Below are 134013 nucleotides of genomic sequence, written 5' to 3'. Positions count from 1 at the left end.
CTCTTCTGTGGGATTGCTGCTGTAGGCTCCTGTGTGAGAGAGCTGGCAGGCAGTGACCTGTCCCATTCTGGATTTATCCCAGTCACCCTGAGTGTGGACATGCTCTTGCTTTCAACACCATCCTGGTCGGATTCCTCTGAACAAAACCTCACTTCTGTGCCAAGCTGTGCTTTGGGACTTGGTGCTTTTGAGGCAGGTTGGAGTCTGACTGCTGTGCACTCATGATCCACGCAAAACCACTGCCCCACAGATGGCTGCCCTGCTCTCAGTCACCCCTGGGAACAGAATTACAGTTCCAGCTGGAAAAATGTGAGATACACAAACACAAGCAAGAGTGGAAGCAAAAGGACAAGGTAACACAGGGATGTCAAAAGTTAAATCACTAATATTTGATTGTCTGAGTTTAACTGTAAGCTTCAGCATGGAATTATTTTGGACTTGCTTTCACTTAAGGTGAGAGGTACATACTGCATTCCTTCCCTTCATCTTACAAAGGGGAAGAAAGTACAGCAGTGATCCACATTTCTTACTTTTCCTGCTTGCTTTATTTTGTATAAACCTTTTGTCTCAGTAGGTACCTTGGAAGAAGGAGCTATAAAAGTACAATATTCACACAAAAGGCAGAACAAAGGTGTGTCAAGTGATCTGTCATAAGCAAGGTAAGTAGCTGTTCAGGAATGGCAATTCTGGTAGACCTTATTTTTCCACCACCAAAGTCCATGTTAGGTAAGCATTCCCTAAAATTAGTGTTCTGCTGTGTGTAACTACAGACTTCATGTTCCTTTGAATTAACTGCAGGGACACAACTGTTCTTTCACTTGACCCCAACCAACAGCTTTTTAATGTTACGGTAAAGTGGGAACAGATATCATAAGACAAATTACTGGTGCCTCTGTATGTTAATTAAACTTATTGCTTTACAGTTGTGTTGGAATTTTAGTTGGTGCCCTTTCGGTGATGATTTCTCTAAACCAAACATTCTTATTTTATCTTCCAAATATTTTTTCTAACATTTAGTGTCTTCCAAGGCATTCTAATTCTACAGGAATGATTACTTTATTAATTTTGTCACTTAATTACATGTTGTGATTCTGTGGATGGTAGATGCACTCCTTCATATGGCATTAGGGCCATGTTTTTTGGGGATCAAAGTCTGTTTGATGCATTTTTCTTGGTCTGCAGAAGCCTTGTAATGAGACTGCAGCATGGAAAATATTAATGATACGTCAGGGTTCTTCCTAAGCATCTCTGTGCAAGTGCATTCTCTTGCAGGAGAGTTTATAGGAAGCATGGAGTACATGGTAAGGATGAATCAGGCATTGAGGCGAAACACGTGGTCAGAAAATCTCCTCACAGAGTACCAGGAAGAGTACTCTCTGCAGGTGAGCTCCAGCCTGGGTGCTGGGTCCCTCACTTTGATTCTCCAGGCTCCCTTTACTGGAGTGCAGATGTTGTTCACTGTCTGCTTCAGGAGGGAATTGAACAATGATTTATAAAGTAGCCATGCACTGGCTTTTGCCCAAATCAGGGGTCAAACACTAAGTTGTTACATTCCTTCAACCAAATCAGTTGAAACTTCTCAGAACCTCTATCCTGACCACCTAAATGCAGGAAGATCCCTACCCAAAGGTCCCCTCTGGGCAATATCTGACAGTGAGGGTGATCACTTACTACAAGGCTGGATTGCTCTGAGATTTGGAGTGAGATTTTCCTTGCCTTCATATTTTCAATTTCCAGCCACTTCTGCCTTTCATCACATGAAAAAACAGACAATCCATGTGATGAGTTTCAACTTTCACTGTGTCCCTCTGCCTGAGCAAAAGGAGTGCAGTTTCTCTAGACATGGTGTGGAACTGAATTTCAGAATCACAGAATATTCTGTGTTGGAAGGACCCACAAGGATCATTGAGTCTGACTCTCAAGGGGATGGCCCATGAGGGGATCAAACCCACAGTCTTTTATACCCTGCTCTGACCAGCTGGGCTAATCTCACACCCAGTGTTCCCATGGCTGGTAAACTGAGGGGAGCAGAAGCTCTGTAATGCAAAACACAGCAGTTTATTGGTGGTATTTGAAGGAAAAGGGTACGTGCTTGGGAGCTGCAACCAAATTGCAACCTCTGTGATGGGTGCAAAAGGAAATACTTTACCTGCTCTGCATTTGGTTCTCTAATGTGGCCCCTTCCTAGGAATTGCTGATGGTTCAGAATCCCTTCTATTGTAACTGTGGTTAAGATTTGTAGGAGCATGTATCATAGCTTCTCTTCTTTGCTTTCTCCCTGTTGCCATTCTTCAGCCTTCCACAACTCATGTGAGGCTGGGGAATTGATTGATCCCCTGGAGGTGCTGCTCTGGTGATCACGATTCACAGAAGCTATAACCTGAATGACACACTCAGCTTTTACACTGACTGAAACTGTAATTTTGTAACATCTACACTTGGAGACAAATTTGAGAAGCTGCTGTGCTTTGATCTAGCAGCTGTCACACTGTCCTGCTACTGTGCTCACAGAGTCTGTTCTACAAAGGCTTTATTTCTGCCTCACATTGAACCACTGGGGATGTGTTGAAATCCCTGCATTCTCATCCAGAGACAGTGTAGTACAATCTGTAGGGAAATCATGAAGATTTATTTTAGGCTTTATATGTAGTGTTTCTGGTTTCCATGTTTTTATATCAACAGGTAAACTCTTGCTCAGGTAGGACCTAACTTAGGAGCACTTTCTCAGTGTTCACTTGAAGTCGGGAAAAGCTGTTACAGAGCAGACATGTACAGATCATTTAAGTGTTTTTGATAGTTATAAAAGAGCAGCAAGCCAGAAATGCTATAAAGTTTCCTTCTCATCTCCATTACAGTTGGTATTGTTAAACTATAACCACATGTTCTCCTGTCAGTGGGGCTCAGCACAGCGAGCTCTGTATCAGCTCCAGCAGAGCTCATTCAGGTGCAATTCCCACTGACATCAGCGGGAGATCTGCCTGAGTCAGCACTGCTGCCCTTGGTTCCCATGTAAAGATCCCCAAACATTTCCAACACATTGTATTGAGCCATACTTTATTATATGTAAGCAATGTCAAGCAGATGGTTTCTGCAGCAGTTTCTCTAATTTGGCAAAACATGCTGGCAAGTGTAGTTAGGTGAATGCTGTGAGAAAGTTGAATGAAAAAATGTGTCTCCTTGAGGCTGAGAGCAGCATTCAAAGGGAAGCCAGACTTCTTGGTTCCTTGGTGATGGTTTTCCATTTATAAACCTTTAGAATCTCAGTGGGTTTTATTCTCTATGCTTAAAGGCATGTAGGATTTTTATCCACTCCTATTTATCTCAAAAGAATGTTTGGTGATCATAGAGTAGGAATCCCTTTGTTTGCTCGATTCAGAAAGACACCAAAAAACCTCCTTCCTCCTTGGGTAATGTTCTCTGTAGACAAAGAGCCATGGGAAATACACAACACACACCAGCCTGGATGCCCCACCAGGTCCTGTTTTTTTCTTTTTCTTGAGGTAGCAGCTGTTAGTTCAGAGAAGACCTCAGTGTGTTCTGAAGGCATTGTCTAAAATAGAAGCATTTGGAAACATCTGCAGCAAAGCTGAACCCTGCTGAAGGTATGTTAAAGCAAATTTAGGTGTACTGTGGCAGGGGCAGAGAACAAAGGATCAGAGCTTAGCAGAATAGTTTCTGACTTACTTTCTTTTTTTAGCCCCACTGTAGAGTACAAGTAAATTCAGAGGGGAAAGGAATAAAGAAAAGTTGTTTATGCTTCCATCACCATCAACTGTTTAGTGTTGATGTTTAAAGCTTAAGCATCTTCCCCACGAAACCTTTGTTGCACAGCCTTAACATCCCAAGGCTCTAGCACTGATTGCTTCAGAAGCCTCTGAATGTCTCTGGGCTCTGCAGTTGTGTGTAATAGCACCCAATTCCACAACTTGTCCTGTTACTCCTTAATTCATGAACTTCTGTGCAAAAAGCACAGCTGCTCCCTCATCATTGGCACTGCTGCAGGAACATGTGGGGGTACCCAAACCAGCTCCCTGGCTGGGCAGAGAGAGCCCAGCCCTTGGCAGAGCCCAGTGTGGGGCAGTTCCTGTGCCAGGCAGCAGGGGCACATCTGCAGCAGTGATGGATGGCTGAGCTCACATGGATCTGCATTTCAGTTGGGAGGCAGCTCTGCAAAGCCTGTTTAAAACAGCTGTCAGGATCAGGTACTTGCAGTTTCATTTGTGTAGCTGTGACAATTTGTAAGTGTGTATAGGCTCTGATCTCTGTAGGTGACAGTAGCTGTAAAAGCAGAGCTCATGTTTTTAGTAACTTGAACATATTAGGGGTGCTTACAGTGGAGACAAGCATGTTGGATTTTCATGTACCGTTTCTCTGCCTTTTGAAAGTTACACCACAAAAGGCAGATGTCTTCAGACTTCTAAGAAAAAGCAAACAAAACACATAAATGAGGTGATATTTTATTTCTGCCAGTCCTCATGTATGAAAAATGCTGCTGCCAGTTTCAAATCCCAGTCACAGGCCAGCATCACAGAGGCACTTTGCTGAGATCAGGATCTTCTTGGTGGTGCCTGTGTCAGTTTCCTCCACACTTACCTATTTTTTAAAGAAGAAAAAGATATTTTACAAAGTTAGTCAAATTACAAGCTTAACTTGAAAATGCAGTATTCTAATGAATAAAATCTTAAGACTTTATTAGCAGAGACACAAGAAACTGCTGCACACGTACCTGGGAAACTAGTGAATATTTTTAATGGGAAAATGGTTCAGCCTTTTCTCATTTTACTGAGAAAATCAGTTTGGCAACTGCAGTGCTTCTTATGTAGCAAAATGTGAACAGCTGTAAGGCATGGGGCCAGAATTTCAGTGTATGCATTTGGAAGGGACTTCTCAAGCATAGTAAAGGTACCTGTGACATTTTTTGGGAGACTGAAGTTTTACTTCATTTGGAGATAACTTTTAACTGTTGGGAATTAATAAGATTTTGATCCTTCTAAGCTATTCTATCAGGGCTTGTCTAGAGATGAACCAAACCAAAACCAAACTTCCCCCCAGTAAATTAAGCTGCTGGATAAATTTGGCCTGGCATCAAGTGCTGCTGGTATTAAAATGTTTCCCAAGTCCTGCCATCTAATTGCATAAATAAACCCCCATTTTAAAAAGGCATCTGGAAAAGGAAAGGATGTTTTGAGTACTAAATTGGCCTCCAGAAGTTCTGAGACTAATTCCAAGTTGTGCCAGAGACCCTCCACCCCTGTCTCTACCATTTCCTGTGTACATCAAAGACAGCAGTTTTTCCAATTTTTCCAATTTTTCATTGACCCTAAATTTTCATTATACAAATAAAACCACCCAGTTCATTTATTCATAATTTCTAATCTTGCTGCATATTTTACTTCACTTGTATTTGAGACTTAGGCTGTGTTTCCCAAGCTGAGCTTGATGAAAATCCACCTTGTAATATCATTCTCCTCACCATCCACTTTGGGGAAAGCAATCATAAGGTGAAGTATCTTCTCTGTTCATGACTCTAAGAGCCCACTCCAAGAATGTTGGGACATGTCACATTGGTGGCTTGCTGTTGAACTGGCCAAATTAGTTTTTAATTTAGTAACTGTCAAGTTACTAAGGTCAGTGCCCCCAGATGGCCTCATTCTGTACATATGCACAAAGACACAAGTGACCATTTCTGATTTGCAGCTAATACACATTTTGTCTTGTGTCTTTGTCTTTTATATGCAATTTCTCTTGACTCTTCTACTGGGGCCTCACTCTGGGAAACAGTGCTTCAGCCTTCTGTGAGGCCATTTTAATCTGCCTTCTCAGAAGGATCAGCAGTATTTAAAGTAAGAATTTGTTTTAGATCAAAGTTCTTTGAGCTGTCACGAGCATTGCACAAGATTGGAATAAATATGAATTTTAATACTAGAGCTGCTTAATGTTGAGGTTTAAAACTCCATGCTTCAGTTGCTCTCACATCATTAACCCTCACCCACTAAGGAATATGATATACAACTTTACTATCGGTGATTACTCTCATATAAAAATAAGAGAAATAAATCTGTAGTTGTCGTACAGAAACTTCCTTCTCTCTGAGATCTGTGACTTCCAGTTTCCTGCTGAATCTGAGCTGAAAAAAAAAATTGGAGAGGCTGGTTCCTTGCATTGTTTGATGTTCCCATCCCCAACAGAAGTGGGAACAAATATTTTTGATTGTAAAATAACCAATGATAAATGGACAGCTGGGACAGGAATCCATCCCATCTCGGGATGTTGTATCTTGAGCACTAAAAGGGGAAATAAATGTTTTGGGGTTTTTTTTTCCGCCCCAGAACTTTATATCTCTAGAAAGATCTCCTAAACATTTATCTTCTGAACATGTTCATCCCATTGGACATGGGGAAATGCTTCTAATCCTTTTGAAATACCAGCCTTCTGGATCAGGCAACTTTGTGACTTTGGAAAAGGAAGGACACTTTATATCATGCCCTCTTTTTATTTATATTATCTTTAGTTAAGGCTTTAAAGTTTTGTTTTATTTATGGTTTTGGAATTTATTTATAGAAATATAAAAAATATTCTTTTTTTCTTTTGTGAGTTTCCTTACTGAATCAAAAAGTTTTTATGGTCTTGCTATAATTACAGAAATTGGAGGGTCAAATGATGTCTTTTATGAGACCAGCTGAATGAAACTGAAGAAAAACTTTCAGACACAGAAGTGTTTTACTGAAATACAAACACCAATTTTCAAAGTTGAATTCAGATAAAGAACTGTTTAAACTTTAACAGTTCTTAAGCTGCTCAGAAATTTGAGAGTTGATAAATATATTGGTTCTGTGCCCTGTTATAATTTTCCCATTCCTGAGCCAGCAGCAGCTCCTGTGTGTTCTGCTGAGCCCACCTTTCCTCTCTCTAATGACTTACTGAATCTTCCCTCTCTGTGCTGCAGGTACAAAGATCTTTGATGGTATAATTGATTAACTTGTGCAAGTCAAACTTGTATCACAAGTTTGAAGCTGTATTTTGCCTTAAGGATCAAAGCTTCAGCCTGCACATCCTGAAAGCTGGTCTGCCTTTTAGAGTGCAGCATTAGTCACATTAAAGATATTATCTTTGTAAATTCAATCCTGTATCTATCCTGCAGTAATGGTGTTTATGTTCACACCATCCCTCCTTACAGAGAAGCTAACTAAAAAGAGCAGATGTCATGTATTTAATCAAGACCTTTCCCTTTTGGGGTTTTCCTGTTCAAAGAAAACAAAGAGAATGACTTCTGAGAATTTAAGTCCTCTGCTGTTTGCACAGAGCTCCTTTTTGAATGGCTTTGTAGGTGTACACCTACTCTGCTGTCATGCAGAAACATGCCAGGAGCTCACTGTGAATTTCTGTCATGGAGTGAAGGAGTTCAGGCACAGGGCGAGGCTTCCCCTGGCCAGTGGAGATTTCCTGGGGTTTGCTGTGTGTTCTTGTGTGGTGAGTAATGGGAACAGGTTGAGGCAGGGCATTAAAAATCCTGGTGATGCTGACTGACAGGTGAGGCTGGGGAGGCATTAGCCAAGCCTGGGAATGCTGCTGAGCCTCTGCCTGCCCTTTCCAGGTACGTGCTGCTGATGGTGCCACTGCCCTGCACCTCACAGATTACTGTGAAAGGGGGGAGCTCTCTGCCAGGCAGATGCACCTGCCAGGCTCCTGGAGATGCTGCTGCACCTGGCGGATGAGACAAGCATCGAATGGGCTTTATTGCCAAAATAAGACTCATCAGTTTTCCTATAAATCCCAGCAATTTGGTCCCCAGGGCTTTGTCATTCAGTCTCTTCTTACATTGGTTTGGAAGGGCTTGATCCCAAGAAGTGGGAGGAGTGCACCTGTGTCCTTTTTTCCCACTTTTCTGTTTCAGTTGTGGGAAATAACTGGATTGTTTTCTGTTGCAGTTCACTGCAGATTCCAAAAAAAACCCATCAGAGGAAGGACCATAGCTCATCCTTCCACCACCAGGTGAGAATAGAGGTGGTCATATTTCAGGAGCCTAGTTTTGGAATATTTTATGGAATTGGCCAAGTAGCTTTTACTTCTGGGGTTTCCACAGTCTCTCCATGGCAGATCCAGCCTGTACTTCAATTTAGTGCCACTCTGAGCTCTTAACCTGCAGGGAAATTACTGTTTTGGGTAGTTCTTACAGCTCTACTTAATGGTTTGTGGATTATGATTATTTTCTGGAAGTAGGCTATCCATCCTGATCTGTTTTCTTCCCACTCCCTGTCAGACTGTACCTGCAGGAAGGCTGAAGTGAGACCAGTATCTGTAAAATCTGTTGACTCTCCCTGTCTCCCTGAGGGTGAAGCTGGCAAAGAGGGAGATGTAAAAGGCTGAAATCTTTTTTTTTATCCCCTGAATCCCAAGACTCTGTATCTGTAAGACACTCCTTTCTTTGTGGCACCTTGGGGATACTTCCCAGTGCATTGGGCAGAGGAACCTGTTGTGTGTCAGCATGGGAGCTGTCAGGACATACCAAGACCAGCCAGAGATGTTGGTTAAGAGATCCCCCTCTGGGTGGGAGTCAGATATTGGGTCAGTGTGGTTCCTTGGAACATTTCCAGAGGACCATACTCTTCCTGTTCTCTGGAATCCCGCCATGGATGTGGTGCACTAAAATGTTTTTATTTAAAAAAGCCAGTCCAGAATTGGAAATGCCACTCCAGGACTGGAAATTAACTATTCCATGGATTTATTTTTCACAATGTGTTTTCAATTTGACACAGAAGCCCTCTCCTTCCCTCAGACCCCATATCCTTTAGCTTTGGGTTTTCTCAAAAACAATTCCCTGCCTACACCTATGAAAAATATTCCAAATTAGGGTACTCTGTGACCTGGGCTCAGTTGGTCACTTGGAAGCCTTGGGAAGGGAAGGAATTTGGTGACAATGGAAACTTGACTCTTGATGAAGCTTAACATAAACATAATTGAAGAAATAAAAAATAGAAACCGACGCACCGTGCGCGGAGCATGGGCAGGGCCTGGCACAGGAACACGCACCGGGAGCTGCCGTGCCCAGCAGGGGCTGGGACACCCACGGCTGTTCTGTGCCCAGGATCCCAGGAGCAGGGCAAACTCCCACTGTCCAGCCCCTGGATTTGCCTCCTGCTGGCACCTGGCACCCTGGGCGTGCTTGGGTGCAAGTGCTCCAGTGCTGCTGCCTGGAGAGATTGGGAAAATGGGCATTAACCACTCCTGAGCTCTGGCTGGGGAAAGCATTTGGCACCTCTGGCATTTCAATAAAAACAGTTTCCATCATTTTGAAAATATGTTGGACCAACCCACAGGAGACAAATGAACCTTTCTCCATACGTACAGGCCTAGGGATTACACAATTATTCCTATGCTTGGTTAAACAAACCAGCAGACAGTTTTTGGGGAGAGATTCCAGGCTCTTGTCTCCTTCCTGGCTGTACAACACTTGCAGAGCACCAGGATTTGGATACTCGGGCCTTAATTTAAATCCCATAGATACTAAGGAACAGGAAGTATCCTACAGGCACCTCCATTCATACTTCAAATTTTTATGTTTTAATTTTAAGTCTTTTGTCACTAATGAATTTTGCTCTTCTTTTGTTAAGAATACTTCACCCCCTTCTTCTTTAGGCATCCCCATCCAGGAGATAAAATAAATCTGGAAAGAAGTTTGGAATGCTGCTTCCAAGTCAAGTTACCTGGTAGGAAATTACTCCAGCTCTTTTGTACCTCACTGTGTTTTAAACCCAGCTTGGCCCTTCATGGCTGCAGACTCTGCTACTTCCAGGGAAGTAACATCAGCTGTGGTCTCATCCCAGCTGTGCACAAAAACATTGATTTGGGGTTGAATTTGGATGCAGGCAGGTACGGGCCAATTTCAGAAAGCTTCAATCCCTGTTTGTCAGTGATTCAGTCAGTGACTGGGTGGTGGGACCTTCAGGATGGTCACCCCTCTCCTGGGCACCATCCCTGCTCTGTGCTCAGTTCCCATTCCTGGCTTGGCCTCTTCTTTTAGTGGGAGGTTAAACCACAAATGTTTGCCTTTGGGACATCAGTGACTTCCCCAAGACAGCTGGCACAGCTCCTGTTTCTACACCCTCTGCCTCCTAAAGCCATGCTGGAGCCAAACAGGGCAAAGGAGATATCTTAGTTCCATGCTGGAAATGTCCACTTGTGCCCAGAAACCCAGAGAAATATTGTCTTCCTCACCCTTGAAAGTGTCCAAGGCTGCACAGGGCTTGGAGCAACCTCAACTAATGGATGGAATGGCAGGGGATGGAATAAGGGGATTCTTAAAGTCCCTTCACACCCAAACCCTTCTGGGATTCCATTATGTCTTCTGCATATATTTTGCATCATTTCCTCTCAAATTTAATTTCTCAAATTTACATACCTGTTAAGGGAATCATTTTTAAATTATTCCAGTGATAAAAAGGGGAGCAGAGCACCAAACACAAAAAAATCATTCCTACATCCATCAAATCAATATTAATTGTAAGCCTATTCCCTCATCTCTGTCCTTGTTTTGTTTTCTTGGAAAACCTTTTGATCCTGCAGTTTATCAGAGACATCTGATGAGATTACAGAAAGATTTGCCCTGTCAGAGAGCCCGGGGGGGTTTAGAACACTTGTTCCTCTCCATCTTTAACCAGGTTTCCCCTAGAAAGGTGTTGTGGAGGAAATTCAGAATTACTAGAAATGGATGAGGTTCGCATTTTGCTCCACTGTTTTTTACCTATATTCTAACTATTGGAATTACCCTCAAATGAGCCCTAGGAAACTACTGTGAAAAAGATCACTCAGAGGAACATCTTATAAGAGAAAATCATATTGAGCAGCAGCAAGAACAATCCCATTGCTATTTTCACCTGGTCTCTAGGTGCTCTGCCAGAGCTCCCTACAGCCACTCCCATTCACAAACAAGCACTATGGAAGACACTCGCTTTGTCCATGAGGGTGAGGAGGCAGTTTTGGACACGTTCTTTGCCATGGAATGGGACAACTAAGTCCAGATGGTCTTTGTGGTCCCTTCCAAGCTAAACCACCATGACAGGATCAGCACCTATCCCAATTCCATTCCAGAAACCTCCTCCCATCAACTCAGAACTTCCCCCATCCTCTCTTTGCACCACATCAGGGATGTGCTGCCAAGTGCCACCGGCATGGGATGCCTCAGCATTCCCTGGGGATGCTGTTCAAAGATAAACCCGTGGCCGCAGTGCTCCAAAATACTCAGTCAGCCCCAGTTCCAGTTTGGATTATGTCAAATAGCAGTGTGGGGTGTTCCCTCTCACATCCCACCACTGGGACAGCTCACATGAAATGTGAATGACTTACTGCATTTGAAATTCCTGGCTTAAAAAGATGTTGTAATATCCTCTCCTAGGAATATCCAGAACACCAGGAGGGTCCCTGGAAGCCATGGGTAGGGACAGGCAAACAATCATAGACTGGCTTTCAGGAGATGCATCCACAGCCTGTGGTTCAACAACTTCAAAGCTGTTCCTTCCCCTTGGGACAGCCAGGCAAAAGATCTGGATGGATTTCTGACAGAAGAAACCTCCAAGCTACTTGGCTCTTGCCAAGTCAAGACCAGAATTCCCAACAGGCTGTAAGTAATAAACAACAGCAAAGATCATCTCACAGTGCATACCACAAACTGGGCACCACATTCCTCACTGGAACTGGACTGTTCCCACATGTCTGTGAACAGCTGGGAGCATCCCCACTCCCTGACTTGTCCATTCAGGAGAAAAAGACAACATAGCCCTTAGACACTCAGTGTGTAATCCCAATAATCAAGGGAAAACTACCTTGCTCTGGGAAGAAATGTAATGGCCAAGACCAAAAAAACCAAAATAGCAGTGCTGGCAACACTTCGAGCCATGGAGCCTCCCAGCTCCAAAAAATGAAAATGTACTGCTAGGGTTCTTCCCTGGTGCTGTTCTGTTTGGATGCTGACTGTGAGACTGAAGGCTTAGGATGGTGCTCAGTGCTGAGGAGCACAGTGCCAATAGCAGGGCGTGTGCTGGTCGCTCGATGGGTGCGGGGGAAGTTGCTGGCAGCTAGAGCTTTCTCAGCTGGCACTTTTCTGAGCTCTGTTTTTGCCAGATGTTTTCAGGTTTGTGGCCGGACTCTGCAAGAGTGAAAAGCTTTGTTAGGGCAAAGGAGTTCATGCTGCTGTTTGAGTGTGGTGCAAAGAAGGGTTTCCTCTTGGAAGAAGAAGATCGGCAAAATCTTCTTGTCCTGACGCTGTTGGTTTGAGAGCAGGGATGTTTCCAACCTGGCTCTGGGATTGGGGTGGTTTTGAGCTGGGCTTGCTGCGTGTCCTTCTGCGAGTCAACACCACCATCGTGTGGTTGTGTTCATGAATGCTGACAGTGCCTAGGAAAACAACAAGCTCTTTTCTGGCCCAGCCCCATCCGTGTGAGAGCAGTTCATGGAAGAGCTCTGCTGTGCATCCTGGCTCTTGGAGACTGACAGAATGTGATCCTGCATGTAGCAGAGAAGGAAGAATCATTTCATTGTTGGCTGTGCAATTACTAGGCTGCAAAAGAAAAGGCAATTGCAGAACAGCCCCTTTCTTTTAGAAGCTTTTCTGTGCCATCATCTGCTCAACATGTAACTTGTACCCACTGAACTGCATCCAGCTCCCTGTGCATTTGCATCTTCCTTCAAGCTCTACGTACCATCTTACCCTCTCTTGCAGATCCCAAAGCTCTTCAAAACATCCAGCAGCTGCTTCCAAAGATAAATTCTGAGAATAAAAAGCCAGCACTGGCCTTTATAGTCCCTTTGCATTCTGTACACTAGACAAAATACACTAGTGGCACGCACTTCCTTCTCAACTGTACATATAGCATTCATCACATTCTCTCAAGGTGGCAGTCCGTGGCTAAAGTGAAGTATTTCCAGCTGTAGTTCAGACTGAGATATGACCCAGGGCAAAAAGCATTTGTTGAACTTTCCTCTTCCTCTTTCCTGAGACCAAGGGTACTCCATGCCAGCCCAGTGCCAGACAGTTTGCCCTTCATATTTCTGTCTAGAACTGACCCAGAAGTGTCCAATTTCTGGGTGCCCCTTTGATACAGTCACTGCCATACCACAAACAGATCTGGAACGGGAGAGGAGGGAGGAAGGTGGATTGGAGCAATCTCTGCAGCAAACCCCTGCCACCCAAGAGAAGTCAGAATTTGAAAGTCACTCCTCAGGAAGTCACTCCTCCATCTTCACTCTTGCACTACTTAAAAGTCCAAAGGTGCAGTTAATCCCAGCTGGGAACTTGAGCCCCTCCAAACTCTTGCCAGAAAGCCAGGCCCCATTCAATCACCTGATGGTAACCCTCATGCTGCCCTCATGCCCTGCCAGACCCCTTTGTGCAATGCCTACCCCAACTGTCCCGAACACGCCACCGGTGCTGTGCCCACATGTGCCCCAAAAGCACTGCAATACCCTTGCTGAGTGGTGCAAGAAGGCCACTTGTGTCAGCAGTTGACAGGGACATTTCATGGCTGCCATCCTTTTGGTCCCCTGACCACTGCCCCAAGCCAATCCCACCCTGCTCCATGCCCGTGGCACCAACCCCGAGAGCCCCTCTTGCCCCTGAAACTACAAATACCCCACTGGGCTGCCAGCACTGGCATTCTCTTCACTACACAACCCCAGCCCTGCTGACCTGAGAGTCAGAAAGGCATTGTTGTAAATTGGGAAAGAGAAGATTTGGTGTGATTTCAAGGGTGGCACTTGTAAGAGAGGCCATGGCTGGCTTGCAGGAGGAGCTGTGCTGGTGGCCTGAAGGATGGTGAGATGGGGGAGTGGCTTGAGGGCCTGCAGGAAGGCAGCACTGGATGTGAGATGTGCAAGGCTGTGGAGAGCCAGGCAGGCTGAGCTGGGGCCATAAGGCTGACAGAGGCTGAGCACAGGGGCCCCAGGTAACCTGAGCAGGAGGTCCTATGGTGTAATGGTGAGCACTCTGGACTCTGAATCCAGTGATCTGAGTTCAAATCTCAGTGGGACCTGAGCCTTTTGGTGCCCTCAGCATGCTTACACTCTCACACCTCTCCTCTCATGCAGCTGCTGCTTCACTTCTGCACTCTTCTCCCATCAATCACACAGCACCTCAGGTGCAGACCACCGACTCAAAACGGGCCAGGCACAGGACTCTGCTCTGGCACCAATGGCTCCTGTGTTGGATGAATCCAAAACCTGAGACTGGGCTACACAGCTCTGGGCAGCTCTTTCCAGGTCGGACCATTCCCACAGGAACAGCAGGTTACTCTGTATGCCCACCCCTGTCCACTGCTCCTTTCTTGCTCATTTCCTCTGTGGCTTCTTTTCCTCTTTTCCCTGCCACTTCCTTTCTATTGCCAGGCAATCCATTCAAGGAGCTCTACCAGCATTGGGCAGTGCCCCATCTTTGGGCTTCCATTTGTTGCCATGGAACAGAGAGGGATCTTCCTTGCAGAGCAGGTGGTAGGTGAGGGAGGAGGAGAACAAACGACAATGGCTCTCCAGCAGTGCTGCACAAAGGCTTTAATGAGAAGGAGCAAAAGTGGCGGCAGAGAACAGAGACCAAGGAGCGCGTGTGGGGGGCCAGGGAGGGCAAGAGATGGGCCCATTTGCCAAGGACAAGGGGGATGATGCGCCGGCCTCAGCAGATCTGACCGCAGCGGGAGAGAGGCAGACACAGGCCTGAGCCCCCCAGGCCAAGGGAGCCCCCAGAAGAGATGGGAACCCCCGCGGTGCTGAGGGAGCTGCCCACAGCAGCTGACAGAGAGGATCCCACGGCGGTGCTCTGAGGGAAGGAGGTGAGGATGGGGCCCGGCATGGTCACCACCACCGGCGAAGCCTCGATGTACACCGTGGAGTCAGCGCAGCGGGCGAGGCAGGGCTCACTGCAGCTGCTGGCAAGGGGGGTTGGGCCACAGGGGCCGCAGGGCCGTGGGGGACAGGGTCTGCAGCAAGACATCTCTCGGTGCGGGAGGCAAAGCTGCAACACAGAGCAGGGAGCGCCGACCAGCCTCAGGATCAGTCTGTCTCTCTGTCCCTCAGCTCTCCCCAGGGACACGCTTGGTCTTCAAAACACACTCTGTGCCTACAGCTCCCACCACCCTCCTCGAGCCCTCCGAGTGGCACGGCACGGCAAGGCCGCCCCACTTCAGCAATAGGACCCAGCGGCTTTAAGGCCCTGTGGAAAGACTGCTCACAGCCCATCTCCAGAGCAGACATGGCTGTGTTAGACAATGTCCCGGCACGCAAGGGCACATTTTGTTACACCACGGCAGGTGCAAGTTCTGCTGGGCACATCCCCCTGAGGCTGAGCCCCACTGATCCCCCTGTGCTGGAACAAAGCCCCCTCTTCCCAGCTGTCCCCAGCCCCCAGCATGGAAAGGCTGACCGCCCTCCAACAGTTCTGTGTCAGGCCCAAGCTGAGGCGGCCCAAGGATCGAGCCGGGCAGCCTCCATGACAGCAGTGCAGCCCACAGGGAGGGATGGAGCGGGCTCAGGCTTACCTCGTTCCTTGAGGAAAGGGAGGCCAGAGACCAGGATGCAGAGCCTGCAGCAGAGCAGCCTTTTATGCTGGGTCCCAGAGCCCTGTGGGGCCACAAACATTCCTTGTTTGTGAAACATCCAAGCTCCTGGGAGTGGCCACTTGCCAGGCCTCGCTGCTGATGAGGTCCCTGCCTCTTTCATCTCAAATGTTGTTCTCCCACTTAATGCATTTGACAACCAGAGCTCTGGCCTCAGCTTGGGAAGTTGGGATCCTCTAGAAAACATGGACTTCAACACGTAGGATGGTGATCAAAGGCATGCCCACATCTCTCCCTGAAAGACAAATTGACCCATTTTCTCAAACACAAATTGACCCACTTTGCTCAGTGTGTCCAGCCCTAAGGTTGGGATCCACATTGCAGCTTTGGGGCAGAGGCTGAGGGCAGGGAGCCCAAAGCTCATGGCTCCTTTCCCTGGGGCAGGCATCATTTGCCCATTCATCTAATATCACAGTTCAATGGGATACTGGATCAGTCTCCCAGAGCTTGTGGGAATCATTGGGATGTGGAAGAGTTGGGAAAATCCATGAGCTTCAGGCAACCCTGAATCATGCTGATGTGGAAATGAGTGCACACGGTGCCCTGGACTCAGGCGTTCCAGGGATACCACAGCACATGGCCTCTTTCCTAGGAAATATTTTGCCTTTGTCAGGGGCAAAATATTTAGGAATGGTTCCAGACCTTTTAGGAATGGTTCCAGACCACCTTGTACATCCATGTAATTCTGTGCTGCTGCTGCTGCTGCAGTTTTCCAAAAGGCATTGCCATTTGGTGGCTGCTCAAGGGCCCAGGAGAGGCATGGCAAGCCAGGATAATGGAGGTTGGGAGAGACCTCTGGAAGTTCTTTGCTCCCTCTCAAAGAAGAACAAACTTCCCAGCTGCCTCCAGAAGCTGGTGGCCTTGTCCCATTGTCCTCTGAACACTGCCACTGTCAGACAGTCCCTGTCTCCTGAGCAGCACTTCCAGGGATGACCTGCACCCCGAGGAGGCCACCAGGAGATGGAAAGGGCTCCTACAGATGAGCCTTCCATGTCCTCACTGGGGAGGACCAGCAGGAGATGACACTGAGGCTGCCTGCATGGGTGAGCGCATGCCATGGCAGCCTGGAGAGCACAGGGCTGGGTGTGTGCAGAGAATGCCACCTGCTCTGCATTGCACTCTCAGGCCTGTGACAAGACCCCTTTGGGGCAGTAGGGCTGGAAAGCAGAAAGAAAACCTGTTCCATCAGAGATTTCACTCTGAGTCTTCTGGGGAGCTTTCATCCCTAATCGTGAGAGTTCCTCAATGTCCATGCCCAGATCTCACCCCATAAGCTGGGCATCTGATCACGCCATCACTGGTGCCCTTTCCTTGGCACTGCAGAGGCCACATCTGGGTTGCTGTCCCCATTTGGTGTCCCCAGGGACACAGGAGTTGGTGGTGGTGATCTCTTACAGAGAGAGGCACTGCCAGAGGAGCAGGCAGAACATAAGGTCTGCAGCACCTGACATGGGAGAGGCCGAGGGCACTGCACTTGTGCAACCTGCTGGAGATGGACAAGGCATGGAGCGGGGCATGGAGCTGTTGCCTCCACCACCTCCTGGTGGTTCTGGAGAGAATAAAACCAAACTCTCCTGAGAGCTGCACTGTCACAGGGCAAGAGGCAGCAATCACAAGTTGCAAGAAAGGAAATCCAAGAGTTCCCTGGGGGAGGACAAGGGGCAGCCCTGGGAAAGCTGTACAAGGGATAGTGATCTCTTTTGTAAGCTGTGTCTGTGCTTAGAAGTCAGCAGGACAAGGCCCAGAGCCTGCTGAGCATCTGGGGCAGTTTGATCTGCCCAGAGCAGTTTCTAGGAGCACAAGACCTCCAGAGCTCCACACAGACCTTCTGGGGTTGATGTGGGGTACTCTGAGTCACTACAGCCCTTGAGCTGCCTCCAAAAGACCCTGCCTTGGGAGACAGCAGATGCAGGAGATTGCAGACAAGCAGCAGGTGATCCACAACTGGGAATACGAGGTGGGGAAATATCCTTCATGGCAGCAGAACATTGAGGGTATGAGCTCTGTTATCCCTGGAGCGCCTGAGTCTGCGGCACCCAGTCCACTGAAGTCCACACTGGGTGACTCAGGTTTGCCTGGAGCTCAGGGATTTTCCCAGCTCTTCCACATCGTGATGACACCCACTCTGCTGCTCTGGGAGACTGATCCAGTGTCCCTTTGAAATGTAAAATGCATGGAATGGGAAACCCCATCCCAGACCCAGAAAAAAACAGCCATGGGCTCCCTGCCCTCAGCCTGTTCCCCAAAGCCTCCAGCCAGGTCTCTGCCTCTGGGATGAGCATGCTGAGTAAAGCAGGTCAGTGTGGCTGTGGGTCTGTTTCAGGGAAGGACACAGCATCTCTTTGATCACAAAACCAGGCCGTGGCACAGCCTGTGACTGTAAGTAAGTTCTGCATGGCTGTCACTCAGGCCTGCAGGGGACATGCTTTTAGCTGCACATGGACTTCCCTTGCCACTGAGCTTTGCCACCTCCCTGCAGAGTTGGGTCTCTTCCCCACTATGGGGTTGTGCAGTGTTGACTGTGTGCCTCAACTGACCCACAGTCTTCTGTATATCTGTGATGACCCATGACAGAAATTACTCTCAGGATGAGCCTGAGTGCCTGCATTGAAATCTCCTGGGTATGACCTGAGGAGTCACTTACTGGTTGAACTTAACTGTAACTGGAGCCAAATAAACAATCAAGAAGAACATGTGTTGGAATATTATAGAAATTATATAAATATATTTAAACTCTCCTTACCCAATGACTAGAGACCCCCAAGTCAAGTGGCCTCAGGAAGATGGGACACATTAATCATTTCCACATTGTGTGGTGTGAAACTGGTGAAAAATGCCTGAGATGAAAGAGGCAGGGACCACATCAGCAGCGAGGCCTCGCAAGTGGCCACTCCCAGGAGCTTGGATGTTTCACAAACAAGGAATGTTTGTGGCCCCACAGGGCTCTGGGACCCAGCATAAAAGGCTGCTCTGCTGCAGGCTCTGCATCCTGGTCTCTGGCCTCCCTTTCCTCAAGGAACGAGGTAAGCCTGAGCCCGCTCCATCCCTCCCTGTGGGCTGCACTGCTGTCATGGAGGCTGCCCGGCTCAATCCTTGGGCCGCCTCAGCTTGGGCCTGACACAGAACTGTTGGAGGGCGGTCAGCCTTTCCATGCTGGGGGCTGGGGACAGCTGGGAAGAGGGGGCTTTGTTCCAGCACAGGGGGATCAGTGGGGCTCAGCCCCAGGGGGATGTGCCCAGCAGAACTTGCACCTGCCGTGGTGTAACAAAATGTGCCCTTGCGTGCCGGGACATTGTCTAACACAGCCATGTCTGCTCTGGAGATGTGCTGTGAGCAGTCTTTCCACAGGGCCTTAAAGCCGCTGGGTCCTATTGCTGAAGTGGGGCGGCCTTGCCGTGCCGTGCCACTCGGAGGGCTCGAGGAGGGTGGTGGGAGCTGTAGGCACAGAGTGTGTTTTGAAGACCAAGCGTGTCCCTGGGGAGAGCTGAGGGACAGAGAGACAGACTGATCCTGAGGCTGGTTGGCGCTCCCTGCTCTGTGTTGCAGCTTTGCCTCCCGCACCGAGAGATGTCTTGCTGCAGACCCTGTCCCCCACGGCCCTGCGGCCCCTGTGGCCCAACCCCCCTTGCCAGCAGCTGCAGTGAGCCCTGCTTCGCCCGCTGCGCTGACTCCACGGTGTACATCGAGGCTTCACCAGTGGTGGTGACCATGCCGGGCCCCATCCTCACCTCCTTCCCTCAGAGCACCGCCGTGGGATCCTCTCTGTCCGCTGCTGTGGGCAGCTCCCTCAGCACCGCGGGGGTTCCCATCTCTTCTGGGGGCTCCCTTGGCCTGGGGGGCTCAGGCCTGTGTCTGCCTCTCTCCCGCTGCGGTCAGATCTGCTGAGGCCGGCGCATCATCCCCCTTGTCCTTGGCAAATGGGCCCATCTCTTGCCCTCCCTGGCCCCCCACACGCGCTCCTTGGTCTCTGTTCTCTGCCGCCACTTTTGCTCCTTCTCATTAAAGCCTTTGTGCAGCACTGCTGGAGAGCCATTGTCATTTGTTCTCCTCCTCCCTCACCTACCACCTGCTCTGCAAGGAAGATCCCTCTCTGTTCCATGGCAACAAATGGAAGCCCAAAGATGGGGCACTGCCCAATGCTGGTAGATCTCCTTGAATGGATTGCCTGGCAATAGAAAGGAAGTGGCAGGGAAAAGAGGAAAAGAAGCCACAGAGGAAATGAGCAAGAAAGGAGCAGTGGACAGGGGTGGGCATACAGAGTAACCTGCTGTTCCTGTGGGAATGGTCCGACCTGGAAAGAGCTGCCCAGAGCTGTGTAGCCCAGTCTCAGGTTTTGGATTCATCCAACACAGGAGCCATTGGTGCCAGAGCAGAGTCCTGTGCCTGGCCCGTTTTGAGTCGGTGGTCTGCACCTGAGGTGCTGTGTGATTGATGGGAGAAGAGTGCAGAAGTGAAGCAGCAGCTGCATGAGAGGAGAGGTGTGAGTGTAAGCATGCTGAGGGCACCAAAAGGCTCAGGTCCCACTGAGATTTGAACTCAGATCACTGGATTCAGAGTCCAGAGTGCTCACCATTACACCATAGGACCTCCTGCCCAGGTCACCTGGAGCCCCTATGCTCAGCCTCCATCAGCCTTATGGCCCCAGCTCAGCTTGCCTGGCTCTCCACAGCCTTGCACATCTCACATCCAGTGCTGCCTTCCTGCAGGCCCTCCAGCCACTCCCCCATCTCACCATCCTTCAGGCCACCAGCACAGCTCCTCCTGCAAGCCAGCCATGGCCTCTCTTACAAGTGCCGCCCTTGAAATCACACCAAATCTTCTCTTTCCCAATTTACAACAAGCCCTCTCTCACTCAGGGAAATTTACCTTGGCACCTTACCTTCACAAGCACAAGCACAAGCCACCTTGCCTTCTTTTCTCCAAGCCCTTCCAGCTCTTTAAGGACTATTGAGAGGGAAACATTGCCCCATCTCTACAAAAGCTGAACAAAGACCCCTCTGCTGAACCCAGGAAACAGGCTGGAGCAGCAAGGAGAAAGGACAGCTGACACACCAATGGCGGAGCAATGACTGACCTCCAGTTCCTCTGACGTAGAAGTTCACTCACGGCCTATGGTGCACAGCAAGGAGGCCGGAACCCTCTCTGGAAACTCTTCCTTTCCTGCAGGGAACTTGACTACAAGGCATCCCAGGAGGACACAAGCCCAAATGTCTGCTCAAAGCATGGCTGGAAACAAAGCAATGGGAAGGCAACTCAGTGCCAGAGCCCCATTGCAAACCCAGCCTGATGCCCAGGTATGGAGAAGCACAAAGTTCTCTGCCCACCTGGCAGGAAGTGCAGGATCCAGAGCAGCTCCTGCAGTTGGCTTTTGTCAAGGCTGACCTGGCTCAAAGCCGGTGTGTGCCTGCTGGCCTGGGAGGTGCCCGGAGTCCTGGGCAGGATCCCAGCTGAGGGGAGCAGGAGCAGTGGCTCAACTGCTCTGGGGGAGAACAACAGCAGAGGAAAGAATCTGTGCCCTACAATACCAGTAGAGACCACGTGCTCTTATACTAGTTTTATCATTGCTTTTAAAAGGAGGAAGCTGGTGTAGAGGGAAGAGGAAAGCTTCAGCAAGCGTGGCGCAAAAAGTTGGGGCCAAGCAGGCTAAAGTTCTTGGCTGAGGCAGCCTTGGAGAAAAAATACACCTTAGCAGAGGATGGTTTCGATCCATCGACCTCTGGGTTATGGGCCCAGCACGCTCCCGCTGCGCCACTCTGCTCCTCCTCACACCTCCCTGCCATTGCCCTCTCCGCAGACTCCTGCTGCCCGCCACTGCTGCCCTTCCCTCCATCCCTTCCTCTCTGCTCTGCCCACCACACCCCACAAAACAGACACCCTCACAATTCACCTCCCTTCTGACTGCCCTCCACACCTCCATGCCCTGCCCTTGCCCTTCTCACACACCTCCCTAACACAGCCTGCGCCCTCCGGCCTTCACACACAGCAGCCCACCGGAATTACAGAAACATCCTCACGCCTGCACCCCTCACCACAAATACACCTCTGCTCCCAGCACGCTGCACCACGCCTCCTGACCGACACTTCACACCTTTGCTGGCCAAGGACGGATTGCGCTTGCCAGCAGAAACAATTCTCCTCTTTCCCCTCTGCACATCCTGCTCCTCGTGCTGCTCATGGTTACTCTGAAGTAAAAGCTATGACCTCTGGCCACGCCGTGTCAAGCAGGTTGTCATGTCAAAGCTGAGGGTCCTTGCATTCAACACTTGCTGCTCCTGCAAGGGCAGGAAATGCTCACAGCTCCACGTGCTGTCTGCGTTTCCCCTATCCTTCTTCATTGCTGGGGCTGCAGGTGCAGGAGGAGCTCGGGGGCAGCTCCAGCTCCTGGCCATGGCACCCACCGTGTGGCCCCTCCCTGTGCCCGTGCTCAGCTGCCCGCAGCCCAAAAGGGGCCTGTGCCCGTAGTTGGCAGGATTCGAACCTGCGTGGGGAAACCCCAATGGATTTCTAGTCCATCGCCTTCACCACTCGGCCACAACTACCTGCTCCAGCCTGACCAGCCCAGCTCACCACCTACCCTGCCCCGCCACACCCACACCCACGCGCTTCTGCCCAAGCCTCCTCTTCACAAACACTGCTTCACCTGCCGCAAATATCTCTCCCAAGGGCAACAGCAAAACACGCCTTTCACGTTTCACTGAAACACAACAAACTTCCTTCCAAACACTCACTCTCCTACCTACACCACACTTGAGGCACAGCAACATCAAACAACCAACAACAACACCTAACTGAAGACAAGCTATCTCAACAGAAATTAACCAACAACTACCTAGGGGTGCGGCTCTGTGTCTCTCTCTGCCTTTGCATCTCCAGGGCTGGGGGTGTGTGTGTGTGTGTGTGTGTCTGTGTGCACGCAACAAAAGACACGGACGGCAAGCACGCATAGGAACACGGCCTAAAAGACTACAAGCTTCACTGCACTCCAACTTAACCTTTATTTTAACTAATACCTAAAACCTACATAATATCTTACCCTCAAAATTTCACCGAGGAAAAACACTTCATGGCATTTAACCTAACTTACAACTTCAAAGTTACACTTAGCAACTTAGCTAAAGAACACCACTAAGCAGCATTTAGCCAAGTCTATATCTGTAACTTCACCTTACTGACAGGCCATACTTACTTAGATCTCCAAGGTACTTAAACAGCTAAGGAAGCAGTATTTCTCCCAGATGTGCTAGAGCAAATATATGCACTTATGCATGCCCACAGATATGAAGGGTCGGTACAAGCAAGGTACCTGTGAAAAATTCCCCTCAGTGGTCAGTGAAACACTCACTTTGGATGCCTTTGCATCTCCCAAAGGGGGAAGGGCCAGGCCTCAAGGAGCGAGGGCATCAGCCCAGGACTCGTCCTTGTTGGGCAATCCTCCAAGTATAGCAACCCTGACAGTTCCCTGGCTGGGAGAGCCGTCCCACTCAGGGCCATTGCTGGTCACAGCCTGCTGCTGTCCAGGACAGCTCAAATGGTCCCATTTTGGAGCACTCTTTGTAGGGTTGTAAGAGAGTGGGCTTTAGTCGTAACAAGGTTTCACCCTGGACAGAGTTTGTGCTGGCCCTTTCTTTGAAATTGTGACAACGGGAGAGTTGTGGCATTCAGGAAAAAAAAATATTTTCCAAGACTCATCATGAGGAAAACATGAGCTTTTCAGGCAGCAGTTCTTGGGAAGAAAGAATGTTTCTGATAACCTGAGTAAGAGCTGAGACCAGGTGCTGTTTCCAAGGCTGAGGCCTAATGAACATTTTTCAGATCTCAGTGCGGCCTGAAAAAGGAGAGCGGAGGAATGCACCAGCACAGCTCCCCTTCACATTTGCAGCTGGGACCCTGGCAGAGCCAGCCGGGCCCTGGGGCCACGCAGCAAAGGCTTGAGAGGCACAGCCTGAGGGGCTCCGGCTACAGCTCTGTGAGCCTTGGCCTCAGCCAGGCATCTGGGATCCCCTGCTTGTGGCTGTGCTCATTCACCTGTGCTCAATCTCTCAATATGGAGATTGTTTAACCGAAAGTAAAGGCAATGTCATGAGATTCTGTGCAGTTCAGTGCAGAGTTGAGCACAAGGCAGATTCAGCTTAGATGTAATGTAACATTGTGTAATATAATATAGAATATTATAGTAAAATAAAAAAAATTAATCAGCCTTCTGCTATCAATGGAGTCCTTCTCATCATTCTTTCCCCTCGTCGGGGTTGCCTGCAATACTATATATTTTGCTATGCTGTTGTGAAGAAACATTGACAGGAATGAAATGTTACTCAACATATATTAAATACCGTACAAGGAACAAATTGCCACCGGGCCCTGCATGGATGTGATCTCCGGTTTACAGAAGCAAGCTCAGTGACTGAAGTTTTGGTGCTCTGGAGTAATTTCTGGGAGTTCTTAGTGCAGCAGCTGGTAAGCTCAGGACAGCAGCCAGTGCTCACCCTGGCAGAGCAAGGTGTAGGTGAGGGAGGAGGAGAACAAACCACAATGACTCTCCAGCAGTGCTGCACAAAGGCTTTAATGAGAAGGAGCAAAAGTGACGGCAGAGAACAGAGACCAAGGAGCGCGTGTGGGGGGCCAGGGAGGGCAAGAGATGGGCCCATTTGCCAAGGACAAGGGGGATGATGCGCCGGCCTCAGCAGATCTGACCGCAGCGGGAGAGAGGCAGACACAGGCCTGAGCCCCCCAGGCCAAGGGAGCCCCCAGAAGAGATGGGAACCCCCGCGGTGCTGAGGGAGCTGCCCACAGCAGCGGACAGAGAGGATCCCACGGCGGTGCTCTGAGGGAAGGAGGTGAGGATGGGGCCCGGCATGGTCACCACCACTGGCGAAGGCTCGATGTACACCGTGGAGTCAGCGCAGCGGGCGATGCAGGGCTCACTGCAGCTGCTGGCAAGGGGGGTTGGGCCACAGGGGCCGCAGGGCCGTGGGGGACAGGGTCTGCAGCAAGACATCTCTCGGTGCGGGGGGCAAAGCTGCAACACAGAGCAGGGAGCGCCAACCAGCCTCAGGATCAGTCTGTCTCTCTGTCCCTCAGCTCTCCCCAGGGACACGCTTGGTCTTCAAAACACACTCTGTGCCTACAGCTCCCACCACCCTCCTCGAGCCCTCCGAGTGGCACGGCACGGCAAGGCCGCCCCACTTCAGCAATAGGACCCAGCGGCTTTAAGGCCCTGTGGAAAGACTGCTCACAGCCCATCTCCAGAGCAGACATGGCTGTGTTAGACAATGTCCCGGCACGCAAGGGCACATTTTGTTACACCACGGCAGGTGCAAGTTCTGCTGGGCACATCCCCCTGGGGCTGAGCCCCACTGATCCCCCTGTGCTGGAACAAAGCCCCCTCTTCCCAGCTGTCCCCAGCCCCCAGCATGGAAAGGCTGACCGCCCTCCAACAGTTCTGTGTCAGGCCCAAGCTGAGGCGGCCCAAGGATCGAGCCGGGCAGCCTCCATGACAGCAGTGCAGCCCACAGGGAGGGATGGAGCGGGCTCAGGCTTACCTCGTTCCTTGAGGAAAGGGAGGCCAGAGACCAGGATGCAGAGCCTGCAGCAGAGCAGCCTTTTATGCTGGGTCCCAGAGCCCTGTGGGGCCACAAACATTCCTTGTTTGTGAAACATCCAACTCCTGGGAGTGGCCACTTGCCAGGCCTCGCTGCTGATGAGGTCCCTGCCTCTTTCATCTCAAATGTTGTTCTCCCTCTTTGTACAACCCAAAATCCTGCAATGACTCCTAAAATCACTTTGGGAATGAACCTTAAAATCATCAACCTTAAGCTCCCTGAAATGGCTTTTACAGCTTCTCTGGACAACCAATTCCAGTGTATCGCCCCTGTCTAATGAAAAGATTCATTCCCAATATCCATTCTAAATACACCTGTTTTCACTTTTGAACTGGTTGTCCTTGACCCATCCCTACACCTCCCAACCAGGCCTCCTTCCCTTTCTTGATTGAATGTCTCCTGGAAGCCCGCTCCTCTCTTTGCTATGCAGCCCCAACCCTCTCAGCTTGTCCTCACAGGCTGATGGCTCCAGCTGCCTGCTGCTCTTTGTGGCTCCTCTGGACCCACTGCGGCAGGTCCGTGTGTTTCTTAGGCTGTGGGTCCTAGGGCTGCAGGCCGTACCCCAGGTACGGTGTCATAAGAGCTGAGTAGAGCAGGACAATCCCCTCCCTTGACCTGCTGCCCACACGGCTCTGGAAGCAGCCCAGAATAAGACTGGATTTTTGCACTGGGCTGCTAGCTGGCAGTGCAGCTTCATGTTCAGTATTTCAAACACCAGAATCTGCAGGTCCCCCTCCACAGGGCTGCTCTCTATCTACTCAAGGCCTAGCCTGTGTCCAGGTTTGGGATTGCCCTGACCTTGGCAATTGACAACCAGAGCTCTGGCCTCAGCTTGGGAAGTTGGGATCCTCTAGAAAACATGGCCTTCAACACGTAGGATGGTGATCAAAGGCATGCCCACATCTCTCCCTGAAAGACAAATTGACCCATTTTCTCAAACACAAATTGACCCACTTTGCTCAGTGTGTCCAGCCCTGAGGTTGGGATCCGCATGGCGGCTTTGGGGCAGAGGCTGAGGGCAGGGAGCCCAAAGCTCATGGCTCCTTTCCCTGGGGCAGGCATCATTTGCCCATTCATCTAATATCACAGTTCAAAGGGATACTTGATCAGTCTCCCAGAGCTTGTGGGAATCACTGGGATGTGGAAGAGTTGGGAAAATCCATGAGCTTCAGGCAACCCTGAATCATGCTGATGTGGAAATGAGTGCACACGGTGCCCTGGACTCTGGCGTTCCAGGGATACCACAGCACATGGCCTCTTTCCTAGGAAATATTTTGCCTTTATCAGGGGCATTTCTGGACCTTTTAGGAATGGTTCCAGACCACCTTGTACATCCATGTAATTCTGTGCTGCTGCTGCTGCAGCTTTCAAAAAGGCATTGCCTGCCTTTTGTGGCTGCTCAAGGGCCCAGGAGAGGCATGGCAAGCCAGGATAATGGAGGTTGGGAGAGACCTCTGGAAGTTCTTTGTTCCCTCTCAAAGAAGAACAAACTTCCCAGCTGCCTCCAGAAGCTGGTGGCCTTGTCCCATTGTCCTCTGAACACTGCCACTGTCAGACAGTCCCTGCCTCCTGAGCAGCACTTCCAGGGATGCCCTGCATCACCCAGGAGGGCACCAGGAGATGGAAAGGGCTCCTACAGACGAGCCTTCCATGTCCTCGCTGGGGAGGACCAGCAGGAGATGACACTGAGGCTGCCTGCACTGATGAGCAAGGTGTAGAGGGCGTCATGGAGTTGCTGCTCTCATGACCTCCTGGTGGTTCTGGAGAGAATGAAACCAAACTCTCCTGAGAGCTGCACTGTCACAGGGCAAGAGGCAGCAATCACAAGTTGCAAGAAAGGAAATCCGAGAGTTCCCTGGGGGAGGACAAGGGGCAGCCCTGGGAAAGCTGTATAAGGGATAGTAATCTCTTTTGTAAGCTGTGTCTGTGCTTAGAAGTCAGCAGGACAAGGCCCAGAGCCTGCTGAGCATCTGGGGCAGTTTGATCTGCTCAGAGCAGTTTCTAGGAGCACAAGACCTCCAGAGCTCCACACAGACCTTCTGGGGTTGATGTGGGGTACTCTGAGTCACTACAGCCCTTGAGCTGCCTCCAAAAGACCCTGCCTTGGGAGACAGCAGATGCAGGAGATTGCAGACAAGCAGCAGGTGATCCACGACTGGGAATACGAGGTGGGGAAATATCCTTCATGGCAGCAGAACATTGAGGGTATGAGCTCTGTTATCCCTGGAGCGCCTGAGTCTGCGGCACCCAGTCCACTGAAGTCCACACTGGGTGACTCAGGTTTGCCTGGAGCTCAGGGATTTTCCCAGCTCTTCCACATCGTGATGACACCCACTCTGCTGCTCTGGGAGACTGATCCAGTGTCCCTTTGAAATGTAAAATGCATGGAGTGGGAAACCCCATCCCAGACCCAGAAAAAAACAGCCATGGGCTCCCTGCCCTCAGCCTGTTCCCCAAAGCCACCAGCCAGGTCTCTGCCTCTGGGATGAGCACGCTGAGTAAAGCAGGTCAGTGTGGCTGTGGGTCTGTTTCAGAGAAGGACACAGCATCTCTTTGATCACAAAACCAGGCCTTGGCACAGCCTGTGACTGTAAGTAAGTTCTGCATGGCTGTCACTCAGGCCTGCAGGGGACATGCTTTTAGCTGCACATGGACTTCCCTTGCCACTGAGCTTTGCCACCTCCCTGCAGAGTTGGGTCTCTTCCCCACTATGGGGTTGTGCAGTGTTGACTGTGTGCCTCAACTGACCCACAGTCTTCTGTATATCTGTGATGACCCATGACAGAAATGACTCTCAGGATGAGCCTGAGTGCCTGCATTGAAATCTCCTGGGTATTACCTGAGGAGTCACTTAATGGCTGAACTTAACTGTAACTGGAGCCAAATTAACCATCAAGAAGAAGTAGTGAAAGAAACTCACAGAGAATAAAAAAATACACTTCAATTCTCCTTATACACTGGCTTGGGATATCCAAACAAAATTTCCTTTGGTAGGTGGGACGCACATTAATCATTTCCACATTGGGTGGTGTGAAACTGGTGAAAAATGCCTGAGATGAAAGAGGCAGGGACCTCATCAGCAGCGAGGCCTGGCAAGTGGCCACTCCCAGGAGTTGGATGTTTCACAAACAAGGAATGTTTGTGGCCCCACAGGGCTCTGGGACCCAGCATAAAAGGCTGCTCTGCTGCAGGCTCTGCATCCTGGTCTCTGGCCTCCCTTTCCTCAAGGAACGAGGTAAGCCTGAGCCCGCTCCATCCCTCCCTGTGGGCTGCACTGCTGTCATGGAGGCTGCCCGGCTTGATCCCTGGGCCGCCTCAGCTTGGGCCTGACACAGAACTGTTGGAGGGCGGTCAGCCTTTCCATGCTGGGGGCTGGGGACAGCTGGGAAGAGGGGGCTTTGTTCCAGCACAGGGGGATCAGTGGGGCTCAGCCTCAGGGGGATGTGCCCAGCAGAACTTGCACCTGCCGTGGTGTAACAAAATGTGCCCTTGCGTGCCGGGACATTGTCTAACACAGCCATGTCTGCTCTGGAGATGGGCTGTGAGCAGTCTTTCCACAGGGCCTTAAAGCCGCTGGGTCCTATTGCTGAAGTGGGGCGGCCTTGCCGTGCCGTGCCACTCGGAGGGCTCGAGGAGGGTGGTGGGAGGTGTAGGCACAGAGTGTGTTTTGAAGACCAAGCGTGTCCCTGGGGAGAGCTGAGGGACAGATAGACAGACTGATCCTGAGGCTGGTCGGCGCTCCCTGCTCTGTGTTGCAGCTTTGCCTCCCGCACCGAGAGATGTCTTGCTGCAGACCCTGTCCCCCACGGCCCTGCGGCCCCTGTGGCCCAACCCCCCTTGCCAGCAGCTGCAGTGAGCCCTGCCTCGCCCGCTGCGCTGACTCCACGGTGTACATCGAGCCTTCGCCGGTGGTGGTGACCATGCCGGGCCCCATCCTCACCTCCTTCCCTCAGAGCACCGCCGTGGGATCCTCTCTGTCCGCTGCTGTGGGCAGCTCCCTCAGCACCGCGGGGGTTCCCATCTCTTCTGGGGGCTCCCTTGGCCTGGGGGGCTCAGGCCTGTGTCTGCCTCTCTCCCGCTGCGGTCAGATCTGCTGAGGCCGGCGCATCATCCCCCTTGTCCTTGGCAAATGGGCCCATCTCTTGCCCTCCCTGGCCCCCGACTCGCGCTCCTTGGTCTCTGTTCTCTGCCGCCGCTTTTGCTCCTTCTCATTAAAGCCTTTGTGCAGCACTGCTGGAGAGTTGTGCTTGTTTGTTCTCCTTCCTGCCACCTGAACTGCAAGCAATATCTGGAAATCTTCTTTCCCTTGATTGAAGACTATCAGGCCCTTACAGGGAAACCCAAACCATGGGTACACAGAACCTTTTGAAGGAAAGCTTTGTTTTTCTTAGCTTTTCTTAGGTTTTCTTAGGTTTTCTTTCTGGGTAAAGACTTCATTTTTCTTCCCTCTGGAAAAACTCCTAACTAAATCCAGGTATAAAATGCTTACAAGTTGTATCATTTCTACCAAAAGCTAGAAGCAGGTGTAGAGGGAACGGGAAGCCTACAGCAAGCGCAGCCCAAAAAGTTGGGGCCAAGCAGGTCAAAAGTTCTTGGCTGCGGCAGCCTTGGAGAGAAAAATACACCTTAGCAGAGGATGGTTTCGATCCATCGACCTCTGGGTTATGGGCCCAGCATGCTCCCGCTGCGCCACTCTGCTCCTCCTCACACCTCCCTGCCATTGCCCTCTCTGCAGACTCCTGCTGCCCGCCACTGCTGCCCTTCCCTCCATCCCTTCCTCTCTGCTCTGCCCACCACACCCCACAAAACAGACACCCTCACAATTCACCTCCCTTCTGACTGCCCTCCACACCTCCATGCCCTGCCCTTGCCCTTCTCACACACCTCCCTAACACAGCCTGCGCCCTCCGGCCTTCACACACAGCAGCCCACCGGAATTACAGAAACATCCTCACGCCTGCACCCCTCACCACAAATACACCTCTGCTCCCAGCACGCTGCACCACGCCTCCTGCCTGACACTTCACACCTTTGCTGGCCAAGGACGGACACACGTTGCCTTTGCTTGCACTTGCCAGCAGAAACAATTCTCCTCTTTCCCCTCTGCACATCCTGCTCCTCGTGCTGCTCATGGTTACTCTGAAGTAAAAGCTATGACCTCTGGCCACGCCGTGTCAAGCAGGTTGTCATGTCAAAGCTGAGGGTCCTTGCATTCAACACTTGCTGCTCCTGCAAGGGCAGGAAATGCTCACAGCTCCACGTGCTGTCTGCGTTTCCCCTATCCTTCTTCATTGCTGGGGCTGCAGGTGCAGGAGGAGCTCGGGGGCAGCTCCAGCTCCTGGCCATGGCACCCACCGTGTGGCCCCTCCCTGTGCCCGTGCTCAGCTGCCCGCAGCCCAAAAGGGGCCTGTGCCCGTAGTTGGCAGGATTCGAACCTGCGTGGGGAAACCCCAATGGATTTCTAGTCCATCGCCTTCACCACTCGGCCACAACTACCTGCTCCAGCCTGACCAGCCCAGCTCACCACCTACCCTGCCCCGCCACACCCACACCCACGCGCTTCTGCCCAAGCCTCCTCTTCACAAACACTGCTTCACCTGCCGCAAATATCTCTCCCAAGGGCAACAGCAAAACACGCCTTTCACGTTTCACTGAAACACAACAAACTTCCTTCCAAACACTCACTCTCCTACCTACACCACACTTGAGGCACAGCAACATCAAACAACCAACAACAACACCTAACTGAAGACAAGCTATCTCAACAGAAATTAACCAACAACTACCTAGGGGTGCGGCTTTGTGTCTCTCTCTGCCTTTGTATGTCCAGGGGTATGTGTGTGTGTGCGTGTCTGTGTGTGTGTGTGTGTGTGTGTGTGTGTATGTGTGTGTTTGTGCACGCGACAAAAGACACGGACGGCAAGCACGCATAGGAACACGGCCTAAAAGACTACAAGCTTCACTGCACTCCAACTTAACCTTTATTTTAACTAATACCTAAAACCTACATAATATCTTACCCTCAAAATTTCACCGAGGAAAAACACTTCATGGCATTTAACCTAACTTACAACTTCAAAGTTACACTTAGCAACTTAGCTAAAGAACACCACTAAGCAGCATTTAGCCAAGTCTATATCTGTAACTTCACCGTACTGACAGGCCATACTTACTTAGATCTCCAAGGTACTTAAACAGCTACGGAAGCAGTATTTCTCCCAGATGTGCTAGAGCAAATATATGCACACGTGCATGCACACAGACATGAAGAGTCGGTACAAGCAAGGTACCTGTGAAAAATTCCCCTCAGTGGTCAGTGAAACACTCACTTTGGATGCCTTTGCATCTCCCAAAGGGGGAAGGGCCAGGCCTCAAGGAGCGAGGGCATCAGCCCAGGACTCGTCCTTGTTGGGCAATCCTTCAAGTATAGCAACCCTGAGAGTTCCCTGGCTGGGAGAACAGTCCCACTCAGGGCCATTGCTGGTCACAGCCTGCTGCTGTCCAGGACAGCTCAAATGGTCCCATTTTGGAGCACTCTTTGTAGGGTTGTAAGAGAGTGGGCTTTAGTCGTAACAAGGTTTCACCCTGGACAGAGTTTGTGCTGGCCCTTTCTTTGAAAGTGTGACAACGGGAGAGTTGTGGCATTCAGGAAAAAAAAATATTTTCCATGACCGGTCATTTTCTGGGGGCATTTTCGAGAGGTATATTTGTACACCTAAATACCGAGTGTCTCTGTCTGTGTGTATGTGACAGCGAGATCTGATAATGGTATGAATGTTGTCACTGTGAATTTGTAATTAGGTCCTTGCTGTGACTGTGGAATCGAGTGCTGTCAAACCCTTTTGCACCCTTTCAATTTTGTATCCATATCCTTTGCATACCGTACACTTCTGAATGCATGGTCTCCCTATAAGGTATAAAACATTTCAAATCAATAGTCTATTCATGCTTCATCCATTTAGTCAGTAACAGAGTGAACTTTGCTGTCAAACTCTGTTAAAGAAACACTGCTATGTCCAGACATGAAAAGAAGTGCTTTTCTCCTTTCCAGCCCACAATCCTGTACTCACACCACTGCCACATCCCAACATCACCAATACAAAAGAGAAGACTGTTTTTACAATGCTTTTGTGAAAGGGCCTTGACAGGAATGAACTGTTACTCAAAATATCTGAAATAACTCTCAGAAGAAGCAATTCGGCACCAGGCCCTGCAGGACTGTGTTCTACAGGTTACAGAAGCAAGCTCAGTGACTGAGGCTTTGGTGCTCTGGTGTAAATTCTGGGAGTTCTTAGTGCAGCAGCTGGTAAGCTCAGGACAGCAGCCAGTGCACATCCTGGCAGAGCAAGGTGTAGGTGAGGGAGGAGGAGAACAAACGACAATGGCTCTCCAGCAGTGCTGCACAAAGGCTTTAATGAGAAGGAGCAAAAGCGGCGGCAGAGAACAGAGACCAAGGAGCGCGTGTGGGGGGCCAGGGAGGGCAAGAGATGGGCCCATTTGCCAAGGACAAGGGGGATGATGCGCCGGCCTCAGCAGATCTGACCGCAGCGGGAGAGAGGCAGACACAGGCCTGAGCCCCCCAGGCCAAGGGAGCCCCCAGAAGAGATGGGAACCCCCGCGGTGCTGAGGGAGCTGCCCACAGCAGCTGACAGAGAGGATCCCACGGCGGTGCTCTGAGGGAAGGAGGTGAGGATGGGGCCCGGCATGGTCACCACCACTGGTGAAGCCTCGATGTACACCGTGGAGTCAGCGCAGCGGGCGATGCAGGGCTCACTGCAGCTGCTGGCAAGGGGGGTTGGGCCACAGGGGCCGCAGGGCCGTGGGGGACAGGGTCTGCAGCAAGACATCTCTCGGTGCGGGAGGCAAAGCTGCAACACAGAGCAGGGAGCGCCGACCAGCCTCAGATCAGTCTGTCTCTCTGTCCCTCAGCTCTCCCCAGGGACACGCTTGGTCTTCAAAACACACTCTGTGCCTACACCTCCCACCACCCTCCTTGAGCCCTCCGAGTGGCACGGCACGGCAAGGCCGCCCCACTTCAGCAATAGGACCCAGCGGCTTTAAGGCCCTGTGGAAAGACTGCTCACAGCCCATCTCCAGAGCAGACATGGCTGTGTTAGACAATGTCCCGGCACGCAAGGGCACATTTTGTTACACCACGGCAGGTGCAAGTTCTGCTGGGCACATCCCCCTGAGGCTGAGCCCCACTGATCCCCCTGTGCTGGAACAAAGCCCCCTCTTCCCAGCTGTCCCCAGCCCCCAGCATGGAAAGGCTGACCGCCCTCCAACAGTTCTGTGTCAGGCCCAAGCTGAGGCGGCCCAAGGATCGAGCCGGGCAGCCTCCATGACAGCAGTGCAGCCCACAGGGAGGGATGGAGCGGGCTCAGGCTTACCTCGTTCCTTGAGGAAAGGGAGGCCAGAGACCAGGATGCAGAGCCTGCAGCAGAGCAGCCTTTTATGCTGGGTCCCAGAGCCCTGTGGGGCCACAAACATTCCTTGTTTGTGAAACATCCAAGCTCCTGGGAGTGGCCACTTGCCAGGCCTCGCTGCTGATGAGGTCCCTGCCTCTTTCCTTCCTGAGGCCACTTGACTTGGGGGTCCCTAGTCATTGGGTAAGGTGAGTTTAAATATATTTATATAATTTCTACAATATTCCAACACTTGTTCTTCTTGATGGTTAATTTGGCTCCAGTTACAGTTAAGTTCAGCCATTAAGTGACTCCTCAGGTCATCTCTCAGGAGCTTTCAGTGCAGATACTCAGGCTCATCCTGAGAGTCATTTCTATCATGGGCCATCACAGATATACAGAAGACTGTGGGTCAGTTGAGGCACACAGTCAACACTGCACAACCCCATAGTGGGGAAGAGACCCAACTCTGCAGGGAGGTGGCAAAGCTCAGTGGCAAGGGAAGTCCATGTGCAGCTGAAAGCATGTCCCCTGCAGGCCTGAGTGACAGCCATGCAGAACTTGCTTACAGTCACAGGCTGTGCCAAGGCCTGGTTTTGTGATCAAAGAGATGCTGTGTCCTTCCCTGAAACAGACCCACAGCCACACTGACCTGCTTTACTCAGCGTGCTCATCCCAGAAGCAGAGACCTGGCTGGTGGCTTTGGGGAACAGGCTGAGGGCAGGGAGCCCATGGCTGTTTTTTTCTGGGTCTGGGATGGGGTTTCCCATTCCATGCATTTTACATTTCAAAGGGACACTGGATCAGTCTCCCAGAGCAGCAGAGTGGGTGTCATCACGATGTGGAAGAGCTGGGAAAATCCCTGAGCTCCAGGCAAACCTGAGTCACCCAGTGTGGACTTCAGTGGACTGGGTGCCGCAGACTCAGGCGCTCCAGGGATAACAGAGCTCATACCCTCAATGTTCTGCTGCCATGAAGGATATTTCCCCACCTCGTATTCCCAGTTGTGGATCACCTGCTGCTTGTCTGCAATCTCCTGCATCTGCTGTCTCCCAAGGCAGGGTCTTTTGGAGGCAGCTCAAGGGCTGTAGTGACTCAGAGTACCCCACATCAACCCCAGAAGGTCTGTGTGGAGCTCTGGAGGTCTTGTGCTCCTAGAAACTGCTCTGGGCAGATCAAACTGCCCCAGATGCTCAGCAGGCTCTGGGCCTTGTCCTGCTGACTTCTAAGCACAGACACAGCTTACAAAAGAGATTACTATCCCTTATACAGCTTTCCCAGGGCTGCCCCTTGTCCTCCCCCAGGGAACTCTCGGATTTCCTTTCTTGCAACTTGTGATTGCTGCCTCTTGCCCTGTGACAGTGCAGCTCTCAGGAGAGTTTGGTTTCATTCTCTCCAGAACCACCAGGAGGTCATGAGAGCAGCAGCTCCATGACGCCCTCTACACCTTGCTCATCAGTGCAGGCAGCCTCAGTGTCATCTCCTGCTGGTCCTCCCCAGCGAGGACATGGAAGGCTCGTCTGTAGGAGCCCTTTCCATCTCCTGGTGCCCTCCTGGGTGATGCAGGGCATCCCTGGAAGTGCTGCTCAGGAGACAGGGACTGTCTGACAGTGGCAGTGTTCAGAGGACAATGGGACAAGGCCACCAGCTTCTGGAGGCAGCTGGGAAGTTTGTTCTTCTTTGAGAGGGAACAAAGAACTTCCAGAGGTCTCTCCCAACCTCCATTATCCTGGCTTGCCATGCCTCTCCTGGGCCCTTGAGCAGCCACAAAAGGCAGGCAATGCCTTTTTGAAAGCTGCAGCAGCAGCAGCACAGAATTACATGGATGTACAAGGTGGTCTGGAACCATTCCTAAAAGGTCCAGAAATGCCCCTGATAAAGGCAAAATATTTCCTAGGAAAGAGGCCATGTGCTGTGGTATCCCTGGAACGCCAGAGTCCAGGGCACCGTGTGCACTCATTTCCACATCAGCATGATTCAGGGTTGCCTGAAGCTCATGGATTTTCCCAACTCTTCCACATCCCAGTGATTCCCACAAGCTCTGGGAGACTGATCAAGTATCCCTTTGAACTGTGATATTAGATGAATGGGCAAATGATGCCTGCCCCAGGGAAAGGAGCCATGAGCTTTAGGCTCCCTGCCCTCAGCCTCTGCCCCAAAGCCGCCATGCGGATCCCAACCTCAGGGCTGGACACACTGAGCAAAGTGGGTCAATTTGTGTTTGAGAAAATGGGTCAATTTGTCTTTCAGGGAGAGATGTGGGCATGCCTTTGATCACCATCCTACGTGTTGAAGGCCATGTTTTCTAGAGGATCCCAACTGAGGCCAGAGCTCTGGTTGTCAATTGCAAAGGTCAGGGCAACCTGGACAAAGGCTAGGCCTTGAGTGGATGGAGAGCAGCCCTGTGGAGGGGGACCTGCAGATTCTGGTGTTTGAAATACTGAACATGAAGCTGCACTGCCAGCTAGCAGCCCAGTGCAAAAATCCAGTCTTATTCTGGGCTGCTTCCAGAGCCGTGTGGGCAGCAGGTCAAGGGAGGGGATTGTCCTGCTCTACTCAACTCTTATGACACCGTACCTGGGGTACAGCCTGCAGCCCTAGGACCCACAGCCTAAGAAACACACGGACCTGCCGCAGTGGGTCCAGAGGAGCCACAAAGAGCAGCAGGCAGCTGGAGCCATCAGCCTGTGAGGACAAGCTGAGAGGGTTGGGGCTGCATAGCAAAGAGAGGAGAGGGCTTCCATGAGACATTCAATCAAGAAAGGGAAGGAGGCCTTGTGTGCAGGTGTAGGGATGGGTCAAGGGCTACCATTTCTAAAGTGAAAGAAGGTGTATTTAGTAAATAGTGTAAATATTTGGGAGGAAACTTTTAATCTGAGAAAGGAAATACACTGGAACTGGTTCTCCAGAAAAGCTGTAAAAGCCATTTCAGGGGGCTTAAGGTTGGTGATTTTAAGGTCCATTCCATCCCAAAGTGATTTTAGGAGACATCACAGGATTTTGGGTTGTACAAAGAGCGAGAAAGACATTTGAGATGAAAGAGGCAGAGACCTCATCAGCAGCGAGGCCTGGCAAGTGGCCACTCCCAGGAGCTTGGATGTTTCACAAACAAGGAATGTTTGTGGCCCCACAGGGCTCTGGGACCCAGCATAAAAGGCTGCTCTGCTGCAGGCTCTGCATCCTGGTCTCTGGCCTCCCTTTCCTCAAGGAACGAGGTAAGCCTGAGCCCGCTCCATCCCTCCCTGTGGGCTGCACTGCTGTCATGGAGGCTGCCCGGCTTGATCCTTGGGCCGCCTCAGCTTGGGCCTGACACAGAACTGTTGGAGGGCGGTCAGCCTTTCCATGCTGGGGGCTGGGGACAGCTGGGAAGAGGGGGCTTTGTTCCAGCACAGGGGGATCAGTGGGGCTCAGCCCCAGGGGGATGTGCCCAGCAGAACTTGCACCTGCCGTGGTGTAACAAAATGTGCCCTTGCGTGCCGGGACATTGTCTAACACAGCCATGTCTGCTCTGGAGATGGGCTGTGAGCAGTCTTTCCACAGGGCCTTAAAGCCGCTGGGTCCTATTGCTGAAGTGGGGCGGCCTTGCCGTGCCGTGCCACTCGGAGGGCTCGAGGAGGGTGGTGGGAGCTGTAGGCACAGAGTGTGTTTTGAAGACCAAGCGTGTCCCTGGGGAGAGCTGAGGGACAGAGAGACAGACTGATCCTGAGGCTGGTTGGCGCTCCCTGCTCTGTGTTGCAGCTTTGCCTCCCGCACCGAGAGATGTCTTGCTGCAGACCCTGTCCCCCACGGCCCTGCGGCCCCTGTGGCCCAACCCCCCTTGCCAGCAGCTGCAGTGAGCCCTGCTTCGCCCGCTGCGCTGACTCCACGGTGTACATCGAGCCTTCGCCGGTGGTGGTGACCATGCCGGGCCCCATCCTCACCTCCTTCCCTCAGAGCACTGCCGTGGGATCCTCTCTGTCAGCTGCTGTGGGCAGCTCCCTCAGCACCGCGGGGGTTCCCATCTCTTCTGGGGGCTCCCTTGGCCTGGGGGGCTCAGGCCTGTGTCTGCCTCTCTCCCGCTGCGGTCAGATCTGCTGAGGCCGGCGCATCATCCCCCTTGTCCTTGGCAAATGGGCCCATCTCTTGCCCTCCCTGGCCCCCCACACGCGCTCCTTGGTCTCTGTTCTCTGCCCCCGCTTTTGCTCCTTCTCATTAAAGCCTTTGTGCAGCACTGCTGGAGAGCCATTGTCGTTTGTTCTCCTCCTCCCTCACCTACACCTTGCTCTGCCAGGATGTGCACTGGTTGTTGTCCTGAGCTTACCAGCTGCTGCATTAAGAATTCCCAGAAATTACACCAGAGCACCAAAACTTCAGTCACTGAGCTTCCTTCTGTAAACCGGAGATCACCTCCATGCAGGGCCCGGTGGCAATTTGTTCCTTGTCAGGTATTTAATATATGTTGAGTAACATTTCATTCCTGTCAATGTTTCTTCACAACAGCATAGCAAAATATATAGTATTGCAGGCAACCCCAACGAGGGGAAAGAATGATGTGAAGGACTCCGTTGATAGCAGAAGGCTGATTAATTTTATTTATTTTACTATAATATTCTATATTATATTACACAATGTTACATTACATCTAAGCTGAATCTGCCTTGTGCTCAACTCTGCACTGAACTGCACAGAATCTCATGACATTGCCTTTACTTTCGGTTAAACAATCTCCATATTGAGAGATTGAGCACAGGTGAATGAGCACAGCCACAAGCAGGGGATCCCAGATGCCTGGCTGAGGCCAAGGCTCACAGAGCTGTAGCCGGAGCCCCTCAGGCTGTGCCTCTCAAGCCTTTGCTGCGTGGCCCCAGGGCCCGGCTGGCTCTGCCAGGGTCCCAGCTGCAAATGTGAAGGGGAGCTGTGCTGGTGCATTCCTCCGCTCTCCTTTTTCAGGCCGCACTGAGATCTGAAAAATGTTCATTAGGCCTCAGCCTTGGAAACAGCACCTGGTCTCAGCTCTTACTCAGGTTATCAGAAACATACTTTCTTCCCAAGAATTGCTGCCTGAAAAGCTCATGTTTTCCTCATGATGAGTCTTGGAAAATATTTTTTTTTCCTGAATGCCACAACTCTCCCGTTGTCACACTTTCAAAGAAAGGGCCAGCACAAACTCTGTCCAGGGTGAAACCTTGTTACGACTAAAGCCCACTCTCTTACAACCCTACAAAGAGTGCTCCAAAATGGGACCATTTGAGCTGTCCTGGACAGCAGCAGGCTGTGACCAGCAATGGCCCTGAGTGGGACGGTTCTCCCAGCCAGGGAACTGTCAGGGTTGCTATACTTGGAGGATTGCCCAACAAGGACGAGTCCTGGGCTGATGCCCTCGCTCCTTGAGGCCTGGCCCTTCCCCCTTTGGGAGATGCAAAGGCATCCAAAGTGAGTGTTTCACTGACCACTGAGGGGAATTTTTCACAGGTACCTTGCTTGTACCGACTCTTCATGTCTGTGTGCATGCACGTGTGCATATATTTGCTCTAGCACATCTGGGAGAAATACTGCTTCCGTAGCTGTTTAAGTACCTTGGAGATCTAAGTAAGTATGGCCTGTCAGTAAGGTGAAGTTACAGATATAGACTTGGCTAAATGCTGCTTAGTGGTGTTCTTTAGCTAAGTTGCTAAGTGTAACTTTGAAGTTGTAAGTTAGGTTAAATGCCATGAAGTGTTTTTCCTCGGTGAAATTTTGAGGGTAAGATATTATGTAGGTTTTAGGTATTAGTTAAAATAAAGGTTAAGTTGGAGTGCAGTGAAGCTTGTAGTCTTTTAGGCCGTGTTCCTATGCGTGCTTGCCGTCCGTGTCTTTTGTCGCGTGCACAAACACACACATACACACACACACACACACACACACACACAGACACGCACACACACACATACCCCTGGACATACAAAGGCAGAGAGAGACACAAAGCCGCACCCCTAGGTAGTTGTTGGTTAATTTCTGTTGAGATAGCTTGTCTTCAGTTAGGTGTTGTTGTTGGTTGTTTGATGTTGCTGTGCCTCAAGTGTGGTGTAGGTAGGAGAGTGAGTGTTTGGAAGGAAGTTTGTTGTGTTTCAGTGAAACGTGAAAGGCGTGTTTTGCTGTTGCCCTTGGGAGAGATATTTGCGGCAGGTGAAGCAGTGTTTGTGAAGAGGAGGCTTGGGCAGAAGCGCGTGGGTGTGGGTGTGGCGGGGCAGGGTAGGTGGTGAGCTGGGCTGGTCAGGCTGGAGCAGGTAGTTGTGGCCGAGTGGTGAAGGCGATGGACTAGAAATCCATTGGGGTTTCCCCACGCAGGTTCGAATCCTGCCAACTACGGGCACAGGCCCCTTTTGGGCTGCGGGCAGCTGAGCACGGGCACAGGGAGGGGCCACACGGTGGGTGCCATGGCCAGGAGCTGGAGCTGCCCCCGAGCTCCTCCTGCACCTGCAGCCCCAGCAATGAAGAAGGATAGGGGAAACGCAGACAGCACGTGGAGCTGTGAGCATTTCCTGCCCTTGCAGGAGCAGCAAGTGTTGAATGCAAGGACCCTCAGCTTTGACATGACAACCTGCTTGACACGGCGTGGCCAGAGGTCATAGCTTTTACTTCAGAGTAACCATGAGCAGCACGAGGAGCAGGATGTGCAGAGGGGAAAGAGGAGAATTGTTTCTGCTGGCAAGTGCAAGCAAAGGCAACGTGTGTCCGTCCTTGGCCAGCAAAGGTGTGAAGTGTCAGGCAGGAGGCGTGGTGCAGCGTGCTGGGAGCAGAGGTGTATTTGTGGTGAGGGGTGCAGGCGTGAGGATGTTTCTGTAATTCCGGTGGGCTGCTGTGTGTGAAGGCCGGAGGGCGCAGGCTGTGTTAGGGAGGTGTGTGAGAAGGGCAAGGGCAGGGCATGGAGGTGTGGAGGGCAGTCAGAAGGGAGGTGAATTGTGAGGGTGTCTGTTTTGTGGGGTGTGGTGGGCAGAGCAGAGAGGAAGGGATGGAGGGAAGGGCAGCAGTGGCGGGCAGCAGGAGTCTGCGGAGAGGGCAATGGCAGGGAGGTGTGAGGAGGAGCAGAGTGGCGCAGCGGGAGCGTGCTGGGCCCATAACCCAGAGGTCGATGGATCGAAACCATCCTCTGCTAAGGTGTATTTTTCTCTCCAAGGCTGCCGCAGCCAAGAACTTTTGACCTGCTTGGCCCCAACTTTTTGGGCTGCGCTTGCTGTAGGCTTCCCGTTCCCTCTACACCTGCTTCTAGCTTTTGGTAGAAATGATACAACTTGTAAGCATTTTATACCTGGATTTAGTTAGGAGTTTTTCCAGAGGGAAGAAAAATGAAGTCTTTACCCAGAAAGAAAACCTAAGAAAACCTAAGAAAAGCTAAGAAAAACAAAGCTTTCCTTCAAAAGGTTCTGTGTACCCATGGTTTGGGTTTCCCTGTAAGGGCCTGATAGTCTTCAATCAAGGGAAAGAAGATTTCCAGATATTGCTTGCAGTTCAGGTGGCAGGAAGGAGAACAAACAAGCACAACTCTCCAGCAGTGCTGCACAAAGGCTTTAATGAGAAGGAGCAAAAGCGGCGGCAGAGAACAGAGACCAAGGAGCGCGAGTCGGGGGCCAGGGAGGGCAAGAGATGGGCCCATTTGCCAAGGACAAGGGGGATGATGCGCCGGCCTCAGCAGATCTGACCGCAGCGGGAGAGAGGCAGACACAGGCCTGAGCCCCCCAGGCCAAGGGAGCCCCCAGAAGAGATGGGAACCCCCGCGGTGCTGAGGGAGCTGCCCACAGCAGCGGACAGAGAGGATCCCACGGCGGTGCTCTGAGGGAAGGAGGTGAGGATGGGGCCCGGCATGGTCACCACCACCGGCGAAGGCTCGATGTACACCGTGGAGTCAGCGCAGCGGGCGAGGCAGGGCTCACTGCAGCTGCTGGCAAGGGGGGTTGGGCCACAGGGGCCGCAGGGCCGTGGGGGACAGGGTCTGCAGCAAGACATCTCTCGGTGCGGGAGGCAAAGCTGCAACACAGAGCAGGGAGCGCCGACCAGCCTCAGGATCAGTCTGTCTCTCTGTCCCTCAGCTCTCCCCAGGGACACGCTTGGTCTTCAAAACACACTCTGTGCCTACACCTCCCACCACCCTCCTCGAGCCCTCCGAGTGGCATGGCACGGCAAGGCCGCCCCACTTCAGCAATAGGACCCAGCGGCTTTAAGGCCCTGTGGAAAGACTGCTCACAGCGCATCTCCAGAGCAGACATGGCTGTGTTAGACAATGTCCCGGCACGCAAGGGCACATTTTGTTACACCACGGCAGGTGCAAGTTCTGCTGGGCACATCCCCCTGAGGCTGAGCCCCACTGATCCCCCTGTGCTGGAACAAAGCCCCCTCTTCCCAGCTGTCCCCAGCCCCCAGCATGGAAAGGCTGACCGCCCTCCAACAGTTCTGTGTCAGGCCCAAGCTGAGGCGGCCCAGGGATCAAGCCGGGCAGCCTCCATGACAGCAGTGCAGCCCACAGGGAGGGATGGAGCGGGCTCAGGCTTACCTCGTTCCTTGAGGAAAGGGAGGCCAGAGACCAGGATGCAGAGCCTGCAGCAGAGCAGCCTTTTATGCTGGGTCCCAGAGCCCTGTGGGGCCACAAACATTCCTTGTTTGTGAAACATCCAAGCTCCTGGGAGTGGCCACTTGCCAGGCCTCGCTGCTGATGGGGTCCCTGCCTCTTTCATCTCAGGCATTTTTCACCAGTTTCACACCACCCAATGTGGAAATGATTAATGTGTGTCCCACCTTCCTGAGGCCACTTGACTTGGGGGTCTCTAGTCATTGGGTAAGGTGAGTTTAAATATATTTATATAATTTCTACAATATTACAACACATGTTCTTCTTGATGGTTAATTTGGCTCAAGTTACAGTTAAGTTCAGCCATTAAGTGACTCCTCAGGTCATACCCAGGAGATTTCAATGCAGGCACTCAGGCTCATCCTGAGAGTCATTTCTATCATGGGCCATCACAGATATACAGAAGACTGTGGGTCAGTTGAGGCACACAGTCAACACTGCACAACCCCATAGTGGGGAAGAGACCCAACTCTGCAGGGAGGTGGCAAAGCTCAGTGGCAAGGGAAGTCCATGTGCAGCTGAAAGCATGTCCCCTGCAGGCCTGAGTGACAGCCATGCAGAACTTGCTTACAGTCACAGGCTGTGCCACGGCCTGGTTTTGTGATCAAAGAGATGCTGTGTCCTTCCCTGAAACAGACCCACAGCCACACTGACCTGCTTTACTCAGCATGCTCATCCCAGAGGCAGAGACCTGGCTGGAGGCTTTGGGGAACAGGCTGAGGGCAGGGAGCCCATGGCTGTTTTTTTCTGGGTCTGGGATGGGGTTTCCCACTCCATGCATTTTACATTTCAAAGGGACACTGGATCAGTCTCCCAGAGCAGCAGAGTGGGTGTCATCACGATGTGGAAGAGCTGGGAAAATCCCTGAGCTCCAGGCAAACCTGAGTCACCCAGTGTGGACTTCAGTGGACTGGGTGCCGCAGACTCAGGCGCTCCAGGGATAACAGAGCTCATACCCTCAATGTTCTGCTGCCATGAAGGATATTTCCCCACCTCGTATTCCCAGTCGTGGATCACCTGCTGCTTGTCTGCAATCTCCTGCATCTGCTGTATCCCAAGGCAGGGTCTTTTGGAGGCAGCTCAAGGGCTGTAGTGACTCAGAGTACCCCACATCAACCCCAGAAGGTCTGTGTGGAGCTCTGGAGGTCTTGTGCTCCTAGAAACTGCTCTGAGCAGATCAAACTGCCCCAGATGCTCAGCAGGCTCTGGGCCTTGTCCTGCTGACTTCTAAGCACAGACACAGCTTACAAAAGAGATCACTATCCCTTGTACAGCTTTCCCAGGGCTGCCCCTTGTCCTCCCCCAGGGAACTCTGGGATTTCCTTTCTTGCAGCCTGTGATTGCTGCCTCTTGCCCTGTGACAGTGCAGCTCTCAGGAGAGTTTGGCTTCATTCTCTCCAGAACCACCAGGAGGTCATGAGAGCAGCAGCTCCATGACGCCCTCTACACCTTGCTCGTCAGTGCAGGCAGCCTCAGTGTCATCTCCTGCTGGTCCTCCCCAGCGAGGACATGGAAGGCTCGTCTGTAGGAGACCTTTCCATCTCCTGGTGCCCTCCTGGGTGATGCAGGGCATCCCTGGAAGTGCTGCTCAGGAGGCAGGGACCTGTCTGACAGTGGAAGCGTTCAGAGGACAATGGGACAAGGCCACCAGCTTCTGGAGGCAGCTGGGAAGTTTGTTCTTCTTTGAGAGGGAACAAAGAACTTCCAGAGGTCTCTCCCAACCTCCATTATCCTGGCTTGCCATGCCTCTCCTGGGCCCTTGAGCAGCCACAAAAGGCAGGCAATGCCTTTTGGAAAGCTGCAGCAGCAGCAGCACAGAATTACATGGATGCACAAGGTGGTCTGGAACCATTCCTAAAAGGTCCAGAAATGCCCCTGACAAAGGCAAAATATTTCCTAGGAAAGAGGCCATGTGCTGTGGTATCCCTGGAATGCCTGAGTCCAGGGCACCGTGTGCACTCATTTCCACATCAGCATGATTCAGGGTTGCCTGAAGCTCATGGATTTTCCCAACTCTTCCACATCCCAATGATTCCCACAAGCTCTGGGAGACTGATCAAGTATCCCTTTGAACTGTGATATTAGATGAATGGGCAAATGATGCCTGCCCCAGGGAAAGGAGCCATGAGCTTTGGGCTCCCTGCCCTCAGCCTCTGCCCCAAAGCCGCCATGCGGATCCCAACCTCAGGGCTGGACACACTGAGCAAAGTGGGTCAATTTGTGTTTGAGAAAATGGGTCAATTTGTCTTTCAGGGAGAGATGTGGGCATGCCTTTGATCACCATCCTACGTGTTGAAGGCCATGTTTTCTAGAGGATCCCAACTTCCCAAGCTAAGGCCAGAGCTCTGGTTGTCAATTGCCAAGGTCAGGGCAATCCCAAACCTGGACACAGGCTAGGCCTTGAGTGGATGGAGAGCAGCCCTGTGGAGGGGGACCTGCAGATTCTGGTGTTTGAAATACTGAACATGAAGCTGCACTGCCAGCTAGCAGCCCAGTGCAAAAATCCAGTCTTATTCTGGGCTGCTTCCAGAGCCGTGTGGGCAGCAGGTCAAGGGAGGGGATTGTCCTGCTCTACTCAGCTCTTATGACACCGTACCTGGGGTACGGCCTGCAGCCCTAGGACCCACAGCCTAAGAAACACACGGACCTGCCGCAGTGGGTCCAGAGGAGCCACAAAGAGCAGCAGGCAGCTGGAGCCATCAGCCTGTGAGGACAGGCTGAGAGGGTTGGGGCTGCATAGCAAAGAGAGGAGCGGGCTTCCAGGAGACATTCAATCAAGAAAGGGAAGGAGGCCTGGTTGGGAGGTGTAGGGATGGGTCAAGGACAACCAGTTCAAAAGTGAAAACAGGTGTATTTAGAATGGATATTGGGAATGAATCTTTTCATTAGACAGGGGCGATACACAGGAATATGTTTCAAGAGAAGCTGTAAAAGCCATTTCAGAAGGCTCGAGCCAGATGATTTTAAGGTTCATTCCATCCTAAACTGATTCTTAGGGTCATCACAGGATTTTGGGTCGTTCAAAGAGGGAAAACAACATTTGAGATGAAAGAGGCAGGGACCTCATCAGCAGCGAGGCCTGGCAAGTGGCCACTCCCAGGAGCTTGGATGTTTCACAAACAAGGAATGTTTGTGGCCCCACAGGGCTCTGGGACCCAGCATAAAAGGCTGCTCTGCTGCAGGCTCTGCATCCTGGTCTCTGGCCTCCCTTTCCTCAAGGAACGAGGTAAGCCTGAGACCGCTCCATCCCTCCCTGTGGGCTGCACTGCTGTCATGGAGGCTGCCCGGCTCGATCCTTGGGCCGCCTCAGCTTGGGCCTGACACAGAACTGTTGGAGGGCGGTCAGCCTTTCCATGCTGGGGGCTGGGGACAGCTGGGAAGAGGGGGCTTTGTTCCAGCACAGGGGGATCAGTGGGGCTCAGCCTCAGGGGGATGTGCCCAGCAGAACTTGCACCTGCCGTGGTGTAACAAAATGTGCCCTTGCGTGCCGGGACATTGTCTAACACAGCCATGTCTGCTCTGGAGATGGGCTGTGAGCAGTCTTTCCACAGGGCCTTAAAGCCGCTGGGTCCTATTGCTGAAGTGGGGCGGCCTTGCCGTGCCGTGCCACTCGGAGGGCTCGAGGAGGGTGGTGGGAGCTGTAGGCACAGAGTGTGTTTTGAAGACCAAGCGTGTCCCTGGGGAGAGCTGAGGGACAGAGAGACAGACTGATCCTGAGGCTGGTCGGCGCTCCCTGCTCTGTGTTGCAGCTTTGCCTCCCGCACCGAGAGATGTCTTGCTGCAGACCCTGTCCCCCACGGCCCTGCGGCCCCTGTGGCCCAACCCCCCTTGCCAGCAGCTGCAGTGAGCCCTGCTTCGCCCGCTGCGCTGACTCCACGGTGTACATCGAGCCTTCGCCGGTGGTGGTGACCATGCCGGGCCCCATCCTCACCTCCTTCCCTCAGAGCACCGCCGTGGGATCCTCTCTGTCAGCTGCTGTGGGCAGCTCCCTCAGCACCGCGGGGGTTCCCATCTCTTCTGGGGGCTCCCTTGGCCTGGGGGGCTCAGGCCTGTGTCTGCCTCTCTCCCGCTGCGGTCAGATCTGCTGAGGCCGGCGCATCATCCCCCTTGTCCTTGGCAAATGGGCCCATCTCTTGCCCTCCCTGGCCCCCCACACGCACTCCTTGGTCTCTGTTCTCTGCCGCCGCTTTTGCTCCTTCTCATTAAAGCCTTTGTGCAGCACTGCTGGAGAGCCATTGTCGTTTGTTCTCCTCCTCCCTCACCTACACCTTGCTCTGCCAGGTGTCCTGGGCTGCTCTGGCTGCTGTCCTGGGCTTACCAGCTGCTGCACTAAGAACTCCCAGAAATTACACCAGAGCACCAAAGCCTCAGTCACTGAGCTTGCTTCTGCAACCTGCAGAACACAGTCCTGCAGGGCCCGGTGGCAATTTGTTCCTTGTGAGATATTTCAGATATTTTGAGTAACAGTTCATTCCTGTCAAGGCCCTTTCACAAAAGCATAGTAAAATCAGTCTTCTCTTTTCTATTGGTGATGTTGGGATGTTGAAGTGGTGTGAGTACAGGATTGTGGGCTGGAAAGGAGAAAAGCACTTCTTTTCATGTCTGGACATAGCAGTGTTACTTTAACAGAGTTGGACAGCTACGTTCACTCTGTTACTGACTAAATGGATGAAGCATGAATAGACTATTGATTTGAAATGTTTAATACCTTATAGGGAGACCATGCATTCAGAAGTGTACGGTATGCAAAGGATATGGATACAAAATTGAAAGGGTGCAAAAGGATTTGACAGCATTTGATCCACAGTCATAGCAAGGACTTAATTACAAATTCACAGTGACAACATTCATACCATTATCAATTCTCTCTTCTGCATACACGCACACACATACACTCGGTATTTAGGTGTGCAAATATACCTCTCGAAAATATCCCCGGAAAATGACCGTTCTTGGAAAATATTTTTTTTTCCTGAATGCCACAACTCTCCCGTTGTCACACTTTCAAAGAAAGGGCCAGCACAAACTCTGTCCAGGGTGAAACCTTGTTACGACTAAAGCCCACTCTCTTACAACCCTACAAAGAGTGCTCCAAAATGGGACCATTTGAGCTGTCCTGGACAGCAGCAGGCTGTGACCAGCAATGGCCCTGAGTGGGACGGCTCTCCCAGCCAGGGAACTCTCAGGGTTGCTATACTTGGAGGATTGCCCAACAAGGACGAGTCCTGGGCTGATGCCCTCGCTCCTTGAGGCCTGGCCTTTCCCCCTTTGGGAGATGCAAAGGCATCCAAAGTGAGCGTTTCACTGACCACTGAGGGGAATTTTTCACAGGTACCTTGCTTGTACCGACTCTTCATGTCTGTGTGCATGCACGTGTGCATATATTTGTTCTAGTAAATCTGTTGAGAAATACTGCTTCCATAGCTGTTTAAGTACCTTGGAGATCTAAGTAAGTATGGCCTGTCAGTAAGGTGAAGTTACAGATATAGACTTGGCTAAATGCTGCTTAGTGGTGTTCTTTAGCTAAGTTGCTAAGTGTAACTTTGAAGTTGTAAGTTAGGTTAAATACCATGAAGTGTTTTTCCTTGGTGAAATTTTGAGGGTAAGCTATTATGTAGGTTTTAGGTATTAGTTAAAATAAAGGTTAAGTTGGAGTGCAGTGAAGCTTGTAGTCTTTTAGGCTGTGTTCCTATGTGTGCTTGCCATCCGTGTCTTTTGTCGTGCGCGCGCACACACACACACACACACACACACACACACCCAGCCCTGGAGATGCAAAGGCAGAGAGAGACACAGAGCCGCACCCCTAGGTAGTTGTTGGTTAATTTCTGTTGAGATAGCTTGTCTTCAGTTAGGTGTTGTTGTTGGTTGTTTGATGTTGCTGTACCTTAAGTGTGGTGCAGGTAGGAGAGTGAGTGTTTGGAAGGAAGTTTGTTGTGTTTCAGTGAAACGTGAAAGGCGTGTTTTGCTGTTGCCCTTGGGAGAGATATTTGCGGCAGGTGAAGCAGTGTTTGTGAAGAGGAGGCTTGGGCAGAAGCGCGTGGGTGTGGGTGTGGCGGGGCAGGGTAGGTGGTGAGCTGGGCTGGTCAGGCTGGAGCAGGTAGTTGTGGCCGAGTGGTGAAGGCGATGGACTAGAAATCCATTGGGGTTTCCCCGCGCAGGTTCGAATCCTGCCAACTACGGGCACAGGCCCCTTTTGGGCTGCAGGCAGCTGAGCACGGGCACAGGGAGGGGCCACACGGTGGGTGCCATGGCCAGGAGCTGGAGCTGCCCCCGAGCTCCTCCTGCACCTGCAGCCCCAGCAATGAAGAAGGATAGGGGAAACGCACGTGGAGCTGTGAGCATTTCCTGCCCTTGCAGTAGCAGCAAGTTGAATGCAAGGACCCTCAGCTTGGCACGGTTGCAGCTTTTACTTCAGAGTAACCATGAGCAGCACGAGGAGCAGGATGTGCAGAGGGGAAAGAGGAGAATTGTTTCTGCTGGCAAGTGCAAGCAAAGGCAACGTGTGTCCGTCCTTGGCCAGCAAAGGTGTGAAGTGTCGGTCAGGAGGCGTGGTGCAGCGTGCTGGGAGCAGAGGTGTATTTGTGGTGAGGGGTGCAGGCGTGAGGATGTTTCTGTAATTCAGGTGGGCTGCTGTGTGTGAAGGCTGGAGGGCGCAGGCTGTGTTAGGGAGGTGTGTGAGAAGGGCAAGGGCAGGGCGTGGAGGTGTGGAGGGCAGTCAGAAGGGAGGTGAATTGTGAGGGTGTCTGTTTTGTGGGGTGTGGTGGGCAGAGCAGAGGAAGGGATGGAGTGAAGGGCAGCAGTAGCGGGCAGCAGGAGTCTGCGGAGAGGGCAATGGCAGGGAGGTGTGAGGAGGAGCAGAGTGGTGCAGCGGGAGCATGCTGGGCCAATAACTCAGAGGTCGATGGATTGAAACCATCCTCTGCTAAGGTGTATTTTTAATCCAAGGCTGCCTCAGCCAAGAACTTTTGGCCTGCTTGGCCCCAGTTTTTGGGCTACGCTTGCTGAAGCTTTCCTCTTCCCTCTACACCTGCTTCCTCCATTTAGAAGCAATGATAAATCTAGTATAAGAGCACGTGGTCTCTACTGGTATTGTAGGGCACAGATTCTTTCCTCTGCAGTTGTTCTCCCCCAGAGCAGTTGAGCCACTGCTCCTGCTCCCCTCAGCCGGGATCCTGCCCAGGACTCCGGGCACCTCCCAGGCCAGCAGGCACACACCGGCTTTGAGCCAGGTCAGCCTTGACAAAAGCCAGCTGCAGGAGCTGCTCTGGATCCTGCACTTCCTGCCAGGTGGGCAGAGAACTTTGTGCTTCTCCATACCTGGGCATCAGGCTGTGTTTGCAATGGGGCTCAGGCACGGAGTTCCTTCTCCTGGCTTTGTTTCCAGCCATGCTTTGAGCAGACATTTGGACTTGTGTCCTCCTGGGATGCCTTGTAGTCAAGTTCCTTGCAGGAAGGGTTTCCAGAGAGGGTTCCGGCCTCCTTGCTGTGCACCATAGGCCGTGAGTGAACTTCTACGTCAGAGGAACTGGAGGTCAGTCATTGCTCCGCCGTTGGTGTGTCAGCTGTCCTTTCTCCTTGCTGCTCCAGCCTGTTTCCTGGGTTCAGCAGAGGGGTCTTTGTTCAGCTTTTGTAGAGATGGGGCAATGTTTCCCTCTCAATAGTCCTTAAAGAGCGGGAGGTGCTTGGGCTGGAGAAAAGAAGGCAAGGTTGCTTGTGCTGTATGAAGGTAAGGTGCCAAGGTAAGTTTCCCTGAGTGAGAGAGGGCTTGTTGTAAATTGGGAAAGAGAAGATTTGGTGTGATTTCAAGGGCGGCACTTGTAAGAGAGGCCATGGCAGGCTTGCAGGAGGAGCCGTGCTGGTGGCCTGAAGGATGGTGAGATGGGGGAGTGGCTGGAGGGCCTGCAGGAAGGCAGCACTGGATGTGAGATGTGCAAGGCTGTGGAGAGCCAGGCAGGCTGAGCTGGGGCCATAAGGCTGATGGAGGCTGAGCCTAGGGGCCCCAGGTAACCTGAGCAGGAGGTCCTATGGTGTAATGGTGAGCACTCTGGACTCTGAATCCAGTGATCTGAGTTCAAATCTCAGTGGGACCTGAGCCTTTTGGTGCCCTCAGCATGCTTACACTCTCACACCTCTCCTCTCATGCAGCTGCTGCTTCACTTCTGCACTCTTCTCCCATCAATCACACAGCACCTCAGGTGCAGACCACCCAGTCAAGACGGGCCAGGCACAGGACTCTGCTCTGGCACCAATGGCTCCTGTGTTGGATGAACCCAAAGCCTGAGACTGGGCTACACAGCTCTGGGCAGCTCTTTCTAGGTCGGACCATTCCCACAGGAACAGCAGGTTACTCTGTATGCCCACCCCTGTCCACTGCTCCTTTCTTGCTCATTTCCTCTGTGGCTTCCTTTCCTCTTTTCCCTGCCAATTCCTTTCTATTGCCAGGCAATCCATTCAAGGAGATCTACCAGCATTGGGCAGTGCCCCATCTTTGGGCTTCCATTTGTTGCCATGGAACAGAGAGGGATCTTCCTTGCAGAGCAGGTGGTAGGTGAGGGAGGAGGAGAACAAATGACAATGGCTCTCCAGCACTGCTGCACAAAGGCTTTAATGAGAAGGAGCAAAAGTGGCGGCAGAGAACAGAGACCAAGGAGCGCGTGTGGGGGGCCAGGGAGGGCAAGAGATGGGCCCATTTGCCAAGGACAAGGGGGATGATGCGCCGGCCTCAGCAGATCTGACCGCAGCGGGAGAGAGGCAGACACAGGCCTGAGCCCCCCAGGCCAAGGGAGCCCCCAGAAGAGATGGGAACCCCCGCGGTGCTGAGGGAGCTGCCCACAGCAGCTGACAGAGAGGATCCCACGGCGGTGCTCTGAGGGAAGGAGGTGAGGATGGGGCCCGGCATGGTCACCACCACCGGCGAAGGCTCGATGTACACCGTGGAGTCAGCGCAGCGGGCGAAGCAGGGCTCACTGCAGCTGCTGGCAAGGGGGGTTGGGCCACAGGGGCCGCAGGGCCGTGGGGGACAGGGTCTGCAGCAAGACATCTCTCGGTGCGGGAGGCAAAGCTGCAACACAGAGCAGGGAGCGCCAACCAGCCTCAGGATCAGTCTGTCTCTCTGTCCCTCAGCTCTCCCCAGGGACACGCTTGGTCTTCAAAACACACTCTGTGCCTACAGCTCCCACCACCCTCCTCGAGCCCTCCGAGTGGCACGGCACAGCAAGGCCGCCCCACTTCAGCAATAGGACCCAGCGGCTTTAAGGCCCTGTGGAAAGACTGCTCACAGCCCATCTCCAGAGCAGACATGGCTGTGTTAGACAATGTCCCGGCACGCAAGGGCACATTTTGTTACACCATGGCAGGTGCAAGTTCTGCTGGGCACATCCCCCTGAGGCTGAGCCCCACTGATCCCCCTGTGCTGGAACAAAGCCCCCTCTTCCCAGCTGTCCCCAGCCCCCAGCATGGAAAGGCTGACCGCCCTCCAACAGTTCTGTGTCAGGCCCAAGCTGAGGCGGCCCAAGGATCGAGCCGGGCAGCCTCCATGACAGCAGTGCAGCCCACAGGGAGGGATGGAGCGGGCTCAGGCTTACCTCGTTCCTTGAGGAAAGGGAGGCCAGAGACCAGGATGCAGAGCCTGCAGCAGAGCAGCCTTTTATGCTGGGTCCCAGAGCCCTGTGGGGCCACAAACATTCCTTGTTTGTGAAACATCCAAGCTCCTGGGAGTGGCCACTTGCCAGGCCTCGCTGCTGATGAGGTCCCTGCCTCTTTCATCTCAAATGTTGTTCTCCCTCTTTGTACAACCCAAAATCCTGTGATGACCCTTAGAATAGTTTAGGATGGAATGAACCTTAAAATCATCTGGCTCGAGCTTTCTGAAATGGCTTTTTCAGCTTCTCTTGATATATATTCCTGTGTATCGCCCCTGTCTAATGAAAAGATTCTTTCCCAATATCCATTCTAAATACACCTGTTTTCACTTTTGAACTGGTAGCCCTTGACCCATCCCTACACCTCCCAACCAGGCCTCCTTCCCTTTCTTGATTGAATGTCTCCTGGAAGCCCTCTCCTCTCTTTGCTATGCAGCCCCAACCCTCTCAGCCTGTCCTCACAGGCTGATGGCTCCAGCTGCCTGCTGCTCTTTGTGGCTCCTCTGGACCCACTGCAGCAGGTCCGTGTGTTTCTTAGGCTGTGGGTCCTAGGGCTGCAGGCTGTACCCCAGGTACGGTGTCATAAGAGCTGAGTAGAGCAGGACAATCCCCTCCCTTGACCTGCTGCCCACACGGCTCTGGAAGCAGCCCAGAATAAGACTGGATTTTTGCACTGGGCTGCTAGCTGGCAGTGCAGCTTCATGTTCAGTATTTCAAACACCAGAATCTGTAGGTCCCCCTCCACAGGGCTGCTCTCCATCCACTCAAGGCCTAGCCTTTGTCCAGGTTGCCCTGACCTTGGCAATTGACAACCAGAGCTCTGGCCTTAGCTTGGGAAGTTGGGATCCTCTAGAAAACATGGCCTTCAACATGTAGGATGGTGATCAAAGGCATGCCCACATCTCTCCCTGAAAGACAAATTGACCTATTTTCTCAAACACAAATTGACCCACTTTGCTCAGTGTGTCCAGCCCTGAGGTTGGGATCCGCATGGCGGCTTTGGGGCAGAGGCTGAGGGCAGGGAGCCCAAAGCTCATGGCTCCTTTCCCTGGGGCAGGCATCATTTGCCCATTCATCTAATATCACAGTTCAAAGGGATACTTGATCAGTCTCCCAGAGCTTGTGGGAATCATTGGGATGTGGAAGAGTTGGGAAAATCCATGAGCTTCAGGCAACCCTGAATCATGCTGATGTGGAAATGAGTGCACACGGTGCCCTGGACTCAGGCGTTCCAGGGATACCACAGCACATGGCCTCTTTCCTAGGAAATATTTTGCCTTTATCAGGGGCATTTCCAGACCTTTTAGGAATGGTTCCAGACCACCTTGTACATCCATGTAATTCTGTGCTGCTGCTGCTGCTGCAGTTTTCCAAAAGGCATTGCCATTTGGTGGCTGCTCAAGGGCCCAGGAGAGGCATGGCAAGCCAGAATAATGGAGGTTGGGAGAGACCTCTGGAAGTTCTTTGTTCCCTCTCAGAGAAGAACAAACTTCCCAGCTGCCTCCAGAAGCTGGTGGCCTTGTCCCATTGTCCTCTGAACACTGCCACTGTCAGACAGTCCCTGTCTCCTGAGCAGCACTTCCAGGGATGCCCTGCACCCCGAGGAGGCCACCAGGAGATGGAAAGGGCTCCTACAGACGAGCCTTCCATGTCCTCACTGGGGAGGACCAGCAGGAGATGACACTGAGGCTGCCTGCACTGACGAGCAAGGTGTAGAGGGCATCATGGAGCTGCTGCTCTCATGACCTCCTGGTGGTTCTGGAGAGAATGAAACCAAACTCTCCTGAGAGCTGCACTGTCACAGGGCAAGAGGCAGCAATCACAAGTTGCAAGAAAGGAAATCCAAGAGTTCCCTGGGGGAGGACAAGGGGCAGCCCTGGGAAAGCTGTATAAGGGATAGTGATCTCTTTTGTAAGCTGTGTCTGTGCTTAGAAGTCAGCAGGACAAGGCCCAGAGCCTGCTGAGCATCTGGGGCAGTTTGATCTGCCCAGAGCAGTTTCTAGGAGCACAAGACCTCCAGAGCTCCACACAGACCTTCTGGGGTTGATGTGGGGTACTCTGAGTCACTACAGCCCTTGAGCTGCCTCCAAAAGACCCTGCCTTGGGAGACAGCAGATGCAGGAGATTGCAGACAAGCAGCAGGTGATCCACAACTGGGAATACGAGGTGGGGAAATATCCTTCATGGCAGCAGAACATTGAGGGTATGAGCTCTGTTATCCCTGGAGCGCCTGAGTCTGCGGCACCCAGTCCACTGAAGTCCACACTGGGTGACTCAGGTTTGCCTGGAGCTCAGGGATTTTCCCAGCTCTTCCACATCGTGATGACACCCACTCTGCTGCTCTGGGAGACTGATCCAGTGTCCCTTTGAAATGTAAAATGCATGGAATGGGAAACCCCATCCCAGACCCAGAAAAAAACAGCCATGGGCTCCCTGCCCTCAGCCTCCCTGCCCTCAGCTTTGTTCCCCAAAGCCACCAGCCAGGTCTCTGCCTCTGGGATGAGCACGCTGAGTAAAGCAGGTCAGTGTGGCTGTGGGTCTGTTTCAGAGAAGGACACAGCATCTCTTTGATCACAAAACCAGGCCGTGGCACAGCCTGTGACTGTAAGCAAGTTCTGCATGGCTGTCACTCAGGCCTGCAGGGGACATGCTTTCAGCTGCACATGGACTTCCCTTGCCACTGAGCTTTGCCACCTCCCTGCAGAGTTGGGTCTCTTCCCCACTATGGGGTTGTGCAGTGTTGACTGTGTGCCTCAACTGACCCACAGTCTTCTGTATATCTGTGATGGCCCATGATAGAAATGACTCTCAGGATGAGCCTGAGTGCCTGCATTGAAATCGCCTGGGTATTACCTGAGGAGTCACTTAATGGCTGAACTTAACTGTAACTGGAGCCAAATTAACCATCAAGAAGAACAAGTGTTGGAATATTGTAGAAATTATATAAATATATTTAAATTTACCTTACCCAATGACTAGGGACCCCCAAGTCAAGTGGCCTCAGGAAGGTGGGACACACATTAATCATTTCCACATTGGGTGGTGTGAAACTGGTGAAAAATGCCTGAGATGAAAGAGGCAGGGACCTCATCAGCAGCGAGGCCTGGCAAGTGGCCACTCCCAGGAGCTTGGATGTTTCACAAACAAGGAATGTTTGTGGCCCCACAGGGCTCTGGGACCCAGCATAAAAGGCTGCTCTGCTGCAGGCTCTGCATCCTGGTCTCTGGCCTCCCTTTCCTCAAGGAACGAGGTAAGCCTGAGCCCGCTCCATCCCTCCCTGTGGGCTGCACTGCTGTCATGGAGGCTGTCTGGCTCGATCCTTGGGCCGCCTCAGCTTGGGCCTGACACAGAACTGTTGGAGGGCGGTCAGCCTTTCCATGCTGGGGGCTGGGGACAGCTGGGAAGAGGGGGCTTTGTTCCAGCACAGGGGGATCAGTGGGGCTCAGCCTCAGGGGGATGTGCCCAGCAGAACTTGCACCTGCCGTGGTGTAACAAAATGTGCCCTTGCGTGCCGGGACATTGTCTAACACAGCCATGTCTGCTCTGGAGATGGGCTGTGAGCAGTCTTTCCACAGGGCCTTAAAGCCGCTGGGTCCTATTGCTGAAGTGGGGCGGCCTTGCCGTGCCGTGCCACTCGGAGGGCTCGAGGAGGGTGGTGGGAGCTGTAGGCACAGAGTGTGTTTTGAAGACCAAGCGTGTCCCTGGGGAGAGCTGAGGGACAGAGAGACAGACTGATCCTGAGGCTGGTCGGCGCTCCCTGCTCTGTGTTGCAGCTTTGCCTCCCGCACCGAGAGATGTCTTGCTGCAGACCCTGTCCCCCACGGCCCTGCGGCCCCTGTGGCCCAACCCCCCTTGCCAGCAGCTGCAGTGAGCCCTGCATCGCCCGCTGCGCTGACTCCACGGTGTACATCGAGCCTTCGCCAGTGGTGGTGACCATGCCGGGCCCCATCCTCACCTCCTTCCCTCAGAGCACCGCCGTGGGATCCTCTCTGTCAGCTGCTGTGGGCAGCTCCCTCAGCACCGCGGGGGTTCCCATCTCTTCTGGGGGCTCCCTTGGCCTGGGGGGCTCAGGCCTGTGTCTGCCTCTCTCCCGCTGCGGTCAGATCTGCTGAGGCCGGCGCATCATCCCCCTTGTCCTTGGCAAATGGGCCCATCTCTTGCCCTCCCTGGCCCCCCACACGCGCTCCTTGGTCTCTGTTCTCTGCCGCCACTTTTGCTCCTTCTCATTAAAGCCTTTGTGCAGCAGTGCTGGAGAGCCATTGTCATTTGTTCTCCTCCTCCCTCACCTACCACCTGCTCTGCAAGGAAGATCCCTCTCTGTTCCATGGCAACAAATGGAAGCCCAAAGATGGGGCACTGCCCAATGCTGGTAGATCTCCTTGAATGGATTGCCTGGCAATAGAAAGGAATTGGCAGGGAAAAGAGGAAAGGAAGCCACAGAGGAAATGAGCAAGAAAGGAGCAGTGGACAGGGGTGGGCATTCAGAGTAACCTGCTGTTCCTGTGGGAATGGTCCGACCTAGAAAGAGCTGCCCAGAGCTGTGTAGCCCAGTCTCAGGCTTTGGGTTCATCCAACACAGGAGCCATTGGTGCCAGAGCAGAGTCCTGTGCCTGGCCCGTCTTGACTGGGTGGTCTGCACCTGAGGTGCTGTGTGATTGATGGGAGAAGAGTGCAGAAGTGAAGCAGCAGCTGCATGAGAGGAGAGGTGTGAGAGTGTAAGCATGCTGAGGGCACCAAAAGGCTCAGGTCCCACTGAGATTTGAACTCAGATCACTGGATTCAGAGTCCAGAGTGCTCACCATTACACCATAGGACCTCCTGCTCAGGTTACCTGGGGCCCCTAGGCTCAGCCTCCATCAGCCTTATGGCCCCAGCTCAGCCTGCCTGGCTCTCTACAGCCTTGCACATCTCACATCCAGTGCTGCCTTCCTGCAGGCCCTCCAGCCACTCCCCCATCTCACCATCCTTCAGGCCACCAGCACGGCTCCTCCTGCAAGCCGGCCATGGCCTCTCTTACAAGTGCCACCCTTGAAATCACACCAAATCTTCTCTTTCCCAATTTACAACAAGCCCTCTCTCACTCAGGGAAATTTACCTTGGCACCTTACCTTCACAAGCACAAGCCACCTTGCCTTCTTTTCTCCAAGCCCTTCCAGCTCTTTAAGGCCTATTGAGAGGGAAACATTGCCCCATCTCTACAAAAGCTGAACAAAGACCCTCTGCTGAACCTAGGAAACAGAGTGGAGCAGCAAGGAGAAAGGACAGCTGACACACCAATGGCGGAGCAATGACTGACCTCCATCTCCTCTGAGGTAGAAGTTCACTCACTGCCTATGGTACACAGCAAGGAGGGCAAAATCTAAGACTGCATGGCAGTGTGTTTTGCGTTAGGATCCCTGGCTAGCAGTTACTCAGACAGCTATGGGAGGAACAATGTACTGTTTTAAATGTTTACTGTAGGGCTGAAAAACGAGATTTTTTGGACACCAGAAAACACAGAGAGCACATACAGGGTTTTAATCATCACTCTCAAAATGCAACAATACATGTAACAATGGTGAGTCACAGCATACTGGGCTATCTCACAAGATGAAAACAAAGATTGAAATTGCTTTTAGTCTGAAGCTTCCTATGACATTTGGTGGTTCAGTTTACATCAGAGTATGCTTGAACATGGGCAAGAAGGGATGACATTATGAAAAACGTCGTTCTTGGAGGGGCTCGCCTTGGGCAGTGCGGTCCCTCATCCTTCAGCAGCAATGGTTGCCATAACTGCTTTCCAGAAGCCTTCCAGACCCGTCTTCTGCACCCGAAGGGTAAAATGCCAGAAAGCCACTTCCCCTCGCCGGTAAGCTGTGTGCGGGGGTGAGCAGCCCGCAGAACAGGCTGGAAGCGCGGCTGCTCCGATCTCAGGAACGAAGTCCCGTCAGTGCTCTGTATGTGACTGCGCGCCCGGCAGCGGCTGGGCCAGCGCTGCCCCCTTCACCCCACACATAGCGGCTGCCGTGGGTTTACTGCCAGCTGGGGCGAAGCAGCTTCGGCGGCCGGGCAAGGGCAAACGCCGTGCCTGTGCCTGTCCCGCCGCCTCCCCCGTCCTTCCGCTCCGCAACCTCGCTATTCCATATTCCTTTGCCTTTATAGGAAAAGTATGCGCAGGTCCGGGGGGGCTGCCCTGAGTCACCGAGGCTGCGGTGCCCGCCCACACCCAAGGGGCCGGGGCCGCCGCCGGGGCGGGGTCAGCGCTGTCCGCCGGGGCCGCAGCGCCGCGGCCGAGCCGCCTGTCCCGCCCCGGAGCCCCTCGGTGACAGCGCGGGGTTCGCCGCCATGACGGGCAGGTAAGGCCGGGCACACGGGAGCCGGGCGGGGGTCTGGGCCGTTCCCGCCTTCACCGCCCTGGGCCGACCGTGACGTGTCGGGAACAGCTCCTTCTGGCCCCGGGTAACGCCATGGGGGCCTGCGGGAAGGGTCGGGGCAGAAGGCTTTGCTGCTGTGAGGCCTGGGCGGAGCGGGGCACGCTCCGGCCCGGTGTGCAAGCGCGGAGCTGCTCCGCTGTGCCTGAGCCCTGCGCGGGCACACAGCGAAGGGCAGAGCAGAGGCAGAGCTGGGCGAGCAGCTGTAGATGTCAGCAGCTGTAGATGTCAGCAGCTGTGGATGTGAGCTGTGCTTGCTCAGCGGCTCTCTGGCCGGACGGCGTGACCCGGGCTGGAGCCTGTGCCCGGTGTGCCGGCACCGCCGCCCGTCGGGGCCCTCCTCACTGATCTGCGCGCAGCCCCTCTGCCCACAGATTCACTCTCCTCTTCGAGCTGGCCTTAGAGTTAACATGTTCCAGGAGCTGTTTAAATCTGGAGCTTCATTCTCCTCTCGTGCTATCTGACAGTGGAGAACTCTGTGAAGAAACTTAATTGACAGTTGTAAATGAGGAGTGGGGAAGGCATTTTCTGGCATTTTGTGAGGGTTTGCACAAGTGCTGTAATGTCACTTTTTTGACCCATCTGTAAAATAAAACCCAGACATTATAAGCAGTTTGTGAAAATAAGCTTGCTTTTGTGAAATGTTTTGGAGATGAGAAGCATGAAGATGTAATACTACAATTAGGAAGGTGGCCTTTTTAGGACGCTCATCCTTGTGAGTCCTACTATTTTACTGTAGTTCTGAAGTATTGTTCTTTGTGATTAGATTGAGATGGATTCAGAGCACTTTGTGTATAAATATTCACTTTCCTTTTGTGTCAAGTCTTGATGTTTGTATTACACAGCTTTTTCTGATCAAAGTGGATCCTGATTAGTGGGTTGTTGGGTGTGAGAACCTGCCAAATAATTGTGTAAGCTCATCTGTGATTTGGGAATGTATTATTTTTGGTCTCTGTGATGTCAAATTGATGCCCTTGGATGATTATACATGCTCAAAACTCTTCTGGGTTTTGCCTCATGTCTTTAATGGTTCCTTTTTTATTTTTCTGACGCTTGAAACAGGTGTGTATTTACAAGTTTGCATTCATTTTCTAACAGCTAGATGGAGACTCAGGAGCCTTAAATGCTCACAGGTCATGGGTATTCATCCAGCTCTTAAATGGAGAAAGAATGGAGAGGACTTTGAAAGAACTATGGCTGTATGAAGCCAGCTGATTTAATTTTTTCAGAACTGTGGCATGGTACTGTTTAGAATGACAGGCTTACCTTGGGTGAAGTCACTCATGAGGACAGTGGGACGTGCCAGTGGACGGAAATCTTTGTCTTCTGCCATGCTTCCCCTGAAACTTGCCTGTTAAAGTGTAACACTGTTCATTGGAAGCTCTGACATGAAGCGTGAGCCTGGGTGGACAACTGCAGGGTAGCTGAGACACTGCAAAGTGTGCAGTTTAAAGTGATGCAGGACTTCTGTTCCCTTTTCCTTGGGTTTGCTTCACAGGGCTGTTAAAATGAGCAGGCCTTGGCTTTAGCTTATGAAAAGTGAACACGGGTGTTATTTAATGTTTTCAGAGCTGTTTGCCCTGGGAAGTTTGTCAGCTGTCAACATTTATTTCTAAAGTTCTGTCTGCTGTCATTCCCAGGACAGGACAATTTACTGAAGTTGTTTGTCACAGCTGTAGCTCAGCTGGCTGTTTCCTTGTTAACAGTATCCTCCATTTAGGGTAGTGGTTTCCCAGCAAATCTTTACAGTGTCTGTGTAACTTGCACTGCTCAGCACCTTGCCTGGCCGATGCTATTGACAAGCACTGTGTTCAGTGTTGTTTTTCAGGCTGGGACAGACTCCTGTGGCAATGCAAAGAATTCAGCTTTGAGAATGTTCTTCCTTAGATCCAGCTAGGGCTCGCTCTGCTGAGTGGTATCCAGATGTTCCCTGTTTGTTATCTGGTAGTTCTTCAAGTCTGCCGATACTATGTAGTCAGATGTTCTCCAGCTTTTGAGACATGAGATTTTCAGGGTTCTGGGAGGAGATGAACTGCTTCACAGCTGGAGCATCCCCACAATATCCATCAGTGGGAGCCTTCCTGAGCCAGGAACGGTCATAAATGTCCCTTTGGTCTTGAAATTGTTGACACAGAGAATGATTGTGTTGTTTTACAGTGTTCTAAGTGAAAAAGACTGGATAACATGGGGTGCTGAAACAGTATTCTTTTTCACTTTGCCTTTCTTATAAAGTAGAAATATGAAAGGACACTCTTCTAGATACTCTGATTAGAGATGCATTATTAATATTAAAATACATGAAAAATAACTCAATTTTCATTGTGTTCTGTTTCATTTGGCTGCAGAGAGCATCTCCTGAATTTAAAATACTGCAGTGATTTGATTTATTGATTTTTAGCATTAAGGAAAAAGAAATACACATCTTTCTTTTTGTGTACACATAGTAAAAATTTACTAAAATTAGGTGGCTATCTAGCAAATGAAATGCAAATCTTAAACATGTCACTAGTTACATTTTTACAGTGTGAAAATTGTGTTTTGCTTGAGAAAACTGATAACTAGATAATTGGATTTTAGAAATAGTATTTGTGACTGCCAGGTCTGGGCTGGGCTATTGGGGAAATAGAGCAGGAGAGCCACCTCCCTGACCTGCTGGCCACACTCTTTAGTTTTATGAGGTTACATGTTGTTTTAACTATATTTGAAAATTAATTCTGTATAAGAGATAGTGTATTAGATGTAAGAACAGTATGTTTCTAAGCAGTCTTTCTGTGATTTTCAGTGTTGACCAATAGAGTTGGTGAGATTTTTGGAACATTTAGAAGTTAACTATGGTATTTCCTTACCAATAAATGAGGGAAGACTGCTTCTAGAATTGCATTTGATGTATTTAGTCCATGTGTTCATTTTGACTTTTGCCTTTTTGAGGATTGTTGGAGCTTGGGGTGGAGTTGATTTATTTTGTTTGGTTAGCTGGATTTTGTTGTTTTATTTTTCTTTGTTATCGTGATGGGCTTATTCCTAAGAAAGACGATCTGTGAATGACCAGTGAGCAAAATGTTGTCAAATGCCCAACTCTCTTCTATTAAACAAGAATGGAAGAGAGTTTCCTTTAAGACTTTGCTGCTGTGATGTTGATTAGAAAATTCACAGGTGAAATATGCCTTGGCTGTTTTGTGTTGCCTTTAGAAAGTAAGCTAATACAAAGCCTAAGAAAAAATATTTCCCAAGTGCATGTTTCAGAGCATAATTATCTTCATAAGAAATTTTTGTTATCACTATTCTTAGTCAAGTTGGGATCTGGATACGCCTATGTACTTCCTGTAGTCAACAAAAGAAGAGCAGCTGCATTTACAGATATGCTTATTGATTGTTCCTAATCCAGTGAAGGTAAGAAATAACAGTATCTGGGTTTCAATTAGCCTAGCTAGTTAAATACTTTTTTAATTCAGTAGAGAGCTGCTGCTGCTGCTTTACCTGAAGCAATTGCAAGTGAAATGGGTTGAAAGAGGAGGGAGTATAAAGGACAATATTACAAAAGGTTCTTGGTGCTGAGTGGACAGTACCTGCTTTAAATAAGAGATGTTTTATCTCTCTGAGTTAAGAGCAGCCCTTTCTGCTCCTCTGGGTTGAAAATGTGGTTTTAATCTTAATCTTTCTATCTAAATTTGCTCTCTGTTGCTCTCTAGATAGGAAGGTCCTTAGTTTCTTCTGGGGCCATAGAGGTCCTTTTCTGAGGAACAACCTGAAAATGCCTGAAAGAAGTCTGGCTGCTTTCTTCTCTGCTTTGGCCCAGAAAGTAACCACCTGTAGAGTTTGGCATCAACCCTGTCTCTTAAAAGCAATATATCAAGAGGGAAAGAAAAAAAAAACCCATGCATTTTCACTCTGTGTGTAAGGCGGCAAGAGAGGAGTGAGTGAGTGAGTGAGCTTGTGTTGAGGGATGGGAAGACAGGATGTTTGCTTTTGAGATTTTGGGGTTTTTTTTCTTTAATTCCCTCATCTTCCCTTTTGAAGAAGAAAGTCATAGGTTCCATGGAAGAGTGATTGTTTGAAAATCAATAGAATAATGTCATATGAGTCATGTAAAATCTTCAAGTGTTTGAAAGAGAAGGAGGGTTTTTTGTCACATTACTTAAGGATAAGGGAGATTATTGTTGTGGTGATTTAATATTTTGGTTTTTGCTAGAAGTAAAAAGGTGATTTAATCTTACATTTTAAAAATTGTTTATTGCTCTAAAATTTCAAAGGTCAGCAGAGACACCCAGTATGGAGGACATTTTTCTTTATTCCATTTGTATTCTAAAATAGAAATGGATAAACTACACTTACAGTCTGAAAGAAATGATAGTAGCAGATTGCTGTCAGGTCAGGAGCTGAAACTCTCAAGGAAATGAGGGGTGCATTGAAGATTTTAAGGCTGCTGATTTGTGAATTTAGAAGTATTTTGTTCTTTATTCATGCCTGTTTTACTGGGCCCCAGTAAACCCTTCTGTTTTTCTTTAAGTGTCAGAAGGGATTCCTGCTCGTTAATATTAATTTAGAACTCATGAAATCATCAGTCTTCTCATTTTTTTCCTCTGTAGCTTGCCAAGCTGTATTTCACGCTCATGCTACAAAAATCCTCTCCCCTCCCTTTCCCTCCCGTTTAGTTTTCTTACAATTTACTAAAAAGTAATTTGTTAATAATGACTCTTAGGATATTTTTCATGGTAATGCTTGAAGGCCAGAGAGCTTTGGAGCCTGGAATGCCAAGTATGTTCTTCCTCCCTGCTTCCTGACCCTCTGCTGTGAGCGGCTGCAATGAGTCCGGAGAGCAGAAGTGTTTGCAACCTTGTTTCTTGGAATATGCTTTGTCCAAGTGGAGGAGCAGCTCTGTTGTTTACAGTATCTTAGGACATGGTGTAGTACAGCAGCCTGCAGGGAAGTACTTGGAGATGCCAGGGTCAGATACTGATCTGCAGTAAACTGTAGTGTTTGCTATCAAGAGCTCTAGTAATCTGCTTTGCCTTTCTCCATTACTCTGGGCTTTGATCATAAAGTTTTCTTGATTTAAGTGTCCTAATTATGTGAAGACTCAGGATTTATTTTTTTTTTACCTCAGTTGTGACATTTATACAGATGCATTCTGCAAGACTAGGAAAGAATGAGGTGCTGATGTAGCCCCTAGTGTGCTGCATTAAATAGATAATTCCTAGTGGAATACAGGAAAGAGGCTGTCAGATCTTTAAGAATGTGGCAGAATGGCAGACAGGCAGTGCTTGATGGGGTGTCTATGCATCCTGCTTCAGCTCTTCTAAAATGTAAACGCAACAGCCCAAAGGAAGGTGACTCACTGAGTGTCGTGCTGCCGGTGTTGCTCCAGCTGTGTCCCTGCATTCCCCTGCGGAGGGGCCGGGGGTGCCATGGCCGGCCTCAGGCTCCGGGGGCTGGCAGCCTCCAAGCTGTACCAGCGCCGGCAGGATCGGCTGAGTGGCACAGGGTCACTGCTGAGCAGCAGGACAGACACGGCAGCTGGGACTCGTGGGTATGTCTCCAAGATGAAGGGAATGGTGCTGTTAAAGTATTTTCCAGGATTTGATAGATTTTCGGTTCTGGTGGTGGGGCTGCTTTATTTAAAGTGAGACTTGTTGGCGCAGAGCCAGAGGGGATGAGGTCGCTTTGTTTTCATTTCCAAGTAGATTAAGAAGGAAAGGACTTTCCTGATGAGAAAGCTTTCAGTTTTTAACAATAACAGGAAGGCAACAATGGAGAACCTTTCCCATTTCTGTGCTAGACTGTTCAGAACTAGCATTAGTGCTTGTGTTGGTTTTGCATGGCCTGGTTTTTGGTATCAGGGGGGCCACAGAGATGGCTTCTGTGAGAAGCTGGTAGAAGCTTCCACCATGTCTGGCAGAGCCAGTCCCTGATGGCTCTGAAGATGGACATGGCCAAGGATAGGCCACTTAGGGCTATTGGTAATGCCTCTGTGATAACATTGAAGAAGAAAATCAAAAGAAAGTGGGGCACAATTTTTTTCTAGCCAGAGAAGAGAAGGAAGTGAGAACACGTGAGGGAAACAACATGAACACCAAGGTCAGTGGAGAAGGAGAGGGAGAAGGGGCTTCAGGTGCTGGAGCTAAGATTCCTCTGCAGGCTGTGGTGAGGACCATGGTGAAGCAGTTCATGGGGATGCAGAGATCCACCCTCAGCCCGTGGGAGAGGTGCCCACACTGGAGTGGGTGGGTGCCTGGAGGAGGCTGTGATCCAGTGGGAGACCTGGTGGAGAGAGGTGGCCCTGCTTCCAGGCTGGAGGAGGACTGCACCCTGTGGAAGAGTGACCCATGCTGCGACAGTTTTGGGAGGACTGCTGCATGTGAGATTGGAACCACGTTGGAGAGCTGTCTCCTGTGGGAAGGGACCCCATGGTCTCACAGGGGAGTGGCTCCTCTTCCTGAGCAGTGAGAGAAACCACGGGTGATGAACTGACCAAAACCCCCATGCCCTGTGTCCCTGCACTCTCCATGGGAAGGAGGGAGGTGTTGCGGGAGGGGGGAAAGGTGTTTTAAGGGCTTATTTTACTTCTCATTATCCTCCTCTCACTTTTTTAGTAAGAAATTCACTTTGTACCTCTAAGTTGAGCCTGTTTTGCCCATGGAGTGTTTTCTCCCAGTCCTTACCTCAACTCATGAACCCTTTGTTTAATTTTTTTCCTCTCTTCTGCCCAGCTGTAGCAGGGGAGAGTGAGTGAGTGACTGTTTGGATGCTTGGTGTTTGGCCAGTGTTAAACTGTGACAGTGCTAGTGGTGTTAATGGTGAAGCATTTGGGCACTGTGGGAGTAAAAAAAGGATGAAATGCAGTAATTTTTTTCAAAATGTTGATGAAATAATTCTTTGGGTTTTAGGGCTCAGTAGTCAATTTTTTACCTGTACTGTTAATAGCAAGCTTGTTGATTTTAGGTTTTGTAAATAACTCCAGTCCAGCTTCAAAAACCAAAGCTTTCAACTGTAGCTGCTTCATGAGAACATGTAAACCTTCTTAAATCTGCCAGACAATTCCATTGCTTGATATGATTACTTTTTCCAGGCTTCACATTAAAATTTTGCTCCTGAATTTTCATTAGGTAATTTTGTGAAGGAGGTAAATTGTAGGTAGGCAGTTTGTGGTAATGGCCAAACCTCATCCCTGATGGCTCCAGCTGTGAGAACAGGTGAGCAGCACTGACAGCAATGAGCCATGGAGTGCCCAGGGGCACTGAGCAACCACCAGAGGGAACAGAGGGCACACAGGGGCAATGAATGAACATGAGGGCATAAAAGGTTGGGCTAAGGAACAAGAAGGGCAGAGCTTGCAGCCTTCTGAAGTGACATGATGTTACTCTGTATGGGCAGACACCTGAAGCCTTCTGAAGAGGTGAGGTGTTACTGTGTATGGGTTGAAGCTTTCTGAAATTGTGATACTCTGTGTATTGTGGCCATCTCAACTGCAATATATGCTGTGGCAGTAAATTAGCAGGAGTTAAATCAAACTTAGTTTCTTGCATTTTGGGAGAACTGTGAGCTGCAGCAGCAATGTGGGATCTGAAGTCTGAGTCACTGGAGAGAGCAGTGAGCATCCAGGAGAGATAATTTTCTTTTCCTAGCAGTCAGTTCAGAATTTTAGACTTTTTTTAGCAGGAAGTAGGCCTGATGCTTACCTGGACATGAGGAATTGGTTTGGCCTCTTAATATGAGTTGTGCATCCCTCACTAAAACCCTCCTTTTCCTGCTCTTTTCTTTTTAGCTAATAGCTCTTAGTTAGTTGGTAAATTTTTTATTTTTCCTATAAGAAGCTGTGGGTGTCAATTTATGAGAATTGAATGAGGAGGGAACTAACAAGGAGGTGAAGGAAATGGTGATGCCATTGAGTGGGGACAGTGCTGGTCACGAAAAGTGAGAAGCATGGAAGAGGCCTCTGAGAGGAAGGAAAAGCTCTGAAAAAGCAGATGTACAAGTAAACTGAGTATGTTTTTCACATCATAGTCCTTGAAGCAAAGTAAGCATGGAGCCAATATATTTTGGTTATATTGAGCAGGTCACAGTACTGACAATTTTAATCCCTTTGAGATATTTCTCTCCTGAATTATTTTATCCATGGGTTTTGAGCTAGTGATAATTTTTGCTTCTCCTTCCTGATAGGCCTTGATAGTTTATGTCCTTTATTCAGGCAGAGTAATCCAGCAGTCGTGCTGCTGCTAGTAGGAGGTAATTGGTGAATATGTGTGGGGAATTATTTGTGTTGTCAGTGCTGGTAAACAAACATCACATGTAAGCTCCTTTGAGCTAGTGGAAGTGAAGAAGAGAAAGATTGAATATGTGTAAGGAGTTATTTTTTAAAGAGATGTTCTGGATGAAGTGTGGTACGTGCTTGATAATTAAAGGGTGGTTTTCCTGTGTAAGAGGAATATTTTATTTAAAACCTGTACATTTCTTTATGTTGATATTTACCTGGGCTGAGTGAACACTGCTGTGTGTCTTTACAAGTAATTGGTCATCATTTACTGGCAATTTTGTTCCTTTTTTTTTCCATTCAAGATCTATGCTGGTACTTTAGAGTAAATACTTCTGAGAAGTCAAAAGCATGAGAAACCTAGTTATAATGGTAAAAACATAATTTTTGTGAATCAGGTACTTTGTCAAAGATAATCTCTTAAAGATACAGCATATACTGATGAAAGATTGGGAAAAGCATTGTTTCAATGCTGGTATTTTTTGGGTTGTGCAGGACAGGATAGGATAGCTTCAGGATGCTGATCTCATCGTGTTTTAACAGCCTTTCCTGTCTTTGTGTCACCAGTTTATTGTTAAAACAGAGGAAGATTCTTTATTTTACTGAATAGCAAAAAATCAATGAGCAAACAGAATAGAAGAAGCGCTTTATATTTGGGACTGTCCTTTGTGGGAAAGATTTGGGAGTAGATATCTGGTGAGTGGCACAGCAAGTCAAACTTTTCAAAAGGATGGTTGTGGCGTTACTCTTCCTTTCCCTGTGCTGCCAGCAGAGGTGTTTTTGCCGCATGAAGTAAACTGAACCATAAAATTGGTGTGAATTAGCAAGGTGTTCCCTCTTCCTTCCAGCTTTGGTTAAATTTAACCTTGAGCTAGTTGAAAAAATGCTTGGTTTTGTATAAACAAGAGGGCATACAGGTGTGTGTACTCAGAGGAAGTTAAGAAATTGGCAAATGTTAAAGTAAGACCTTTGAATAAATGCAAAGTCATATCTTTAGGGCAATGCTGAAGTGGCAAATTGTAGCTTGAGTGTAAAACAATAGAATGTCTTAAGTGAAAATGGATGTAGAGTTAAAAATGGAAAAAGAGCAAGGATGCAAAACTCTTGGTGTGGATTGTCAAAAAGCCACAGCTGCTGGTTTGCATTACAGGAGATACATTGGTCAGGAGCTGATGCGGTTCGCTTGACTCCTGTAGTCTGGCTCTTCCCAAAAGTTTCAGCTGAGGCAGAGAACTGAGTTGTTATTTTTTGTACTGGTTCTTTCATTTATATTTTCCCGGACTAATAGTTTCTTTCATCTGCGTAATGAGTGACACTCACTAGCTCATTTGAGTGGACAGCTCAGACTGTATCACAGTCATCTTTCTTATGCTTTTGAGGAAATCTTGTCAGCAGCAGCATCAACATCAGGGGAGTCCCTGTGTCATCATTATCTTTCTTACCAAGACAGTGGTGGGACTTGTGTGGGAATCCCTCCTGGGGTGGCTGGTGTGCAGTGTCCCAGCTGCACTGCATTTCAGTGGCTGGTGTGCAGTGTCCATACCCTGAGACCAGAAGGCCCAAGAAGTCAAGATAATTCAGTTTTCTGCTCTCCAAACTACTGGTTTGTGAAAAATTGGGCGTATTTGCTATGAGCTATTAGCAGGATGATGTAATGGGGTGAAATTTTGGTGAAGTAGCCAAAAGTGTGCAATAGGTACCTCTGCTATTTGTCCTCATCTGCCACGTATGAGTTGTCAGAACTTTATTTCTAACTGATGTCAGTGACTCATTGATCTTTTTTCTTTTCACGTTAAAGGGAGTTTAAAGAAGCTGGAGTGTTGTGTTTGTAAATCTTCTTGCTCTTGCCTTTATTGCAGTAACATGTCTGATGCTCTGGCGAACGCCGTGTGCGAGCGCTGCCAGGCGCGGTTCGACCCTGCCGAGAGGATTGTGAACAGCAATGGGGAGCTGTACCACGAGAGCTGCTTTGTCTGTGCCCAGTGCTTCCGACAGTTCCCAGAGGGACTCTTCTATGAGGTGAGTTCTCAGGCTGCTTGCAAGAGAAGAGAGATAGCTCCGGTAAAATGCAAGGAATTCTCAGCTTTCTTGCGTGTTTAATTTCTTAGCCCTAAATATGTTGCCATTTTTTTGAGGAGCTTCCAACCTCATTTCCCTTTTTTTTTCCTCACATATTCCTTCAGTAACAGCAAAAGCTGCTCTTTGGGTAAGACATTTCAAAAATAAAATAACAAATGTTTTGTTAATCATCACAGAATCACAAAATGGTTTGGGTTGGAAGGACCTTATAAATCATCTCATTTCAAACCCTGTTATGGGCAGGGCCACTTTCCACTGGACCAGGATGCTCAAAGCCCTGTCCAACCTGGCCTTAATATTTCATTAGACAAAAAAAAGTGATTTTTTGTCTTTATTTTTGGACATATTGTACTAAACTGTTCCAGTTGGGCAACTGTAATAAGTGAACCCATTTAAAAGCTAGGTTGAGTTTTTTTACAGAATATGCACAAGCACATATTTTAAATAACACATTGGTTTAAACTTGCTGTATTTTGTTTTGACATGAGTTTTAGCCTTGTATAGGAAGAATAGTAGTTTTGAACTAAACTAAAGCAAAAATGAAATTAAAAGCAGCTATAAGAAAAGGATTGGGGTATTCTTCAGGATTTTTAGTGTCTTGGTGTATCACTGCTATTAATTTAGCTGTGCAAATTCACCATGAGGCTGTAGCCATATGTGGGTGTTTCTTTAATGAGAGCCTTTAGGAATTGAAAAACAGGTGTGTAGGGGGCTAGAACAGGAAAATGTGATGACCTTGACTAAATGGTCATATCAATGGAAAAACATGCTGCACTGTCAAGATGTAAAAGTAGTTCAGTTATTCATGAGGGCTCCTTCTCTCTTGTTTTGTTTGCAGTTTGAAGGTAGGAAGTACTGTGAGCATGACTTCCAGATGCTGTTTGCTCCTTGCTGCGGGGAATGTGGTAAGAAGTGGCAAATATCAACATCAGGGCTTAACAACTGCAGAGCTGTGCAAACCTTGCTGCATTGCTGGCACATCCAGCCTTGGGCTGGGGTTGTTGGGGTTGCTTTAAGGAGTCAAGAGTTCTAGGTGAGAACAAATCATGATACCAGCAGTGATTTTGGGTTATTCTGGTTGTGGCAATAAGTGGGTTTTTTGGGGTTTTCTTCTGAAGTTAGATTGTAATAGTAATTATGGAATTACGGTGGAAGGACTGTGAAGGACAGTAGATTTTGATAAGACTGTTTTCTGCACGCATCTCATGGTTTCCTTTTGCAGGTGAGTTCATTACTGGGCGTGTTATCAAGGCAATGAACAACAACTGGCACCCAGAATGTTTCCGCTGTGAGCTCTGTGATATAACCCTTGCTGACCTGGGCTTTGTGAAGAATGCTGGCAGGTAAGAGGGAGCAGGAGGTCAGAAAGTTTTATCAGTGTGTTATTGATACAGCTGTGAGATGCTGAGGGTGGTCAGTGAGTTTTACACTGAGAAGGAAAGCTTGAAAGGGTACGGAAGAAACTTTAGGAATAACTTCTTAGGTGAGAAGTTCTTCATCCAATGAAACATGTTCTTGTTTCCAAGAAGAAACTGAAATTTTAGTGGCTAGTGAATGTGTTCTGGAAAAGAAAGGGATTTCAGGCAGAAGCCTGCATAATAAGTGAGAAAAAGGGATTAGGTGATCTCAGGCAGGCTGTTTATCAAGTAAGCCTCTGAGCGGGAAATCAAGATGTAGCAAAAGGCCAAAAGAATAACACAATTATTACAGCAAAGTCTTTTCAGCCTGTGATTCCACTGGTCTTCAGAAATCATTTATTTTAAATGCAGAAATACCAAATGAATCCTAGAGGTCGATTGATGCATTTAATTCAGAAATAAGAAATAAAAACACAAAAGAGAGCTTATACAAAAGCATATCATTATAAGAAAATAACAGAGTCCAGCAGTTAGCAGACAGTGTTGCACAATTCAGAGTTAATTTTAGGCTTTCATATATTATGAGCAAAACCTAGTAGTTTCCTAGAGTTTATATTTTCACTAACTAAATGGTGAAGGAAGGAAGAAAAGGTCATATACCTATATCTGTCCAGCAGGGAGTCTTCTCAGCTCCCTCTTATTTTTCATACTGTGTGCAACCTTTGTGCCTTAGTTTTTTGAGCTGGGCATAATTGATTTTCTTTTGGTGTCTCATCTTGCTAGAATGGGCTGTTGGAATAGCACTTAGGGTGTTTTGGAGAAGCAGTCAGGATAAAAGCAGTTCAACTAAGATAAAGTATGTTTGATTTTGTAATTAGTGGACCCAATCTAAAATGGTAAGGAACTTGTTCCTAAAGCATAGCAAAGAGAGAGGTGTGTGTATCTCTGTAACAATATGTTTCACCTGTCACATTATTTCCTGTAACATTTATATCCATAGCATTGAAGCACTCTTCTAGTAAATATTGTTGGAAACTTGTGGGTTTTTTTCCCTTTTCATTGTACCTGGTCTGCCCTAGTCTGCCTGTCACTCCCAGGCATGTTCTGCTGGATGCAATTTGTAACAGTGAGAATAATGATCCATCCCTACTTTATCCATAGTGAAGGAATAGTCTTATCTGTTGTGAAGGAATAAGTCACAAAAAAGAACTGTAAGCTATCTTAAAGCTAGGAATCTTTTCTGTCTTAATTCCTGTCCAGGCTGGGTTCATTGCTTCATTCTGGTCTCTTTTCTTTTTCTTGTCACCATTTAGTGCCAATTTTCTCTCTATTACATATAAACACTTTGAATTCAGAAACTTGAACAAGATGTGCAAATGTGGAGGTTTTTTATCAGGCAGGTCTATCTCAGGAGTGGATCTCTACTGCTGGCACAGTGGGAAATTTTCAATAAGGCTTGTATGCATTGTGCAGAGGAAGCACTGAGTGCTTTGGGAATTAACTTCTTTGGAAAAAAAAAAAACAAAACCAAAAAACATGGGTCCATTTCCCTCATTGTCCCCTTCCCTATTCCTAAGTGCTCAACCCTCAGTTTCATTTCTTGGAAACCAGAAGAACTGCCCTTGTTTGCAGTTTCAGCAACACAAACACGCATGTTCTCTATGGTCAAGGGGTTCTTGTTAATGGCAGCCCCATAAAAACAATTGAACTTCCCTTCTCAGGATGAGTTTGACTCTGGTTGCACTGCCTTGCTGCATATTTGTGCTCTCAGCTGATTTTGGTGGAAGAGAGTGTTCTTAAGATGAAGCACTGATGCTGACAAGAGTCATGTTCACAGTTCAGATTTAGCACTCAGTGAGCTTTCATTTGTCTTACCCTCATATGTTTGAGGCAGCATTATGGTCTTTTTAATACAAAACAGATTGCACAAAGCCTCACGGAATTTCTCAGCCACAAAAAAATACATGATGGGGTCGAAGGCCCCGTTGAGGCTGGTGAGGCAGGAGGTGATGCGGTTGCTGAGGGCCAGGAGCCGCTGCGTTTCACAGGAAGCTCTGCTCCCGTTGTAATGGAGAATATAAATGAAGCGATTGACGTGGTAAGGCACAAAGCAAATTAGAAAGATCATCAGGACCATGATGATCATTTTGACAGCTTTTTCCTTCAGAGGTTTCTCAACTCTGCTCCCACTCTTCAGGCTCTGGATGATGAGTAAATAGCAAGTCACAGTAGTCACAAAGGGGAAGGTGAATGCTACTGCTAAGGACACAAGGGCGTGGCGTGAGGCCTTTTCTCTGTAGAGCTGCAGGCAGACAGTTGTGTTTTTCATCTGGACGGTCTGCACACTGAGCAGCAGAGGTGCCATTGCCACCCCAACAATGACCCACAGAAGAACACATGTCACATGGGCATAGCGGGGCCTGCGGAGCTTGATGGACTTCACCGGGTGCACGATGGCCAGGAAACGGTCAACACTGATGCACATCAGGAAGTAGATACTGGCATACATGTTGAGGTAAAAAAGGAAGCCAGTGAGCCTGCATGGGATCTCACCAAATGGCCAGTGGTTACCAGAAAAATGGTACACCAGCCGGGTAGGGAGTACCAGCACAAAGAACAGGTCAGCCACAGCAAGATGCATCAGGAAAATGTTCGCAGGCGTGCCTGACTTCTGGTCCCGGATGAAAAGCCAAAGAGCCAGGGCATTGCCAGCAAAAGCCAGGATGAAATCCAGAAAGTAGAAAGTGGCAAAAATCATGTTCTCAAGGTGTGTCTCTTTGCCACATTGCTCTGATGTTTCCAAATTGAAATTTGATTGATTTGAGCAGTTGAAGGGCAGGCTTGAAGCTGCAGGCCCATTCATTTTCCCCCACAGTTCTGAAGAAAAAGCCCTAAATGTGAAAGAATTAAGACATTATATTACAGAAGAGCCTGGATTTGGGGCAAACAAAACAAAAAAACCTGGAAAACCTATGCATGAAAGTCAGCAGTGTCTCCTGTTTGTTAGCATCAGTGTTTGGTATGACAGGCCAGTCTGAATTTAAATGTTATATTAGAATTCTGAATACCCTTTATGCAGATGGGTTTACCAGAGCAGTAATTCCCGTGGAAGGAGCCCCAGTGAAGAGCTGGCTAGCTGGTGATGGGCTTGCCTCCAGCCTGTGCTGAGGTCAGTTTTATAACCAGGTAGTGAGATGCTTGTGTGTCTGGTTAAGAGGAGTAGGAGTGAGTTCTGTGTATCTATCTAGAAAGTATTTGCCATATTTCAATTTGAAAGCCTGATTCAGGACTTTGGAGTTCCTAATGACTCAGCTTTACTGAGCGCAGGTATCTGTTGTAAGCTGATCTAGCTTGGAATATCTGTCTTGTCTTTAAAAAGGATAAAAAACAGGTCAAATATTGCTGTTATTGAAAAAACCACAGGGTTCCTGAAAACCTTTCAGCATTATTTTAGTTTGAAGTCATGTGTGTAAGGCAAATGCACCTAGTTCCAATATAGGAGGAAACTTTTCAGATGGGTAGCAACACCTTTTGCCACTGAATTGACTCAGGGAAGATTTTAAATAATGCCCATGCTGTCAGTCACCTCTCAAAGTGTCATCCTTCAAAAGCCTGAGCTCCACTGTAGTTTATCCAGGGCCTTTTCCAAGTAGAAACTTAGCAAAACAGGTCTTAGCTTTGCCAGTCTCTGTTCACAATGTCCTGAACAGCATCAACAAGAAGTGTGGTAGGATTTTCTGAGCACCTACCCATGGCTTTTTATACATTGCTTGTCTGTAGGTGTAAGTGGTGGGGAAATGCAGGCGGTCTGAAATTCCAGCATTGTCTCTATTATTTGGGTTCCTCAGAAGTGTTACAGTCTGTGCAGCAGTACTTCCACTTTGTTCACCCTTGCATTTTGTACTGATTGACCATTTCTCCACAGTATTTAATACATCTCTAAATACATCCATTATCCAGCTCCCCAACAGAACTCATTGTTCAGATGCCCAAAAATAATGGGGTCATCAAGAAGTGAAATGGGATTCAGGACAAACAAATCTATTGGAAAATGTAAGAAAATTCCAAGGTAATTAATATGTTCAGTTTGGCTGCTGTTAATTTCAGGTGAACAGAAAACTGGAATAACTGGAGACAAATGTGCTGGATAACTTCTGTTTGGTTCGCAGTTGAAGAGACAAAGTCAACAGCAGGGAGACTGGATAAAATTTAGAAATTTGAAGTTCTTCCTATGGCCACAGAGGGCCCTTCTTACTTCATGCATTGCCTGGATACCCTTCTGGATTTGAGTATTTATAACAAGTTGCTGTCTTGCCATTACTTGCAGTTGCATGTGCAAGGAAGACTGTACAGCCCTTTTGTCCGTATCTGTAAAAATACTTGTGAAATTGTGCTTTTACATACAAAAGGAAAGTGCCCCATTTTTTTTTTTTTTTTAATGAAGGTTACAAGTTTACAGATGAGACCACAATTTTTGTTTATATTATTCATTTATCCCTTACAAAGTAAAACCTGCAAGTATTCTTGGACCCAAGAGTTTAAAGTTTGTATGGGATAGTAACAATGACTCACATGCTTATCCTCCCCGGATGGAATTAGCTTAAATATGTATTTTTCTGTTGCACACCAAAAGAGAAACATGTGAGACCATTCCTTTTTACTGGCTGTTATTTCATGATGATGCTTATCACCTCATGTTCAGGCTATTAACCCTTTTTTTTTCATGTCAGGCCTGTTGTTTAATTATGCTTTTAATCTGCAAAAAGTGTAAATCGGTGATCTTTGTGTACACACCTGCCAGGGATGGTCTTATGGCTAAACATTGCTCTGTCCATGGTTATGACACCTGAGCAAGCAGTAAATGGAGCAGCTGAGAAAGCAGAAACCAGGGTTGTCTGATGGAACAGACTGGGATGGCTCTTGTCTTACTGATAATGCTTTAAATCAATTCCCAGAGTGAAGGAGTAAGCAGACTTTTCCCTGTTCACAAGCTGATTATTAGGGGTTTAACAGTATGATACACTGAACCAATTCATTTGAATTGCTTTCCTAAGGCAGATCTTGGAAATTCGGATTCAGCTGTGTGTCAGTGCCAGACTTAGAATAGGCAAGACTTCAAAGTTGAGAATTTTATCCTCCCTGATGACAGCATTGAGTTTGCTGTGGATTTCTATGCAGACATGCTTTCAGTGCGAAATGCTATGGGTTGCAGTAGAAAGGAGAATGTCAGAGCTATCTGGAAGCCCAGTATGTCAGTGTCAGGAAGAGAGAGGCTTAGAACTAATGATAAAATTGAAATAGATTCAGTTTTTGCAAATGACGGCCTTCATAGGAGAGTTGCTGTTATCTAAGGTACTTTTTAGAGCAAGGTGAAGTGAGATGTTTTCCATTTTTTGATTAGAAGTTATAGAAAAAGAAAGTGGTCCTCTTTCTAATTTTGCTTATGTTTTAAGCTAAAAGGAAATTTTAATTACAGCTTTAATGGGTTTTTTTTTTTTTGTAATTCTAGTTAATGGGTGAAAATAGTGGTGTAGCACTTGAGTAGATTCAGAAAAAAGCCGACATGTCACTAGAATTAATTGTTGGGCTTATTTTTAGATTTTACATGTTTTCAACGTAATTCTACAGCTTTAGAAAAGTAATAATTCTCTGACAGTGCGTTCTCTAGAAGGTGTTGAAAGCCCTTTGCAGTTATTTGCAGTTCCACTCCTATTCTCCTTGGGTTTATCCTATAAACTTAAAATAAATGTGTTTAGTTTTTTTTTTATTTTTACAAACAAATCACTGGGATTCCTATAGTCTGTATGAATGTTAAGAGCAAACTAGAAACCTTCACAAATTACCTATAATGTGTAGTCTTTGTTAAGCTGTATGGTGCAAGAGGCTTTCATTCCCCAAACAGAAAACTCCTTTAGGAGTCTGGCTCATTATCCAGTAATTTCTGCTTGGACTGCACTCTTGATGTGTTGTGTGAATATTTAGTGATTTATGTATTGCTGAACAGAGCACTGTTCTGGAATGAGCCATTATCCCAGGCCTCCCAGGGCTGAGCTGAAATGGGGGTGTCACTGCTCCTTTGAAATACATGCATGCACTCTGAACATATTTCATGCCCTGTTTCTCTTCTGCTCAGAAACAAGCAAGAGGACAATCCACAAGGCTGTCAGTGTGGACAAAATGCAATCACTCTTTCAGCAGATGCTCTGTCTGTCATTAATGAAAGAACTAGCAGGAGAAACCTTTAGCTCATTGAACACAGTTACCTGGCTCTTTGGAACTTTTGTTTGCCCACTGACCTGTATTTTAGAGTTTGTGGTAGGTGTCAGAAATTCCTGTTCTTGCTCTCAGCTACAGCAGTTTCTGGTGTGATTATACTGGTTTGTGCATTTTTGTGATTATGAGTTTAGTGTCTTGTCAAATGAATGTCTCCTATCTTTCACTCAAAGTACTCTTGATTAGAAATAGTCCTTTTCTGACTGAAGTTATTCTCCTGAGAATCACTCTCTGCTGAGCCTGTATTTCAGCTGAAATACTTGGTTATTGTGAGTATCAAAGCAGTGTCAGAGAGCACTAGACGTACCATACAACTGGCACAAATGGATATACATTAGGTACAAAAGTTCGAAAACCTTTTTTGTTTTGAAAGAGTGACATATATTCTTTGAAGTTCAGAAAATGCTGCCTATTCTTAGATTGAGATATTTCCATTATATTCATCCACCTCAGTATGGGTTCTGCTCCTCATTGGCACCAGCTAAAACTAATGCCATTAGGAAAGCTCAAAAAAAAAAAAAAGCCTCTACTAACAGAAGTTGGTCTCTTACCTCTTTACAGTGCCGTCCTGTGGGTGGATTGTAGGGTCCTTTTGGGAAATATCTCAACGAACTCCTTCTGATGAAAGCAAACTAGGTAGAAACAGCGGAGCAAGCAAGATGATTCCAAGAGAGTGCAAAGTTGTAGAGTTGCTGAGAGCAGAGAGGGGAGCCCCTCTATATAGTGTCCTCCTTGCTCTGATAGCACATTATCAGCTCAGTCACACAAGAGAGCAGGGGAGAGGACACCCCAGCACTGAGGAGCAGTCTTCATCCCAGCTGAGCTCTTGGCGCTGGGGCTGCTGGTATAGATATGAGTATCCTGCATGAATATGCCAGTGTTCATGGTGCTTACTGAAGGCTGCTGCTGAACCTCCAGCCCTAAACACAGAATCCTTGGAGTCCCCTGATTATTTTAGGGGGGTGGAGAGATGCATTGTTTGGGGGAAATCTAGTATTAACAGACGCAACAGGACACTTCAGAATGGGATAATTCCATAATGGTGGGAAGGGGGAGGGGGAGAGGGTTAGGGAGAGGGGAGGCTGCTATGGTAACAGCTTAGCCTGTCCAGCACTTCCCTTTGCTTCCAAAAGAGAGGGTCTGTGGGAGGGCAGAGGGTTTGTGAGTGGGGTGGGGGTTGATAATGGTTTATCAGTGCAAATGGCTGAAGGCATCTCATTCAGCTGAATGAGAGGGGTCTCTTTCAGTACTCTTGCTTTGGGGTCCCCCTGTCCAGCCCTGTATAATTACTCTGCATTTGACAGTGCTGAGTAAAATTGATGCCTTTATGCTGAGATGAGCACAGCTGTGTGTTTCCTTATAATGGGGTGCTGTCTGCTTTTTCTGGACTCCGTCTGGGCGGACAGTGCTTCCAGCCCTGGGCAGAGACACTTGCTGACAGAAGGACTCAGATTTGGAGAGAATAATAATGATACTTAGCACTTAGACAGGCACCTGCCAGCTGAGAGTCATAAATGTTTGAGGCCTCACAACAACATGTGTTGTATTCTTATCCTCATTTCACAGATCTAAGGGTAAATAATTCGTCAGGGCAGAATTTTGGAAGGGGCCCTGTGAAGAACCTGCTCCTTAATCTGTAAATCTGCCCTTTCCATTTGAACTTTTTCTTTTGTCTGATGTGTTTTGGGAATGACCTATGAATCTCAGTGAGTGTTTGACATAGTGATACAGTGAAAGGAATGAAGCAGACTTGTTAGTTTTGGGACAAAGCAACCCACAGAAGTCATTCTCTGTCATTTTTCTTTTACCATAAATTCTTCCCAGCCCACAGTGTTGAAGCTAGAGGGAGAGATAATAGGCAACAGCTTCTCCTCAAAGCTCCTAAGTATTGGGCTAAAACTGGTGGCTTTCATCAGCCTTCACAAGTTTTTTTATGCCTTTGCCTGAGCCTTTCTACCATAAATTTGGGTTATCTGCCTGTTTAGAAGTGTACTTGTAATGTGTTCAAGAACTTGTGCTAGGAATGCAGTTGTTTTTACCACATAAAATTGCATGGGTCTTAATTTTCTTTGACTTAGGGAGTAAAAGGAATTTGTAGGCAACAAGAGGTCTCTTGTTTTTCCTAGATATTGAAGACTAAGGAATCCAGCCATGGTAAAAGGCATTCAAGCAATGCACTTTGCTTTGATACATTTTATTCTCTTTTTGACTTCCTCCCAGTGTTGTAATGCCTCTGCTATGTTTGGATCCCTTAGTTATAGATAGAGGGTGTTGCCACCTTTCCTTGCCCAGCTGTCAGAAAAGATCTGGAGAGTTGGAAAGGATCCCTAGAAGAATAACTGGGTAATACCTCTGATGGCACATAAATCAGTGAATGCTGGAGTAGTCTTCTAAGGAAATACAACTGTGTGACTGCTTTATGCTCATTCTTCTCTCTGCAACTGGTGTGAAACACTGGACACCAAACTGAATTATGTTTAGTCTGACCTCAGAAGACAGCTCTGTTACATAAAGTACTTCCTACAGTATGTATTAAGTGTTGTTTTAGGAGAAAGAGTTTTTAAATATTTTTTTCCTTTACTTTGTTCAACCAGGCACCTGTGCAGGCCATGCCACAACCGTGAAAAAGCCAAGGGACTGGGCAAGTACATCTGTCAGAAGTGCCACTTGATAATTGATGAGCAGCCTCTGATGTTTAGGAATGATTCCTACCATCCAGATCACTTCAACTGCACCCACTGTGGGTATGTTGCCATACTGTAAATTCTGATGGAAAAGGAGAGAGACAAACTGTTGAGTCAGCAGTGCAGTCCTTCCCAAGGTCTAAACTTCGCTGCCTTCACATTGTTATTGTTGAGCAAATAGAAATTGTGTGAGGAGAAGCTGAGATAAGTTTGGAAAAACTACAGGAATTTTATTTTGCCATTCAGTTTTCTCTTATTCTAACATAGTTTATAATGAAAGTGAAAATAGTTCCTTGACATGAATTTATCTGAAAAGGCTGTGTGCAGATTACCATAGTAGAGTTTTCCAAAAATAGGAGTTACCAGGCTGTCCAAAGTAGTTTCACTTTGAAATCCTGGATAGAAAAAAAGAGAGATGGCTCAATGAGCTGTGTCAGTTTTGTGTCCCTGTCCATTGCCATGCTGATACCTGTCTGACCTGAGTTGCTTACCATGAAGGCATTTTAACTGGTCACAGTACTGCCCCAGAATGGGTAACAGTGCAAGTAAATGTGTCAGTGTTGAGCCCTGCTAGGATGGTTCTTTCACCTGAGCTCTCCCATTCAGAGACACCTCGAGTTTTAGCGTGGCACTGTGAGTGTCCATGTAGGTGCACCTTGTATGTCTGTGAGAGCATCCAGCTGCAGACATGATGGTCTGCGTACCTTCTTGTCTGGCAAACTGAGAAGGCAATTTTAGAAAGATGAGTTGCCAATAACTGTATTTCACCAGGTAAAATGACTGTATTTGCAGTGTGAACGTTGCCTAAGTTAACTTTCAGGTTTAGTGTTCCAGCACTTGCTCCTGTGCGCCGCAGAGTTTCCCTCAGTGCCCTGAGCTGGGGTTTGTGTTGGCAGGAAGGAGCTGACGGCCGAGGCGCGGGAGCTGAAGGGGGAGCTCTACTGCCTGCCCTGCCACGACAAGATGGGCATCCCCATCTGCGGGGCCTGCCGCAGGCCCATCGAGGGCCGCGTGGTCAACGCTCTGGGCAAGCAGTGGCACGTCGAGGTGAGGCCTCCTGAACCTGACACTTCCTTCAGCAGCTCGTCTGGAACAGGGCTAATGCTGCTTGGAAGCTGTAGACATACAAGTGGTCTGTAATATATGGATTCAGACAAAACTCAGTTGCTTATGCTTGGGATTGTCTTGAACTTTTGTGAGTGAATGAGTTACACCAGGGCCATCAGGGTTCCTAATAAAGCTGTTTTCACAACTGTAATAATTTAATTTTAAAATTCATAATGATTCTTGCAGAATAGGCCTCACTGAAAAGCATTTACTTACTAATAAATGTTCCTATTTTGTGTGATGTACTTAGATATATCCTATCCAATTCGAGTTACCTGGCACATAACAGTGTTGGAATTTTTACTGAAAGCTGAGCAATTCTTGCTTTTTAAGCCTTTTCAGTTCATTGTTTCTATAATTTTCAGCTGAGTCATCACAACTTGCTCTGAAGATTTTTAGTCATCTTTGTTTCAGTCATTTATGCCTCCTAGGGCTTCACCTGAGAGAGATGCTACTGCTCATTTTGAAGTGTATTCATACAAACTATGTTTTTGTTCCTGCTTCTCTTCCCTGAAACAAGCAAGATAATAGTCCACAAGTCTATCAGGATACACATGAGATGATTGTCCTTCCAGTAGGTCTTCCACCTATCCTTAATACAACTCTTAGTCACTATAAATAGACTAAATATCTCCTCTTTTTTTTTTTTTTTTTTTTTTTTTTGCCCCATAAAGGTCTTTCCTGTCAGTGCTTGATTAAAGCATTGAGGTAACAGCTTTAAATGAAAAGGAGATTTAGATTAGAGACTGGGAAGAAATTCTTCCCTGTAAGGTTCTGATGCCCTGGGCAGGCTGCCCAGAGGAGCTGTGGCTGCCCTGTCCCTGAAAGTGTCCAAGGCCAGGTTGGAATCAGATGAGCCTTAAGGTCCCTTCCAACCCAAACTGTTCTGTGATCAAGTGTTGTGTATTGAGCTAGGATTTATTGCCATGTTTTTACCTGGTGATGGGAAAGTTGCTTTGTCTGCCATGGAATGTTGGTGTTTTTTTTTTTTCTTTTGCAGCATTTTGTTTGTGCCAAGTGTGAGAAGCCATTCTTGGGGCACCGACACTATGAGAAAAAAGGGCTGGCCTATTGTGAGACTCATTATAATCAGGTAAATTCAGCCATCTGTGATGTAGGTACTTGTTGTGTCTGGCAAATGCTTTTTCATGTTTTGTATATGCAAAGCTATGCAGATTTTGCATAATCTAAATTATAATGCAATGAAATATTAAGAAATTAGTCAGATTTAACAGAAAAATAATAGTTTTTCTTGGCAGAAAAGTGATGCTGAAAACAGAGTAGAAGTGTCTTGGGGACACTGATTTTAATTTGTGCCATTGACAGAAAATCACTGACCATGGGTTGAGATTAAAATCCCTGTGATTTTACTTCTAATGTATTTGTGTGGGCTTCTTTGATAATTCTTTCTGTGGGCACAAGGCAACTGTTGTGTTGTCTAAAACATAGAAAAGTAGATGAATTAAAACAAAAACAACAGAAAAACCAATCAAACCCTGTTCTTTCGGTGTGATTCGACTGAACAATGTTTTGGTTTGATATTTTCTTCTGTCAGATCTATAACTCTCTCACAAGAGGTAAGTGTTGCTGTTCTGACAGTAGCTGTATTTTAGCAATAGTTCTGTTTTGGGGTTTGTAGTTGAGCATCAGGAGATGTTTGTCTACACTAAGCATCATAGTCTACCCATCCTTTCTTCTCCACAGGACTTTAAGATCCCCTAACAGTGCTAGAGTGTGAGGCATCAACAAAAAAGGTTTTGTAGTATTTAGTAGTATGAGACCAAAGGAGCACAGACTATTTGGCAAGTGTATGAGAAGTTATTCAGAAGATTTAAATTGGTATATTTGGGGGGCACTGCTGTATCTGGGAATTCTTTGATTATTAGTATTTAATGTTCACACCAGCTGTGTGATTTGGGGACCATGAGTAGTCAGCAACATGAGTTTGTATTCTTATTTCTTTTCTGTGCAGCTCTTTGGAGATGTCTGCTACAACTGCAGCCACGTGATAGAGGGAGATGGTAAGATTTGTTCTCTCCTTGTTTTGGGTTGCTGTCCTTGTTTCATTTGTTAGTGCAGCTGTTGCAGTCCCACAGTTGCAAGATAAGTGTTTGTTTCCACATCTGGCCTCATTTGAATTTGGATTTAAATCTGAATTCAAACAATCCGTCAGTTTCTTCTAACTTGGTGCTTTTACTTTTGCAGTGGTATCAGCTCTTAACAAGGCCTGGTGTGTGAATTGCTTCTCCTGCTCCACCTGCAACGTCAAGCTCACACTGAAGTAAGTCAGTGTTTGTATTTTGGACCACATGAGTGAAACATTTGCCCCTAAGGCAGGGTATCAGCCTGGAGGAGCTGTGAGCCTCTGCCTCTCTGAAGGCCAATATACCTTTCCTCTGTGGGAACAGGTGCTTATAATTCTACTGATTTCAGCACTGAAAGGGAGCTGACACAGCATCCTCTCTGATCTATTTTCCTTCATTAATCTGTTCTGTAAGGAGGTTGGGTAAGAGGGGAGCTCATTTAGCAGTACAGAGGGAAGGCTCTAAACTTTGAGGAACTCCCTGTCCTGAATAACCTGCAGCCTCCATGTCTCCTTAACTGTGGTTATTCCCCTCAATAACAGTATTTGCTATTGCATAGATTATTTTGAAATAAAATACTGTGCTATTTACCTCAAATATCTAGAAGAGGGGCAGAAAAAAAGCCAGGAAAAATGTAGGACTTTCTCAGGTTCAAACCCTTATCCTACTCTGGTAGCTGGGTTGGCTTCACTGGCCGTATGAAGGAGCTCTAATTCATCCCAAAGGGGACCTCTGAAGTGACACTTGTATTCTACAGTAACAAAATTATTATTCTAGACTGCTACATGTAAATGTATAGCAAAATCTCACTCCTTATTTCCCTAGCAATACTAAAGACCTCAGTTAACTGACAAGAACCTAGTCTCTACACTTGCGTCACCAGATGAGGAAATGAGTTGTTTTATAAATGGAATAGAATGCTTGCAACAACACTGATGTAGATGCATGGATATTTTAATTAGTGAAGCATATAGTTTGCAAATACCATTTTAATAACTGTTCTTTGTGTTAAAGGAATAAATTTGTGGAGTTTGACATGAAGCCTGTGTGCAAGAAATGCTATGAGAAATTCCCTCTGGAGCTGAAGAAACGTCTGAAGAAGTTGTCAGAGCTGGCATCCAAGAAGATCCATCCTAAAGCTTTAGATTTAAATTCTGCTTAAAGCCAACAGGTCTGTCAGTCTCCTGACTGCACTCTTAACACAAGCTGCTGCTCACTGCAGCTGTTGATTACAGAAGCAATTTCTCAGAAGTGGAACCAAAGATAAGCAGTACCTTCCCCTGCTTCTGGTGATGTCTCTTGCATCTAGACTGTCCCTTTTCCCAAGCAATTCTCTATTAACACTGTCAGGAAGGGGAGTATGAGTTCTGCTTGAGCAGTGCACATGCTGATTATTAATTTGCTACTAACATTGCATTTTGCCTTTGTGGAGCTCTACACAGTCTTTCCTTCCTCAGTTGAACCCTACTACTCTTTCCACTCCTCTAGTCTAAGGAATATGGAAAAAGTGGTTAAATGTAGAAAGAAACGTCAGATTTGCTCTTTCTCAGTCAGAGTATCAGAATTTTTCTTCTTACTCTGGGTGAAGCAATTTTTAGGTTTTTTAATATATAGGCAAATAGTCTGAAAGTTGTGATTCTTTACTACATGTGAAAAATTCTGGTCTTTCTCCAGATTCCTACAGAGAATATATGGGTGCCCTATCCCATATCCCAGTCCTTCTGATATGTAGGTTTACTGGGCAAGCCCAGGAACCAGTAGCTATGGCATCTGCACTGCCTGCTACGTGTTAAGGCAGCTAAGAAGTTTCCTTTGCTGCTTCTGTGCTCAGTACTAAGGAGATTTCAGCTGTCAAGGCCATGTGAGTCTCTTCAGAGTAGTTGGGCTCTCCTTAAGGAGAAGGTGGCTATGGGAAATGAAACATTTTATTAGAACTGACACTAATTTTCTCTGGTTTTTACTACTACATGACTGGTAGAACTTCTGCTGGGCAACACAAAGCGTGTCCTGTCCATTGGCATAGCTGATATTTATTGAGGCAGTGTGGCTGGAGCATTGGTTACTCTTCTGCATAAGGAAATGGAATAAATAATATGGTACCAATTTAAGCACTTCAGTTTTCCCATTCTCACTTTATTTGCCAGCCAAGTATATGCTTGTTGGTCATGCTTCAGAAAGTCCAATTACATCAAGGTGTTTCTAATGTTTACAGTTTGTAGCAAATGTGTTATGCAGAAAAAAAAACCATTTTTCTTAAAATTTTTACCCAAATAAGAGCCCCATTCATCTTTCTTTTTGAGACCCGAGTTTACTTAAGGAGAGGATCTCAAACATGATGCTAACATCTCAAGGATATAGCCCAACTCTGAAATTTGGCCTGTCACCAGTGAGGTTTCACTGGTCCTACTGTCTCTGCTACCACAACCCAAGGTGCTGCGAAATTTACTGGTTTTGGATATTCTCAGTACTTCTTTAGAGGTGAGCCATCAGCAGTGCTGTTCCTGAGCCCACCTGCACGATGTATGAGCCCAGTAAGCTTTTGAGTCCCCCAGAAGTGACCCCCATACTTCCTTGTGCTGGACTAAGCTGAGCAGCCTGAAAATCCCTTTCCATGAACAGTTGTGGGACTGGAGGACTACTGTCCTTTGCATGATTTAAATATTCCAAAAAGTGACTGGTCTAGTTGGTCAAATGAACATGGCAGTTGGGCCTAGACAACACCCTGCAGCCACAGGTGAATTAGGTAGCAAGAAGTTAAAGCTTCCCCACTTCTTGTGTGTGTGAGCAGCAGTTGGATTGGGGCAATAGTCTGCCTTAGAATTATTGTGTCACCATGCTTGCTGGATCAATACCCATGGAACTGCACCAGTGCTACCAAAGCAGTGGTAGGAAATCCTGGATAACTGATCAGAATCCCACACGTGAGACCATCTCTTAGAGCTTCACTGCCTTTGCTAACTCAGTTTCCCTCAGCTGCTTTGCTTTTTGTTGCTGTAAGTTACCATAACCTTTTAACTGGGTTATGCTGTATCCACTCTAACAAGGGGTAGGCCTAATTTTAGCAATAAACTCTTTCATCTTCTCCTGATCAATTTGCACTGTAGATTCCAGTAACAGTAGTTGCTTGTGTCAGTGCTTTAGGAGAACACGTGGCTATTCATTGTTCTCTCACTGGCCTTAAAATGGTCTTTTAGCTAAGGGCACAAAGAACAGCATGTCTTTTGGTGCAGTAGTGTGGCCCTGCAAAGACCCCCATTTACAATCAAACCTGTTGTTTGGCATTTTGTCACAGCATAAAACACTTGAATTCTGACCTAGGTGCAGCTCAGTATGTTATGCAGATTCTTCTCAGCATAAAGCATTCCAGTCTGTTCCTGTCATCTCAGTCACAGGCCCTGTCTAATGCTGAATCTGAGCAGCTGTGTATTCCCAGCCTCCTGGGAATTGGTGGGGGAACACACAGTCACACATTTCTGGTAAATATGGGAGGACTAAGTAACTAGCAACCAATAGGGAATGTTCTTTTCAGCAGCCACTCACATTCAGCAATGGAAGATGCATGTATGTGAATGGCATTACTTCTGTGCTGCCAGTGAATTTTAATGTGTGCTTTCACCTTGTCTCGTGTTAGAGATTTGGCAGACCTAGAAAGTTTCAGAGTTCTAAGGAGCCTTGATATCATTCTCTTTGATAAGCTGTTCAGTTCTCTAGGGTTTGGAATATGTCCTCATCTTCAGGATGTTTAGCAAAATTAATTGGTGAACAAAATAATTGTAATCCCTGATCTCTATACTAGTGGAGAGCAATATTCTCTTATATTGTTAATTTTTCATAAGTATTTTTCTTATACTTCTGGTGCCCATAGCCTGCAATGTGCAGAGTTACAGTAGTTTATATTACCAACACACCTTTTCTGTGAGAATGGAGTTGAAGGAGTAGGAGAAATAACTAAATGGCTTAAAAAAATGCATCTTCCTCTACTTCTGTCAGTCTGCTTTTTTAAAACCAAGTAGAAAATAGTGCAAACTCACAAGTTCTCCTTAGTGCCTTGGTAGGCTGACAGGTTGGGTTTTGTTTTCTTTTTAATTTAGTTAAGGTGTCAGTGAGAAATAAGATGCATGCTTTTTTCCATTGCTGTAAATAGACCTGCTGGCCAAATTCTTCCTAAGCATCACACCACTGGAGAGTAGAGATTTATATGAAGGTTGAGCTTGGCTCAGAAATCTACACTTAATAGAAGATGTCTCATTCTATACATTTATATTTATACCTAATTCATATTTATACCTAATTAAAATCACTAACACTCACTGAGTACACTTGAAAATGGCTTTGCTTTTAGAAAGCATGGTATGTGAAGCTTGTTTTTATGGGTATGCTAATCACTTGCAGTGTTTCTTTGTGGCACTAATCCTCTTTCTAGATTTGTGTCCTGGTGTTTTTACAGCAGTTGTGCAAACACTGATCAGCCTTTTGTAGAGAGAATTCCTGATGTGGCATGGCTGGTATTAGATGATATGACTGACACTTTGCAGAAGTGATTGGATGGGGAAGGAATAGATTGCAGGCAAGCATGTAATATAAATATGGTTATGCTAGCTTGTAAAGCACTGTTAAGTGCTGAGGGTAGTAGACTGAGAAAAGAATTAGCAGCTCCCTGCCTTGGTTCAGGCCTTGATGGGTTCTGCACCATGTAGAGCTCTCACTTTATCACACATTGTTTGAGCTGTCTAACCAAAGCACATGATTGTAGATTGAAATGCTGTAATACTGTGCCTTTGTATGTTCTTGTATTAAAGTTAACTGTAATACATTTTAAATCTTTACACAAAAAAGAAAAACGAAGAAAAATTCTTTAGTGTACAGTTAATGCCATATTTTCAGTGCTTAGCCAGAGCCTGTTACCCATTCTGAGAGTGCTGAAACCTGAGGCACTGCTGTGGTGAATTCATGTTTTGGACCCGTGCTGCTTCTGTGGTGATGTGTTGGTTGATGAGCATGTGCAGAATGGGGTATCATCCTTTTAGTGGCTGTGTTGTACAAATTGTGTTGTGTAGGTAATGAGCAGATGGGATACTATGATAATTTACAGGATGTAGTGGATATTTGGTTGATTTAGGTTACATGGATCTGGAGCAAACACTGATTTGGTTAAAAAAAGACATTGTTGTTGATTTTCTGCAGTCTTTTATTTAAAAACCAGAAACAATACAGTTTGGCTGCAAGATTTCTTTTTTGTACAGGTGAAGTGTTGAACATTACTCGCTTAATAGCTAGTTAGTTAGATCAGACACTGGGTGACAAAACCACTCTGGGATATTAGACTCCAGCATTTCCATTGCCAGCAATGGACATTACAGCAGGAGCCTCTAACTGCTTGCAAAAAGATCAACTATTCTGACAGATGTGGCACTCATTTAGATGCACAAAGAGAGTGGAGCTCTTCCCTGCCACCCATATACAAAACTCCCACCAGCATTTGAATTTTGCACACACATGTCTGAGGGAACAAGACAACCATTGTGCATCCATTGGCAAAGTTGAGAGATCAGGCAGAGGTGCTTTTCCAGCACTGCCAGATTGTGTCTCAAGGAACTTGGTGTAAATGCTTTAAGACATGTTCATGTTTCACTGGGAGTGAGAGACGAGTACTTGACCTGAGGGGGAAGCAGCTAAGCTTGCTCCCACCACAGTCTCTATCTGCTTTACACACTGAGAGCACACTCTGGTTCCTGTGGCACCAAAGCTGTGTTTCTACAAAGCTCTTATGAACAAGTGCTGAATCAAATTTTACCACTCAAGCTGTCTGCTAACCAGGAAGCAGAAAAGATCGGGACAAATGAAAGCTATTATTCTTGTCTCGTGAGGGAATGTCTGCATAACTCCAAACAGAACATTCTTGTGGAGCAGAAAAGTCTCTTTTCAACAGACCTCTGTTAGACTGAGTTCTTCAGTTCTGATTTGCACTGAATAGCTCATCTATATCTTGAAATAGGAGCAACTAAACATGATGGACCCAAACCCCAGACTCATTTCAGAGCTTACTAGAAATTGTACAGTAGAAAATGGTTGTTAGTTTACAAGAGCATTATAACATATGGAAGAAAGAAGACTATTTAATTTAAGCAAGGCTGTGGTAAGTCAGGGGACAACATCTTACCTTTCAAACTGTCCAGTTATGTACTACTAAAGGGCATTTCTCCACTCTTAGAGTTGCCAACTCTAAGAGTGGGGAAATGGTGGAAAAAAATTACCTTTGTTTCCTAAGACTCTTGGAGTTTGTACATTTGGTAAGAGCATGTACAACAAGGGGCATTTTCTTTCCAAAAGGAAGACAGCTCTTCATGTGTGTCTGGCTTTGAATATAGGAGATCCAGGCTATTAGAAGGGGCCCTCACAGGGATTCCACACTCCCACAGAGCATTAAAGTCCATCCAAACTTTCTCTAAATCCAGTATCTGAATGGAATTTTCATACTACATCTAAGACAGAAGTGTTAAAGATATTTGAAAGCACATTCTCACTTAAGTTTCTCTTGCGCTAATATTTCAGCCACTCAGTTCATTCAGTGCGTGATCAGAAGATCGATCAACAAGATTAATATTTTTTAAATGGCATTTCTTCTGGGATATGAAGTTACAGGTCGTTTGGCACGAGTACAGGTCATGGGCTCTATTTCCACTCTCAGGCTGGGATGTTCTTTTGCTTGTTTACAGCATTCATGAGCAGGCGTACGTAGGATGTTAACAGGTCATCCATTTTGTAACCCTGTCAGGAAAGAAAAAAAGTCTTAAATCTCTCAGGGAGCTCCAGAAACAAAAATAACTATCATTTCCTCCCCTGTTTATCATCTTCTCAGGTTCTTCCTTACATGGACATATTTTCTTTCAATATCTGTCACTGTTTTAGTTATTTATGGTATAATTGGTATAATTATCATATATATGGTACAATTATTTTGGTATAATGCTGCACTGGTATTTATCTGTTTTCACACCATCTTTTGTAGCAATCTGGGTTGGAAAGGAAAAATTAGGATTTTGTTGTGTTTTGGTTGACAAAACTCTTCTTACCAGAGATGTCTCACATAAGAGCCGGTTTCCTCGTACCAGGTTCCCTATGGTCATGTGAAAATACGTGCTCCCACTGCTCCAGTTGGAGATCTTATTGAAGGGGTAGACTACTAAAATATCCTGTAAGGGGAAACAAAGTGATCTATAGAACATTTCTCAAATGAAAACATGCTGTTACATAAGAAAACCTGTAGAGCCAGAGAATTCTTTCCCACTTCATTTATAAAAATAGTGGATCAAGGTAGTTCTTGAATCCAGGTTAGTGGTATATTTTATTTTTACCAAACAGGTAAATCTTAATCACACTAATGAGACTTCCTTTGATTATATATTGATTTTTGCCTTAGCATACTGCCATTAGGTTTATAATAATCCAAACTTGTCTTCTAATTTGTTTGGTTATTGAAAGCAAATAGTGATACTCCCTTTTCCTGAGACCTTGGTAAGACCAGACTGTTGGGGTTAGACTGCAGCTAAACATGGCTATTCAGAGTGATCTGTTAGACAGCTGGGGCTTCCTGCAAGCATTTTTCTGAAGCAGGTTCCTGGCTGCACTGCCCATTCATCTTCCTGATCTTACCACCTTGCCAGGCCTACCATGATTCCCATGTCTTTTTTTCAGAGATGCTCTATCCTGTTCCTTTCCAGAGTAGAAACTGCAAAGAAGTGATTTGAAGCAGTAACATTTTCTTGAGTTTCACACAGAAAAAAATTGAATAGTGAACCTCTATCGTCTCCTGCCATTCCTGGGCAAAGTCCTGTCACTGTCCCTATATTAGCAGAGTCTGTTCAATCCTTCCTTAGATGGACCTGTGAGAAGCAGCTGTTACCTTTGTCTTCTGATGTATCACTGAGACTCCTTGCTTGTTGATTGCAATCAGTACAATCTCTGGGAAATTGGGCTCCGAGGCTTGCTGTAAATAAGTAACACAGCAAGGTAAGCAGAAAATTGAAATATTATCTCAGGGGCCTAGTGACCTTTAAGAGTGTCCAGTGCTTCTTGTTCTCTTTCCCAAATGAACACTGAAACATTTGGCTATATATTTATGACTTGAGCAAATGCTACATGACAGCAGAATCAGGTCCAGTATTTACTATGCTGTCTGATAACAGGTTTAATTATTGATTGCAAACCATTTAAGAGCCTAGTGAGGAGAAATTAAAGGTAACACATGGGAAATTATTCTTGGGTGATAGCCACTCTCAAATGAGAGGATTAGTACCATTCTGTTCTGAGGGAAGAGTCACCAAAGAGAGATTTAGCAGCATTTTCTTGTGGAGAGCAATGACAGGACAATTTAGCCCCCTACAGCTACTACACAATTGTAGTAGAGGTATTATAACTAGTGCAACAACATGGCCAGTAAATAACAAGCATAGTTTAGAATGGATAAAGAATCTGCCTCCCAATTGAGAAGAAACTGAGTTTTCCTCTATAGATTACAGGAATTCAGCTTTATAATGTATTTCTACTTTCAGACATGGAATTATAGTCAGTCTGCATCCCTTGGTACTGATCTACTACCAAATCCACTCAGACAGGCCTTCAAACCTACCTTCACCTCAAAAAAGGCTGATCCAAACGTTGGCCACCGGTGTATCATTTTCAAGAAAGCAATCTTGGCCTCATCCACAGTTTTTCCTTCATGTTTAGTATATGCTGCAATAATGCTCTGTTTAGAAGAGGATACAAAGCCAGCTGAGTTGGAGACAGGCAGGTTTCCAATCCCTAGCCTTAGCACTAAAGACAGCATCAGCTCATCACCACAATCAGGCTTTTTGCCACAGCAGTAGAAAACTGAAAATGAAGACAGCTGCTATGCCATGGGGCAAGGTGAAGCTAGAACCCTCTTGTGTTCCTTATTCCTCTGCTGAGTAAAGGAAGCCCAGCAGCCTGAGGAAATGGACTTCAGGGCAGAGGGGCAACGTGAGATAAAACTCAGCCTGTGTTCAACACCCACAGACAAAAATTACATCTTTGGCTGAAAAATAGAGGGTGAATTTTACCTTCATATTTGAAAGAATGTCCTGTGTTTTCCTTAGCAGACAAAATGGTAAGTACCTGCTGAAACCTCCTTGCCCTTTTTGTGGATAAAAGAGCCTTTTGCTGTAAGTAGCGTGGACATGGTGCAAAGAGCTTGATTTGCTGCCAAAGAATACTTATAAGACATCTTAATTTTCTATTTCTGTCCAATATCCTCAACTTCTGAGTCCCATCACTGGCTCTCCTATCTCTAACTCTTTTTCTGGGTGCTAGGAATAGATTAGTATCTCCAAGAAAGATGCACACTTCAGATAAGCTATCCAGGCCTGCAGATATGTCTCAGAATTTTGGTAGAGTATGTAAAATCTGGATTGTAAGAGGTAAATCCTCTTGCTATCCTGCTGGCAGTTCCAGCAATATCCAATACCATCCCTCCAGAGTACTTTCAAAGACCATCAGATCAAAAATGTAGTGTGGCTCAGTGTGTTTTCTCTACTAAAGCTCTGTAACTGCAATATGACTAATGAAAGCTGATGTTTTTACCTTCTTCCATTCATCTGGTGCCACTGCTCGGAGCAGATTGTCTGGCACCAGCTCCTTCAGGATTTTGGGGATGGCTGCCAGCTGGGTGCGGTCGTTGTTGAAGCGCGCTTTATAAATCAGCCCCGCCAGCTGCACAGCTTCATCCTTGGAGCACTTGTGGTAGCCTCTGAGGTACTTTGGCAGCTCCTGGAAGAGACCAGCTCTGAATCCAGACAGAATAGACTTAAACATTCTAAATTTGTGAGGTCAGGACACAAGTCTTGCCAAACACGGTCCAAGGACATCCCCAGAACTTTTAGCTCCTTCTGAAGGTTCTCTGGATGATCTTTAAAGAGCCCACCTGAAACTTTTCTGTGATTCTCTGATTAATGGAGCAAGATGAGCATTTCCACACTATAGTGAGATAAAGAAGCTGTACTCAACATGTTCAGTACAGCTCAGGTGGGAACACTGGGAGAAATAAATCTGTTCTGAGACTTAGCTGTGCCCCCCCCTCTGGAGGAGATATTCCTCTGGAGGCTCTATAATGCAGGCTTTCAAGAAGGAGACAGTAATATATCCTACAGACTTAATCTCACAAGAAATTAAGGTATCACAAGATAACTCTTCTTTAGGGAGCTGCTTACCTGGTGGTAATGGAAAATGGTATCAGCTTTCAGATCCTTGCCAGGAGTGACATTCAGCCACAGCTTTCTCATGAAGTACACCTCATAGGCCACAGACAGAGCAGCCCCTAAGGAGATCAGATCTTTTTAGTGTTCTCTGTGTCACTGATAGTCCTACAGTTTTTAAAAGGCTTGTGAATTTCTTCAGAAAAGTAATTATGGTTTTAATAATAACAAACAAAATTATAGCAAAACAACACAAAAAGCCATTTTAGATGACAAAATAAATTATCACTTTTCAGTTCCTGGAAACTGCTCATACAATGATCAGATGGAGGAGAAGCTGAGGGACTACCATTGAGTGTTTGTTACTGGTGCTCATGACAGCTGCCTGCAGGTGTGCAGTACACCCAAATTCTCTTACACAGATGTGAGTACAATTTCTGATGGCTGTACTACAAATGAATTGTGATTTACTGCACCCACATCTTTAAACTGATTTTCAGAGCTCCTAGCAGCTACATCAGCTGAGGGAAGAGAAGTTAGAAGGTCTTAGATACATAGACAGAGCTTCAGGGAGTTCAACCTCAGCTGTCCTGAAATATGCAAAGGTGAGGACAAATTGAGTTTGAGTTTGATACTGGTTTCAAAATGTATATTATCCATTGGGGGGGGGGGGGTGGGGGGGGGGTGGGAGGTGGGGATGGTAAGTGCAAGGAATTGCTGCTGTTATTATTATTACATTGTTTTATTCTAACAAGTGGTTCCTTGACAACATAATGTGTTTGGGTATCAGCAGGTAATAACCTGGTTAAAAATTTTCTAACAACTCAAGGAATGTGAGTGACACTCTGTAAAGAACCTGTTTGTTAGTGTTGGCTGATTATTAGTATTTGAGGATGGTATTTGAGGATCAACCCAAGTAACTTGCATATATCCAACTGTGTGTTTTGGACAACAACAGGTCAAAACCAATATTCTGTATCAATTTCAAATTTCTGGAGAGATCCCTCCCCAGAAACGTTCTGGTGTTTTTGATAGCCAGTGCTTGGCTGCATCAGATCACTGGATCTTGCTGCTGGTGCAGACATTAACCATGTATGTACAAACAAAAATTACACAAGACTCTGCTAAACACTTCCCAAGATGGAGTGATTCCTACTGGATGGATCAGCTGCTTTCCAGTTTAACACAGCATCTCATGGAACTTCTTGTCATGCTGGCATTCTCCTTACCATCTTTTCCTGGCCTGTTCCTTCTGTTCCAGTCTGTCACCTGCCTTAGTGAGTCAAAGAAGTAGTCTGCTTCATTCTGACTGATCACCTGCAGATGCCAAGCAATGAAGGAGAGAAAGGAGGAGTTAGCACATCATATAAAATACTGCCTGTGCCACATACCCAGGTATCAGGCTAACTTATCTTTCCCTGTCTACAGTGAGAGGGCAGAATTATAGCGGGAAAGAAGTAGAAAAATAGGAGGAGAAAGGCCCAATTGACTTATATTTCATACGGGGATCTTTATTGCATCTTCTGTTGCTTTTTGCTTTCCAGGTTGCTTATTGAAGTCAAGCTGAAGACGCCTACCTTATTCCCAGTCTTCTTCCCTTTGTAACGTGTTGTTACATACTGGGTTTCTCTTTTCAGGAAGGCAACACACCAGAACCTCCCTGTGCTAGGGCTCAGTGCTGTCTTAATCAGAGATTCAGAGAGAAGGGACCTCTCAGTGAGACAGCCAGCCCAAGCTTCAGCTCAGGCAAGGCAGGCTCCCAACAAACCAGAGAGTGATTAATTGCTGCTGGTTGCCCCTGTTTTCCCTAGTCCTAGTGGACACTGTACATGTGCAGCATATCTGGGCAAAGTCTGGGTGAAAAAGGGTTGAATCCAGCAGTATGCAACCATCTTAGCAGCTGCTGGAAGGCCTACATCTCTGCTTTTAGTGCCACCTGGCTACTGGCAGAATGATAGAAGCTCTGCATCTTTATCCAGCTCCTACACGAGACTGAAAATAATTGTCAACTGCTAAAAGTTCAAGTTTAGGTTGTATCCCCTCAGTAAGACAGAAGCAGTAATAATTTGCTCTGGTCCTTGGCTTTGTATGGTTGTTTAGGTGGCCTGGTAAATAAATACACATTATCTGGTAATAAATACGTATTAAGAGAGGAGGGGCAGCCTGGCTACCCTGCCAGAGAAAAGGAGGAGTTACCTTGTCTGCAATCTTCACAAAGAGGCTGAAACCTTCCCAGGAGTGCAGCTGCAATTTGGAAGCGATGTTCTGACACAGAGTCTGGATTTTGGTGTTTGTTCCCACATCAAATGTCTATGAGATAACAAGACTCTTGTTAGACAGAGGAGAGTAAAATAAGAATACTGAATGTCTTCACCTCTGCTCCTGGATGAGCACATCATGGCTGGAATAATGGTCAAGGCTGGGAGTGCTCACCAGTTCTGTTTCGTTGGGGAAGCAAATCTTGTGTGAGATCTTAGTGTTGTTCTGTAAGATCGCCTCAACCTCCACAGGATGAGGTGCCCACTTCCTGCAGCCACTCCTGGAAAATGTCACCACCATCATAAGAGACATCAGTTTAATTATTGAGGAAATGAACAGCAGTATTCCAGCCAAACCACACACACCCTCCAAAATGCCAGTACTCTGTGATGGGGCCTGCTCAAATGGACCTCCACCCAGTCCAAATTCAGTGTATTAAGAGCAAGAAACTGAGGGTCTAATTAGCATGTAGGGTGAAAGTCTGTTCTGCTCTGCAAGGATGTTGCATGAATAAGGCACCTTCCTAGCCAGCACCATTGCCTCTTCTATGGATTCAGCAGCATTTTTCCTTACTGACACGTGAAAATAGCAGCTACAAGGAGAAATACATTTTATTTAATTCCTGCATCAGCAAAAAGATGTGTATTTGGATACAAAATTACTTGGAGCCCAAGTACCAAAAAGTCTGGAGGGCTGCTTGAAAGCATTTTATACAAGAGCTGAAGTGCAATCACTGAGTTAGGAGGTGCTTAAGCTGTACAAACCAAGTTCTTTGAAATTATAGCTCAGAGCTGCCTTTTACAGCCAGAACTGGCCCTGAAGTTTCAGTCATGCCAGAATCTTGACATAGTTAAAGTGAGAACAAATCTAGCAAATTACCTCCTGGGGCTGGGAAGTTCCTGTCCTCAGTGGCACAGAGCAGGCTGTTCAGGTATTTTGAACACCATAGCTTATGGGCCTCTCACATGGGGTCGGTCTCTCAGGAGGAGGTTAGTCTTTAATTGTGTGGATTTGAAAACTATTTTTTTTTCCATTCAATAAAGCATCATTTCCATTTGGAAAAGGAAAACTTGACTGTGACCAAGCTGAACAGCATGTGCTTTGTACTGTGCAGGCACTGTACGAAGTGGGGACCTGCCCTACTCAGTCACCTGTTCTTGACCTGGCATCAGAGGGAGGCCCTGGGAGCTCAGGGAGTTGCAGCAGTTTGGCTGCAGAGGCACAGGGCTACCGACCTCTCCTTGCAGCCTGAGCTAGGAATTCACTGCCACGGTGAGATCTGCTTAACACCCATCAGCGTGGTTCCCTGGCCAGGATTCTGGGGGTGACGCTGTGAAGTGGTTTATGGCAGAAAAGATGTGTACCCAAGGGCTCAGTTGGGTTCCCCTGTGTGTATTTAGGTCAATCCTTTGACCTGCCTGCTCTACCCTTTCCAAAGAGAGCCAGGTTACAGGGAGAATTTGGACTAGATGATCACTAAAGATCCCTTCCAATTGAAATAGTTTATTCTATTCTGTCCTAAGCAGAGATGCAAGTTTAATCTTGGGAAAAGAACTGCTCTTAGAAGATAAGATTTGTCTTTGTTCCCCTTCCCATCCCCCAGGCTTCAGATCTGGGGCAGTTTAGCAAATAAAATCTTCCTTCCAAGCAGCCCATTCTGCTTTCCCCTCCCTATTTGCTTTCTCTAAAGAAGCTCTGTACAGCTCAACAGGGCTTAGAGCAAGAATAGCACATGATATAGGGAGGCAGGAATTTTTAAGTCTTCTCCATAGAAATAAACAATGAATAGCATTCCTTGCCATGCATTTTTCAGACACTTCAAAAGTGAGTTCAATGTGTGGTGACTTTTCACCAGCAGTGCCAAACCCCATCAACTGCAAGGGGGATATCCACTGTGTTAGTGTTCCCCTAGAGCCTGACCTGTGGGGCTCAGAGACCAAACATGTGGCCCAGCCTGAGGGAAAGGGGAAGATGCAGGAGCTGGAAGGAGAAATCACTGGGCAGATTCTTTACTGCTGAGGTCTGTGGCAGCCAAGTGGTAAATCACAGCACCATCAAAAGGGGGAAGGCTGCAGTCAACCCTGATGCCAAACCTTTGTTCTCAGAGGGGCAAGCTGGGTTTTTCCAGTGCTTGGAGGAATCTAGGGAAACCTTTCCCTTACAGTTCAGTGATCCTTCCTGAAATCCCGTTAGCCCTTCCTCTCTGTCTGGTTTTGTAATGTCCCTTAGAACGACAACTCATACAGAAGCTCAGGAAGCACTGGGGTTTGGGGATCTTGTTGCTTCAGCCTGGGATAATGCCAAGTGGATGGAGGAGTGCCTTGCTGTGAGCAGCCAGGTAAGAGTCAGGGCTTTGTTCTTTTGGGTTTTTTTAAAGAATAGGAATTGATTGTATTGATCCTTTCAACAAGGACATGCTGCCTCACCAAAGAAAAGTCAGGATATCATCAGTGGCATCATTCCAAGCTGCATGCCCTTTAGGATGTTTTAAATACCCAGCTCTGGGAGGCAAGTGATTATGTGTGGTGATGAACTTTTTAAAATGCTACTAACTCTGAAAGAAAAAAGTGAAACTGTGACCTAGACCTCTCTTCAATGGTTCAAAGTCCATAAAGAAAGTTAAAAATAATGATCACTTTAAAAACCAAGATGTAAAGAGGAAAAGGGAAGTGACAGTTGCACTGTTTTAGCCTGTGTGTTTCTGGGACCTGATTATTGCCATTTGAACACTTTGAGCTGGTTATAGGCCAGATTATTTACCTCATTACTGTCTGAATCCTCCGACGGCAGCCCGGGGCCAGTGTTTCTTTCTGGCGTGTCTCTATGAACTTCTGGGCGTGTTTGAGCAGTGACTTGCTGGGTGGGAAGAGGCCAGTGCAGAGCCAGAGGAGCTGCCAGCCCTTGGTCTCACTGTACCTGGGAACACAAACCAACAGTTCTGCTACAGCCACATATAATTCTCTGACCACACACCAGCTACAGGGAAGAGAAATGCACTCCCATCGTGGATCCATTGTGCAGAGCTGCAAATCAGCTGAGCCTTCACCCAGGCTCTGACATTCATTTGCTGTGCAGCAACCACAGCCTGCATGTGAAGATAATGACAAGTCCTGCATAAGAAATACTCATGACAGATGCAAACCTCATGGATAAATATAGATTCCAGTTTAGCAGACATCTTAGCAGCCATGACCCTGATGCCATCCTCTTGGAAAGCCACTGCTGATTTGGTGTTCAAGCTCATATGTATTCAGATCCTGGTTTCTAAGTGGATGTATTCAGCTGTCCTCTGCACTGGCCAGCTTTGCTCAGGGCATGAACACTTTGCATGCACTGGCTTCCCCTTACATGTACTCCTGTTCTGAAAAATGAACATGCTGATAGCATTATGTTGTGAGGTATATGCAGTTCTTAAATGTTCCAGATCAAGCTGGTACTATTTTACAGGTGGAAATCCAGTTCTTCCAGCCTCTGCATCTGTGAAATCTGCCAGTTGAAGCTCTTCTGGCACCTTGCCCTCACCATTAAGAAGGGCTCTGTAGCCTTGAGGTGGTCAGTCAGTCATTCTGCCTCAAAGCCAGGAGCAGTGTGCCAGCCACAGCACACTTCAGCTGTGTCCAGAGATTGCTCTGAAATGCTCACTGGTGTGAAGTGTTTTGGTTGGGAAAGTCAGCATGTCTGGCTCTGAAAGGGCATCAGACTTCACTGAATAAAGAGGTTCTGGCTTCTTTATTCCCATTTACTGTTCTAATTTTGCAGATGATGGCAGACTATTTTAATCCCATTTATACTCTATAGAGTGGTGTTTGTGTCTGTGTGAGAGCAGGACATGGTCCACAACACAGCAGCCTGGGAAGGATGAAAGATTTGTTGCTCTAGCTGTTCTAATGAAAGTATATGCAAATAGCCACCTTTCAAGCATTGTTTTTTCCACATCAGTGATCCCGCTCACATTGGTAGAATACGTCAGGCATGGCACTGGCACCATGGTTACAGACTATGCATTAAATAGCCTGTAAGATTCACTGCCTGCAAGGGAATTTACCATTCAACACTGACACATGATGAAAGTTCCCCTACATGTAATGCTTCTGGAACAGAAGAAAGAAAATAAACAGAAGGCATCCAGAAATGGACAAACAATTTTGTTAATAATTAATATTATCTTAAGCTGCTTTTTGCAATTCAGTTTTTCTGGAAGTAGATCCAATTATCATTTTGTGAGTGGGGAAGAAAACACCAGCCTGTTTCAGAAACCTTTATGAGCAGGTGCCTCTGTAACCAATCTGTTCTGCAAGGCAGTTTTGTAACCTAATATAACTTCTCAAAAGTATTTATTCACTGGTGGTAAAAATCCAGTGTGAACTCTGTTTTTTTGAGAGGGGAATGCTTCTGTTGTGAAATTTAAATGGAGAGTTGCCAGGGCAGTCACTGAAGGGATGCAAGGACTATGCAGTGTCATGTTTCCCCTACAGACTGCTTCAGGAGCAGGTGAGCCTCAGTGACACCTTGCCTGCCTCACACCACAAGGAGATGAGCACAGAATGCTGACTGGGAGCAAAGCAGCAGCTCAGGGGAGATGATTGATGGTGCTCTCTGGCCTCTCCCTGCCAGGGAGTGGTCCTGAGCACTCCACAAAGGTAAGCGCTGCCTGGCAAAAGGGAGAAGGGAAGCTGTTACTCCAACACTTGTTTATCCTTCACCTGGCCCCACTGCATCACAAATGCAGCAAGGGTTCCTGATGCCCCCTGCACTTGAGGCCTGGCTCTGCAGGAGCAGGGTGTTTGCACCCAGGTAAATACCTGTTTCTGTTCTCAGTCAGTTGTTTCATAATCTGACAGTAAATCTCATCTCGCAGGACCTCCTCCTGGATAGCTGGCACAAATATCTGGTCAGTGACTTCCACAGAGGAGTGTGCCTGTTTTGAAGGGTAGTCTCCCATGAATTTCATGATGGGTGAATGTGCTGTTAAGGAGAAAAGCAGAAATTTTGGAAGGCAGATGGGAAATTTCATCTGGATCCTAACATATTAGTGACTTTGTTGATGTCTAAGTGGCTAATACTGGGAGGAAGGTCTGGAGCATGTTCCCTGTCTGTCCCTTACCCTCTTTCCCTTTGCAGCAGCTGCTGCTTGGCTGTGATTTGTACTGTGCTAGTGGCTGCATTCTCTGGGCATATGCAGTAAATCTCTCTCACTCCTAAAGCCAGGTTATTTGTTTAGTGAGCCATCAGTAGCTTTGGAGTACTGGGAGGAAATTGGAACATTTCCCTTTAGACAAGGGAAACAGATTTGATCCGCTCCATCTTTATGTGAATGAATCCCCTGTAAGGTGGCTGAGGTATCTCAGTAGAGATAATTTAGTGGACCTGGCTAAATCTTCCTTCCCTGTCAGTGTTCTCAGATCCCAAAGAGAGGAGAGAAAGGATATCAATGAAGGCCTGACAGGCCAAATCCCGAAGATCAGGGTCTGTGCATGCTCTCTTCAGCAATGGCTGTTTCAAAGGCTCCTTGGAATGTGCCCACAGTTGACTGTGCCCACGGGATTTCTGGAGAACAGCTTTGCTGATGGATTCCTTCTCAGGAGTCCTGAACAAAGACAAGTGCAAGCAATACAAAATTACTGGATCAGTATTGCTATGAACAAAGGAGGTCATTATTATAAAGTTGTATCTCTAGACCTGTTCTTTCACAAGACAGTGATCTCAGATCTCCTTTGATTCTGTAGGCCAACAAGAGCAGGGAAATGTAGTTTCCTGTATATCCAGAAGGCAGGAGGCTTGCAGAAAACAAAGGGGTTTTTAGAAAACTAATTTTCCCCTTAGTTTCTTTTCTCTCTGAGAGGGATATATGTTGTATATCCTCACTAGCTGGTAAGTGCTGAAGAAAGGATGAGAGGTAAGAATAGAGCCTGCTGGAAGAAGTCAGCCCAGTCAGTCCTCCCCTTTGCATTTCTGCAGACTTAAGATACAATAGCCATGGGGACAGGATCTCTCTATCCAATGTCACAATTACAGGGAACAAAAAGAGGAAACAACAATCAGAAGTGGGAGATGCCATTACATAATAGGCTTTAAGGATTACTGATCAACGAGACCTTTTCTAGGGTGTACTCTACACAGAGAGCTTCACCTGAAGTGTTCGTAGGAGAACTCCTCCAGGGTGTAAGGCTTCACCTTGATATCCTCTTCATCAGGCTCCTCCATGAAGGAGTTCTGTGAAGCTGTCCTCCTCTGGTCTGGAGACATCATCAACAAACTCTGGAATAATACACACAGATGTCACATGGAGACAGGTCTCTGCATGCACTGTCAGGGATTACTCAGCATAAATGTGCAGGTAGCCCTGTGTGCTGCCTGAGACCTCCTGCCTCAAAAGCAGCATCTCCAGAGACTCAAGGATGAGCTGGGAACAGCTAACTCAAAGAACCAATTTACACAGAGGTAACAGTAGTGGACATTAAAACGCATGTGGGTATCCAAAGCACAGCATGTGTTTTACAATAAACTTGCTCTAGTGTGTTTTGCCACCAGTTTTTCTGCTTTTTATCTGTTAGCACTAAGTCCAATATAATGAATCCTCACAATTGAAGACAAAATTATTAGCAGAGGTACTAATGAGAAACCTTGGCTCCCTCAAAGACCATATTCTCTTTAAGTAACCTGATGGACTTAGAGGCTCTCTTGAGGCATTATGTGATTGCCTCTCAAGCCCAGAGTGAATGCAGGAAAATTCAACTGCACACTCATACCCCTTAATTGCTACCAGTTCCAGGCACTGAAATCTCCCATGGTGATAGAGTGGATTTTGGGTGTTTTTAAAGCCATTGCCTTTGTGCAGCTGCAGTCTTCTCCTTAGAATCTGGGCTAGGCTTAGTTTTGTTTTCAGACAGGACAGAATTAAATGCTTTGTTTCAATGGGAGGTATAGAACTTGTCTGACTTTGGAGGGACAATTATCTTCCAGTTATAAATTCAACCATATTAACGTTTTTATCTTCCAGTCTTTTCACATGGAGTGCTTAGCTTTCCTTACCAACACTTGACTAGAGGGTTTTGTGAGGGAAGGAATGATGTAGATGTCTTCCAAAAATACATTCCCTGTTTTGCCTGTCCTTTCATTCTGGGCACAGATCCAGCCAGAGTCTGCATCAAGCCTTTTGTCTTCAGTGAAGATTAGCAAGTCTCCCTTCTTGAAGGACAGGATGCCAGGATCTTCTGGAAAACAGAATAAGGGGGTACTGTTCAGGCTTGACAGTCTGAGAAAATGTAAAGGGGTTGCAATGTGAAAGACAAGGAAATTGTATTTTGAAGGCCTGAAATCAGTTAGCAGTAGAAAGTGATTAGTGTAAATATGGCTAATTTTCCATTAACACTTTCTAGTAACACCAGAGAAATCACTTCTGTTTCCTCTGACATCCTGACTTTGATCCACTGAGGGCAATGGCAGAACTCAGTTTGATTCACATGAATGCTGACTTTGTGTCCAGACTGGCAGCAAAGCATGGAAAGGATTCAGTAGTTGTAAGGAGTTGAAGTTAATGTTTACATTTTAAACATGCATGTCTGTTTGAGCCACCTCTATTCCACAGGAAATTCCAGTTTACTGCTTCTGTGAAATTCTTCTGCAAAGTATTTCCAGAGAGCCCAGATCCAACTTCTACTATAACCAAACTCAGTTCCTGGACACTATACTATCTAAATAAAATACATAAAGAAGGAGAAGGAGGAAGGGTACTGAAAGGTACTGAATCCCATTGCCTTATGCTTGGCATTGCTGTGCTGATGCATCCCCCCAGGAGCAAAGGGACTCTCCATAAGTTCTCCCTCTCCTCTTTGAGCACCTTCAAACAAGTGCTGTGGATTCTCTCATGATTTCTTCCACACCCTGTAGAATAGTTATGAGACTTACCCTGGGATTTTTTCTCATGCATTGCCACAGCAAATTGTGATCTTTTCTTCAGTCCTTCCAGGAACATCACGACCAGTTCAGCAATGACAACGCTGTTTACAGATGTCAGAACAAACTCCTCAGCACGAAGTGTGATGAGAGTGCAGCTCTGTCCAAATGACTTCACTGCCCTAGGTATTATTGAACAATTTGTTACCAGAGCATCTGAAAAACTTACAGACCCATTTGTAAACACAGCCAAGGCACCCACATCTCCTTGCAGATAACTCCCTTACAGTGAATATTGGTAGTTCCTAATTTGCCTTCCCATAACCTGGTAGGGGTGAAGGACTAAAGTGGCTCAGCTTGGCTCTGGACTCCACCATGTTTTGTACAAAGGTGCTTCCATGTAGACAGAAGAACACCCTTCTTTTGGAGTAACTCAACAGCTAATTAAATCTCTGGCAGTCTTCACAGGGGGCTTTTTTGTGTATATAAGACCCTTTTCTCTGACTGACCTGATGCAAGGATGTGTGCCATGAGCAAGCAGTAGTTAGCAGCTTTTCTCAGGGATCCTCTTCTGGTCCGTGACACCCGAGAAAGACGTGAACTCCCAGCATGCAAAACCAACAATGGCTTCACTGTGTCACTTATTTGGGCCATTCTTGTCTTAATGCCTGCCTGTGCTTCCTTACTGACTGAACAGGATACACCAGCTGGAAGGATCCAGTCCTTTCAGTATTTTCTTTACAGGCTGCTCAGTTTTCCTTTTCTGTTTCCCAGACCTAGGCTAAACCACCTTTCCAGGCACAGATCAAATCACCTAAGGAGGTGGCAGAGAAGGTACACCCTTTCTGAGTATGGAAGAGATGCCATCTTGTCTTTCTGGGGCTCTCACCTGTTGGTGTGGATGCCAGTTATCTCTGGGAAGGTCAGCTCAAGGAGCCGCTTTTCTGACTCATCCAAGAAGCAGATGCCTTTCCAATTTATAGCAATAATGAAGTGGTTCTTAGGTAAGCTGGGTCCTGAAAATACAGAAAAAAATCTTTATCAATGCTATACAAGTCTTCTCCTATTGGTCTTATATCTGTCCTCTACTCCCAGGCTCCAGGTATTACCTGAAAACTTAGTGACTTCAAAGAATCTGGAAAAAAGCAAAGGCCACTGAAAGCGAGCAAAATCTACAAGTTGCTCCTTCACAGTCTGAGAGGAGAGATGGTCCTGTGTGTATGGGGCCTGCAGGAAGAAAACACACCCAAGGTTTTCTCAGTAAAATCTGCTTTGCATGATCTGCAGACAATAAAGAACAAGCCTGATCCCAGAGATCCCAACAATCCTCTGCTGTTACTGGTGTTAAGGGAGCTTGGAGAAAGTGAATCAGGAATGGTCTCCAGGGACCCACATGCATCTAACAGTGCCCACAGGCATCTGGATTCCAAATTTCCCTCAAATCCCCACTGACCTATCCAAAGTCTAACGCACCTTGGATGCCATGGAAATAATTCAGATAATCCATTTCCAGATCAAAACCAATACTTCATGCCATGCCCATCCTGACTTGGTTGTCAGATGGCAAATAGAGCCTTAAAAGCTACTCTATTCAGAGACTTAAATATACTTTTTCATTCTTCCCCCTTGCTCTTCATATGGAAGTGTGAGTGGAAAGGTTTTCTGCTCCCCCAGACCTATTGAGCTATTTGGGATCTACAAACTGAACTGGTTTTCCTTCTTCCCTTACAGACTATTAATAAATAAAAATGGTGAAAGAAGCAGAAGCTGGTGCTCAAGAGTGGTTACCCAGCAGTGCCTGACAGACCTCTTACCTTAGCATGTGCATAGGTTACAAGGCTCACCCACTTTTCCAGGGGTTTGGACTTCAGCTGTTTTACTGGAATACAGTCATGGAGCACCTTCTGCACAAGTTCATTGTGGATGGTATCTCCAAATTGGATATAACAATATTTTGCACCTATCTCCACCAAATCTTCCTCCTGAAACAATTAATCCATTAAAAGAGGCCTAGAAGGATGTCAGAAAGGCTAAATAGCCTCTTTCAAACTTTGAACCATTTAGGTAATGGGGTTTTCTCAATTTTTGTCTGGATAATTCTTAGCAGTCACCCAGCATGAGGAGGGATAAACTTCACACAATCATAATATCAGAGAGATTATTAGCAAAGATATTTTAAAGTATGACCCAGTCTGCTGGCCCTTTGGACACGCCTCCAAGCTCCCACGTGAACTGGAAGTTGCCGGGGAGGAGAAAGTATTAATTAGAACTGTCAGTGTGACAGCTGACCCAATCACCTGGACAGGGCTTGTTCATTAAGAAAGGAAGGGTTGTTCACATCCTCTTCAAACTCAGTTCATATTCCTGCTTTTTCATATGAGGAGCACTAATACAGTTCTGTCTCTTTAGGAGGATCAGTCAGGGACCCACCTTGTCACAGCGGTACTCCCCAAAGCGAACGCCCCGGATGACCTGGTGGTAGATGAGGTCAGTGCTGACGGGATCCTCGCGGGAGCTGTGCCAGGGGGTGAAGATCTCCTTGCGGAAGTAGAGGCGCCAGGGCGCGTGGCGCTCGTGCGTGCCGCGCTCCTTCACCAGCTGCTCGCACTGCGAGATGGCGTCCAGCACGTGCTCCCGGCCCCCGCCCAGCGACCAGACCTGCCACACAGGGACACTGCCTTTACTGCCAGCCTGCTCTGGGTCTCCCCAAAGGAACATTAACACAAAGCTCCTGGTCTCCTGACTGCCAGAAAAACTCCAGAAAGGTAAGCAGATGAGTATGCAAGTTGTATGTGGTAAGCGGATGTATTTTTACTTGTCAGCTATGTGGCAAAGGAAACCTTACAGGGCTGCAGCAAGAATTGCTGAGGGATGAGCTAATAAAAAGGCAGAATAGTATTGTCAGGTCTTGAGGTCCAGCTGGGATTCAGAGCTGATTTGGTTTCAGTGCAGGACTGGGTTGAGGGTGTTCCAGAATTTAGGAATCCTCAGTGAGGCTGGTGGGCAGCAGCAACTCCACAGAAAGAGAAGGGATCTTTCATTCTATTTTTCTACACTTTACCTTATCAAACACAGCAATGTAGAGTGAAAACCCAAAGATATCCTTCAGTTTGATTTTATCTGCTATGAACTGACAGATCTCTTTGGCAGTGGAAGCAGAGTCTGCAGGGACAGTGATGCTTTGGCCATTCATCAGGGTGACATTAAACATAATGGGTTTCTTCTGCTTTGTTGCCTGTAAGTCAGAGTTAAATGAGAGAAAAAAATTATGGACAAACATTACTTTCTTCTGAAGAATGAAGTAAGCTATTAGATCTAAGAGCTACACACCCTGTACAACCTAGTCAGCAATCTTTAAGTGAATCACCAACACCCACACGGTTTCTTCAAAGCATGCTGAGTCGTAAATATAAATTACATCCCTGGAGCAGCACTGGACTCAAGTTTTCTCCTCCTCATAGCTCACTAGAGCTGATAATCACGTAACAGTGCTGACTAATAGACTTTTCATGAGCTACATTTGTCCTGATGACTTTTGGGAACAGCCTTTCATGCATCAGTGAAGAGATGGCCTGCAGCAAGCACATTGCCATGGAAGATGTGTGCTAAGCAATAGGGTCCCTGAGATTTAGGGAGGAATTGAACTGAGGTCTTTACTTGAAAGGGGGTGGGGGGGGGTGATTTTTAATTACTAGGGTGACATTTAAAGGAAGTGGAGGACAATATAGCACCATCATACTCCCTTCCTCCTTTCATTTTAAAAGCATAACCTTTGCTCAGTTCTTTCCAAAAGTGATAGTAAGAGCTTTCCTCAGGAGGTTATTTGGCCTGTGGTTCCTGAGTGGATGGAGGTACCTCCCTGCAGAAAATCTACTGCTGCTTACATACTTTTCTGCATTTAGGGTAACTGAATAGCCAGAAGAGGTGTATCCAAGAAACTGCCCAGACCAGGATGGCTGGTCTTCAGTCCCCTTGTGCAATTGATTTCTATTATTTGATTTAGGAATGCCTGCTATTACAGGTTAGTGAATGTAGTATAACTACAAAGTAAGTATATACTTACAAAAACCAGTACAAAATGTCCCAGATCAATATAATTAAGCCAAAAGAGAGTTTTACCTGAAGTTCCAGCCAGCTGGGAGGTTCAGTCCGGGCCCCGTTGCTGTAGGTGCGTCTCAGACGCTCAGCACAGTACGGAGCGTAACCCGCGGGCCCGTGGTGGATGAAATTCAACAGGTACTACATGCACAGAGCAGGAGGAGGAGTTAGGAAGCATTAATCCTCAGAAAACATTAAAAACCTTCTGCAGATGATACACTAGAGTAGTGTGATTCATTAGCTTTCAGTTCACCAGAAAATATTAAAATTAGGGTTGGAATTAATGTGTTTAAAAAGGAGGCTTGAGACACTTAGTTTTCACTCATTCTTCAGAACTTCCAGTCCAAAGGGAGAGAAGACTTGTGTCAGTCTATGCACCACATTTAACTTCATGAGTAGTGGAGACTTTGTTCTTATGGTTAAGTTAGAGTAAGAGTTAGTGTTTGCAACCCAAGAGCCTGAAGTCTTATGACATACTGTACGAATGGAAGAGTTGGGAAGAGAGCTAATGGCAGATTAGGTCTAATGATGATTCTAGTTCTACCAAGTTCTACCAAGTTCTCTGGCAATATCAACTGAAATCCATGATTAAGATGGGACATTTGAAGAAATGAATGGGATAAACTGAGCTTTTGGGGTCTGTATGGCTCTTGGATGACAAGGACTTCTATTTACCTATCTGTATTTAGTGCAAGCATGTCTCATTCACCTGGTTATTTTAATGATTAAAAATACTCCTAGTGCTAGGGTACAGTCATGTCTTTCATGAATTCTGCATGGTTCCAAGTCTTTGGATGAAGACTGGTGTCAAAATATGCCTATGGCTTGTGACTGGTTTGTTCCAAGTAGTGTCCATTTAGCAGCATGTATGATTAGACTGACTACTTGAACTGGGGTATTAGTAAAGCAAGGCTGAAGTTTCATGCACATTCATGGATCCTGTTTGCCCCTCATATCTAGGAGGGGCAAGTTGGAGCCACAGGTTGAGTTTTTATCCTATGGTGAAGTGGATTTATCATCCATTTAAACTTGGAAATTAATACATAATTAAAAAGTCCAAGTATCTATTGGACTTTTTAGGGCTTAGAGATATAGGGTAAGGACTGATAAAACTTGGGGGTGTGATTTTTATACTGGCCTCCTGAATATATTGAATCACAAGGGTTTTAACTGGAGACATCTTTTGGTTGTATTTGGCTGGAAAGGCAGAATTGGAGAGGTTAAAATTTGCCAGATCCTTTGCAAATTATAAATCTAAAATGAGAGCTGTGATGAACAACAGAATCCAGACTGTATAATGTGTATTGAAATGAAAAATTAAATATGAATGCAGCAATAATTTATTTAAATTCCCAGATAAGCATGTGAGATGAGAAGGTTTCTGCTGAAACCACAGCACCAGCTGCTCTGGAAGCCAAACATTTTATGTGGCTGTCAGATCAAAACGTCAAAATGCACAAGACACCAGCTCAGCTGAGGTGTGTGAGCTGCTGTAGGAAGGGTTAGCAGTGTACCTTCACAAACGTGTCTGAAGGAGGGAAGCAGCCAAGGCAAAGTGACAGAAGGATCCAGCCACGAGCATAGCTGCTCCTGTTGCTGTTTTCTGTGAGTTGTTTGCAAATCTGGCAATAAATCTCATCTCTGTAACAAAACATGTGAGAGCAACAGATAATTCACTGTCTGAACTGTCTTTGGCTACATTTTGACTGCAAGCTGGGCAGGATTGCAGCATGATGAAGTAGATCTGAGCTAGGTTCAACCACAACAGCTAGGATAGCACCTGTAATGCACCTCAGGAAAGAGCTTTGTTATGGAAAAGGCTCCAGGCAAGCTTAGGACCTTTTGTCACTCTTTCTTACTCAAGTGCGATTCCCATGCTGAATTAACTTCTGTGAGAAGCAGGGGGCTGTGCAGGAAAAACAACTGCTGGGTCATCCAGCTGTGAAATGGCATTGCTGTCCAAGAGTCTAGATGTGTAACTTGCTCTGAGCTCTCTACAGCCTGTGGGTTGTAGCTCATGGCTCTTGTCTGTCTGCTTGTAGGTGGATTTAGGGATAAGGATGGGGGACACCCTGCTTAGTTTTTATCTATATATTTTTATATTTACATATATATATATATTTTATTTATATTCATATGCAAACTTGGAGTGAATCTTGTACAGAAATGGAGGAAGGAGCACTTCAGCGTAAGCTTCTGAAAATGCAAGTTGCCTGCAGCAAGGACCTAAGGGAAACAGATGCAAAAATCTGCATACAAATAAAACTGTTATTAAAAAAATCATCTTAATTTTTTCTAGACTCTTGGAACACACATTTTTCAAATCTGATGTGAGAGGACATAAATTGGATGAGTTTTCTGTTCCCTCGTAGGACATTTGATGAAACACAAACCGAGGGTATAGGTACTTAGCCTGTGCCTCTTATGATATATGGATTGAATGCAATTTTTGCCAGCAGAGAATCTGCTTTAGGGAGTGTCTTGACTGAAACAAAGTGACTGGGGAGAGAGGAATGTAGCCCATGACTGAGGTCAAGGCACAGCCTGTGTCTGTGGGCTTTGTTACAGAAAAGTGCTCAGGATAAAAAAGGAGAGGATTCATGAGGTCAGGTCAGAATCAACAAGCTTCTGCTGTATCCTCACACCATGCTTGGCCTGAGGTCCAGCCTCACACTTGTGGTCAGGATTTCTCCTTAGTGTCTGATACACTCAGCAATCCAGACCTTTGACCATCTCTGTTGCAGGGATGTTGCTTGAGTGCTCAAAAAGTGGCTATTGGGAAACCTTTCATCCACCTAGTTTACATTAGCTCCATATTTCTTACTCCTCTGAGTGACTCTTCTCCCTCATTCTAGAGCAGTGTTCCACCTTTAAGGGTTATTGAGTCACAGCCCTGAGCTCTGCTCCTTTCCCTACCTGTGGGGTATTCAGAAAGTCATACATGGAGGCAGCTAGCCTAAAAATACCAGAAAAGGCAGTAAGGGAGTCATTCTTCAGGACTGTGGAAAAAGGGTGGATTTCCTTGATGCAATGGGCACCTGGCCCTAGGAAGGGGGTACAAATTTCCTACCTGATGGCAGGACGCAGAATTGCATTGCCAATAATGAAGTGTACTTTTTCTAGGTTGGACATAGGTCTCTGAGAGATCGAGATGTCCTCTTGGAAAGCCTCTTCTCCACTTCGTAGCTGCTCTGTCACCTGAAAGAAACAGAGTAGAACCCCAGAGTGCTCTAGAAATCTCCCCTCTTAGCAGGCAGCTCTCCCATAAATGAGAGACATTCCTTCTCTATCTTTGTGGCTAAAGCACTTCCTGCTCAGGGCAGGAGAACCAGGCCATATTACCCCCTTCCCTCTAAAGGTAACTCATTAAATGTGCTGTTACAGCACTATCTCTGGCTAGGAGAACTTTCTTGTCCTGTCCTGTACAGCCCTAAGCACATGGTTCTCAGTCTGCTCAGACCTCTGGGCAAGCTGTTCTGTAATGCTAGCAATTCTCAGTAATAAATTTCTCCTGGTGTTCTCTGCCAGAGAACAGACGACATCAGTGCACGTGGAGATCGTGTCCAAAGAACAGTGCACCAGGTATCCCACAAAGGGCTGCCCTGGCTTGGCAGGGAAACAAGTTCTCAGCTGGGAGGTTGCTCACATAACATCTATCAGAAGGTGAAGACAGGATTTTAGGCAAGAAGAAAGGGAAGCAATTTATTTCCACCTCTTACCTTCCCTGTCAGCTTGGATGATCGTTTCAGTTTCAGGGATGAAATCCCCTTAGAAATCTTGTTATCCCTTCTGCCTTCTCTCTGCAATACACATTACCATTATAGGAAATCAGATTAATGCACAGCAAGAATGATTCATTAAGGACAGAAAGATGCTCAAGTGAAGATGTTTTTGTTTTTTCTTCTCCTGCCAGAAAGAGCTGAGTGTCCTGCCAGGACTTTTGCACTTACGGCATTTCAAGTACAGCAGCATGAAAGAGTTCCTTTGCTTTTCTTACTCTTGGTAGAACAGCACAGAAACCAAGGAAAGCAAATGAAAACACAAGCATAGTCTGCTTGTCTCACCATATTTGGGCTGTCATTCCTCAGCTGGACCTGGTTTTTCCTGCCAAGTGTGTCATATATCTGTGTCATCACAGAGCTGCTCTTGGTGGTGGCAGTCTTGGCAAACATTGCTGGCTCTGGCAGGTCCCCCATGAACCTCAGGATGATCACCCACACAGCTAGAGAAGCCTATAATAGCAGAAAGCACAGTCAGAGAGTGCCAACAGGACCAATGGCTCCATGCCATTTCTGCCTGTTTAGATTAAGAGCATTTTCTTCCTTTACCCAGTCCAGATTGTTAAAATTCCCATTTCCTCTGGCTACCTACATGAAGAATTTAGTTTCATACCAAACAACAAGACAGCAACACACAAAACTTTCCTGCTAAAGGAAGAGGGTACAGTTCTGGTGGAAGGTCAGATCTCTGTGATTGCTGAGCCCTCATCATTCCCTTTACTGAGACCTTGGAGGTGTGTTGCAGCTGGAGGGAGGTGGAGAAGCCTTGGCTGAACTGCACTCTGCATTTGCTGACCTGAACAGATAAGCAGTGGAGTGGAGTCTGCCAGGACCCTTCATGTCCAGAACTAGAAAGCCAAGTAGTAGAAAAGTTCTTGCATGGGGTCCTCCATTCTGCCAGGCTGCTTAGAATTAAGGAAAACACCCTCCTCAATCCTCCTCTGGTTCAATGGGATATTGGAGACCTGGCTCTCTTAGTTCTGTCCTATCTCACAAACCAGCAACCCTAACAAGAGCAGAGACATGGATAAGCTCTCATGCTTCTTCTCTCCAGTCTACTTTTATCCCCAAAGAGTATCTGGAGAAGTCAGAACACACCCCTGAGTTCCCTCTTTGGGCAAGAACAAAGGTGACCAGAGATCTGCATTGAGCAGGTGTTTGTGTGAAATGTCTGCCAGCAAATTGCCAAAAAATGCTGATGGGAACTGCTGCTTTCAATACCGTGGATCAGGACTATCTCCTTGGCTCTGGAGTCTCTGGTTCCCAGGGCTGTGCCAGAGCCAGGACCCAGGGATGATAGCGCCTGTAAAGCCAGGGCTGTGGAGAGAGCAGGTTCAACACGAACAACAAGGAGCAAGATACCAGGACATTGTCCTTGTCATCATGGTAGAGCAGTGGGTGCCGCAGCTGTCTCCGGATATGTGTATGTGTGGAAGACCCCTGGAAATAAGTAGCTGCAAACTTGGGGAAGGTGTACTCTTCCAAACCATGTGCTTCCTCTTCTAGCTCCACACTCATGGGAACCATGTCCAGGTCCACTTCCTCCAGCTTGTTAGGCTTTGTTTCCAAGTCCTGTGCAGAACATGAGGAAGAAGCATATTTTCTTTTACTGAACTCTGATATGCTTATGTTTAGTTTTGCTTTTTTCCCCTTGGCCATAGGTCTTCCAGAATTTGCCTTTCCAGCTAACCCCAAAGCCATTTACAGTTGCTACCAACAGATCATTTGGACTCAGAGCTTGTCCTTCTGAGATGCATCCATTCCATATGGTCTTCCTGTCTGTCTTAGTCCTCAGCAAGAATATTGCTGATGGAAAATCCAGATGTTACTGTTCATATCCAGTACTTATCCATACCATTCTATTCTGCCCACCTCTTCCTACAAAATTCTAACTTCCAAAGCTATCAGGACAAGTATATCACAGATTTTGCCTTTAAGAATATGGTATAACTTGGGTCATGAACTTTCAGCTGGTTTCAGGCAGAAAATCACTGAGAACACTGTCAGCAGAACATAAGATTGGTGCCAAAATGCAGAGGGTGGTACTGTTGGGCTGGGCCAAAGAAACAAATGCAAAGTTTGAAGCTATATAGTCCCTAAACTGCATGTGACCAAAACCTTTTGGGAACTCACCTCTACAAGAGATGCCTTGGTGACTGGATGAATAATTTGGGGGATTCTTTCACTGTAAACAGAACTGACCACTGATGGAATTCCAGCAATCAATGGGCTTATACAAGGGCTAAGCATGACCCATTACCAGTCTGCAGCTCTGTACCTCAAAACCCAGAGGAGCCTGTCCTTCTTGGCCTCCAATCATAGAAGGTAAAAACCCAAAAATTTTGTCCACCATTTCTTGGTCGCTGATAACATCATGACTTGTTGGTTTATTGGCAAGCACGTTCCTCTCTTGTCTTGCTTCTGCCTCCTTTCTCTTCTGAGTTGGCAGGTGTTCCTTTAAACACAGAAATAGGCATGACTTGAACATTAGCATCGTGAATGAACATCATTTTGCTAGACTGAAGGGGTATGAAGATGAAACACTTCTACAAAGGTGTGAGACTGTGAGGTCCAGCTCTGCCAGTGCAGTGTTGAAACAGGAAGTCAAATGTTGCTTGTGTCTAGCAGTCACAAAGGCCTGGCCCATCAGCAGCAGGGCCCTGCTCTTACAACTGTCTTTATGGACTGTTGACCTATTGAGAGTGATGTGCAATTATACAAGAATGTAATCAACAAGAGATAATACAGGAAAAGCACAGAATTTCTAATAGAAAACCCCACAATTTTTAAGATTTTGAAATGTTTTGTGTCAGAAGACTTGTAATAGCATTGGGCATATTTGGCTAAAGTGTCCCCTTACGCTGCAATCAGAACTGTGTATGTGTTTGCCTTGTTATATTTTCAAAGCATCATTACAAATAGGGTTACAACTATGTCTAATCTTTCTTCAAATATAGCAGTGCTCAGAGGTTTGAGCAAGTCCACAGGTGTGAGCTGGGTAATGCTGGCCAGTGTTCCTCCACCAGCATGCCTTTTGTAATCTCATAGCTTCTTCCCTTCCTTTCAGTGGTGCCAGGACTTGTATAAGATGTTTCTCTTCTTTTAAGTGGATATTCCTGGCTTCCAGCTTGTTCTGTGGTCAACAGGACTACTCTGTGACTGTTTGTACAGCTGTTGAGACAGCTCCCTTCTGCCTTTAACAAACTGCCCACACCAGGACTTTGTCCCAACAGAGGCTTAGTTCGAGATGTGACATTTTAGGGAACAGCCCATAGGCAGAACTCTGCAAACTGGCTTAGTTCTGTTCGTACAGCATTAGTACAGAAAGGAAATCAGAGAGAGGTCTCTCCTGTGCAATGGACTGTCAAGGGTAGCACATACCAAGACTGCATTGGGATTCCCTTCTGAATGGCTCCCAGAGTGCCCACCCTGATGTAGAAATTGAGCTCCCCTTGCAGGACTGGCTGATACACACAGATCTTTTCTCCCTTCTGCTGCTCCCACAGCAGTTGTATCAGTGAAGTTTTGATCCATGATAACGATCACATAAAGCAAATGTAAACAAGATCAGTCTTTTTAACACTCTGCTTTTGTACTTGGCAAGACTTCAAGTTAAAATACCCCAAAATGAATATCCACACCCAATGCTACCTGAAGGTAACACTCACTGGTGATAAAATCTCGATTGGAATTCATAGCAACAATGTGTTCACAAGGTATCTGTGAGCATTACCTCCCTCTTCATCCTCTGGTAGGCTTGGCGGGCGAGCATGCCCCTTGCGTAGGCCTGTATGACCCGCGCAGCTCTCTGCTGCCGTGCCAGCCTCTGGCGCAGCAGGAACCCGCGGCACAGCGCCTGGAAGGCCACGATCCGCGCGCGCGTGGCCTCGTAGCGCTGGGCCAGCTGCCGGCCGCGGTACAGCGCCTGCAGCCGCCCGAAGCCCAGCAGCACCTGGGGGTGCAGAGAGAAAAGTCATTATGGCTGAGAATCTCTGCTGGTCAGAGTGACTTTGAGATACCTACAAGTCTCTTTTTCCCAGCCCGGCAGTTGAAGAAAGAGTCAGGATTCTTCTGTTCTTGTTCTCAAGGTTGTTTATTATTTGTTATCTATAACATTCTTTGTCTGACCTGCCGCAGGTCTGTCTGGCAGGTCGGGTTGAGGCACACTGACTGCCTTGGGGCGGTGTTATCTTTTTACACAAAAACCTATGTGTACATTAGTTATAATACCTTCTTAATACTTATGTTAGCGAGTTTCTGCCTTAAACTAATCTAAAAGTGCTACTATCACAGCAGAAGATGGAGGCCAAGAAGAAGGAGAAAGACTGGACACGCTTAGATTCTTCTATCTTGCTTTCTGAACCCTTATTCTAAAACCTCCAAAAATCTATTTTTCACTTCATGAAAACTAACTATTATTCAACTTAAACTCTCTTGAGTTGTAATTCTTCATATAAAGGTGGTAATTTGCTTTATGGGTCAAAATCAAAGTCACAGGTGTCTTGGGCTTTGTGCCAAGGTCTCTGAGCCCCTTGGCAGGGGCTCAAGCCATCTAAGACAGCCAGAGAGATGTCTTGGCTTCCCACAATTATGGTTCCAAACCATCGAGACAGGTAGAGATGTAAGATGGAAAGAGTAAAAGACAACAAAATTCAGTAACTGGATAAAGACACTGGAAGTGGCTAATGTAATATTACCCTTTATGCTTTGTTTTCTACCAGTAATAGGCCTTTAAAATTAGTATATAGAGTTATTTGGGGGATCTGTTCTAGGGAGTGGCTCCAGAAAGTGACAATGGTAGCCTGGGATTATGACAAGAGCAGAAATGAAGCCAGGTGAATGGAAACAAGCAATCAGGCAGGAATTGCATCACTGATGCAGAATATAGAATGTTTCTGACTGAAAATGGCAGTTTCTCCTCCTCCCCATCTCAAACAGGATGTATGGGATATAATAATAATAATCCCTGCCACACAAATACATAATCATAATCTGTGAGTGCCCCCAGTTTTACTCACCCAGAAAATACACCATCTATAGAAGATCAGCCAATATTTTTCACACAGAATTACACACAATCATCAAAGTTGGAAGAGACCTTCCAAATTATCTAGTCCAGTTGTCAATCCAGCACCATGATAACTACCCCTAAACCATAGCCACAGGTGCCACATTCAGGCACCTCTTCAACATGTCCCAAGAGGGTGACTCCACCACCACCCTGGGCAACTTATTCCAGAGCCTGACCACTCTTTCAGTGAGATTTTTTTTCCTAATATCTAATCTGAATCTAAACCTCCCCTGGCAAAATTCTTAATAATGTGAGATTGATATAATGACTTTTCTGGTATTTTTTTACAAATTCCCAGTTTTCCTGCAGCAGTTGTGGAAGACACTTTGTTCATAGCATGGTGATGATGCACAAAGGTTAGGCTTGTGTTTCTGATTATAAGAAGTGTGGGACCACTTATATGTCAGGTCTCTGGAGCCAGGCCTGCCAAAGGTGAGTTAGGTTCCTATTTCACCAAAAAGCAGAAGTGTCACAGGTTCAGCCCTGAGAGGTCCCAGAGCCCTCCTTACACTTTATATCCTCCTTTACACCCTGTCATCTTGTCTGTTCTCCCTTCAGTTGAGAATATCTTAATCCCTAATACTCCACTCAGTCTGTCAGGGCACAATATATAAACACACACACAAATACATATTCATGATGCACCTTCACCTTACCATTCTGAATTCCTTCCGGCAGCAGTAGCCTCTCCAGGCTGACTGAATGGCTACAGCAGACCTCCTCTGTTTCAGGAACTGCTTCCTAATCAGACAGACATGGGAGGTGACAAACAATAGGTTATCTGTGTTGCTTCTTATGATAGCAGTAGAGAATAAGGTTGTTTTTTTTCTCTTTTATGGGATGTCCACAGTCTGATGTCAGCCTTGTTTGCTGCAAAAATACTCATAGCAACTACAGACCAAATTAATTGCTGTGGTCAGAGAGCTCTGTAAGAACTGAAAACCCCTCACATCAAGACTGCACAAGTTAACTTCCCCATCTGGTAACCTCTTTCTCTCTGTTTTGCTGCCAGGACAAGGAGCCCATCTGAGCAAGATGAACCTCAAGATGGTACAAGCTGTCACACTGCAACTGAAAAAGGCAGCATATAGCTCTGACGGATTAAAAGTAAAAGCAAGGTGAGGCTTTTGGTTTGGATACTCTGTTGGATAGCAGGCAGGGTCTGAAAAAAAAAGAGGGAAGTTTTGGGGCATTTGTGTCATATTTTTTAGTTCTTCCTTCACTATGGTCAAGAGTATTTCTAAATCAAACCAAGACTCAGTCCTATATCATGGTTCTGGTTGAGGGGATACAAGATCCATGAGTATAAATCATGATGTAAAGGATGTAATGAGGACAGACATTTATTTTACAGTGACTAAATTTCACTTCTGAAGACATTTCAAACTAAACCAGACACAATGCAAGAATTAGGCATCTTTGGCAAAGAGGAAAACTAGTTAGTTTCCATCTGATTCTTATCAACATCTTGTATCCAAGAAGCATCCTAAATAAGAGAATTCTTGTAGCTCTGAGAAGGGCACAGATTCCATGGGGATTTCCTGCTTTTCTGATGTCTATTGTTTATTAAAAATATTAAGAGCAAGTCCTCCTTTCAAACCCTCCTTTTCATACATGCCCCAGCCATGCATTTTGAAAAACATCACAAAAATAACAAAACTGAGCCAAAACAAAACCTTTGGCCAACATCTGTGTAGATACACTGTGCATTATTACATGATGAGCATGTAATTTAGGGCTGGTGGAAGGTATAGCCTGATACATTTCACACTCAAAAATGCTGCACAAAGTGTGTTAAGCTGTACCACAAAGATTAGCTACTTCAAAATAACACGAATTCCCTTCTGTAAGGTCACTGACCTGTCCTTCAATCCTCTCATCACCTTCTGGATAAGAAGAACCTTATCTGTGAGTACATTTTGGAGTTGCAGCTCCAATACAGTGTCATGATGATCCTGTTAAAAGAAAGTGTGGATATGCCAGCTTAGCAGACACACCTACAACCTCTGGAAAGTGGACACATGATCTGAAAGAGATCCAAAATCAGCATAATGTAGCATAATGTGACTAAAATGCATTTATGGGACTGCAGTAGGAAGAGGGCACACCACCTGACCAGACTTGGTCTAGCTATAGCCATAAACAAGCAAGAATCTGCCTGCAGCAAGACTGTTTTCAAGAGGGGGTATTCTACAGGCAAGGTGGTCCTCTGCAACAGTGCACTGGTATCCTGTTCTTTTTTATGCTCCAGCACATTGCACTGTTCTGTTTCAGCTGCAGTGCTGTAGCACTGGAACAGGATCAGCCTCTCCTACACCAAACCCTCTCCATTGAATTATTTGGCTTTCAAGAACAAAGATCCACCCTCAGATTCAAGAGAGAGTTTGTGAGACAACCCAGTCCTCCTTGCACAAGCCACTCTTGCACAAGCAGGCCAAGCTGGTACTGTGAAGCATCCAGTTTTTAATGAGAAAAGACAATAAACTGTCCTTTTTACTTACTTTAAGGAAAATCTTGGTCCTTCCAACTTGCCAGCTTTCATCCTTGCCCAGCACTGCTTGGGAGATGCTGATGCAGCTCTGTCGAGTATCATTCTTCAGCTGATGTGCAAAAGCATCATGATTTTAGGGCTTGGCTGTGAAACACAGCAAATGCTATGCAAGGATCTACTGCCCTGCACTCCAAAGGCTGAAGAACAGAAACAGATGAGGTCTTGCAGACCTCTGGGCTGGCAGTACAATGAATGAAAGTGGTTCAGCTCAAATGGTCAGGAAGAGGAAGAATGTGATTGCATGACTAAACATTCCAGAGTCAAGGTGTGAGGAGAACATCAGAGACCTGAGAATTCTGTGATCACAGTAAAAAACCATCTGAGGGCAATGGGAATGGGGATGGTACCCTGCCTGGGATGTCTGTGAGGAGCAGGCCAAGGACAGCTGGACCTCAAAGCAACTCTGTTTTCAGCTAAGGTTGAAGGGAGTATTTAACTATTTAGCTACAATTATTGTGATAACAGTTCCTGTGATAACTTCTACTGTGCTGACAGCTCTCTCACCTCTGCCAGCAGTAATTCAAGAATTTTCTACTCCAGGAAAGACTATGGCCTCATTAGGAAAAGTTACATTAGCCTTAAACCGTGTTTTTGCTTACACACCTTTTGTCGAAGAGACCATGGCAGAAGAAATCTGTATCTCTCAAAGAACTCCTCAAAGCTGTAGCGGACGGGGTACCCAGCTTTCCTGATCTGAATGGTCTCCATCATCCCCGAATAGCGCAGCTGCTTGATACACAGCTCCCGATCAAACAGCTGGAAGGAAACCAGACAGGGAGGAGACTGAGCACTGAGAAAAAGTACACGTGCAGTATCCCTCAGAACATGTCTATTAACCTCCAGCCTCAGAGGGCCTGCAAAATGGCATACTGTGCTTTTTTAAATTGCATTTTTCTTCCGTGCACTAAATTAATTCATTACAAGAGTAAACAAGTCACCCCAAAGGGTCTTCAATTTTTGTATGTCAGCAGTAGAAACAGTCTGTTAACTTCAGTCTGGCTACCATTTTTAGTTCTAGAGCTGCAATTTCAGATGAGCAGTGAATTGATCATATAATTTTGTAGGTGTGAATAGATGCATTAGCAACTTAGGTCTTGGGCATACCAAGAAGAAAAGGCATGCTGCTCTTTTCTTCTTATTATTGTTTAATCTTATCTGAGTTTAAAAATGGGCTCACTAAGCCACATGCAGTGCTTCAAAAATTTTTAAATCACTTGACCAACACCGTACAAGGTTTTAGAATAGAACCAGGTTGAAATCCCCCAAGTCCCAGCCACGTGTCCTAATGACAAATGGACTCTTTCCGGTATGTCAGATCAAGCCAAATCACCCCTCTCATAAACTCCAATAGCTCTCCTATTCTCTCTCAGGCTATTTCATAGTATGATTATTGTTCATCCTGATGTTTTTTTGTTTATTCCCGTGTTGAGGAGCTACAGACTTTTCAGTTTTGTCTTTATCTTTACTGAAAAGGCATCTATAACTCTACTCAGGAATACACCTGCGTGCTTTTTTGCTATCCATTACTCTATGATGCTTTTTTGAGATGCTTTTGTAAATTAACCATGCTATATCCTCCTATTATGTTTATTGCAGGAATACCCTGTACTGCAGCTCTTCTTGGATGCAGCCAAGTACAACTATGAAACATTACACAGAAACTGAGAGCCTTTTCTCATTACAAACTTTACCAAAGGATAGACTTTGTATTGTTAGAACATTACCAGTGGTTTCTTGTAGTCATTTGGCTTGATGCAGCGGATGAAGTATGGCTGGCACTGCTCCAGGATTTTCATTAGCTTTTCTAGGGATTGCTTGAACTGTCCTCCCAGTGTCGAGAGCCTCTTGGTGGTATCCAAGCCCTGGGAGGAGAAAGCACATGGTGACTGCAACATCATTCATTCTCAGAGGCCAATTAATAAACCTTTGTATTTTTGTACAATGTAACGGTATCACACAACCACCAGAAAAAAAAATTATTTACCTACATGGGAGTGACATTGGCCATCTGTACCTTATTAATTTGCATTTATTCTTGTAAAGAAACCCCTCACTAAGTGCTTTCACCTACTTGGGCACAAAGTTCTAGCAGTAGGGGTGACTGTGGTGGAAGCAATTCCACCCACAGGAGCCCACATGCACCTGGCTGTTCCAACTAAGGCTGTGTTCAGTGCCAGGCCCGAGTGCCAAGCTGTGATTCCTGGGAGCATGCCTGAAAGCTTGGTGAGAAATAGCCACTCCCAAAGCAGGAATAAACTCCAGGCCAGACATTTTGCTGCCATCATAGCTAGGAATGCTAAAGATCCAGAACAGCCCATTCCTTAGGGATTAGGATGGCTGATCACCTTGCTCATTAATAATACAGCAAGCAGTGAAAAGGCAAACTTTTACTGGCGTATAAACTATGAGGTACTCCAGACTTCCCCAGCCTCCCTGACAGCACAGTTCCACCTGTCTTTTTCACACAAATTAGGCCTAGTGTTCTACATCTCAGTATGGGCACATTAAATTACAGTGACAACAGTACAGATTCCAAGTAACAAAAGGACTCCACTGGCCTTTTACACACAGGCAATGAGCTGATCATTGCAGCACAACATGGCCTGTTTGCTTGTTAGTTTGTTTGGGGAGTTTGGTCCATTGTGGGGTTGTTAGAATTTTTTCAAAGTAAATAATTTAAAGTCCAGTGGCTACCCCTCACTTCCATGATCTTTAGGGTACCTCATTATGCTGTTCTTACTTCTAAAGTGCCCTTTTAAATATTCAGATTTCCACCCTCTGCTTTAGCTACAGGGCAAGGCTGCCCTCCAGTGATCAGTCATTCATGTCTTTGGAAAACAGCTCCTGGGAATGTCTCATTGCAGCTCTGATGCATCTTAGGGCTAGCAAGCACCCATTGTGGGTATAATAACAACATATACATATTTTAGTGATTTTCACTCTCAGACCTTAGAGGCCTTTCTGCTGTACCATCAGTGGGATGGCACACAAGGCCAAAGCCCGTGCCTCTCACACATGCAACATTGTTAAATCTGAATTTGTTGACTTTTCTGTTGTGGCGTGCCAGGAAAGGAACTCTGAGACCTCAGGACAAATAAGTGTTTTCTGGCACATTACTCATTATTCTTTTTGGTAGCCTGCTTCTTAGGCTTCCCAGTGGTGGTCCCATTTATTTGAACATCAACAGCTAATTTCTGTGCATTTTGACATAGGGTAACCCACATTTGGTATTTCCTTTCTTGAGATGCTGCTGTACTTTTTTTTCAATAACACAGCCTTATTTATAGGGACAAGGCCTGTTAGAGCATTAGAGCAATGTAAATGCACCTGATATTTAATCTGGAGGTATTCATAGCATTTAAGAGATGCTAAGCCAGTTATCTGCTGCTTATACCACTTCTGACATTCTTTGCCTCCAGGATATTTACCTGTCCATGGCCAGGTGTTCTGGACAGCAGAAAGCCACACTGGGACAAAGACAGAGGAAGAAAGGACAAGATCAGAGAACAATGCCAGGAGAATAGACAGATAACAGGTTAGATTGCAAGCTGATTGTTCTGTATCCTGACAGGAAAACTCAAAGATGTAAACAAGCAAAAGCAAAAGTACCTTCACATACTGGTGATGCCACATAGCTAAGTGTTCAGAAATCAAGGTATGTGGAAATTGGAGCAGGACAGAGACCTTAACTGTGCCCCACAATGTTTTTAGTCCACTGCACTTCACATCCTTATTTTCACTAGGCACAGACAGAACAGGCACAGCGGAATCTGTGATAATGACCCATCATGAACTTTGTCACACAGTGATGTCCAGTCAATGACAACATGTGGGGAGGCATCAGGACTCATGGTTCTGAAGCAACTCCAGGCATGGCTACACAGATGTCCAGGGTGCACACCTGGCTGACAGGGCTGACACCGCACTTGTTTACAGCATGAATGCCAGACCCTGACTTTTCCTGCAGCCCCCTTGGCAGAAACAATTTGAATGAAAGAGATAGGGATTTGCAGAGACAGTGCAAAAGAAAGAGGAGATCAAGAACAGCCAGAGCTTTATGGAAGGCAAGGGATATGAGTTGTTTCTGCAAGACAGTGCCAGTAAACCAACCTTGTAGACGTGGTCAGATCCAAGATGCCGAATGGTCCCACGTCCCAGAATAGGTGGGGTTGTTTCCACCTGGAAAATCTCTCTCAGGAATTTGTTTTTGGAGGAATGGACCACTTGCATCACATTAGCACTCAGTGTGTCACGGTTTTTCTCCAGGAAATCTATAGGATGGAAACAAAATTAGCCTGTCACCTCTGCAGCCTGCTGGCTCTAGCAACACTGTCTACCTGAAATCCACTTAATTTACAGTAACTTGAAATTGATTTAGAGTAATCCTTCTGACCTCCTGATCAACTTCAGATCAACACTACCCTGGAGAGCCACATATCCAGGTCATGCATCCATGCATCCAGGGCAAGTCATGCCCTTCCCTTCACCCTCTGTATCCAGCAGAGATAGACTCACCTTTTGATTCATAAAAGACAACCCCAGCAAAGTGGTTGATGCCAAACTTGGTATCATGAACACTCCTAGGTGGGATGTAGACATTACTTTTACCATGGAGGGAATTGATTTTGACAAGCATAGTGGCATCTGTTCCCTAGAAACAAACACAGGTAAAAAAGGATGGTTAAGCACACTGTCCCCAGCACTGGCCTGTGCTCAGCAAACAAACAGAAGTGGTGCTCAGAGATAACAAAAGCTCAAATTCTGCCCTTATGTGTGTAGTAGTTCTGGAGAAAGTGCCAACAGTATCTTTCCTTTTACACAGACCCCTGTCTCAAGCATCATGACAGAGCACACTATCAAGAGCAGGGCCTGGTGTTCTAGGGCTGTACACAAGTCCCCATAACATCACCAACATCACCAGATGGGCTGAGAATTTACCAGATCTTTGGACATCACAAGCAAAGCCCCCACCAACCTTCTCATGCCCTGCTACCCAGGAGGTTGTAAGGGATGCTTCCTCCTTCTCCTGGGCAGGGACAGTTCTTGTACTCCCCAGCTGGTGCAAGACTCAGAGATCCCTGGAGGAATCCCTGAGCAGATCCCAGTCAGCATGCCCAGACCATGAGTTCCAGAGGCTAGGCAGTCAGCTGGGTGCTTCTCTTCAAGGGGTGCCATCATGATGCCATCCCCTCGTGGGCCATGTGAGCTCTCTGCACTCACCTGCACCCAGGGCAGGGGGGGCTTTGCTCTCAGAAGTCATGTGCTCTGGGAATCATGGAAGAGGTGCTTTCTTGATCTGTGAGACCACCCTCTTCTTAGGGAAGAAAGGGGAAAGCTGTCTGCCTGTACATGATCCTCTCAAGTAGCTACCTGAAGGACTACAAATGAGCTGAGACAGGGGCTGGCTTTTCTGGACACCCTCCATTGCCATCTGACTCCTGCACCAGCACTCCAGTTTAGCCTCACCATGCTCTGCATACTATGAAAATGCTCTACAGGGATGTCTGAGATCAGATGCTACTTTCACCTCTGCTCTTCTGTTTGAGATGACTGGCCTTTGCAGGATAACATTTCACAGAATCGTGGCAGACAACAGCCACAGCCTTTCCCTCATGCACTGAGCAGGTCACTTTGTCATGGAAGGAGATCATATTGGTCAAGCTGACTGGGCCTGATCAACTTGTTGCTCTGTACCTGCTCTGTGATGGTGCTCAAATGATCTGTTTATGACCTTCCCTGGCACCAAGGTTAGCTACCAGGCCTGTAGTTCCCCTCCAGTTCCCCACAATAGTGGCATTGCTCAATTAAGTCTGTCAGCAAGGGGAAGAAAGAGCAAGCTGCAGCCCAGACCAACAGCAGAAAAATACTCAAACAATAAACAATTTCAAAGATTTCCTAAGAACCCCTTGTAAAATGATCCAGACTCCTTCCTTCTCTGTCTAGAACTGCTGTAAGAGTTTCAACAGCAAGGCACCAGGAAGAGCACATTCCAGCAGAGAGTGAAGCAGTTCTGTACTGAGCCAGTTTGAAAGAAACATCTATGGGGAGAAGATATTGCCTCTTCTAACATATCTGAAAGCCACTTTTGCACTTCTGTGTGTCTAAACCCAAGTGTTAGCTATGAGTTGTGTGCAAAGCCAGGCATTATGAGCGAAACCAGAAATTTACCTTTGGGAACCTGCTCTCTTCATCAATGAGGGAGATGATATTCATGGGCTTGAGTGCAATGACTTCCAGAGCCTGGTGGTTATCAGTGAAGTCAATGTTGTTCCAGGCAATGTGCTCAGCAAGGTATTCCTCTTGCTCCAGCTTGAAGACATGGTGCACAAAGAACTGCTGAAGGTGCTCATTTGCAATGTTAATGCACAGCTGCTCAAAGCTGGGGAAGAACAAGATGAAAGCCCATGGTGATCCTTGGCCAGTGCTGCACTGCTCTCTGTTACTTGTTTATCCTCTGCATTAAATGCATTCCAGATACACCACTGCCACATTCCACAGTGCTGGTGACTGCCATCATTGCACACTGCCAACCTTAGGGAGGCATTTTCTGCTGTGGCCAAGACCAGCAGCAATGAGCCAGCTGATGACTGAATGTTGCTGAGTCGGCAAGAAAAGATCTTTATGTGTTTCAAGAAACTTCAGAGATAAAGGGGAACATGTAGCTGTGAAAATCACTTATGAGTATGTGGCATGTTTCTGCTTGCACTGGCACTACCACTTCTTTTTTATTTACTCCTTTATGCTGCATCTGAGTATCATAACCTCATACTTGCTGTGGCACACTGTGTGTGCCTCTGGGGGGCTCACCACAGTGAGCACCCATGGGGACTGCAGGTCTTGGGAACAGCACAGAATAACAGGAGAGAAAACAAGAGATAGAAGACAGGACTGTAGAGATCCTAGATTCTGTTCCCAAAGTCACTGAGGAACATTTTCTGGCTGAAGGCCAGAAAATTCCTCAGGATCTGGAATAGACTTGTGCAATGGCTGCACTAAAATAAAGACTGGAGAAGGAGGCAGAAATATGATCAAGACTGAAGAAAAATGGAATCTGCATGATCAAAGCTGGGAAAATCCAGTAGTGGAATTCTCACCATTATTCTGAGAATCAGGATAATGATGAAAGACCATGTGTCTCTTTGTTTTCTCGTTCTTCCCTTTACATCAGCTGCTTTTCAGCTTCCTGTTGCATTGCATCTGGAGTTTCCTACCTGTTGTTGCTGAAGTTTTCAAACCCAAAAATGTCCAGCAGTCCAATGGATTGATGTCTGTCTTTAGGCTTCTGAGAAGATGGGTTGAAAATGGCTGAGTTGATTTTGTTCACGATCCACAAGAAAATCCGTCCATATATACCCTGAGAGAAGAAAAAAAAACAGGAAAGAGGAATTAGAGCCCATCATTAGAGACTTTGGATCTAATTTACTGCTTGCTATTGTGCTGTCAAGCTATGCCTGAGAACTGCAAGGGCCTGGAGCCCTATGGGTCAATGTTTATCACATAGGGCTCCTCAACCAGAAAGAAAGACAGCTCTGAAAGCATCCCCAGTCTTTAAACAGAGAAGCTGTGAGCACCAGTACCTTCACAAAGGCATCCTTCCCATTGGCAGCTTGAACCACATTCAGAGGCCTGGACACACTTTCTCCTCGGACAATGATGGAGAGGTTTGTGAGGCTGTTCTGGAGTTCACTAGAGTCCACCTGGAGAAACAGTCATGGCAACCTGGTCATTCTAGGTGAACAAAGGAAATCCAGCAAAGTTTCTATCAGGAGGAAGACTATGACAAACTGCTTGTCTAGCAGCATCCACTGGCAACTTGCTGTCCCATTCAGAGGTCTCCCAGCTTGGAGAGACATCTGCAACAGCATGACTGGAGTGTCAGCAGGACAGAGGCGACATGCTTGTTGAATGTTCATTCCTACATAAACTCCAGAGACATGCTCTGCCCATGTGCTCATGGAACAAGGGAGAAAGAAGAACCAGCAGAAGATGAGAGTCCATTACCTCAAGCAGTTTGGTGGCGATGGAGAAGTGTGGTGAGTCTATCACATCAGAGCAGTCCAGGTTGTCGTACACGGCCGCTGCAAGGAAGAAACAGCCAGTGTCAGGGGGAAACATCACTGTTGTAAAGGTGGCTGTATTTCTGTGACCCCATAACACTGGGGAGGTACTCAGTTCTCATTTGAAACTGACAGGTTTGGTGATTTTACCAAGGAGGTCTTGATTTCACCCAGATCCTGGGATCTACAGGGATCTCTTGTGCCTAGAACATCAGGCTAAAAACAGCAGCCAAGCTGACAAGGTTATTAATTTAAAGTAGTAACTGCTGGGGATCTAAGGAAGTGATATCTGACGCCAGAAAATATGTTTCTGGAAATTTCTCCTGCATATCTGACTTGTGGTAATTAGACAGCAAAAAGGAATACAAGAAATCCCTAATTTGAGTAGTCAGCATTAATCCAAAGAATCCAGCTGGCATCTCTGTATTGGGCCTGCTGTATCACAAAGTGAGAAGCTCTTTTCTAAAATGTGAAAGCTTTTGGCATGTGCGGGTGGGTCACACTGTCACACTGTGCCTGTCCATTCCTCTGCAGGTGAGTGCACCTATGCAGGTGAGTGTTCAGCAGACTTAAGCAGGAGGATGACTGCTATTATCTCCAAGGCAAACATCACTCCTGTGTCCTCTGGCCTGTGTAGAACAACAATCAGCAATGTAGCATGGTATTACATTCTGTTGTTTCAGTTTGTGTGATAAGGGTCTATTTACAACCATGGAGACCTGACAGCGTGACAAAATAATAAGATGCTATTTTTCAAAACACATAGCACTGGAGTCACAAATCAGAATTTCATGGTGCTTATCTGCCCGCCCTTCCAACTCTGTTCACCTGTTAATACAGATCAGAGCAGCACAACGTAATCTGTGCAGGAAAGTACCTTTACCATGAAGTCTGAGGAAAGGTAAGCACAGTACTGCTGAATTTACCTTGGAACTCCACATTCCCTAGGTGAAGGATGGCAGCCAGCAGCTTGCTGATGTCCCAGTGCTCAGAGTCTGAGAACATGAGGATCTTCATAGCCGAGCGGATGTGGGCATAATCCTTGGCGTCATTCCGGCTGTCGCAGGATGTGCAGTTACCCTGCAAGCACCACACCAACAGGTAAGGAAGATCCTCCTGCTACCCAGACAAGGATGAAAGCACGTGCAGACTGACAAGCCTTTGTACACAGGGTGGCTATCCTGTGAGTCCACAAGGATGCAAGGTAAAAACCTATTTAGACATTCTATTCCTTTTCCCGTCATTGTATCTTCCTTCATCTTTTCTCTCAAAAAGAATGCATTAACAGAGGGCTCAGTAATGCATTTCTCCAGGGCTAGGCTGAATACTGGGGAAGCCAAAAGGAAAAGCTGATGGGAAGGCTGCTCTGGAGCATAGAAGGACAGGAAATATTCCTAGTCATTTCAGTTCACAGTATGTAAACATGCCAGTTTGTACCAACAGCTGACCTTTACAAAATCATGGATATGTTCTCCTTTAATCCAATCCTCCTATTTCAGTATCACATTGCCCTACTTCTGACCCAGGGCCTTTTCATGGAATGGCAATGGGTAAATTGCACTAATGGCACTCATCAGCTTTGTTGCAAGATCACTGCTATTTTGAAAACATTACATTTGAAAAAATCTCCACAACTTTAATGGTTTTGCTTTTGAGACCCCAAAACCAGACTTGTTTTCATTTCCTAGAAATTAGATGCCTGGCTCCATCTAATTGTAGAGGCAGGACTTAAACACATTCTTTCCACAGCTGTAGAACAGCCCAAATCTAACCAGCTGGCATATTTAATATGAAGTATATACACAGGCTAAAGGATAGGATTTGCATCATGGCTTTCATGTCCTAAACCACTCAATTAGCTATTTTCAAAAACCTCACTTTGACAGAAAGCTTTGACCTGCCGCAGGCCGCTTCCCACTGGTGGACAATACAGTAAGTGTCTGAAACTGATGCTCACAGCACTTTTGGTGTTACTGCTTCTGGTACTCTAAGGAAAGGACTGTTCATATTTAGTAACTACCATCTGCAGCTCCTAGTGATTGTAACTGCTCACTGGAAGAAGCAAATGGCAGAGGGATATTAGAGAATAAAGCAGAGAATATTACCATAGTGAGATAAGTGTACTCTGAAGCAGTGCCCAGATTCAGCATCTTTTTCTGCTCTGTATTCATCCCCATTAGCATGCAGTAGAAGATGTGATAGTTCCTCTCCTCTGGAGCCTAAAAATAAAAGAAATAGGCCAATGGACAGCCTTGCCAGGATAAGCTTCTAACACAAGAACAGGCAGAACATACACCTGCCAGTGCCCTCACCTGCCGGCAGACCCGGGACTTCTCCAGGAGAAACTGTTCTATCCGCGCTCCTTCTATCACACCACTTTGGTTGAAGTGAATATCAATGTATTTCCCAAAGCGGCTTGAATTGTCATTTCGAATTGTCTTGGCATTTCCAAAAGCTGATGGGCAAGAGACAGAAACAATACCTGTATTATTGCAGTTCATGAACATCAAGCCTATTTTTTTCCCCTTCTACTTTGCTGCTAGTATTTTACACGTTGTGTTCCAAATGACAGTGCTGAGACGCACTGGAGAATGTCTTGTCTCAGTCCATCTCCTGAAGAGAGGCATACTGTGCACCCAGATAACTGGGTCCTAAAAGACATATTCAAATGATCCAAATGTGGTCTGCATCTGGACAGCCAAGAGATCTGGGCAAGGCTGAAAACCTCCAGAATGATTTACTGGGAACATGTTGATCGCTGTACAGAAAAAGATGGGTGTCTCAGGGAGCTCCCCTACAGATACATCTATGCTTGACCAGTCACTTTGTCACTGTCTAGGGCAAATGCCAAATCAGGGGGCTTTGCCTTGGGCTCTGCAGTCCCAAGGACTCTTGCTGTCCTGGCAGTTCCAGGGTGTATACCACAGTGACAACTCCTCCTGCAGCGTGGGCTGCATGGGAACATGACAGAAAAGTACAGAGAACATCTACTGTGCATCACCAGTGTTTCAGGGGGGGTTACCACTTAAACAGATACAATGTTTCAAGGATCTGTTTCTGATTCATTTTTTCCTGAGAAAAATGTGGTAAATCAGCCATATTTGCTAAGTAACCCACCTTCCAGAATGGGGTTGGCCTCTAGGATTTGCTGTTCTATCCAGGAATGCTGGCCACTGACAGCTGCCAGAAACTGTAGTATTAGCTTTGTACTTTCAGTTTTACCAGCTCCAGATTCTCCACTGCAGTAAGAAAAAAAGATCATTACAGGCTTCCTAATTTTTTTTTGGTAATGTGGTAGACCAAGTTAAAAAAAAAAATAAATTTCCACTTAAGTTTACCCTGTGAATGGTAGATAAGACTGTATTTCATAGAGGGCTGGAAAATTGGAGTCTTTCATCATCTTATTTGCTCAAATTTAAGTTGTCATAAGGCTGAGAACTAAATTCTCCTATCAATTAAAAACAAGAAAATCCATGGAAGACATTCTGTTCCTATGCAAATTAAATGACCACTTGCTTACCTTCTTTATTGCACTACCAGATTGTTACTGCTAGTGTTAGCACATCAGCTGAGTTGACTCAGCTATAATCAGATACTATTGCAATGAGACTATCTGGTTCTTCACATTGATGACAAACAGAAAATGAATTCTTTATAGGAGGAAGAAAGCTTCCATCCACCTTTGGGTTAGCAGAGATTATTTCTCTTGAGGAAATGTCTAGCCTTGGAAAAGGTAACATGAATATTCTGTCTCCAAGGTAAAAGGTAGCCCTATATGACACACAGTCAGGTGTTATGTTTCTGTATGTAGTGACCACATGCAGAATGTACAACCACATTGAAAGATTCTGGGAGAAAACAATGGGCTTCCTTTGCTTATGTTTTACCTTTTGCAGCCCTAATTGAAAATAAAGGAGCAGGGAAGAAAATATTTCCTTCCTGTTGTTTCTAGTTTTATCTGTGCCCTTCCATTTGGAAGGTCAGGAGACCTTCCTGTGTCCACTTGTTGTCCACAAGGTGCCCCAAACCATGCCAGACTTGGCTTCTGCTATTTGTCCTCTCCAAGTCCATTCACCTGATCACACAGCACTGATCTCTCTTATTCCTCTTCATATTGAAGTAACAGTTATCTGCAATGGCGAAGACATGAGGTGGAAGCTCTCCAATCCTCTTGTTACAGTAAAGTCTGATCTGATCCACAGTGTAGAGGGGCAGCAGCTGGTATGGATTCACTGCTACAAGGATTGATCCTGTGTAAGTCTGGAAAACAGTTGTGAGGATTATTGCTACAGCAAACCTGCAAACAAGAATACAACCAAAGCCACTTGCAGTATAAATCTAAACAGAGGCAGGAGGGAAGCCTGGGAGATCATAGCACTTGGGTGAGACTGAGAGCCCAGTTCCTCACTATCAACTGCTGTTGAACATCAGGTGTAGTCTCCTTGCTAAATGGCAGCTCAGTTCTCTGTCTCAAGCTGAAGCACACAGAAGTCCAATTTCACCTGGCACTTTGGTGTTATCATAAGGTGTTTCACAGTGTTTTGTTAAGCTGCTTTTGTATTCTAGTACAGAGGTAGCTGAACTTTGCTAATAGGCCAAGTTATAGTTGTGCTATTCATATAGTGATTTAGAAACATTTGTACACAGCAACACCAGTCAAATGAAGGAGGCTGTTGAAGGCTGTGGAGATGCAAGGCAATAATATTGTTGAAAACTACATGAAACAAATGCAGGCTGCTAGAATTTAATATAACAGGTCTATCCACACACCTTGTTAGTTGTAACTGTATATAAAATCCTTTTTAACACTAAATATCATCACATCTATGTTGTAAGAGGCAGCTTCTCTCCAGTACTGCATATAATATGGGAGGCAAAGCATGGAAAAACCTGGTTATTAACTATAATATTACAAACTGGAAACTGAGGAAAAAAGAAAAAATTGCCAAATTTCCCAGTTACAGATAAAACCTGCAATGGACAAAATATCCAGATTTATTCATTAGCCATCTTATTACATCAAAATCAAGTAAATGTTGGCTTGGACTGGGGGACAATTGAAATCATGTCACTGCATACTAGTTAGGCTGATCCTCCAGGCAGTAACAGCAGTAAGCTGTAACATGGGCTGGATTTAGTTCACTGTCAGTGGCTGGTGGCAATGATCACTCTGGGAGAAAGTAAGTGGAGTCACTAACTGTGCCAGCACTGTGACTGAGGGGCCGCTGGTAGCTGTCTTCTTCACAGCCAAAGTACTCAAGTGAAAGAAGAGAAAAACTGTGTTGTGTCTCCTTGGCACTCTCAGTCATCAAAGAAGTCAGAGGGTGAAAGGCTCACAGGCTGCTCAAGTGTAGAGGCTGTTCCTGGAAGTGACTGTGGCACTCACATAGATTTTGTGCTCCTGATGTCGGATGAGGAGGTTGTGCACCATGCCAGCTTCATGGAGATCCCCGAGGCGGATCATGTCCTCTACCCCCTGCACAGAGGAGGGGTGCATCAGGTGCACCATGTGCATATTCCGAGCCGTGATCCAGTGCTCCTGACAAAGGCAAGGCACAGACTTTAATGTGTGATGCTGTGGCTCAGAGACAAACAAAGGAGAGCTGGGTAAGACTAGAGTGAGCTTCAACACAATACGTGCTCCAGCAAGCATGTTCCAACACACAGGGGATTGGCCTACAGGAATTAACTGGTTTAAAACAAGATGGTTTAAAAACACAGAATGAAGCCATTCAGGTGAGTTTTGAACAGCACCAATTTTAACACTGCTCAGAGTGCAATTCTGTCATCACAGGCAGAACATTGTATGAGGCAGGGATGAACTGATTTCAGTGGGATGATGTTTCCACCTAGAACTTCACCAAATTTAGGGACTGGACCCCATCCATTTCCTTTTCCTAGGCATGTAGATGTAACCTCTATCTTATGAAGCTCTGAATCTTCCTAGTGCTTGGACCTGGAGATGGCAGGTGACCATCCTATACTTGCCTTATTTCTATAGTCTTTCTTTCAGTATATCCTACCTGTATCAAAGTCAGACCACCTGGATAGATGGAGCTTTAGTCTGACCCAACAGGACCTTCTTTTTTATTTTGTACTTTTACATTTCATGTTCATCTTTTACAGAAGGTTATAGCATAGCTCACCTTGCCTTCATCATCCTCCAGCAAGATCCGTCCCGAGTCAGATTCCTTCACAACTGCCCCAATTGGGACATTAAATTCACTGTTTTGTTGAGTGTCCAGCCACACATGATCACCCTGGAGAGAAAAAAGCTACTGTCAACTACAGTGACATACTTGATGCCATGTAGCTCACAGGCAAATACCTCTTGGTCTTCCTTTTTTAGTTATTTGATTTCTTTAGCAGTGTTTAACTGGGTAAGTTACTGCTGGCTTGCAGGCAGTACATTTTCAGACCTCTGAATTCTACTCCCAGCTCCACAGCTGATCTGGAACATGATTTCGCACAAGTCATCAAACCCAGCTGTCTCACAAGAGGAAATGAGACTTTTTCCAAGGACAGCAGTAATGCAGCTCCAGTACCTCTCAGAGGCTGGCTGGGGGCATAGCGAATGCTGGGGAACTGGCTTGGCAGCCTCACTTGGCAGCTATGATATTTTCTCAGAAGAGATTCTTGAGAACATAGACTTTACCAGGAAAGAGAAGAACAAACAAACATAGGTACCTATTGGATGCCTGGAAATGTAGAGGCCTTCATTGTGAGAAATTTTAGATATATATTTTTCCTGCTATGGCTAAGATGTGAGTGCATCCATGATGTCTCTTAGAAAAAAAAGCCACCAACATCCCTCATCCAGTCCAGTTCCTCTCTTCACATAGGTAGAGGCTTGTCAACATCTGGCACCTCTGCACAGCAAGCAAGAACCTGCTGTGCTGTGCCTGGAGGAAGGGGTGAGCCATAGCTGCCCTTTCCTAGGAATGAGCAACATCTTGGTGTTGTCTGTACCAGTGTTGGGGTTTTACTTCCTTACTCCAGGCCCTTGGGAACACCTTCTCTTGCTCTAGTCCCTAATACAGATTCAAACAGAAAGATGGAATAAAAACTGAACAGAGTTGTAGATCAGTGGACTTTGTAGCTGTGTCTTGTCATATACAACTTTTGTTACACACCACAGCACTGATTGTCATAGTTTCAATGTTTCTACTGAAAAAAAAAATTTCTTTTTCCTCTCAAAATACTTTGTGGCTTACATTTAAAACTAAACAACCAATGTAAAGCATCCATAAACATTACACAAGATTATGAAAAATGTTACAGACTAACAGCTCTTATTTGTGTTGAATAAAACTCCAAAGGTAACTTGTGCCACACCTTGTGACAGAGGTCACCTGCTCAACAAGAGGATGTCCTGGAGAGGCAAGACACATCTGCTTCCCTAGTCTAGGCTGAAATTATTTTATACCTCGTTGATACTGGGTTATTGCAACTTTCTTTTGGTCAAACCATGATGGTAAGGTAATTTTCCTTCTCTTTCAGCCTCAGGCTAATCACTCAATCAGAAGAAAGAGTAGGACTTACCTTTCTGAAAACCACCATTATGTTTTAGATCACTGTATGCAACCTGCATGCCAAGAACATAATGTTAGGTCAGAAAAGGGCTTTGATGAGAACAGACAGTGGGGTTTCCTTGCAAAAAAATAACATTAAAATATCTTAAAATAATTTTGTTAAAGGAGAAAAGATCATTAAGATACACCCAATGTAGAAACAATGACACAATCTGCAAAGAACCTGCAGACTGGGGTGGTGCTTTGAGTTCTACCACATAACCCTGGAGCTCTTAGCCCTAAAGATTTCACTGTGCACATTTTCATACCAAATAGTTCTCTTAGTCAAGTGCTAGGCACAATTATTGTCTGAACTTCAAGGTTGGCTCACTAATAAAAAGACTCCACAGTGCAATGTGATTTGATGCACAAGAGTTACCTTTAGCTGGTCCATTGACCCAGCAGTTCAGTGGCTATCCCAGAGACACAGGTTTTATTCCTGCTTTCTGAGC

At 46.9% G+C, this 134013-nt stretch overlaps 6 protein-coding genes across 8 annotated transcripts; 3 read left to right on the top strand and 3 right to left on the bottom strand.

Annotated features, from left to right (window-relative positions):
• Nucleotides 1–35766: 35766 nt before the first annotated feature.
• LOC311157338 (feather keratin Cos1-1/Cos1-3/Cos2-1-like) lies at nucleotides 35767–37677 on the top strand (the record flags this gene model as incomplete). The annotated part of the gene is made up of 2 exons (XM_084211977.1): nucleotides 35767–35805; nucleotides 37339–37677. 2 exons carry the CDS (start codon nucleotides 35767–35769, stop codon nucleotides 37675–37677), a joined length of 378 nt encoding a protein of 125 aa, XP_084068103.1.
• An 8274-nt stretch (nucleotides 37678–45951) lies between these two features.
• On the top strand, nucleotides 45952–46269 carry LOC311157337 (feather keratin Cos1-1/Cos1-3/Cos2-1-like; the record flags this gene model as incomplete). The annotated part of the gene is made up of 1 exon (XM_084211976.1): nucleotides 45952–46269. The coding sequence occupies one exon, from the start codon at nucleotides 45952–45954 to the stop codon at nucleotides 46267–46269; it is 318 nt and encodes a 105-aa protein (XP_084068102.1).
• Nucleotides 46270–50906: 4637 nt separating this feature from the next.
• On the bottom strand, nucleotides 50907–52817 carry LOC311157336 (feather keratin Cos1-1/Cos1-3/Cos2-1-like; the record flags this gene model as incomplete). Its single annotated transcript, XM_084211975.1, has 2 exons — nucleotides 50907–51245; nucleotides 52779–52817. The coding sequence occupies 2 exons, from the start codon at nucleotides 52815–52817 to the stop codon at nucleotides 50907–50909; spliced, it is 378 nt and encodes a 125-aa protein (XP_084068101.1).
• A 5214-nt stretch (nucleotides 52818–58031) lies between these two features.
• On the top strand, nucleotides 58032–87270 carry LIMS2 (LIM zinc finger domain containing 2). Of its 3 annotated transcripts, none has more exons than XM_084212698.1 (10): nucleotides 58032–58160; nucleotides 68343–68502; nucleotides 69401–69467; nucleotides 69785–69905; nucleotides 78788–78937; nucleotides 79774–79924; nucleotides 80985–81077; nucleotides 81957–82005; nucleotides 82190–82265; nucleotides 83083–87270. In XM_084212698.1, the coding sequence occupies exons 1-10, from the start codon at nucleotides 58150–58152 to the stop codon at nucleotides 83228–83230; spliced, it is 1026 nt and encodes a 341-aa protein (XP_084068824.1). In that variant the 5' UTR covers nucleotides 58032–58149; the 3' UTR covers nucleotides 83231–87270. The 3 variants fall into 3 exon arrangements, with proteins under 3 accessions (XP_084068824.1, XP_084068823.1, XP_084068825.1); XM_084212697.1 differs by lacking the exon at nucleotides 58032–58160 and adding an exon at nucleotides 63639–63762; XM_084212699.1 differs by lacking the exon at nucleotides 58032–58160 and adding an exon at nucleotides 64084–64310.
• Nucleotides 71752–72783, bottom strand: GPR17 (G protein-coupled receptor 17; the record flags this gene model as incomplete). The annotated part of the gene is made up of 1 exon (XM_084212264.1): nucleotides 71752–72783. The coding sequence occupies one exon, from the start codon at nucleotides 72781–72783 to the stop codon at nucleotides 71752–71754; it is 1032 nt and encodes a 343-aa protein (XP_084068390.1).
• Nucleotides 87271–88752: 1482 nt separating the features above from the next.
• Nucleotides 88753–133550, bottom strand: MYO7B (myosin VIIB; the record flags this gene model as incomplete). The annotated part of the gene is made up of 48 exons (XM_084212483.1): nucleotides 88753–88836; nucleotides 89142–89261; nucleotides 89972–90055; nucleotides 90698–90814; nucleotides 91669–91854; nucleotides 92295–92401; nucleotides 93509–93596; nucleotides 94476–94589; nucleotides 94713–94818; nucleotides 97299–97454; nucleotides 99341–99503; nucleotides 99968–100125; nucleotides 100669–100796; nucleotides 101571–101752; nucleotides 102447–102616; nucleotides 103324–103450; nucleotides 103544–103661; nucleotides 104249–104416; nucleotides 104865–105092; nucleotides 105496–105669; nucleotides 106554–106673; nucleotides 108047–108173; nucleotides 109603–109730; nucleotides 110252–110332; nucleotides 110597–110764; nucleotides 111674–111883; nucleotides 112590–112766; nucleotides 113343–113444; nucleotides 114045–114263; nucleotides 116039–116123; nucleotides 117243–117337; nucleotides 117884–117982; nucleotides 118537–118689; nucleotides 119658–119795; nucleotides 122044–122204; nucleotides 122449–122584; nucleotides 124102–124312; nucleotides 125145–125287; nucleotides 125511–125630; nucleotides 125935–126011; nucleotides 126917–127070; nucleotides 128096–128209; nucleotides 128303–128445; nucleotides 129108–129229; nucleotides 130066–130250; nucleotides 131377–131529; nucleotides 132137–132250; nucleotides 133533–133550. The coding sequence occupies 48 exons, from the start codon at nucleotides 133548–133550 to the stop codon at nucleotides 88753–88755; spliced, it is 6531 nt and encodes a 2176-aa protein (XP_084068609.1).
• Nucleotides 133551–134013: the final 463 nt, after the last annotated feature.

This window comes from Fringilla coelebs (genome assembly GCF_963513975.1).
Source record: "Fringilla coelebs genome assembly, chromosome: 10".
NCBI classification, from domain to species: Eukaryota; Metazoa; Chordata; class Aves; order Passeriformes; family Fringillidae; genus Fringilla; species Fringilla coelebs.
Note: the sequence above shows the minus strand (reverse complement) of the source record. Positions and strands in the feature narration are given on the sequence as shown.

What these genes read in the sequence shown, in the direction of transcription:
- LIMS2 (XM_084212697.1), top strand. Translation starts at nt 63,641, where the DNA reads ATGGCCGGCCTCAGGCTCCGGGGGCTGGCAGCCTCCAAGCTGTACCAG. An exon ending in TTTGTGAAGAATGCTGGCAG is followed by an intron (nt 69,906 to 78,787) that starts GTAAGAGGGAGC and finishes TTGTTCAACCAG; the next exon opens with GCACCTGTGCAGGCCATGCC. An exon ending in AACGTCAAGCTCACACTGAA is followed by an intron (nt 82,266 to 83,082) that starts GTAAGTCAGTGT and finishes TTTGTGTTAAAG; the next exon opens with GAATAAATTTGTGGAGTTTG.